General features: G+C 43.7%; 1 protein-coding gene across 1 annotated transcript; it reads left to right on the plus strand.

Moving 5' to 3' along the window:
- The first annotated feature begins 345 nt into the window (after window positions 1-345).
- On the plus strand, window positions 346-121,233 carry PAK3 (p21 (RAC1) activated kinase 3). The gene is given in 22 exon segments (XM_043570614.1): window positions 346-563; window positions 1,466-1,531; window positions 1,657-1,766; window positions 2,585-2,698; window positions 6,567-6,664; window positions 6,952-7,099; window positions 28,591-28,723; window positions 28,726-28,791; window positions 49,412-49,512; window positions 53,644-53,688; window positions 54,857-55,010; window positions 57,169-57,206; window positions 66,842-66,973; window positions 68,087-68,252; window positions 77,462-77,525; window positions 95,989-96,037; window positions 96,403-96,515; window positions 98,263-98,380; window positions 99,775-99,874; window positions 100,836-101,032; window positions 117,095-117,232; window positions 120,637-121,233. Coding segments are annotated over 16 exon segments (1,677 nt in total). The 5' UTR covers window positions 346-563; window positions 1,466-1,531; window positions 1,657-1,766; window positions 2,585-2,698; window positions 6,567-6,664; window positions 6,952-7,099; window positions 28,591-28,617; the 3' UTR covers window positions 120,727-121,233.
- Window positions 121,234-121,896: the final 663 nt, after the last annotated feature.

The raw sequence follows: 121,896 nt of genomic DNA on the forward strand, positions 1-121,896 counted from the left end.
AGTCTTCACAGAGGGCGGCCAGTTGAGGAAGATACACGTAATGCCTCCGCCCCCTCCCTACTGACAGGTGCGCCTCTCTCCTGACGGCCCCACCTCTGTCTAGACAACCCTGACAGTGTAGAAGTTTCCATCTCCTTTTCCTTTCCCTCTCCTGTTCCCTCCCCTTCAGTCCCCGCCCCCCCCATCCCAGGCGCTTCCTGCCTGGAAACAAAAGATTGGTCCCCAGCAGCCCACTCAGGGCGATTTTAGTTTTCTGCTCACCCTCTGATTGGCCCGCGTGCGGTGCAGAGCCCGGGTGACGTCATAGCAGACAAGAGCTAGGGAGCGGTTGCCGAGCGGGGCTCTGCCGCGGGCGGGCAGCTGTCGGCAGCGCACCGTCTGGGGGCTCGCACGGGGGGCTGCAGCTTTTCCCGGCCCGGAGCAAGTGTGCGGGGCCGGGAGGAGAGCCGGGGGTAGCGGGCCGGGCCCGGGGCTGCGGCTGCGGCTGCGGCCCCCCAGCCCCGCCAGCCCGAGCGCTCGGAGGTAGAGGAGAGGTCTGGACAGGGTGGCTGGACCAGCGGCAGGTAAATCCCGCGACTCACGGCGCCCGGCTCGGTCGGGGGAGGGTGTGGCGCTGCCGGGCAGATTTTCTGCCTTCCCGGGGTCCCCTCCTGCTCTCGCGGCGCCCCAGCCTCGGGTCCCCTACGTGGCGCCCCCGGAGCCCCGAGAGCCAGCGCGCAGTTCGCGGGATCGCGCTGGGCGAACGCGGACGAGTGGGTGTGTCAGGGCCACTCTCGGAGGGCCTGGACCCCTCGGCTGGGGCAAGCCCTGGACTCGCTGACACGGGCCTGGGCCGTTGGAGGCCAAATCCGCCCCCAAAGCAACGTCAGCCTGTTAGTCTTACACCATCTTCCCGCCCCCTCCCCCAGCCCCAGTAGCGACGGCAGCCCCCCTCCCCCCCCCAACCAAGGGGAGGAGGTGTGGCCGAGGCCCCAGGCAGGTCCGGGAGAAGGGGACCAGCCCAGCCTGAGCAAACAGAAAAAGTGACGGTTTTCTTAAACAGGCGCCCTTTCTTTTATTTTTCTTTTACCCTCCTCCCCTTTTTTTGGTGGGGGCGGGGGGAGGGTAATGACAGGAGGACTCATTTCTGTTCATGTGGAGATTGGAATGATGCAGTACTATCCCTAAAAAGGCTGGGGTCCCTCAGTTGGCCTTTGTCTTTGTCTGGGGGGCAGGGGTCATTAGGGGTCATTAGGGGCACTGCCCTCCTACCCCGTCCTCAGCTCACAGGGAGCCTTGCCGTCAGTTTGTGAACTGGCTCTGGCCAGACGCCTGCCGCACTTTGGGGCAGATTGAACATTTTAGATACTTGCTGTCACAGGTTTTCCTTCCTTAGGTGATGGTGGTGGAGGGTCAGGGTGGGAGGGCGGTGCCCGCAGGGAGGGAGCCAGAGGCCCCCACTTGATATTTTGGTCCCACCTTCCAGAATCCAGTGCCAGACTCTGGACTTGAGGGTTCTAGGCTGTGGTCTGTAGAAGCAAAGGAGAGAAGGGTGAGTGGCTTGGCTTTGGGAAGCATGAAGGGGGCGGTTGCAGTGTTATTTATTTATTTTTTTAAATGGCTTTCAGCCGGGAAGCCTTTAGCCATGTTAGTCTCGCTCCCCCCATGGTTTTGCAGACTCAAATCCAGGCCAACTGTATGGCTGTCTGAGGTGTTGGAACAGAAGGAGGTCCATTCCCGTTGGTGACAACACTGTGGCCCTGTTCTGGGATGACCGAGGTATAAAGGTCAGTGCGGTTTTCACTGGGCCATTTGCAAAATTATAATTGGGCAGGTCTGTGATTTGGTAGTTGAGGCCCCTAACCAGAGGCATCTTTGGGTAAAGGGGCTTAACTGGTAATGGATGACTAATAGGCCAGGGCTTGGAGGGAGAGCCATGTAAGCCTTCGTCAGTGTCTGGATACAAATGTCATACCTCCCTCCTCCATGAAAGAGGCAAAATGGGAAGAGACCGGCATGTATGCTGGGTGGAAGCTGACAGCTGAGAATGTCAAGGCCAGAGGGACTTTGAGATGTCAAGGAGCAGACCCTCCAAGCCTCCAGGCAGGCAGGTGGGCCTTGTGGGAGAGACCAAACACAAAAAAAGAGGTTCACTTGTGATACAGATGCAGGCAAGGGGCCACAACACCCGAAGGGCGTTCTGACTAGCCAACCGTTACCACAGGTTGCAGATTTTCTGGTTGGAGGCAGAATGGGTGTACACAACAACCTGCTGAGGTCTTTGGGGAGAGGGGAGTAGATGCGGCAAGTGAGGAAAATGAGGAATAACTGGGGGGATGGGGAGGTGCTGTCCCCATCAGAGACTCTGCTATTATGAGGTCAGAGACTTAAGCTACTATGAGGTCATAGAGGGTGGTCAAGGCCAAAAAAAATCAGGTCTAGAAATCAGATGGAGCAGGTGGGAACAAAGCCATAGGGACATACAAGAAGAAAGAAGCTGTGGTCTTACCAGGAACCTGAATGCCATGATTTCCCACTGATGAGATGGGAAAATTTGGACGGGTGCCTCAGCCCGTACTTAGGGGGACACTTTCTTGATATTTAGGGAATTGGTAGCATTCCCAACTGTGTAACCGCCTTCAGGAGCTAGTAGCTTTGGTCATAGGAAGGAGAAGAAACTCCATGAACGGTGGACTCAACAATGACTCTTTCCTCCTGGGTAAGGAGAAAGAAGGGGGGGGGGCGGGGAGCAGGGTCCCAAAGGGGATTGGGGGAGATTTGAATTGGCCCGAGACACAGGTAGGTTGACTGTTTTTATATGGGGAGGGCCAGGGCCAGGTCTGGGGTCCCTGCTGCAGGCATGGGGGTACCTGCCTGTGCTAAAAAAAAAAAAAAAAAAAAAAAAAAGCCCTCCTTCCAGGGGCCCATGGGATGGTGAAAGCCACTGGTCTTGAAGGTAAGTGCAGTTGTTGAGGCATCTGGGGGGGCAGCTTAAGCTCCAGCTGCCCTGCTGGCCCCCGCCTTTCCACCCCGCCGCCTGAGGCTAGGAGGTTCAGTCCGCAGGGCCTGGGGTGGCCTAGCCTGCCAATTCGGCACTATGCGGCTTCTCCAGCAGGGGGCAGGAAAGGGCACGCAGCAGCTGGCAGGGCCAGAGCCCTCCATTTCTGGTGTGAAGCTGGAGCCTTCTGAGCAAGTAACAGCTATACACTTCAAATCTGATTTAGGGGTACCAGAGAACCAAAGGAACCCCCAGACCTGGCATTCTGTTTCCATTCCCTCCGGAAATGTGTCGCTTCCTGGTGCGCCCCACGCCTTTGGAAGACATTTGCACTTACAAACCCAGTGATTGCTCCAGTCACTCATATACACAGGCTAACCCAGAGTTTAATTGGAAATGTTAATCAGTGCAATGGATCCATGTCTGATTTGCACGTTCGCTCAATTATGTGAAGGTTGGGGCAATCTGTGCTGCACCCTGGGGACATAACGAGGGGCAGAATGGCATAGCTACAGCTGGGTGTGCGCGGGTGAGAAGCAAAATGGGGGAGGCGGACCTTGAACACTGGAAAGAGATGAACGGTTTAGTGGTGGGGAATGGAGATCATTCCCAAGGTGTGGTCACAGAAAGGCCTGGGCCTTTCCATTGAGATGTAATAGGACTATCTTGGAGCCCACACAGTGGAGCCGGGGGCCAGGGTTTTGCCATGAGCTGGGAGGAGGCTGGATTTGGAGAAGGAGGTGGTTTTTTTTTTTTTTTTTTTTAGAGACTAGAGGACCAGGATCCAGGATGGAATGAATAAACCTGAGGAGTCAGAGAAGTCAAGTGTTCTGGTCTGCTTCTGCCCCTCTTCTGAGCCTCACTCGCCTTGTCTTTCAAATGACAGCAGTGGACTTGGTGGTTTCTGAGATGGTCGTGACATTTTAGGAAGTGGGTCCATTTGTTCTGGGTCATGAAGGCAGGTCCCCGTTAGGACAACATCCCCCCCCCCCCCGCCCCAAACCATTTATCCTTTCAAATCACACTTTTTGATATGCCTGCCAGTTTGGGGGAAAATAATACAAAACAAACCCCACAACCACTATACATATTTCATTTCTTTTAGCAGTGTGGTTTTATTTTTATTTCATGTGAATGGGACACAGAGGGGAGAAGAGAAGTCCAAGTGGAGAATCTGCTAGGGACCCTGTAACCAAGGCCCTGAAAAGCTCTTTGGGGATCTTATGCAGATCTTCTTCAACTCCGTAACTCAGCCTCCAAACAGAAGGGCTTGGGATAAGAGGAAAGGAAGGCCTGCTTAGGACGTGTATCCTTTTTCTTCCTTCTCCCTCATGTCTCTCTGAGCCAGGTGGACTTTCTGGAATTCTGCATCCTCAAGAGACACTACCCCTAACCATCAACACAATCGCGCCCTCTAGTGACCTCAACAGGGACATGACTGGCAGAGTTCCCCATGCATCCCCTGGTCCAGCTTCCAGGCCAGTGCTGATCTCCTGTGCACCTGTTAACTCCCTGTGGAGAAGGGCTCCAGTCCTTCCAAATGGCTTGGAGAAACTGAGGCAGTTGCAGCTTCTTGCAGGTCCTTCTGTATGGATGGGGAGAGAGCCATCTCCCTAGTGCTTAGTTTCCTCCCTCTGGGCCTGAAAAGGGTTCCAGAACTCCTTCCCCGCCATCTTTAGTGCTGGGCCGGGCACCTGCCATGGGAAGGCCCTGTGCTAGAAAGAAGGGTTGGCGGTTGGCTACAGCTCCCCCTGCCCCGCACTCCCCCCAGCAAAGCGGCAGCCCTAGTCCCCAGACAGAGAGGCTGGCAGGAAACTGGAATGCAGCAAAGCTGGGGTGCTGGTAGGCACAAAGTGGGTACACTGATCCCTGGCCCATCCTCCGGTAGGAGGCTAAGCCACAGGTGCAGACACAAGGCCGTGTAAACATGCAACATGATACAGACACATAATACGGTATATGGTACATGTATGTATGTAATATGGTATATGGTACATGATGTGGATCAGATGCATGTCACACACAGCACGGAATAGATACAGTGCACACACAACACAGTGCAGCCCCATGGCACATACACTCTACAGTACCGACACCGTATACGTACGCATGATCTAAACGCGACTGCACGCACACCCAACATGATACAAACTGGACACACACAAAATGGCATAGATATGACATGGCGCACACACGACAGGGTACAGGCACACAGGGCACCCAAATACAGTGAGTGCAGGAAGCGGCACAGATATACTTGAGCCGGCATGTACTCACACACAGGCCACATCCCTGCACTCCCCAACAAAATTCACCCCGCAGACAGGCCAGAGGAGTGTGGCCACCAGGTGGAGCGCTGCGTCCTGCCAGTCTCATCTGCACTGGCTCCAGCTGTGCAATTGGGGGATTCGAAGTAGGCCGCCCTGCAGTTCATGGGAGAAAGCCAGGGGGAGGCAGGCCTGAGGACAGCTCTTGATCTTGCGCAGAAGCCCAGAGGTGCTTGGTCGGTTTGGGCTGGTGTATCCACTGCCCCGCACCTGGCCCTCTGGCGCTGCTCCCCACTCCCGTGGGTGCTTGGTGCCGTCCCCGTGCTCAGGAGACTTTTTGTGGCCACACTTCTTGAGCCCTCTTCCAGTCCTGCCTCTTTCTGGGGCTTTGGCAGCCGGCACTCACCTCCCCTAACCCCACCCCCCTTGCAGGCTGAGCTCATGCAGCAAGGGATTTTGGGCACACCAGTTCGCAGCCCAGTGGGTGCGATCTGGAAATGCTGCTGGGAGTGTGCGAGTGGGAAGCACTCAGGGAATGCCGGGGCCACTGGGGGACAGACGGACAGATGTGCTCTGGAGTCTCGCCAGGAGCAAGTGGCAGACCTAGGGTATGGCTTCGTCTTCTTATTCACCAGGGGGAATTGGGAATCATGGGGCTTTTCTTGGCTCTCTGAGGCTTCAGTTTTACCGTCTCTACCTTTGCATATCCATCCATCCGTGTCTCTGGATTAGGACCTTGTGCGTGCGGTGTCTTCTAATAGAACGTGTGCTACCTGGGTCTGGCTTTGTTGGGATGTAACATATAGGTGCTGCTTTTCTGTGAGGACAGACACCGTGGAGGGAAGGAGGGGGCAGGGCGGGAAGGACTGCAGAGGGAATATTGGTCTCTTCTTGAGAGGCTCGAGTGATTGTGGGAAAAGGCAGAACAGAGAAGGGTTGGAGACCTTGTCTCCATGGTTGGATATGGAAACCTCTGTGGAAAAGACAGGGTAAACTGTCACCAAAAAGAAAACCCCAGTATATAGTCACCCTAAGAAATCTGAGAAAGACCACAGAAGACCTCCCTGTTAGGATCAGAGGCTGAGGTCCTCAGCAGCTGTGAGATGGTAGCAGACTAGGGACCCTCCGAGTGCTTCCCACCCCCAAGGCAGTGAAGGAGGTCGCTGAGAAGGGAAGGACGCAGAGGTGGAGACTTGGACTTGAGGCATGAAATGGGCCTCCGTAAACAGCAACGGAAGTGAAATCGACAGCATCAGTATTGCCGGGTCCTCAGGAAGCTCAGGTATCCTCAGAGCCAACCTGCATTTGCCGTCATCTCTCAGGTTTCTATAGTACGCTGGACAATACCACCCCCTGCGAAAATGCAAATACTTCTCATCCGTCCTGTTTGATCTATTCCTCCCGAGGACACATGTCCACGGTGACTAGGGCCGGTCTTTTCCATGAGCTAGCAAGCAGATCCAGAGTGGTGAAAGGACAGCAGGTCTCAACTTGAAGCTCGCACTTCAGTGCCCTTTCTGGACTCTGACACAACAGTGCCTTTTTTTTTTTTTTTAAATGCTTTCTCCCCTGTCTGATTCTCTGCCTTCTCAAGGGGTTTTCTGAAATCCATTGTTGTGTGAGTGTGACGTTTGCGGGGGTTGGCTGAGGGACTCGTAGCAGGTGGAGAAAGAGGTTCCTGCACCCCCACGATGCTTCTCTTGGCAGGTTTCCCCCAAGAAACAGCAGCTGAGTCCTTGCATCTTGTGGCAACTGGTGTGCCCAGCACCCAGTCCATCGGAGCTGAAGGCAGCCCGGCCCCTTCTCATGGGCAGCGCCCACCTGTGCTGAGGTCCTGCGGGAGTGGCGGTGAGAGGTGAGTAATGGACTCCAGGGCAGGGAGTAAGGGATCTCCAGGTCCAGGTAAATGCCACCTTGCCACCAGAGCTCCCAGTATGAAAGACCCTGACCCCACCTCAGAGCCAGGCCTCAGGGCACAGCCCCTCCTTCCTGGGGGATTGTGGCCCTTATGGCTGCCCTTGGTTTCTTGGTTCGCCCATCTCTAATGTGGATAGGAATGACAGCCTTGACCTACATTGTAGGGTGAGGAGGAGAAATAACCTAGCAGTCATTGCCAAGTCCGTTGCAAATGCTCAAGCTCCACCGAAGAGCTTCAGCAGAACCACAGACACGCTTCCCATCAAGCTGCTGCTTCCTTTCTTCCTGCTTTCCTGATGTCAAGGTGGCATTTAAGCCACATGCCACTAAGTGACCAATCAGCTCCTGTAATTTGTCCTCCACAACTTGGATTTTACCTTCCTGGTCAGAGTGTACCCCAACCCCATCTATCCCAGCTTCTGGGCCTGGTGGGCGTAAACCTTCCAGAACCTTCCCTCTGCCTTCCCAGCCAATTGGAACGCTTTCTCCCCCAGCTCTCCAACGACACTTGAGTCTGTAGTATGTAGTGTGGCCCTTGCTTCTCTACTGCCTTAAGTAATTCTTGCACGGTTTCTGGAGTATTCGTCTTGGCAGGTAGGTTAGACTACAAACTACGTGTGGGCACTAGATTTCACAGGCTTCTAGTCTCTCTCCCAAGTGCGACTGATGGTTCCCCTGTCAGACTTTTGACTGGGGCCCCGCTCACCCTCTCCACATCTTTCAGGTTCCTTGGCCTGCCTCTGATCATCTACCCTTTTCCTGTCAGGCGGCCATTATGCCTTCCTCTGTCAGCTGTTCCATCTGGCCTTATGTTGCCATATGCTGCCGTCCAGCTACCTGTCCCTCTCTTTGTCTGACCTTGTATCTGTCTCCTTGTCAGCTACCTAGCCGTCTCTCAACATGCCCAAGTCAAAAGCAACCAAACCAACGAAACTAGAAAGCCCCCAACAAGAAAAAGAAATGAAACAGAAAACCAATGGGGAAAATGCAGGGCCAGTCTCTTTCCCACTGAGCCTGCCTGCCCTGGGCCTACAGGACAAAGGCAAAGTGCAGCCCAGTGGCAGGTGTTTCTGTGATGCCTTCTCATGAGGGGGAAGCTCCAGAGTTTCGGCCGGGAAATGGAGGGTGTGAAATTACAGCCTTTTGCCGATACTGATGTATTCAGCTTTCTAGAGATGCCGCGGTAGGGGATCCTCTATAGACCTGGAGCAACAGAAGGTAACTAGAACTCACTAAAGTAAGAAGCAAGCCCCCGGGGTCTCTCCTGGGTGTTCTGTGACAGCTACAATAATAATTTGTATTTATCGTCTACTGTTGTGAGCCCTGTGCTAGGCATTTTATTTGCATGAGACCATTTGATCTCCCAGTAATTCTGCAAGGTAGGTATTTTTTTTTCTAATAGTTACTCTTTTTGCTCCTGATTATAAAAGTGATACTAGCTCAAGGTAGGTACTAGAATCATTGTCCTACCCACGAGGAGGAGACAGAGGTTGAGAAGGGGCTACGTAACTTGCCTGTAACTGGACACGTGCTGTGGCTTTGGAGGAAAGACACTTTCTTGAGAGTGTCTCAGCAACCCAAATGATGTTGGTACTCTTGAGTGCTCTCTCTTTCTCTCTCTCTCTCTCATATAAGCATACTGATGTACTCTTGGACATTCACACAGTCCTTATGCTTCCTTGACTCACACTGTTCACACTGGACATGTTCGTGGGGATGATCACTCCCACCCCCTCACCCTCACTCGCAGTCGTATTTACAAACATACTACACACAGGCTCACTCCTGCTACCACACTCATTTATATACTCACATTCTCATGCTGACGCACTCCCACTTGCCCTACACCCCGGCCACACGTTCTCACCCACCCACACCTTTACGTTTTCTTACGTTCTTGCACACTCACAGTCACGCCTTCTCGCTCATGTCCACACAGGTGATAGAATCACGTTCAACCTTCCAGTTCCTCCACACTCACACACGGTCTATACACAGACCTACGTTGACTGTCCCCTGCCCATTTCTCATACAGCCATACGTATCCAAGTTTTATGCACTCTAACGCATTCGCCCTGTCACTATTTCGTCCTCACAGTAATACACTTGGACAACTCACAGCTCCTCACAGGGACACACACACACGTATGCATGCTCATACCGTAAAGGTGGTCTCACCGTTTCCGCTTTTGTGCCTCCTTACAGTCTTACACTCAGGATTAGGTGCTTTTGGACTCCTCCTCAGCACCGGCCCAGCCTCCCCTTCTCTGACACATTCACGCAGAATCACACTTGCACGTGGAAACACGCTCCTTTTGACACGCATTCACGCTCAGTCGCTCACCTTCACACTGAGACCCGGTTGCCCACTCCAAACTCACAGGTATACAGCCTCCAATGTGGACACCCACACTCAGTTTTGGTAAACTCAGCCACTTTCGCCGACGCGTGTCGCCCTGCCCTCGCGTGCAAACACGGCCACACGCGTGCAGCCGCACGGACGCACACCCCCATATGCCCACTCACATGCAGTACTCGTGCAAGCTGGCGTGAACACACGGTCACACTTACGGCCCACCCGTGCTGATATGCCGCCGTTTGCACGTTTTCACGTGTTGTCACATTCACGGCAATACGCTCAACATCCTACACTCCCGCACGTCACCATCGGCACACAGGCACACACTCACACTCCCCTACGCTCACATGTACACCCTTTCATCCTCTAACTGCCATTTCTGCATTACCCATATTCACAGCGGCACCGTCCCACTTGCCGCACACTCGCATTCTCACTCCTGTACTATCGTGCCGTCCCACCGCCTGCATTGCTACACGCATTTGCACCAGTACGCAGATAGCGTCCTATGCAGTCATTGACCTGCGCTTACGCGGGCGCACACCAGGCCAGCCCACACGGTTCATACTGTCGCTTGTCAGTGCCCATAAGTACGTTCATGCGCTCACACACAGGCAGCTACGGACCCCACGAATGGCCGTGCAGAGTCACGCTCACTCACGCTCACATCCACTCTGCGACGTCGACCCTTAGGTTGACACACTTGCTCACGCTGGCCTGCGTTCCCGTGCGGTCACCGATGCTTAAATACGTGACTCTAGCTCATCGTACTCGCCTGAACTGTCACGGACTCTTCCTTGGACTCTCACACGGGCCCGTCGGCCCCGACAGACTCACCCTGACATTGACCTGCACTGCCTCACTGAGATGATCCGACTCATGCATGTCTGTGATTCACGCGTGCGTGTAATGACCCCGCCCTCCCCCACACTCCCACCCATTCCCAAACTCTTATACGTGCCCCCACACTGATATGGCCACAGTCACACACTTTCTCACTGACACACGCACAGCGTAACACTCCCCCACTGCAGGTAGCTCGTGATCACGGTTGTCACTTTTTTTCCTACTTACCACTAATGTTCCCCTCTCCCCTGCTATGGAAGGTTTTTCAGCAACCTGTGGCCATAGGAAGAGTGTTGGTCTGAGCCAGGGTACCAGTGGGACTAGATCTTTCTGGAGCAGAAAGGAGTGGAATTGGTATCTAGGATTAAAAAGTAAAAGCTCAAACCCACAGATCAAATTTTATATCCTTTTGCCATAATTTTCTTTTACAGAAATCCTCTCTAATAGAGAGGCTCAGCCAGTCTACCCAAACAGGGTGGGAGGTTACATGGTTTATTTTCTGGAAATTTATGGCTTAATGTGTGAACTCCTTTCTCTCCCCAGGGGAGGGGAGGGTAAAGAATGTGTTTCCTTATGCATGCCCAGTGGTTTCCTAGGCAAAAGTATGTGTCTGTGATTTTATATGCCTGTGATCTAGAAGTCCATGCTGATTACAGTAGGCACCTCTCATGTAACCTAGGTCTGCTTTTACCCTGCCAACCCTGGGACATGGTATTCAAGCAAGAGAAAGGAAAGGTTAATGAGTTAGCTGGATGATAAAAGAAATTTCTGTTGAGCGTGCATGTGCATACATAGACCCCATTGGAATTTCAACAGCTGTTACTAACAAGTTAACAGAGGAAATTTCTCAGTAGGCGTGGATAAAGGCAAGCTGAAGAAACTTCCTTGCACTCCAGACAGACTGTAGATTTCCCTGCAAGAGGGTAAAAAGAAGCACAATTCCCAGGAGTGAACCAGTAGATGAGGAGCCCGGTGCCAGAGTCCTGTGCCACCCCTAGTTCCCAACCAGAGATTTAGAAGCATGAGGCACCTTGTAGGACCCTCCTGAGTCCATGGCTTCCCCTGCTGAAATCTCTCCGGAGCAAAGTGTGTCCAAGCTGCCATTCGATATGGATTCTGGCACCATGGGGAAAGAAGCCTTCGTTCTGGAATACCACATACTACCCTGTACACCTGAGATTAGATTGAGACTTTCTTGGGAAGCAGAGACCACATCATCTTACTTATTTTGGATTCCCAATGCCTGGAATGATGCCAGGCCCAGAGCAGCTACTTGTGAAACTTCATTAAGAAACTGAAAGAAGTAGGTGGACACCAACACGTCAGAACAGATCCAGTGCCCCTCTTCCTCAATCCCAGAATTCTCATGGCATTACCAGCTGAGACTGAGAATTTGCTATGGACCCTATATAGTGCTAGACCCAGAAGGAGATTCAGATGGAAGAAAGAAACGTACTCTGCCCTTGAGGTACTTGCATTCCAGTGGGAAAGATGAAGTCACCAGACAAGGGTATCACCAGGCCACAGTCTTCAAACATGGGATTGCAGGAATCTTTGTCATGTAACCCAGTGGTCTTCAAGCTCCCAAGGCCTTGAGGGTCCAGGAGTGGTTGGGAACAGCAGCCAGGATTTAGGGAAGTCATTTCCCAAAGCAAACCTCCTCGTAGAGCTCTTGCTTAGCACAGAGATACGCCGTCTTTCCGGACGATTGTGTGTGACAGAGCCCTTTGTCACTGTGCCTAAGATAGAGGAAGGAAAGTGAACTGTAGACCTTAACAGAAATTTTGTACTTAGTTAAAATTTAGCTGCCACCTCCTCCAAGAGATGGCTTTAGAGAAGTAGCCTGGCAAATTTACATTTGATCGTTTCTGTCGATAACGCTGAGTGTCCCCAGAAGCAATTTACATAATTTTACGGGACTGGGTGAATTTTAGGAAGGAAAAAAATGCACTTGCCTGAATTCACTTGAATGCACTGAGTAGTGCTCAGTGCGTAGACCCACCCCTTTGCATTGATGTATTTTATACTTTTAAAAACAGTTAATGACCCATTCATCCATTATGATAGAGGAATCGGGAGCCCCAGCTCTGAAGTCAGCAGACGAACATTTGGATCCCAGTTTGGCCACCTCCTAGCTGCAGAACCTTGTTTGAGTCAATTAGTTATCCCTCTTAAGCCTCAGTTTCCTCATCCGTAAAATGGGAGTGACACTAATAGCCTCTACCTCACTGAGTTGTTATGAGCGTGAAATGAGATAACATATGAAAATATTTAGCACAATGTCTGACCTACAGGAAGTACTCAACAAATGATCTTATTATCCTCACCACAGCCCTTTGAGGTAGGTGCTATCAAAGGGACAGAACCCTGAGAGAACAGAGACAGAGCATGGTTCTTTGCAGCCAAGGACCTGATTTTCATGGGACTTGTTGCCTGCTTTCCTTCTAGTTCTGCTTAACCACAAGCTAGGAGTCAGTGCTCATCCCCATTTGAGAAGAGGAGTGACAAATAGAATTAATCTATAGAGAGTTGCCTCCATTCCTTTATCATTCCGGAACATGCGTACCTGGCCGCCACGGCAATGTCTCTGGCTCATGTCAATGTCCCCTTGAGCCCTACAACTTTCCCCTTGACAGCATGGAGTCCTCAGTGATGTCCCCTTCATTTGCTGGTATAGAAACTTGAGAGAGAGGACTAGGAGAGACTCCTGATCCCGGTGGAGCTGGAAGTCTGCTCTCTAACTGCAGACATCACTCTGCCCTTGATTCTAACACTGAAATGTCTGCTTTGTGGGTAGAGGGTCTGCCCATTTCCAGGCTTTGGTCCCAAACCCCACAGTGAAGACACAGTCTACTGTGAAGCCCTAGGAACATTCATGTCCACGCAAAGGCTGTGAGTAACTGAGAACATGTCATACCACGTGAAACCGTTGTGTGATGGAGAAAGCATAAATCGGAGCATGGGCTTTGGAGTCCCACAGACAGGCGATTGTAGGCTTACTTTTCCCCTCTACAACCTCAGCAGGTGACTGGAGGTCAGCAAAATGGAAATACGAATGCCTAATGTGGTTATGCAAGTTACGTGAACTTGTACAAGAGTAACTCTTACCAGAGTGCCTGGGGCAGAAGATCTCAATGATTGCTGGCGATTTGGTTTATGGCTCGTGAGGTCTGTGGTAGTAACTGTAAACTTGTTCTGTTGGTAGAATATCTTGAGTCGCTTCCACACATTTCCCACATGTGAGTTATTTGACTCTCACAACGTCTTAGTGGAGGTAGTCCCCTCTTGTACATGAGGAAGTAGGTTTAGAGGGGCCAAGGGATGTATCCAAGGTCATGAAGCTCGTTAGCAGCAGTACTAGGCTGAGATGGTACCAGTCCACACTGACCATTTGCATCTTTGCTTGGCAAAGCCTCTGGGGGTTACAGTCAGCAAATTAGAGCTGTTCGAACTGAGCATAATCCTTATGGGGGAAAAAATGTGAACACTAGTTACGCTTTTTCTGCTATCACATTGTATTTCTTTGCATCCTGTACAACGTCCAACATGGTTGCAAGAGTGCAACAAATGTGACCTCATAAGAGTGCCCTTTGCAGCAAGGCTGAGTGACGTGTGGCCACCGTGACACTACTGACTACCAAAAGGAAAATCTTTTTCCAGGCACGCCATGTGGTTTTGTTCATTCTGCTCAAGTAACACCAGATATTCAATGTCTGGGATTTCTTTTTTTTTTTAATAGTTTTTTAATGTTTACTTATTATTCCTGAGAGATTGAGACAGTGAGAGAATGCAAGCGGGGGAAGGGCAGAGAGGGGGGAGACAGATAATCCTAAACAGGCTCTGCACTGTCAGCACAGAGCCGAATGTGGGGCTCGAACTCAGGAGACTGAGATCGTGACCTGAGCCGAAACCAAGAGTCAGACACTTAACTGACCGAGCCACCCAGGTGCCCCCAGAGTCTGGGATTTCTTAAAACCTTCTGAAGCACATCCACAGGCCTCGGGTGCCACTTGGCTGTTTCTCTTGACGTGAAAATTTACGTGGTTTATAGCTCTCAAAGTCGAGATGCGTAGATATTTGTGTTGCTTCCCACTAGATATTCCTAGTTTAATTTTTGTTGAGACATACAGCGTGTCAATGTGGTTTTTCTCTGTATGTTGACCTTTGCAAAAGTTACACATTGGCATCAACCTTAGTAAACTCTAGGGAGAACATGGGAGGACCCAAAGTGGAGGGCTTTTGACCTTTGTGTAGGATTGATTGGTTGATTGATTGCCTCATAGCCATACTCAAAGTGAAGTACTCTTATCTTGGCTTCTGGAATGTCTTATACCCAGTTTTCCATTTCTTTAACCACATTCCTCAGGGATCTCTGGTTCCTTTTCCTCTTGGAGCCCCTAAATGTTGGTGTTCCCCAGAAGCCTTTTCTTCCCTCTCATTCTGTACTCTTCCTGGGCACTTGTACCTGCTCCCATGCCGATGGCCTTTAAATTAATATCTGCAGCCCCACATGTCCAGCTCTCCGCTGAACCATTTCACGGGGCCAGATGAACATGGTAGAACAGCTGTCGTGTTTGTATTTATCGTCTTTCATCTTGGCATCTCTGTTGAGAGGGCCAGATAGCTAGAGAGATTTTTTCCACCACCTATGAATGGATGTTCCTTCCGGCTTTTTATTACTTGCTATGTGATTTATAGCTCTCAAAGTTGAGATGGGTAGATATTTGTGTTGCTTCCCACTAGATATTCCTAGTTTAATTTTTGCTGAGACATACGACGTGTCACTGTGTTCTCTTTTCTTTGTATGTTGACTTTTGCAAAAGTTACACATTCGAGGTCCATCTGTAGATACTTACTGGTTTTTGTAGAATTTTTATGTTTGTTTGTAAAGTATATATAAGAGTTGAAATGTATTTTCTCTGAAACTCACAAATACTGTCATATTGGCCAGAAACATTAGAACAATTTGTCCTTATTATTCTTGTGGGAATATGATTAATACTGGTGCTTTCATGGCTGCTAATATGAAGGGCTCCCAACATAATTGTATTTGTTATCAGTCTGCCAGCTTGGCTAGTATTTTTTCCGCCATTCTAAGCTAATTGTTTAGTCTTATTTTATTTATTTATTTATTTATTTATTTATTTATTTATTTTTCTTTCATTCATTCATTCATTCATTCATTCATTTTCAGAGAGAGAGAAAGAGTGTGAGTAGGGGAGGGGCAGAAAGATGGAGAGAGAATCCCAAGCAGGCTCCACGCTGTCAGTGCAGAGCCCGACGTGGGGCTCGATCTCACAAACCATAGGATCATGACCTGAGCCAAAACCAAGAGTCGAACACTTAGCCGACTGAACCACCCAGGCACCCCAACTCTTGTTTAAAAAGACCCCCAAAAAACAAATGAACAAAAGCCAGACAAAACAGAAAGTGACACACAGTTCTAGTTGGAATCCAAAACAAAAGCTAAAAAGGTTAAACCGGGGACCTAATATACAGCATGGTGACTACAGTTAATAATACTGGATCGTGAAATCTGCTAAGAGAGTAGATGTTGTGTGTTCATGTTGTGTGTTCTCACCGCACCAAAAAAAGTAACTGTGTAAGGTGATAGATATATCAGTTAACCATTGATAACCATTTCACAGTGTATACATACATCACACAGTATACCTTGGCAGTTTTTATTTGTCAATTATACCTCTGTAAACCTGGAAAAACCCCTAAAGACTGAAAAAAAGAATTTTATCTCCCACATCCTTTGGGGCCTTTTGGGATAGAAATGTATTTCCATTCAGGGTCCTGAGACCAATTAATCCCACCGGGCCTAACATCCCTGCCATCTTTGGTCAAAAACAGAGGCCCCTCTTGAAACGTCTCTTCTCCTGTCTCCTGTCTTGCTAATCCCATGTTGCCTGTGCTTCCTTCTCCTCCGGCTCACCTTCTCAGTGTTGTCTCTTCCAGAGAAGAGGTTATTTCCATGTTGCTACCTGGAACATCCCACCCCATGGGGAAAAATTCCCCCGAGTCTTCAACCTTAGACATCTTGCTACCCTGTCACCCAAGTAATAATTCCGAAATTCACAGCTAACCGTGCCCCCACCACCGCCACTTGAAACGTCTTTATCTTAACAGGAAGAGTCCAAACCCCAGAAAAAGGCATACAAAACCCTTCTTCATTTCATCTCTACTGATCTTATTTTTTCCCATCCCTCTTCTTTACTATGGTCAGGCCAAGTGACCTGTAGTTCCTCTGGGGCCTAACACATAATGTTCCTTGTGCCTGAGACACATCCTCCCTAATTCAGCTCAAGTGTATGTCCTCCATGAAGTCCCCTTCATGGTTTTGAGAGTCCCTTACTCTGTCCTTCAGTAGCAACCTGTTGTCATCCTGCACTGAGCTGTCATGGCCAACACCCATGACACTTTAAGTCTCTTCAAGGGCAAGCAGTGTGCCTTGTTCATGTCTTACCCTGGAGTCTGGTGAACTCTTACTCATCCTGCAGTACCCAGCTTGAGTGCTATATCCTCTGACTTCTGGGCAGTATGAGTTACCCTTCCTCCACTGTACTTCCAAAGCATCCTCTGCCTACTTGGGCACAGACTATACAGACACTTTGGAAATGCTGAAAGAATGAATTTACTTATGAAGATTGAGTGATTTCCTCAAGGTCACAGAGTGATCCAGAAGTAGATCTGGAACGGTTCTTCTTTTTATTGGAGATAATTCTTTTAGGTTTATAAAAAACCTAACTAAGACCTGGAGTTAAAGGTGCATAACAGGGTGCAACTTAGTTGTTTTTTTTCTTTTTTTAATGTTTATTTATTCTTATGAGAGAGAGAGAGAGAGAGCACAGGCGGGGAGGGGCAGAGAGAGAGAGACACACACAGAGGGTGCAACTTAGTTCTTAAATGAACTATGAAAGGAAGGGTTTTTTTTTTCTCCAAGTATTATCTTCCTAATACATTCCCCAAAAGAGGTCTGATCTGTTCACATATGGTTCCAGTTCTAGAATTTGCTGTGTATCATAACATACGTATCTCTTCTTCTGTAGTTCACTAGGAGCCAGTGGCCTGGCTTCTTTAAAGCGTCATACATGTTACTTTCTTTCAGAGGTTTGAGATCTGTTCTCTCTCTTTTACACAGCATGAGCATCACTTAGTTCAGAAATAGGGGCTTAAAACTAAGAAAGCTATTCTAGCATGATTGGAGTATTTGTTGGTTGGAATATGCTGTTGAATAATGGCCTACACCAACCTAATGCTTTTCACTTTTCACATCCTGGTGAACTCCTCCTCATCCTTCAATACCCCGCTCAAGTGCTGTATCCTCTGACCCCTCTGGGGACATGTTATCCTTCCTTCTCTGTCCCTCCAAAGCCTCCTATGCCTAGGGTCTCATTGCATTGTATTTCCTATTATGCATGTCTGTTGTCCTGAGCTCTTTGAAGACAGGGACTGGTCTTTATCTGTCTCCATACACCCTCTGTACCTGACACAGAGCCTGGTACATGTGAATGTTGGTGGCATGGAAATAAAAGGCAAGGCAGTGATGTTCTTTGGGACAATTTCAAACACTTCCCTTATGCATGGAAGTATGATTATTGGCACTGATTTCTCATCTAGTAAGACAGTAGTCAGTTAAAGAGTTTTGCCCTCTTGTGAACGATCATGGTCCCTCCTTTTTTTTTTTTTTACCACTCTACATTTGGCAATACACATGCAAAATAGTTGTTTTGTAGTTGTATTTTTGTCTGTATATTTCATGTATGTTTTATATATATAATATGCATCCAGAGAGGAAGCTCACCACTCAAGCCTATAATCTCACTGGGGACCAGGCGTTTAACTATCTCTTACCTTCCACTGCGTGCCATGGTGCCTGGCACATAAGCTTAAATCAGTATTTGTTGTTTGAATACATGGGTGCATGCATAGGTGGGCTACTTAAGAGGTACATTCTCTTTTTTTTAATTTTTTAATGTTTATTTTTAAGTGAGAGAGAGACAGAGCATGAACAGGGGAGGAGCAGAGAGAAAGGGAGACACAGAATCCGAATCAGGCTCCAGGCTCCCAGCTGTCAGCACAGAGCCTGACACAGGGCTTGAACTCACAAACCGTGAGATCATAACCTGAGCTGAAGTCAGATACTGAACTGACTGAGCCACCCAGGCGCCCCGAGGCATATTCTTGGAGTTACTATCTAATCTGACCTCTCGAAGGGTAGTAGGTTTCTGTTTTGGTCTCAGCATTCTTTGAAACAAAAGTCGACCAGAAACTAACAAGGAGACTGCACGTAATTCGTTTCTTTTCCTATAAGAAGCAATGTTCGGCTGGCATAAGATCTTTTCTTGTCCTCTCTTTATGCAGCTGTATAGCCTGTAGACCCTTATCATTAAGCTGGGCAGGAGAGTGTAGGGCATGCCGAGACAAACCACCAGAGGCCAAAACCAGCTGGCGATTGGCGGACATGACTGTGGGTGCAGGCAAGGGTATTAGGCTCAGTCTTAAAGGAGAAAGAGCACTCTGAGACAAACATTGTGTGACGCAGAGTTATAACGCAGAATTATATAATTTATTATGAACTCCAGCCTTCCAGTCCTTTTTCCCACCCAAGTTTTTGTCAGAACGTGTGCTAGGCCACAGTCCAGGCTCACAGGAGTAATCTAGGAGCTACTGCCTGATTCCCCCTCTGGTCTGCTGACTCCAGCTCCTTGTGCCAAGCCCTGCTTCTGCTTTATCTGCAGCTTTCCTACCAGGCTGCCCTACCTTCCTTCGAGGTGAGGGCTGGGCCCCGTCGTCTCAACCCTGGGGCTTCCCAGGGCCACAGAAAGTCTTCCACACAGGACAGTCCTCTTCTTCTGTGTGTGTGAGCACCGAGGAAGAAGAGCCGAACATATGCTGGAGTAGGTCATCAGTTCCGGCAGGAACCAGTGGTGAGCCGTATCTTCTATAAGCGGACAGTGGCAGCTGCGGCCAGGTAGTAGAGTCATGGGCAGCAAGGAGGACAGACTGCTTGGTAGATCCAACAACTTGTAAACGATGAGCCTGCGTAAGTGGGGAAAACCAGCGATTTCAGTGGCGAGGTCTTCCTTTAGATCAGGAATTTCTTAGGGTGGATTATGATCTTTTCCCCAGACCTGTGGCCAGTTTTGTGAAGACCAAAACATGGTCTTTGGTGGAGGCAGGAGATGGAGAATTCCTACAAAGAAGGCTACGGCCAACTGAATGTTAATCTACCATTTGTGCAGTGGGATAGATGGAAAGTAGGCCGTACGGCGTCCAATTCTTCCTCCGATATTTGAGGAAAGCCCCCCCCCTTTTTTTTAATAGGTAGTATTTCTGCTTCTTTAACCGTGGGCCCCAAGTAAGATGCTGAGATGCACATTCTGCTTTCTTGAAATGTGGACACATAAACTGAGGTCAAGGGGCAAAAGCTTGAAAAAGAGTGACAGCATTTGATGCCAGGCCAAGTTCTTTGACCTCCAGTTCTGACAGGATGCCATTTGCTCATTCATTCGTTCATTTTGGCAAAATACTAACTTTGCCAACTGGATCTAAATTCCTGCTTTAGAAATGATAGCAAGGTCTCAACTGAACCTAAGTGTCTCTCCTCTTCAAATACACAATGGTCGCCTTCTTGCAGAAAACCGGTTTGGGGGACAGAGCAGTTGAGAGCAGTGTAAAGACCTACAGTGATGAGCCATGGTACACAGGTTGGAAAACAACATCCAGGCATCTGTTTGGTATACAGAAAGCCTTAGCACATTTGGGAATTGAATTTTTAGGCCCAAATTTGAGGAAATTTGTGGCTTTTTCACTAGAGTGGATCAGGGAAAGGTATAATTATCACCCATGCATAGTAACAGCAGCTACAACTCCAGAGACTCAAGACATTGGTTTACCATATCCTGCTTGCTGGGGCTGTCCACTTGCATCTAATTTTTTCCATCCGAATGCTTCCAAGGATACTAAGTTCTGTTCTGAGAATTAGGAAATGTTTTATTACTAGGTTTTGCTTCTCTTTTCCTTTTCCCACACATTACTTTGAGGCATCTTTCAAGATACTCAGTTTTGGGTTTTTTTATGCTTAAAAAATTTTCTGCCTCTGTTCTTTCCCCATCTTATTCTCTCTTCTTAGAAGCATCAGTGTTGGAAATGAAAAGCTGAAACCTGTAATAATGTATCAGTTTGCAAATATAAATACACATCAGATGATCATTAGCATTTTCTTGGCATTAGCTCATGCAGCATACACAATGAATATTAATGTATGGTGCTGCATACATTTAGAAACTTAAGAAGCCACTCGAAAAAGGACTGTTTGTGCCACATGACATATGCAGTATATGAGGTCTGGATGCTGGGATCTATGTATCCACTTTCTTGTTGGCAACCTATCTTTGAAATTTGCAACTATAATATGCTGGCTTTATTGAATGTAATTAATGTCAAGTTCCTGCTGAAAACAATGGAAGTTGCTCATTAAAGATGTTAGCAGAGAACAGGACCACAGCAGAACTGACCTCATTTGCTTGTGTGTATGAGAGAGAACACAAATGTATCCTGTGTGACTGTGCCTGTATGTATGTCAAGAGCGAGCTATCTCTTGCAGGATCTAAGATTGAAACTAGGCGGCTGTAAAAAGAGCCAGTGCCTCCCTTGCTTGTCCGGCTGCTTCTGCAAATCTGCCTAACAAGTAGCTCAGTTCCTCCTGATCAAACGATCTGAGAAATGGCTTCCCTCCATTACACACTGTAATGGTATCTCCCAGGCGAGGCTCTCTGAAACAGCACACCCCTGTCTCTGGTAGCAGAGTTCCCTTGGTGAGTGCCCCAGAACAGACGAGCTCCAAAACAAAGCCGTCTAAGAATTGGTACCACTGGCCAACGAAACCTGTTGGAGTTCTGTCAGGAAATCACCTAGCCTTGGGTCTTTGGATGAGAAAAGCAGGTGAAATCAGTAAGTACCGGCCTCAAGTGTGTTGACATGAAAAAGCTAGAACTGCCGTATGAATATTTGGAGAAGGCAGAAGTGTATATATGAAGAGCGTGCGTGTCGGGGGGTCGTTTACTTGGCTACACGTTGTATCGGTGTGATGGAAGGGGAATTGAGAAGAGTTTGAGATTCTCGTCTGCATTCTTTCACTTTGTGACCCTGGGTAAGTCGACCTGTGGTCTCTGTAAATCCCTCATGTCGACAATGGGGATGGTACACCCTTCTTCACCATGCTAGTGTTCAGCTCAAATAAGAGTGGAAGCTCTTTGGGCATGACCGATCGGTACAGTGAAAAAATGAGGTGTTGATAATCAGATGGCAGCTGACTTCTACACGGTGCCCAATTGCTTGGCAGTTAGGCTGGTGCTGGCTCTTCCAACCACGGCTTCTTGGCTCAGACCTGCTTTGAGTGGGCATACAGGCTTTTGCAACATTATGAAAAACTTGCTCAGAGCTGCAATAAATGCCTAGAATGTATAGAGTTCTGTTTATTACATGACGTGCGTATTTAACTCCAGCTGGGAACACGGCCCCGTACTAGGTAGGCGGTGTGAAAGCATAGAGTTATGACTGAGGGGTCCTTACCCTCAAGGAGCTTATGATCTAGTGGGGGGAATGACATGTATAATAACTATGTGCAATTTGAGACAAGATGATGGATATGCTAAGTTGGGCCCATCCAGCTGCCTGTAGTTAGTGGTTGGGTTGTCCCTCCTCCGCCTAGCTTAGGAATGCAAGGAGTATGGGTTTGGAGCTGCTGGGAGATTCTGATCTGGCTCATTCTCCCTGTAAAATGAGATGAATGTCCTTTCCCTTCTCTTTTGGCATCCTAGCATATCATGGGAATTAATCTCTGAAAAGTCGCTAGACATCTTCAGATGCAGGTGGCTGTAGAAATGCAAAGCAATGTATAGTATGTCTTTCAAATTATATAATACGTTGTCCCCTTTATGAAAGACTAGGTGATTTTTCGTGTGTGTGTGTGTGTGTGTGTGTGTGTGTGTGTGTGATTAAAAACAGTCCACCACATCCCATGTTATCAGTCATAAGCTGGTTGGTTCAGTTGCTAATGATGTGTCCAAGATGAGTGGGTTTAGTATCCGTGTAGGCTGGTTAGCAAAGCACAATTTGTTTTCCAGTCACAGTCCATACCTGGAGTCTCAGCTAGCTATCTTGAAAATGTGTGCTTTTATTCACAAGGGAGCCAAGGAAGGAGCCAGCAGGTAACTCTCGAACCCTTTTTCCCCACCACCAAAGTATAATTCAGCATATACATCATTCTTCTGGTAGGAAAAGAAGCAACCTCCTCCTTGAATACAAAGAACAACCCAGCATCAATATCACTAAGGAGACATTGGCTGATGTTAAACCTGTATTTATGAACTACCTCCAAGTCTGGAATCTGCCACTAAAAAACTCGGTATTTCTTGCCCTCTAGAGCTAGTTTTTGTTCATCAAGAATTCCCAAATTCCAGGGGCACCTGGGTGCCTCTGTCGGTTAAGCGTCCGACTTTGGCTCAGGTTGTAATCTCGCAGTTCGTGGGTTCGAGCCCCGTGTCGGGCTCTGTGCTGCCAGCTCAGAGCCTGAGCCTGCTTCTGATTCTGTGTCTCCCTGTCTCTCTGTCCCTCCATGCTCATGCTCTGTCTCTCTCGGTCTCTCAAAAATGGATAAATGTAAAAAAAAATTTTAAAAAGAGTTCCTGAACTCTGGAAATCTGAAATACTCTCTTGTTTTGTTACATGTGTTAACACAGAGTTCTTTGACTTGTTTACTACATTTTTGAGATCCTAAAATCCATCTCCTTTCGTTTGTGCTCTTGTCAGTCTGGCTGTCATCTGATCAGTTCGAGATGTCTTGCAACCCTATTCTTCAGAAACGTTAGGGAGTTCCCCCTGGAAATTTCCCCTAGGCTATGTCTCATTTCTGTGTTAGATCCTCTAGTTTGATACGAAGAGGGTATTAAGCAATATTGGTGTGCTCACCGATCTGTAGTCATAACTCTGTGTGGCTGGTGGTTTGGGAACTTTACCTCTGGGATTTTTAGATCATGGCTGTGCATCTGCTGGCCTGGGCTTTTGTTTTTGAAAGGAGGCCAGTATTAATGTGTTTCTCATTGGGGAAATATGCAAATAAACAGTTATTTAGATTTTGAAAGCAGACAAAATGATACAGACATGGGAGTTGTCTCTGATGGCACCAGATCTGATGAAAACATTTATTTCAGTTGCTTTTGACTTAACAGATGGCCTTGAAAACTGTAGGGTCAGTGCTTCTGGATTCTCACCCTTCGCACACCTGGGTAGAGCACCCGTGACAAATGGGCACAATGGGCGTTTTTGGTTGTATTTAATTCAACACCTATGCCATAGCATGAATCTTGGCCATCTTAGCTAGAGAATAATTGATCATCTGTCTTTCCTGTTGACTCCCGGAACCTGCAAGTTGGTGGCTTTCTCTTTTAATCTACTGAGCATTCTCTGGGTGTTTAGTGTGGCCCTGCGCAGATTAAGAGAATGCATTTTTGAGGAATGAGAAATTAATGGCAGTTGTTTATAATGCCTAATCATTTCATCTAAAGATGCCATGGATCTTGATTAAAATGCTTTCCACCAAATCTCTGTTAAAACGCAAGTCACTGAAAGGCTGTGCAGTGTGTGTGTGTGTGTGTGTGTGTGTGTGTGTGTGTGTGTATTTGAGTATGTGCCTGTGAGCACATGCCTGCCCGTGCAGGCCTGCCCTCACACTTGGGGGTGGGGTATGGTAGAGTGTGGAGTGGAGAGAGAAAAAAAGATAAGGAGGCAGGGAAAGAGAGAAGTAATCATTCCTAGTACTCTGGAAAAGGGGTGTCCAGGCTCCTTGGTTATCATGAAACAAGAGGCTTATTTCTTATTGCTGATGAATTTCAATTACAATTACAGAACATTGGTAAGCCACATTAAGTCCCAAGGGCTGGATCAAAAATATACACCATCTGCAGGAGCCACTCGAATTCTCACTGAAAAACCTAATAGCCAAACATGAAATCAATTTGTGAGCAGATATAAACTGTGGCTGGTTGTCCATTAAAGTTTGCTTTCTCTCCACGATGCTAAGGGCCAAGCTCTAAAAGTGAAATAAATGGCCTGTGGCTAGATCCAACGTGCCACTCACTTGCAAGTTTCTGTTGTGTTGCAGAAGTGAATGACAACAGTTAAACTTTAAAGATAAACAGTGTTTTGATTGGGTTCCTGGGGAATAATGGTGCTTTTGTACAATTCTTGAAATAGAGCCTACAGCCGCCCTGAACAAAATAGTCTCTTTCAAGATCTTGGAAATAATGACATCATAGGCAGATTGAACCAGCAATCCATTAATAGTATCCTTTGTAGAAAGCTGTCTCAGGGGAGGGACCTGGTTTAGTAAATTGGTATTGTTTACAAACATAACATAATAGAATCCCCCATTCTTCTACGTCTGTGGAATAATTGGAGACACTTCCCACTTGGGAAACAAACATATTAACATCAAAGCTTCCTCACAGGTCCATACCCTTTCTCCATGGGTCTTCTAAAAGCATGCTTCGAAGCACTTGGTTTGAAGGCAAGTTAAAGATAACAAGAGCCTCCTCACTATTCTTTTGTCACCATCTCAGAATTCTGTGGAATAATTAGAAGATGAAGATTGGTTTGCGTTGGAAAGGGTAATAAAGAACTGAAATAATATCAGGACAATTCAAGCAATACCAAATCTGAAATGTCTAAGTAAAACCAAAAGATTATTGGCTTCATGCTCCACGTTTCTAGTGTGGAACTAGACACAGATCCTTCCACTTCTTTTCCATCTGTGTGAAAGGTGTATTCTGGTTCCCCTTGCAGTCTCCAGATGAGCTGAGTAGCGTTAAAACAATCCCAGATTGCTGCGCAGCAGAAAGGTGTCCCATATATGCTGGGTCCTTCACACGATGCCTGTGTTATGGATCACAGCAAGTATGTGGTAGTGAAATTTTGGCCAGGGATATCTAGTGTATTCTAGGGGAGCATCGTTGGGAGTTTTCTATCCCAAGTACCCCTTCTTTCCCCAGCCTGAAATATACCTGGTCAAATAAGGTCAGAGTAATCAGGCAGCTTGAAAAGAAGCAGGGCACCTACCTTTTGAGTCTCTAGCCAGAGAGTAATTAGTAACAAAAAAACACCACTCCGTTAGCCACACCTAAATATCAAGAACAAAGGAGCCTAGTATTCTTTTGAATTACGTAGGTGTACTAGAACCCTGATGGGCCCAGACTCTTACTTGCCCTATTATATAAGGTCAGCTTTGTATATCAAATTAAAGAAGCCATGCCTGTTTCTCTAACTTCCATCATCTTAAATTATGTAATATGTCATCAGAAAATATATATCACCCAGCTCTCTCTCTCTCTGTGAGACACATTTTTCAGAAACCTATCTTCTAGGTATTTCTATTTAAATCCTCAGGGTTTTTTTTGTTTTTGTTTTTGTTTTTTGCGGTGGCTTTCAATTTTTTTTTTTTTACCAAACTATCTTTTGTATATCTGAGCTTTATGTAATAATCACCCCATCCATATCCAGGCATTATTTTGAAGCCCAAAAAAGTAAAACAGAAAAAAAAACCCACAGAAAACAGTGCCTTCTCCTGGTGGCAAATTCTTCTCAGTGACTAAATTAAAACTATGGACCTGTCCAGTACAGAATAATGCCACTGGTGAAGTCACTCTTAAACTCACTTTTCTTCTGGAGAAACAGTGAATTTAGAAGGGCCAAATTAAAAACAATTTTTTAATGTTCATTTTTGAGAGAGAGAGACAGAGCGTGAGCAGGGGAGATGCAGAGGGGGTGGGGGGAATACAGAATCCGAAGCAGGCCCTGGGCTCTGAGCCTGAGCACAGAGCCTGATGCGAGGCTCGAACCTCGAACCACAAGATCATGACCAGAGCCAAAGTCAGATGCTTAACAGACTGAGCAACCCAGGCGCCCCTAGAAGGGTCAAATTTAAAATGTAAGAGGGAATGCAGACCCATCAACACCGGTTTCATGTACTAGTCGAAGTACGTACTAATGCCAGTAGTATCTATGAATCTGCCTTATCCTTGATATCACGGTTTTTCATTTTATCTTGTGCCGTGGTTTCGCCTGTATAGGGAAATGTGAGGTTAATCAAGTGGTTGGTGGTGACCAAACGCTTGTTACTATTTCCCTGATCATGATTGCTGAAAAAATACAGAACCAATCTTAAATCCATGAAGATAATGCAAGACGTGACACTTAGAGAAAGAAGAGAAAGAGAAAGAAAAGAGATCTGTTGTCCAAATTAAGATCAGGTCAGTCATTGTTAGCTGGCAGTTACCTGTGCAGCTGGAGAAAATATTAATTGGTACTCGCCTATTCTTGAATACTTAAATTGGAGAAAATTTAGGACATAGTAAAATTTGGAAAATTTTCCACATGGCACGATGTAACAATTCATTACCAAAAATAACAAACACATGGGGTGCCTGGGTGGCTCAGTCGGTTGAGCGTCCGACTTCGGCTCAGGTCATGATCTCGCGGTTTGTGGGTTCAAGCCCCACGTCGGGCTCTGTGCTGACAGCTCGGAGCCTGGAGCCTGCTTCGGATTCTGTGACTCCTTCTCTCTCTGCCCCTCCCCCACTTGTGCTCTGTCTCCCTCTGTCTCTCAAAAATAAATAAATGTAAAAAAAAAACAAACAAAAAGAAAATAACAAACACATTGTAACTACTAAAGGTGTAAAATAATTACGATAGCTTATTTCTCATTAATGTTGTTGGAAGAAAGTGATCTGCTAAATCATTTTTGGAGAGCTCTTATGCTCCTAAATTAGTGCCAGTTAACACTTGATGAATTTACGCAGATTTTGTTGCAGTGGGATTTGATTTTCCCTGTATTCAAACTGGAGATTCACTTGGAAGATATTCTTAACACGTGATTTGAGATGGCGAGTGTCCCTTTGGGTCGCCAGTGGAGGGACTTGAATTAGAATAGGAAAATACTCAGAAGCCGAAATGTTTCACTGGGGAGTCCATGCTTTTCCAGTCCACTTTACCTTCCAGTGGGATGAAACCCGAATGTATTCCGTCCTGAGCACAAGATGCTAACGAGTAATGACATTGAGAGCAGGGGTAAGTTGCTAAAACCCAGACCGGCCCTTAACAGCCCTCTTACCGAGGCCAAGTCCCTCATTCCTCGTTTCAGGACATAAAGCACGACCAGCTTAAGGTTATGATGGCTCCTCAGGAAGTGGTCCTCTCCTTGGAGCTAGCTCCTCTTTGCTCATGGTGACATTTGGCTCAGCTTTATCTTCTGCCTGCTACCTGAAAATGCAGCGTTGTTTCCCCGGTCCCTACACCCATACTCTGCTGAAACTGTCAGGTCTACTAGATCACGCCCCAGTTCTTTGACATGAAACAGTAGAGTGTGTTTTGTAAGCCTGGTTCATGCAGGTAAGAATCCAATGCCAGCAGCATCCCAAGCTGTCAGAGCAGCTAACGGGTCATTGTTTGGGGCCATTAAAGATCAACAGCCAAACCCATGACAGCTCCAGACTTTGAGGAGTTGTGCTTCCTGACCATCACAAAAGTCAGGGTAGAAATATTTCTAGCTTGTTTTTAATGTTCATTTATTTTTGAGAGAGAGAGCACAATCGGGGAAGGGGCAGAGAGAGAGAGAGAGAGAGAGAGAGAGAGAGAGAGAGAGAGAATCCAAAGCAGGCTCCAGGCTCTGAGCTGTCAGCATAGAGCCCGACGACACAGGGCTCAAACGCACGAACCGTGAGATCATGACCTGAGTGGAAGTCAGACGCCCAACTCACTGAGCCACCCAGGCACCCTGGGTAGAATTTTTAAAGAAGGTCATAATTTGTTTATTAAAAGGCTAAGAGTAGACGGCAGAAAATAGAGTTTCATTTTTGAGAAAAGGAAGTGTTTTGTGTTATGTGTATAGAAAAGTTATGTGTTTGTGTCTACATCTTGAAAAGCCATTAATTACTGCCTTCACTTTCCTCTCTGGGAAATTGCATCATTGGTCTTTCAGGAGGCAGCTCCCTCCCCTCTAGAAAAGAAACCTCTCAAAATGGTCATCACAAAACCCACAAAACTGGAGACAGCCATGAGACCAATGCTTCTGTGTCTGAGCTGTTAGAGCCCCCATTTTACTAGATGGGTCTTTTAGGCCTCTTCTTTCTTAATTCCTGTTTTCTCCTCCTGTTCTTTAGGAGCTGCGCCATCAGTGGTAACTGAAAATGTCTGACAGTCTGGATAATGAAGAGAAACCCCCAGCTCCCCCGCTGAGAATGAATAGTAACAACCGAGATTCCTCGGCACTCAACCACAGCTCCAAACCACTTCCCATGGCCCCGAAGAGAAGAATAAGAAAGCCAGGCTTCGCTCTATCTTCCCAGGAGGAGGGGATAAAAGTAAAGTATCAGTGGCCGGGCATTGAAAAGGGGCCAGTTTATTCTTTCCTTGTCACTTTCTTTGTTGGGTAGTCATTTCTTGAGCAGTGGCTGTTCAGGGCCTACCTGGCCTTTGCATCGACATCTTCAGAGGTTGCCTTTTGTCAGAGGATAATGTTTGATTGACTTACTGTGGGTTGACAGGAAATACACTTCTACCGTGTTTGCCTTGCACATAAAATTGAATTCATAGTGTTAAGCCAAGGGAAATCATAGCCGCAGTACTGTCTTGAATCTATGAACAGCGCTTTTCTTTCTGATAACTTAGAGGGGAGAATTTAACAGTAATCCCTTTCTAACTGGAAGTTGTCCTTATTGGAAATTTGAGTATAGGTGGATTTACTTCTGTATACCTTTATGACGACCGTGAAAATCCTGAATTGAGTATGCAGGAGTCAGTCCAAGTTGCCACATGATGGTCTCTCTGGCTGTATCCTAAGGTGGAAAGAAACTTCTGAGCCATTTGTTTCCTCTCTCAGTCTTGTGCCACTTGTCCCCTACACGATCAGCCCTATGGCACTGAGCATCACAACACCATATTGACATGAATCCATGTGTTGTTCATAAAACCATTTGTAATACCAAGGGCTATAGAATCTCTAGTAGATAGTCGTCAGGTTGTGCTAATTAGCCTAAACTTAAACATGGCTTCTATAAATGTGACTACTGAGGTGGAAGAGAGTGAAACAAGTACAACTACCCCAGCAAGGAGCCAAAAAGGCAAGCAGGGTGGTGTCTTTAGAAGAGAAAAGGGACATCCACGATCTGCTCCTTCAAGGTAAAACAAATAGCGTCGCACGTCCTGTGGTGTGAGTGAGGCTACAATTTGTACCGTAAAGGAGGCCAAAACTCTTCTTAGAGCCAGGATTGCCTCTTGTACACCTGAGTCGCTCAAGAGATGCTTTATGCCTGCTGACCCAAGGATGGAAAAGATGGAAATGTTAAGCCCTTACACTGAAGACCGGCAAAAGAACGATGAAGCACTTTCCGTGCAAGGGATCTGTGAAAATGCACGAGAGATTTCCAAAGACATGTTTTCAGACACTGAAGTGGGCCCAGCAAAAAGTCCTGCCGGGAGCAAGGAATGGCTTAAGAAACTTCTGTAACACCATGACCTGGAGACCAAGTCTTATGTGACGGTGGTGCCGAAGAAAGAACCATCAGACCCTGCAGCTCTTGTGGTGTATCTGCCACAACCATAGGAGGTGAATGAAGACGGGAATCATATGCCTGTCCAAATCTTCAGTGCTGTAGAAGCCGCCATTTTTGGAAGCCTTTGAAGAATCCTACTTGCCCTTTTGGAGAGCAAGAACCAACTGAGTGATGCTGACGTGAGGTCAGCGAAAACAGAGAGGCTGCTGTTTCTGTTTTGTGCCAGTACTTGGGTGACCTCCTGGCAAAACCACTACTGCTTGACACAAAACTATACCCAAATCTTCCCGGGGAACAAAAACCCAAGCCAAGTTTCTGGTGTACTGGCACACTGACTGAAAAACATGGATAACTCCTTCTCTCCTTAAGGAATGGTTTGAACAGTGCTTTCTCGTGGAAGTTCAAGACTAAAAAGAACAATCTGGAATTCAAAGTCCTGCTGATTCCTCCCAGTCGTTTTGGTGCTTCATATGCATTTGCAAGTGTGCACCCTTAATGTTAATGTTGTCTTTATTTTTTTTATGTTTTTTTTTTTGAGAGAGAGCGAGCATGTGAGTGGGGGGAGAGAGCAGAGAGAGAGAATCCCAATCAGGCCCCTCCCTGCCAGCACAGAGCCCGACATGGGGTTTGAACCCACAAACTGTGAGATCATGACCTAAGCTGAAACCAAGAGTTGGACGCTTAACTGACGGAGCCACCCAGGTGCCCCAAGGTTGCCTTTTATTTATTTATTTTATTTATTTTTTAAAAATTTTTTTTTTCAACGTTTATTTATTTTTGGGACAGAGAGAGACAGAGCATGAACGGGGGAGGGGCAGAGCGAGAGGGAGACACAGAATCAGAAACAGGCTCCAGGCTCTGAGCCATCAGCCCAGAGCCTGACGCGGGGCTCAAACTCACGGACCGCGAGATCGTGACCTGGCTGAAGTCGGACGCTTAACCGACTGCGCCACCCAGGCGCCCCAAGGTTGCCTTTTATAATGAGTTGCGTGTTTCAGATCCTTGAGCTCTTAGATCAGTGTTTGATCCAACTATTCGAGAAGACATGCCAAACTAATGTCCAATTTTGTTGTTGAAAATCTCACCAAGTTTCCTCTGTCTGAAGATCCTACCCCATGGGATTCCGACACAATCACTAATGCTGTATTGTTTTTTTTTTTAAGTTTATTTATTCATTTTTGAGAGAGAGCATGAGTGGAGGAGGGGGAGAGAGAGAATCCCAAGCAGACTCCATGCGGTCATCACAGAGCCCAACACGGGGCTTGATATCACAAACCATGAGATCGTGACCTGAGCCAAAATTAAGAGTCAGATGCTTAACCAACTGAGCTACCCAGGCACCTCACTAATGGTGTATTCTTACTGAAAGAACCAATAGATAGTTCAGCAGAGCCTGTCATTAATGCACGCTGACAAAAGATTTGGCTAGGGATGGTGGCATGCCTTTCAGTGATCTGTCCTGAAGACCATGAATCTTGGGATCAAGAAGAACCTATAGATGAGAATGACCATTTGGTACAGGAGCACTCTATCTGAAGTTGGATCTGAACCTGTTGATATTAATTCAAGTGATATGATGCTACTAGAGGATGACTCTCAGGAAGCTTCCGGCACTCCAGAGGTGATTATAAGTGCTGACAGAGATAATTAGGAAGCTGTAGGACTGGAGACAAATAACAGTTACAAGCAACATGTGCACATTTTAATTTATTTTTTTAGTGTGTATTTTGAGAGGGCAAGAGAGAGCACAAGATGGGGAGGGGCAGAGAGAATCTCAAGCAGGCTCTGCGCTGTCAGCACAGAGGCCAACGTGGGGCTTGATCTCAGGAACCGTGACGTAAGATCATGACCTGAGCTGAAAATCAAGAGTCGGATGCTTAAGCGACTGAGCCACCCGGGCTCCCCGACAGGTGCAAATTTTTTAGGACAAGATTAAAACCTTCTCCCAAGAAAGCAATGCAAATTGATACCTTTACATGTCAAACCTTAACCTGTTCAAAGCCTGAGTGATGTAGCAGAACCTTGTAAAGAGATGCTGTGATGCCTTCAAACAATCACATTGGACAGAAATCATCTTTAGCAGGACTTTAATCATCAAAGAGGACCATTTAATACCATTGCTGGACAGCTGATAAGCTGCCTTCAGACAAATCTTGAATGATTTCATTGAACTCTATCAAGGGGTACTAAGAGCCTTTTTACATTTCTATATTAGGAAGAAAGGACCCTCAGAAGAGCCCAAATCATAAAGTAGTGCCATTCAAGTATCCGTGCCAGACCCTGCGTAAGCTGCTTTCGGACAAACTTTGAACGATTTAATTCGAACTCTGTTCGGAAGTGCTAAAGTATCTTCAGAAAAGAGGAGACAGAATGTTCAGAAAAAGAGCCAGTCATTAAGTTTTACCACTTAAAGTCACTTGCTTGATCAGGCTAACAGCACAAGCCAGTTGTTCCAATTTCAGGATTGGATTTCAATGACCGGGAGAATTTAAAGAGCCATGATTTGAGCGAGCAGCTCACTTCCCTTCATCTCTCCACTGTTCCCCCCCCACTTTTCCACTGTCATAATGAGGGGTACATCCTCATCACCTGTGGAAATCATCCTAGGCTCTCAATGGAGACAGTGTAGAACCTATACCTATCACTTTGACTAATTTAAGCCATGTAAACTCTCGTTATTCTTTTCACGTAATGTACTGTTGTTACTGTTTTTGTTTTACTGTGCAAAAAAATTATTCGTGAGGGCTTTCAGAAGTTTGCATGGGACCTCACTTCCCCTGCCCTTTGTTTTCGAAACCTCCTAAAATCATACTTTCTTCAGCTGAACCCTGCTCCCTTGGGGGTTGTTCAGGAATTGACCCTCATAGGTAAGGAGGGGTCACCGTGTCCATGCTCCTGCCTCTAGGTGACTGCCTGGGTTACACCGCAGTCAGTCTTAATGAATGGGAAGAGCACTGTACTTGGGGTTCTGAGGAATCTGAGTTTGAGTCCAGCTCTGCCACCGATTATTGTGACTTGGGGCCAGTCACTGAGTCTCATCACCTGTTAAATGCAGATAGTGATACCTGATACCTACCTCGCAAAATATTTTTGGTAGTCTAATGTAATTCTAAATATCAGAGCAGTGCTAAAATGAAAAAGTGCTAAATAATTGTGAGGTGTTAACTACACTGGTATCATTTTTGACTTTACAAACAAAACAGCCCCAAATAATTAGATTTTTAGAAATCTTGTTTCTTTTTTTGAAGTTCCTTTGCCCCTAACTAGAATTTATTTGTTGCTAATAGAAAACTTTAAAGAAAATTAAAATTGCCCATAATTTTACAAGCTAAAAATAATAACCATCTGGATCAGTATTTTTCCTCCTAGTCCTCCTCCTCATATAGAACTTGTTTATCAGTATCAAAAAAAATGGAAACGAAAGCATATAGAAAAAAGTCACCCCTATTCACAAATCTCAGAAACAATGTTAATGTCTTCGTGGATTTCTTTCCAGACATTTTTTGTGGAGATGGTATGCACACACACACACACACACACACACACACACTCATACACACACATACACATATCCTTTTATACAGTTTTTTACATAGTTGAAATCCTAACATGCAGTTTTATATGTTAATTTTTACCTAAGATGTGCTTAGAATTTTTATCATGAATATTTTCCTGCATTTTTAAGAAGTTTGATAAATACCATTTTCGACAGGGTGTAATATCTCATCGTGTAGTGGTGTCATGGTTTACTTGACCAGTTATTCAGTTGGATACTTGAGGTCCTTTCCAAATTTTTGTTATAAATAATGTCACGGCGTCTATCTCTTTAGTTAAATGAAGACACTTTGGTGACAGCAGAGGTTTTTGCTTAAGAAGTCTCTCTAATAGCTGCATTTCATTGGCCAAATGGAACCTCAAGAGACAGATAGAAGAGAAATAAGAAGCAGTAGATGTAATTTCAAGATTGAGGATCTATCTTTGCTGGGGACCGTCCCAGGAGCTGAATCTTGGTGTTAGAGCAAATCAGGGGAGACCTTTTGCCACCGTGTTCTGATACTCTCGTGTAGAGAAGTTTTCAGAATGTAGAGCAGGAAGAGGACATCCCGAACGAGTGGTTCGATTTCATTTTATGGACCCTGTGCAGTGTGAGACTGATCAGGTTTCTCTTTCGTTGGCTACTAGAAAGCCTGCAGCCAAATGTGCGGCCCATGCGTAGCACTGGTGATGGGACTCTATGGAATGTATGCACTTTGCAATAGCTTTCTTCTGGGCTCATTTTATGTCTCTGTGTTTCTTTTCCTTTTCCTTTCTTATCTACTTTGAATTTATGGTGTCATATTGTGTATATTCTTATAAGCCACCATAAATCCATTTTGGAGCAAGGAGGGGAATAAATACATGGATGATTAACATATATATGAAAAAATACGCGAATAAATAAACCAGTAGGGCACATGCAACGAGGTGAATGAATCAGCCAGGCCTCTGAAAATGGCATAGTGCCTCTAAAAATAATCAGTGTTAAGGACCCAAAGCTTGGGGGAGCATTGGGGAAGAGGCCGGTGAGGCTGCATTTTGAGGTGACCTGCTCTGCGTGACGTGTGTCTTCTGAAGCGTGCTTTCTCGTGTCTTGTGTCTCGCCCCGCACTTGAGCATGAGGTGTGTTTCAGAGGACATGCCACGCTGTGTGTGGGGCTGTGTCTTTAGAGAGCATGGTTTGTGTGCTTGGTTTATGGGAGACCCAGGGAGATTTGGGAGCTGGTGAGCCTGGGGATGACGCCGGGGCCCCTCTCCCCAGAGGAGTACGGGGGGGGGGGGTGGTTGGATACAAATCAAGTCAAAGCGAACAAGAGGTAACCCACCATTTACCGAGCAGTCCCTGGGTGCCAGACCGTGTGCCAGGCAGGCACTTGACACAGATTGAGTCTTTTAACCCTTAGCAGCTGCTCTGGGATTATCCCCTTCTCACAGATGAGGTGATTTAAGTTCAAAGCATGTAAGTAGACAGCCGAGAATCACATAGCAAGTGAGGGAATCCAGGAGTCTCCCAGGTCTCTCTGACTCCAAAGCTGGTGCTTTGTCTGCTCCGTCACGCTGCCTTGTAACAGGACGAAGGGAACGTGTGGTCAACTCTGCTCTTGGCATCCAAAAGCCAGCAGTGGCTTTCATTTTTCCTTAAGATGGCAGTGCACTTTGAAACCTCTCTGAATTTCAGAAAAGGGGACTATTTTTTTCAATCACCACACAGAAGGAAAGAAAATTTTTCATGGTTTTTTTTTTTTTAAGAGACGGTAAGAAAATATTCTTGACAACAGACATGTGCTAACATTTGATTTGGGTGTTTTGTGGGTTATATTCTCATTTGGTGTGTATATTTGACGGGCTTAAATATTGCTTAAGTTAGAAAGTCAAGGCTCTAAACGAGCATGTTCATATATGTGAAAAAGTTCTTAAAGTGCGATATAGTGTTGTTATTGTATTGCATACATACTGTTTTGACTCCTAGAGTATGCCACTTCTCTCTACACAAGAAGCTTTACTGTGCAATGATTATATTAAAGAAGACTCTCAGCTTATCCTTTATGGTCTTGTTATCAGATGTTCTGGTCAATGCCCGCTATTAACTTTCGTCCAATTAACGCACAATAAAACATACTTAGTGTGATAACTAGACGGAACAGTATGCAGTCTTTCTTCGGTGACGCTGAAGACCCTTTGGGATCTTGCAGTAGCTCAAGATCCTTATCATCGCCGGTGGGAGGCACAATTCATTGAGGGTCCTGTTATCAGAAAGCCAGATGTCCGAGACTGCTACTTCCTGAATGGTATTTCCATTCCTCTTGGTTCTCCAAACGTAAACCGTACAGCTCAGCAGAATGCTCTTGGGAGATCACTGCCCCGCCCTTTGGGAAGCCTGGCGGACGTGGCATCTTGCTTGTCCTCCAAGGTCAGTGCTCTGCCCCAGGAGAAGAGCCTCCTTTACTCCTAGAAGTGCCCCGTGGTTGAAATGGTAAGAAGGTGGGATAATGATGCCCTCTATTTACTAGAGCCTTTGCTTCTTCATCAAAGCCAACAAACAGGGAAATTGGGGACAAATACGGTGGCCCGCTAAAACGAGCAGACGGTCAAGTTCAAGCATGGAATGCTGGATTGGGAGACAGATACGCGGAAGGAAAGAAGCAACAGGGAGATATAAATTGAGAGAGGAAGTGATACGTCAGGGGGAGGTTAGAGGGTGGAGAGGATCCTGGGGATGGATGAGAAGATGGGCAGACAGAAGAAAGTTGTGTCAAACATTGAAACGAAGCATTCCCAGGAGAGGAAAATTGACACCAGCTGAGGCATATGAGGCTGCTTTCCTCCTTAAAGCAAATGAGGACTTTTTAATTTACCCCTCTCTCAGACTTGCACCCTATGTAATTATCCACACAATCAGGAGTGTCTGGTTTAGGACATTGCCTCATAATTTTTGTTTTTTGTGTTTTTTTTTATCTTCAAACATTTTCCATTGAAATTGTTGCATGTGTGAACTGGGCATAAATGCGAGGGGAAGCAGTGTGTGTTGCCTGAAAGGAGATGGGCAAGAGTCCTGACGATTTGCCAGAATGATCGCTGTTGCCGAATGCTTTTGAAGATGATACCACTGAAGGTGATGGCTGTCTGTGTGTGAGTGGAGGTCACTAGAAGGGCTCACACGGGACCATCATTTCCTTTCCCCCATCATCCTCAGGGAACACCCAACTTCTGAATTAGGCTTGTAGCCGCTCTTGCCGAATCAGGTACCACTTTGAAGTTTTTATCTGTACATTAAAGGCTGATTTATGGAGAGTACATATTGTGTTCCACAGCCACCAAAGACCTGGCAGGAGGAGACAGGCTTACTGTTTCCACAGAGGGAACGAACCAGGCGTAAAGAAATTCCAGATATGCTGATTACATACTGTGACTGACCAAGGGTGAAATTTTCTAGGTTCTTCTACTGGGGCTTTCATGGCTTCAGCACGCTCTACCTGAAGCAGGAGAATGAACCCTCAACCCTGGGCCCTCCCACCTCTCTACTCCTGGGATTTGCTAATATCATAAAAGATTATAAGAGCAGTGAATGTTTAAAACGGGGCAGCTTAATCCTCTTTCTTGGTAATTCCATTTTCAAGGACATCACCCACATGGTGGAAATGGCAGATTACTTCGTTCTCCAGTAACGAAACAAGTAACTCCACTATAAGTAACAGACTCACTGTGTGACTTGAGTATATTGCTAATGAGATGTTGTATTTGGGATAGCAGTTTAGGGATATTATCGTGTTTACAGGGCTTTCATACGAGGTACCTCCTTCAGATCTCTTATCATGGAAGCAAGGACTAGCCCCCATTATATAGAAGAAGGCAGGTTAGAGACTCCAAAGTTAAATGACTTCCACAGAGTTGCCCCACTACCAATTTACAAAGAAAGGCAGACTTGGGCTTTGGATCCTCGCCAACTCCTAATCCAGTGGTGGTGGAACATGATACTGTTCGTCATAAAATGGCAGTTCCCTAACTAGTTTCAAAAATAGGGTCTTAGCCAACGGAATATGCACAAAATGGAATTTTTACAGAAGCGAGTGAAGCCCAGGAGAATCCAACCCACTTTCTAAATCCGCAGTCACAACAGTAGTCTTACCTTTTTGCCTTTCCAATTATTCCTGAGGGTCTGACTTGCTAGCCAAAAGTAATGGCCTTTGTAAAAAAAAAAAAAAAAAAAAAAGAATTGTCAATTACTTTTCCCCCGATTCCAGTGTTATTCTGGGAGCTTTTAAGTCTTTTTCTATTACAAAAATAATACCTGATGCTTTTACAATTAAGTGATTAAAGAACCATGTTAAAATAGAACACAAGAGTCACCTCTCATGCCTTCTCTTAGATTCGTTTATAATCCAGTATTTGAAGAGTCGGGTCTTTTCTTCCTCATTTCATAGACACCGTTTTTCCTTTTCCACTCAGAATCAGTATATATTTTGCCCAAGATGCTAGTTTTAAGCCAAAAATACATCTGTTACATAGAACCTCTTTTTAAATCTTTTACCCACCTTGCGCTGTCAATTTCTTTAAATACTTAGAGCCAGGAATAAAATCTATTTTTGTGCCTAACTTTCCATTGTCGTTACCACATAGTACTTTCAAGTAGTTCCAATGGGAAAAATAAATTTGAAGACCCACAAATGACATTCGTCCTACCAAAAGAAAGAGAAAATAGAGGAAAACTGAAGAATCATTTTCCCCCATGCGTAAGGAAAAATGCACATTTCATGAAACTAATAAAAAATAACCACAGATCCCCTCTCATAATAAGCCCCCGAGCCATATGTGTTTATAGAGCAGAGTGCCAGAGATGAGAACCATCTTGCAGATATCAGTCCCTCTGGGACTATTGCTCTCCTGGACACCACCTGCAGGGCTGCTGTTGCCATAGGAAGAATTGGATCCCAGAACTGGTCTGGAACACTTACTCTTACCGAAGTGTAAGGTTTCAGAAAGTTTCCCTCTGGGAGGTTCTGGCACAGTGTGCTCTGTGACCCACAAATCAGACGATGGGGCAGAACGGCATTGTTTTTTTCTCTTGAATTAAAACAACTCCAATACCTAATTTAATTCTTAAAGGCCACGAGGGCAGCATTCTGTAAATGATCTTTGTGAGGCCTTGACTAGCAGCCTCTTAGTGAATTAGAGAAATTAACGGACCACGGAAAACACCTATCACCCAGCTACAGAGTGACCAAGTCACTAATGACAATCTACTAGGGAAAGTAAAGGTCGTTTGCCCATAGGAGGTGGAGAGCCCTTTAAAAATACTTCTGTATCCTCCTAACATGGCTCTCCCAGAGCAAAGCCAGGAATACAGAGGTGAGAAGTAGGCATTTTAGTATGGCAGATCTCTAACTCAGCCCCTGCCAGAAATGGCTTCTATGTCTGCCCAAGTTTGGCTTCAGGAACGCAAATCACTTGCGTCCAGATTGCACCTGGCCAGGGGGAACAGGTCAAAGAGCAGGGAGAGGAGGGCTTCTAGTGTCGAGCTAAGGGTTGTGGGGCGAGGGTCCCTCCCAGGAGAGCTCCAACCCCAGCAACTTCGGTGCAAGCCTCCTCGCGAAATGTTTCATTAGGCCTCCTTTATCGCCAAGGGCTTCGTGGAAAATCACAGGATAGGGATGTGCAGCCAGCCGATGCATAAATCTGGGCTGCATGCTGACTTCAAACACAGATCTTGTTTACTAGCTGGCTCAACAGAAAAATGAGATAGAACAGAATTGGACATTAGTATCAGCCTCCCTGGAGCAGTTTTTATAGTTCACGTGTATACTTCACTCAGAAAAGATCTGTGTCTGATTTTTATGTGCCTAGCTCTGTGTTGAGTGTTGCCGGGAACACTGCACAGAAGGCAAGCTTTCCTTCCTGTCCTTTCCCCTGGGTTGTAACTTTCCATGTAGTTGCAGAAATCACACACACGGTTTCTAGAAAATGCCTAGTAGGTGATCTTAGAGGCAACAGATGCAGAGAGGTTCTCCCCATTCCATACCCACCGTACATTTTCCTCCTCAGCCTGTGTGAGAGAGGCTACCGTGTTGAAGCCCGCCCCCACTATGCCTTGTGTGCCTAGCAGCACATAGCTACCTGGCTTGTCTTCCAGAGAGTGCCTTCTCTATTGTATCATCCACCTGCTCAAAAACCTTTTCTAGCACATTCTTTATTACCGTCTTCAACTTCACCTTCCTTCCTGCTTTCCAAGGCCATACCCTATCTATTTACCCTTCCGTCTTCTCACGTCCTCATCGATATGCTCCATACTTTCCTACTTGCCAGCTTTGATTCTCCTCTGTTTCTTTTTCTTTTTTTCTGTTTTAGGTGCCTTACCCTTTCCTGCCTATCCATTTTTTAAGACCGTCTCTCGAGTCCTACCTATTCCAGTAAGCCTCACTGTCCACCACAGACTTCCGTCCTCTTTAGATAGGCTGCCGCATTTATACTCTATTCTTTTCAACTCGGCACCTAAGTTTCTTTTTCTAACGTGTATGTATTTATTTTGAGAGAGAGTGAGTGAGGAAGGGGCAGAGATTGAGGGAGAGAGAATCCCAAGCAGGCTCCATGCTGTCAGCACAGAGCCCAATGCGAGGCTCAGTCCCACCAACCATGAGATCCTGACCTGAGCCGAAACCAAGAGTCAGACACTTAACCAACTGAGCCACAGCTTCTAAGTTTCTTTGGTCTGGTAGTGTTGGTTGCTATTTATTTGCCAAGCATATTTCCCCAATCAGACTGAAAGTTTAGAATATTACTTAAGTTCCTAATGAGCCGCCCAGCACAGTCTGTCACTACACTGATCCACAATTCCGTGGATTTCACTTTCAAAGGAAAAGGAAACTGGGAGAGTGGCAGGACAGAGTGGTTCCTAAGAGCCAAAGTTGTGATATGCTTGCTGCTTAGAACTAGTCAGCCTATGTGGGTTTTTTTTTTTCCCCTTTGGAAAAAGTGTTTCTGTGTTTTACTCAATATTTTGCTTTTAGTTTTTGGTATCAATGTGGCCTTATTTGTTTAATGTTTATTTTTGAGAGAGAGAGAGAGACAGAGAACAGGGGAGGGACAGCGAAAGAGGGAGACAAGATCTGAAGCGGGCTCTGCACTGACAGCAGTGAGCCCAATGTGGGACTCAACCCACGAACCATGAGATCATGACCTGAGCTGAAGTCAGACGCTCAACCGACTGAGCCATCCAGGCACCCTTAATGTGGCTTTACATGTCACCTTTTTATTATGCCATAGACCATAACTTTGTATGCTTTCCATTGCTTTAAAAAAAAAAGATTATTCTGTGCTTTGAGGCTACATTTATGTAGGAAAGCATTTGTCTATGTTTGTTCTCTGCCATTCCCTTTCTTTTCCTGCATGCTCTGTTTTCAAGGAACGAGAAAGTGTTCTAAACTATGATTCTGGATGGGACCATATGACATCATTCAATGAGAAGGCCCAACAACAAAACTTCCAGGAATTTTAGAGGAAGGTGACAAGTGGCATTTCTACAACAAGGAAGATTCAGTGTCAGTCTTCTAAAACACTTTGAGAAGGCAAGCATAGCGCCATCCAGGGATTTCATCTGGGGGAGAATTGGGTGCTTTGCTGTACCTTGAACCCTGTCCAACTGTGTTGCCAACATATGCATTTGGCCCCGGAGTGGCACCTGGCAAGAGGTATGCTTGAATGAGTGCAGAGTCGTCCCCACTGTTGAGGAAAAACAGCAACATTGCTGCCACCATCATCTTTAGCTATATAACAAGTATGTTAGAACATACCCTTCCTCCTTAAGGAATTTTTAGGGAACCTGGACCATTGTCTCCTCATCCATGAACACATAACGGCAGATAGGCATGACCTGTCTCCAGATATTGGGTCTCATTTCATATAATGAAGGTCATTCATCCATTCATTGATTTGTTCATTTGCTTATTCATCAAATATTTATTGAATCGGGTACTGTGTTAAGATAGATGTTGGGTTACAAAGGTGAAGAAGTCCCAGTTCCTGCCTTTAAGGATCTGATGGCCTAGCGAGGGACCCAGACAAGTCAGTCAATGATTAGAGGTTAGCGTGGTAAGTGCAATATAGAAGTGGGCACTGAGGAAGGGCATCTGTTCAAGACTGAGGGGAATTTAGAGAGGTGTTCTTGGAGGAAGTGACAACTGAACCGAGGTGAGTCTTAAAGGAGGAGTAGAACTTGCCATGTAAGGGATGGGTGGTCTTCTAGATAGAAGGAGCAGCATTATGAAGGCAGGCATGACACATTGTTAGTTGAGGCTCTCTGAATTCAACTACAAGTAGTTCTGAATTGCTAGTGCATTGATTGGGGGTGGGAGAGGGGTGGGAGATGGGGCCATGGAAGTAATTTGGGACAGTATCCTGGAGGGCTTGTGTATGCCATGCTAAGGGCTTTGAATTTGATTTTGAAGCCAATGGGGAAGCATTGAAGCAGAGGAACGGTATCAGATTTGTGTTTCAAAATCTCACTCTAGCCCCAGGAGAAGAACGGATTGCGTGGGGCGGTGGGGGGGGGGGGATGGAAGGAGACACATCAAGCTTTTGGAGTTAAGTAGGTGAAAAATGACAGTGACTGGCCTAAGAGCCAGTATCAGTAAGAGCAGAAAAGGACAATGCAGAGGGAATACTCAGGAGGAAGCCTTAACAGAGCTAGGAAACCAAGCAGATGATGAGAAACTGGAGGAGGGTGAGGTAGGGAACACAGGAGGGGTTGTAATTTCTTGCTTCACATGGAAGAAGACAGAAAATTTGTTTACTTTTGAAAATATTTAGAGTGAGGGGTTTGTGAGGCATCCAGATAGAGCTGTTCAAAATGCAACTCCATGGGGTCAGGATACAGCAGAGAGGTCAGGGCTGGACAGACATACAGGGCGTCACTAGTGTAGATGGGAAACCATACAAGTAGGTGAGGTGACTGAAAGGCGAAGCATGTTGGTAAGAAGAGATGAGGACTTCAGACAGCTCCTGGGAACTACCATTTAGAGTCAATGGAAGACCCAGAAATGCAGGAACAGGCTCTAGGAAAGGATTGTGTGAAAGATGGAAGCAAGGATTTAGTTTCATGAACTTCATGGTCAGCAATGTCAGTTTTGCCTGAGAGGTCAGCGATTGTAAGGACTGGAAAGTGGGCATTTTCAAGGAGGAGATTAATTTGAGACCTCAGAGACTTGTTGCAATGGTTTGGAGAGTGCGGGTTAAGGAAGCCTACGTTGCCTTTTCAAGAAATTTATGCCAAAGAAGGCAAGGCTGAGAGGCTGTGGCAGTGAGAGAAAGTTGTGAGATGGCAGACGGTTTTAATTTTTAACAACAAAAGAGATCTCAGCAGGTCTTAAAGGCCAGATAGGAAGCGTCAGTAGAGAGGGAGAGATTGAAGATACAAGAATAATAGACAATCATTGGTGGTGTTAGACTCTTGGAGAAGTGAGAGGGACTGGCATCTAAAGCACCAGTGAAGGAATAAACCTTAGGCAGAAGGAAGGAACATTGCTTCCAGTGAGACATGAGAAGATGTTACTGAGGGAGATCAACCCAACTGGAATGGGAGAGGAAGCGAAGTCAGAGGAGTTCCAAACTGATGGCCTCCAGTTTTCTCAGTGAAGTAGAAGGAATTTCATATGTGGAAAGTCAAGGAGGAGAGGGTGAGGCAGATGTTTGGGTAAAGTGGAAACATTCTGGAATATTCAATAAGAATAAGTGGGAAAGGAAGTTGGTGACGGGTAAAAAGAATATTGTCACGTGCCATCGATGACCCAACTATGATCTCTGACTTTTGTAGTATGAACCAATCTGCATGGCTGTGTAATTTTTTTTCCTCCAACAACTCATCACCCTCAGTATAGAAGAGGAGGTTTCATGGTTGGATTGTATCAGAGTAGGTTTTTGTAGGAGAATTGCAAGAGCAGGTCAAAGGGCGTCACTGCTTCCAGGGCAGTGGCTTAAGAGCAATTTACATAATGAAGCACTGGTGCCTGGGTGACTCAGCCGGTTAAGCATCCAACTCTTGATTTCAGCTCAGGTCATGATATCACAGTTCGTGAGTTCAAACCCTGTATCAGGCTCTGCAGTGACAGCACAGAGCCTGCTTGGGATTCTCTCTCTTTCCCTCTGTCTCTGCCCCCCCCCCCACTCACGTGCACTCTTTCTCTCAAATAAAGAAACTTAAATTTTAAATGATGGACGAAAGAGTCTAGGCAGGAGAAAGCTAGGAACTTGGCTAAAAATGGAGGGATCCAAAAACTAGAGGCTTTATTGAGATAAAAAAACAAAATAGGATTAAGGGCTGGAAAGAGAAGGCTAGAAGGATGGGAGGCTGGGATAACGGAGTTTAATATTTCAATGAAAGGGTCATTCTGGATATTGAAAAGGTCTGGGGTACCTTTGGTCCTCCACTCCATCTGCACATCATCTATGGAGCTTAGAAAATCATTTGCCTAGGTCCCACCCCCAGAAATCCTGCTACAGTAGGTCCTGGGTGGGCCTTAGACATTGGTCTTCCATGGAACTCTACAGGTTATTCTGATGAGCAGCCTTGGTTGAGAACCCCTGCGTTAGTGGTGGCCATGGGAGAAGACTGAAGTCAGAGGGAGCTGAAATTCATTAGAAATGAGGGAGGCCAAGGAGTTAAAAGGAAAGAGTATGAAAGAAGTGTCTACTCATGTATCATGTTTCACAGAGCAATGTCAGCATTGAGGGTAGGAAGGAAGACTGGGAGCCCAAGTCCTCAATGGATAAGGGGACTTAGGGAGCACTTAATGGCAATAACCTCAAAGGAGGGGGCTTTGTAGGCAAGTGCAGAAGTACTGATCTCAGATAAATGGGTTGGAATGACAAGCGGGCAACCCTGCCCTCCCCCATTCTTCCAGGCCTAAGGACATTGGATGGGGATGAATGAGAAGCATCCATCAGAATGATCTAAGGAAGTGGTACCCTCCTTGGAGGGTAGAATTTAAAGTTGTTTTTCTCCACCCCAGTTGCTTTTTTTTAATGTTTATTTATTTTTGAGAGCGAGGAGAGAGAGAGGGAGAGAGAGAGAGAGAACGAGTGGGGGAAGGGCAGAGAGAGAGGGAGACAACAGAATCCGAGGCAGGCTCCAGGCTAAAGCTGTCAGCACCGAGCCTGATGCAGGGCTTGAACTCATGAACTGTGAGATCATGACCTGAGCCAAAGTCAGAAGCTTAACTGACTGAGCCACCCAGTCGCCCTTTCACCCAAGTTGATTAATGGAAATAACTGAAGAGCTTTAAACATTAAAGGTGCTGGGGTCTCCCCCAGTATAACTGAATCTGAATCTCTGGGGGTGAGGTTCTAATATCTCTCTTCTCTCTCATAAGTTTCCCAGATGAGAGTGATGCACTGTGAATTTTTGGAAAAGGAGGCAAGAAGTGAAGAGAACATTTAATGAAGAGGTTGAAGGTGTAGGGGGATTGGTAATAGGGCAAACTGTAGCTACTGGGGAAATGCAGAATACTGATTGGGGTAGGTTGTATAGGAGATGATAGATTATTAGAGGGGCTTTTTTTTTTCTTTAAAAGGTGGTGGAATGGAGAGAGATGTCAGGATGAGAGACTCTGGAGGGGTTCGCTGGCCCCTGGAATGAGAACTCATGTACACCCAGAGGGTCCCAGGGCGAAACACTTTGCTGTCTATGATGTGGCCTTCATTCTGTGTTCCAGTAGTACATGGGTGATACCCTTAGAAAGTAGTACTCATTTGGGCTTCTGCTCTCTGCAGATACCAACACAGAGCTGATCAAGCTGAGTCTTATCAACCCAAGATTCAGGTTAGACTGAATGTTAATGTAAACGACCAATGCTCAGCAGGATTTTCTGGAGGAGATATGTTTTAGTGTTCCTGAAAAGAACAAAAGACAAAAAATTCTCATCTACGCTCCTTTCAATACTAAACATTTTCTGAAGACGAGGACTCAAAAATGTTGAGTTTTTTTTTTTTTTTAATGTTCCCGAATAGTAAATAGTGTAACTATTAAGAACTTAGGTTCTAGAGACACAGGACCTTGGTTCAAACTCTGGCTCTGATACCTGCCAGCTGTATAACCCTGGGTATGTGGTTGAACCTCACTCTCATTTTCCGTATGTAGAGAACAATAATTAAACCATAATCATAAGGCCTACCTAACGTGACTGTGGTAGAGACTAAGTGAATATTCCATAAGTGATAATCATTAAGTGTACAGACATAAGCCAGGTGCTAGGGAATGTGAGAATGAATAAAATATAGGCTTTGATGTCAAGTATCTCAATTTTAGCTAGAGCAACAAGTACGTAAAGTCTCCAGTGTTGACATGTGCCAAGCTCAGAGTTTGCCCTGGACAGGTCTGTGGGAGCAGGAAGAGAAGGGCATTTAGCTTTGTCTGCAGAGGGAGGACAGGACAAGACTTGCCAAAGAAGAGGAGGCCCAAGAGTGAAGAGTAAGGACTACTGGGAGTTATCCACCCAAAGTGCAGGAGGTAGGGGAAGGAATCATGGTAAGAGATAAGACTTTCCAGGCCTTGGCCTAGCATGAAATCTTGGCAGTAAGAGAAAATCCAGCAGTTTGGGGAGCCTGACATGGGTGTGGGACAGTGGGGGCTATGGCAAGAATAGACGATGGAGAGGGAAGCTGGGGGCAGATCCTGGAGGTCCTTGGGTAGCATGCCAACAAGCATGAACTTTTGCCATATGGGTAATGGGGAGCCATTTAAGAATCATAAGGGCGGGAATGTGGTCAGATTTGTATATTTCACAGGTTACTCTGGCCACAAAGTAATGAATTACAGGAGGCAAGATTGGAGGCAATAAGACTAGGTGAGAAATGCTAGCACCTTGGACTGAGGTAATGGTGTGTGCGGACGAAAGGAAGATGATGGATTCGAGATGAGTCTAGGGGATAGAATATAACTTGGTGACCAATTCAGATAGAAATACAGTGGGAGACAAAGAAGCTCCAAAGTTTATGGCTTGGGCAGTTGGGCCAGTGCCAAATTACCTAATAGCCAGAACAAGCAGGTGCTGTGGGCCCAGCAGATTAGGGGCACCCCAAACATGGCCACATATTTATTTTGTACATGTAGTTTTTAGAAAGACCTAACCATCATAGGCATATAAGAGCTTTTTGGACTTTCTTACCTTTTTACGCTTTAGTATTTTTATTTGAATTACCTGTGTGTGTGTGTGGGGGGGGTCATAATCCTTTCATTGCTCAGGGCCTCCCAAAGGAGGAGGTATCTGAAGTCTGAATCCTTCTCTGATCTGGGTGGTTAGTGGTGTCATTTCACTGAGAGAACATGGACACTGGAGGAAGGGCAAGTTTGGGCTTCCTTCCTGCCTTTGTTATGCTTAGCCCTGAGTGAAGGGAATGGCGTTATTAGGGTGGTAAGGGACTGGCGATCCTTACCTTCTAGAGCCTTGGTCTTCTAGAGTGACTCCGTTAAGCCAATTCATATAGATCAGCTCAGGTAGAGTGTTTATGTCCAAGTCAACATGGTTCAAACATTCAGTCAATACTAATGGAAAGTAGGGAGAGACTACTGGTAAGAGAGATCATGAATGCAAGTTGATGCAATGATTGAAGACATAGATTAAGCTACAAGTTCTCATCCTGGAGCCCAGGGGAGTTTTGAACCTCTGAAATTATATGCAGAATTGGGTAGATGTGTGCAGTACATTTTATGGGCAGGAACTCCACAGCTTTCTAAAGATTTTTCAAAGTGGTCTTTGACCCCAAGAAAGTCACCAACCACCAGGAGTAGATGAACTATAAAGTGAATAAAACCTCTTTAGAGTTCCTCACTTGCCTGGGGCTCTTCCAAGGCCCTAGGAGGGGCCCTAGGCAATTTCATATTGTTTTTACTTAAACGGGGCTGTTCTTCTCAAATTGTATAAAGTGTTTGGTCCCACAGTATCTGGATCTACCCCGGCCAACCACAGATTAGGGAATAGTACCTGGGAGTGGATGCCATCTATGAGGAATGAGTTTCAAGAAGGAATTGTTAAAGGCCAAAGACTGCATTACAAAAGGCAGAAGGGGAAGCAATGCCAATCAAATAAAGAACAGTCACCAAGGGAGGAGAATCAGACCATGTTGTCAAGGAAATAGAGAGGTAGTCAACTATGTCCAATATGGACGGGAGGGCAGGGAAGAGGCAAAACAAGGGAATGATCACAGGAGTATCTAGGGCACCTGTGGTGGTTCTGAACAAGGAAACATGGCAGTCAAACAAGGGTGAGTTGGTAGCCATGGTGCAAAAACACGCAGCGAAGTAGGAACACCAACCAAAAAACCTCTACGCTTCACTATTAGGTTACGACAATATTCAATAAAGTAGGCTTGCTGCAAAACTGACATCTGTACTGAAGTTTAGATGGCACATATGTACTTTTCAAAATGAGTCCTAAATGTGTTCTATGGCCAGGCAGAGGCACTGAGTGACCCTTGTCCCCCACCCCCAACCCCCTGCCTCCAGCCTTTCTTTCCTAATCCTGTGTCCTACTCTTCTTACTACTTGAATTTCCATATTTTTTCCCCATATCTCTGTCCTCTGGCTGGAGATAGGGAGCAGAGAGAGAGGGTAGAAAGAAAAAAGAAGCCATAAAAATGACATTTGAACACGAAAGGTTTTGAATCTAAAATTTCTCCTGGGTAACCCACAAAACCAGTAATCCATAATATGGTTAATTGAATGTTGTCTGAAATTCAGGCCAAGGAAATATCTATTTGAACCAGAATGTTCTAAATTGGCCACCCTGGGCATTTCTGAGGTTGACTGGTTTCAATTGGGCAAACCATGCTGACTTTCCCATTATTAGGAGGGTGAGTATTATTATTATTGTTATTATTATTATTATTATTATTATTTTTTTGAGTGTGAGATGTACCCTGATCAAAGTCACATTCTCAGATCTGTTTATATGTCTATTAGGGAATCTACTTGATGCCATTTTACATTTCCGCAGCGACTTCCTCCTGGAATCTATTTCAAGATAAACTAATTTCATTACAGTTCCCAACTTGATCTCTCCAGTGGTGATATCTTTAAAGGCTTTTGACATATTAACTGGGGATGTGCTCATTTACAATTGTGTCACTATGAAAAACCTGCTACTTGAGGACAATGATTTTGAGTGGCTAATATGACAGAATATATTAGGGACACGGAAAAAGAGCTACAGACTAGAATGTGTAAACCAAGGCATTGGTTTGAGGTTACTGAGAACTAAATAAAATTAATTCAGCAGAAAGCAGCAATTTGTGTGTTTGTTTTTACTAACAAAGTGCTGGGTAGGACATGATTAAAAACATTTTTAAAGATAAAGATTTGTGACATGATTGATCTGCAATAGTGTTCTCATTGGAAGAAGACCAAGCTTCTATGCTTGATAATGTAAACGTGTAAATTAAACAAGTTCTAGCTGCTTGGTACTCAGCTATGGTTAACATGGAAATAGTTCATAGCTTCAGTGTTTTCCCCTTCATCCGTCCATTCTAACAGTAAGCCTTAGCTTGACTTGAGCATAATGAATTTCTTCTTTAGTAAGTCCTATTTGATCCAACAAAGCCAGTTGAGCACAATCTACCTAGATACCTACTGGTTACATTATTCGACTGGTAAAGGGCATAAATCAGTTTGACCACAAGTTTTGTTTGAATTGGATTTTGGAAATTTGTAAATTATGGGGATGTAACGTTTTTGTCAAACTCTCAGCTACTTCTGCAAGTGAAATTGTAATTTCTGGAGTGGAATACTGTGAAAGTTGTGTTGGAATCGATTGTCTTTCACCTTTGTAACTGTTTTCATGAACCTAATTGTACAACTTATGGATGACAAAACTATAGCCCAAATAAATACATGTTAACATTTTGCCTTTAGCCAATAAGAAGAAAGAGAAAGAACGCCCAGAGATCTCTCTTCCTTCAGACTTTGAACATACGATTCATGTGGGGTTTGACGCAGTCACCGGGGAGTTCACTGTAAGTAAGCTCCTTATTTTGTTTTGCAAGCCATGAAAAGTTCCTTTGTGAAAATAGGTTTCAAGAAAGCATTTCCATGTCACAGACATGGACACAGACAGAGACAATCACAGGTGGAACTAGAGAGTGGCAAGAGTACTGGTAAAATTATTTTGTCCATCATAAAAATGTCTGATCGCAGTTAGCCTGTTGAGTCTGCGCTTTATTGTTTGAAGTGAATCAGAGAATCATGGATTCAACTTGACCAGCGAAGACAGCCTATCTGAATAATTCGGGCTTTACATTGGAATCTGGATTACCCAGATCAGCAAACCAAGCTAACCAAAAATCTCTGTAAAATCGACCTGTTCTCCGCTTTGATCCCAAGAACATAGCTTATCTTTAGGCTTATTAACGGCTGTATTTTATAGACATTCAAAACAACAAACCCCATGTTTCGGGAAGAATATTTATGGATATATCACGTGTGCTATAGTGGTCATGTGCTTTATAGATATACAATCCACAATTAATATCAGTAAGAATTCACCAGAAAGACCATAGCTGTAGATTCAGCCTTTCTTTGGATATATTTTTTTAAGATCTGGCATATTTGTCTTTAGATGGATGAAGGAAAAGATGTGGCTAGAAATATGCCCCAGGAGGATCAACTACCTTTTTCCATCCTAGTAAGGATCTCAATAAAAATGTACATTCTGAGATAATAAGTAATTTTGAATGCCTTCAGAAAAAAAAAATCTTCGATGGTATCATCACCACTGATTCTTGGGTTCTTAAACCAGAGATAATTTTAGATATTAAATAATTGAAGTTTCTGTTTTTAAAACTTGATGGTTAGTGAGTAGACTGTCATATGAATAAGTGAACAAAAAAGGGAGGGGGACACATTAACTTGCTTTGGAGAAGCAAACCAAGGTCTCTGAATTGATAGCCAAATTACTTTTTATTTTTTTCTGGAAGTAAGCAATACGAGAATAAAATCGAAACTGAGTCAACATCTTGGCCTTGTAAAGTGATGTGAGCTGATTATTTCTATGCTCTCAGTAGCAAGCAGAAGAGAACAGAAAGAGGTACTGTCATTGATAAAATCGAGATACCGGTAGGATTTAACCAATTTCATTACTGGAGTCAGAGACATTATTCAAATGGCTTTGAGTTTGAGTCTGGCCGCTGTTCTTTACTGTATTTGAGGATATTCTCTTAGCTGCACTTCGGAAATATAACCTTACTGACTCCACTGCAACTACCACCATCACCACTAATAATAATAATAATAATAATAATAATAATAATAATAATAATAATTTTTATAAGCTGACTTTTTGACATTCGAAACAGTAAAAGCACTTAAGCCATAAATTTTGTCTAATAACTCTTCCCTGTTTTTATTTTAAGAACATTATGTTTCTAGCTCGGACCTTTTTTTGTTTTCTATGTTGCTTTTCTTCTGTTTAAACTGCTCTTAGGTTTTATTGCAGTCATGCCATGTTTTTCTTTTCTCTTCCTTTTTGTGGTCTGATGTGAAAGCTTTCTCCTCTGCTGTTCTCATGTGACATTCTGGTTCCTTTCCAATTTTTTTTTTTCCGCTCTTTCCAACTTGCTTGACATCTTAAGATACAATCTATCTTTAGCTCCTTCTTTGTTCTTTTGGGGTTCTGAATGGAAATGAAGGAAAGTGAGTCACCATCATCTTGCTGACCACATCTTCACTTCGCTGTCAGTTAGAACCCAAAGAACCAACCAGAGAGGGTGGGGTGGGTGGGTTATGTGATGGGCAGGCTTTCCAGTTGTGAACAACCTGTTCGATGCAATTGAACCAAACCAAAACATCTGCCCCTTGGTCCCCCAAGCCCAATTTAAAATAAAGCATCTGTTTGGATGCAGTCAGTTGTTAGAAGTCCTTTGAAATATACAGATAAGACACTGGCTAAATTTGGGTATCTGATGCACTGTTGGCCTCTTGATGATCTTTGAAAACTTCTTGTCCGCACGTCATATTTAAAGACGCCAAATTCTTCCCTTTTTTACTATCTTCACCGATGGTTTACATTTCCTAACTTGAAAAACTACCATAATGATCAAGAGCTTTTAAAATCATTTTGTTGGTAGCATTTAAAATTGGGTCCTATTTGCCCTGGTACCACTCACTTATTGTGTGTGTGTGTGTGTGTGTGTGTGTGTGTGTGTGTCTGTGCACACGTGTGTGCGTGCAGAGGGGGGAGGGGCATATTACTGAATTTGATCATTGCGGTGGCTTAGGTTGGATTTTGAGCCATCTGTTGAACTGTGTCATTCAGTTGTCTTACAAGGGCCTGTCATTGTCCTACGGCTAGCTGGCCCATGTAATCTTGTGTACCTGGGTACACACTTGGACCCTGAGATTAAAATCAGGTTGGGAGGTGAGATTTGGGGTACTGAACTATTACAAGTCCTTACCCTTTATATTGCCATTTTTGTCCCAAATACTTTAGAACTCCCCCTTCCAGACCTCTCGACCTGTGACGGTCGCTTCAAGTCAATCAGAGGGAAAAATGGTATGAGTGATATAAATGATCATTTCCTATGATAAGATAAATGCTTGGCCTGTCGTATCATGCTGCCATTCTCCTGGGCTACACGGGACAATCCCCAGCTTGTCGTACATCTGGTCGTTATTGTACACGTGGTGAGGCATTGATATGTGCTCCTGCTTCTGATGCTCATACGTCTAGGCCTCCATTAGCTGTCTTAACTTTTGGGATTTGTACGTCAGTTTGGAGTAATGAGATGGCTTTCTGATTATGTGCCTCTGTGGCAGACATTCAAATTTAAGGGTCAGGTTTCATTGATGAACTACTAGTTTATCTCAACTTACAAAAGACAAAAGAAATTGTGTCAGCAGTGTAGCCATGTGGTAAGTACAGTTGTCTGAAGGATCTTCTGCAATTGGCAGCATGTTTTCCTGCTGTCTAGTGATCTCCAGACATTTATTTATCACAAAAGTTTAGAAGTGCCATGAGAATGTATAATAACTGCAAATATTCTAATAATTACGGTAATGACCATGCCAGTGATGTCTGCTCTAGTGGTTATGTGCAACGCATACCTGGTTTCGTAACACTTAATAACTCCTTTGGCCATTATAGTATTAACCAAATGCTATTAATTGCACTTAGAATCAGAACTGGGATCATGCATGGGCTCCTGAGTTCAAATATTTGGCTTAAGGCTTTAGCATCAAATTGCGTGATTAATGCATGTAAAAGTGTCGTTTTCACTGTGCTTGGAGTAACCCCAAATGCCAGGAATCAAAGACCCATGTCCCGAATCCAACCAGTTGGGTCAAAGCATGTTTCTGTAGCACTGGAGACAATAGCTTTATTTGGACAAAGATGTTATCTTTTCTCTGGTCTTCTTTTGTGGGGAGTGAGACTTCAGAGCTGTAGCATTAACATGGCAATTACTCATATATGGTTTGAAATGAAATGGTTTCCCTGCCCCTGGTCTAAAGGAACTCAAAGGCCGAGTCTGGCTGTGTGGGAAATCCTTAATCTAGTTTTCGTGACACCGGCCACGACTTTAACTACAAAGTACAGAAGAGTCACATCGATGGGAATGAAGTTGAATCTAGCGTCCCCACGTAGCCACCCTTTCAGTCGTAGCCACACAGACACTTTCCACGCGAAGCTGAAAATGGTGAACCAGAATTGGGAACTGAAATTTGTAAGTTCATCACATGGCCCCTGGCTACCTGTGATCACCCGGTTGTAAATACAACTTACAAATTATTGTCAAAGCTTTTCACGATGCCATCCTTCTTCCCTCCCCCACCCCCTAAGTCATGTTTCCGCCTTTTGGTAATCTCTCCAGTCATTTAATGGTAATTCTTATTATTGCATATTTATGGAGGACGCATCTGGCCAAAAGTGGAATTACGCATCCACTCCGTAGAACATTGTCGTTTTCTCTGTTTTCTTAAATCTGTCCTGCCCCTGATTTAGTTAATGCCTCTCTATTTTCATAACCGCCCCACTTTAGAAGGGATTACCCCCTCCCCCATCCAGACCCATTGGTTTCATCTCCTCCCACCTTCTCAGTTGTCCCGCATTCTGTTTTAACTTTCTTTTCTTTCTTTATTTACGTCCATTACAGCCAGATCTCTATGGCTCACAGATGTGCCCAGGGAAGCTCCCAGAGGTGCGTCACAGGCCCAAAAGAAGCTTGCATCAAAGTGCTTCTTTGAGATGTCATAGCACTGCAGCAGCAGGTTCATGTGTGTGCAGTAGAGTTGTTGCTTGGCTTATATCACTTTTTTGTTGTCATTCCCAAACTCTGGAGGCCCACGTCACACATTGTTTTGCCGAGACTTCGTAGGACAAAGCCGCACAAATTGGGTCTAGATGCACTTCAGGAATGATGTGTCTGTCTCTCGCTCCAAGTTGCTCTTGGAGGGCGGACGATTATGAAATGGGGACATCCGGAGGCTGAATGTGTAGGAAAGAATGCTAAAATCCTCAAGGCACAACTAACCTTTCCAAGTAATTGGTGCAATTGTCCTTGGTTAGATTTCCAAATACCCCCTCCTCTGTGCCCTAAATGCTTTAGACAATTGCAAATTCTCACAGGGCTTTGCCATGGTTGTCACAGTCCCCAGGTTCTGTGTGGCCAATGAACAAAGTGGGGCGGAGGGGACGGAGGGAGGAGAGGAGAAAGCTGCAGGGAGAACGCCCAAAGCAGCGTTAATGTTACCGTTTCGCATCTCCGTGGTTATCGCTCCTCCGCTATTCTATTTTTGTCTCCTCTCAGTCCCCCTCTGTATTAAAGCCCTTGACACCCCCTCCCCCAAATTACATTTTGTAATCACAGAGTATAAACTGAACCAAGGGTGAGGCTTTTCTTTTATTCGGAAAGATAACTCCGATTCCAACGTGCCCAGAAAGAGCTTATGTTATTCCAGTCATACAAAATCCATTGATCTGCACTATACTATACGGTGCCCAAATTTAGAGAAGTCTTGCTATGTCTGCCCTGAGTCGCCAGAAAAAATAAGCTAAGCCGTAAACATCATTTCATGGATGAGCAGAATTAATATGGAGGTGATTTTCATGCGCTTTTTTTTTCTATCACAGTCATACTCCCACCCACCCTTTTTAAGTTGGATCCTAGTTTTACCTATGTGTTTTAATTAGAGAAGAGAATGATTGCATTGTTAAGTTACTAACTTTAAATCGAGAGTGTAACTTCAGTTTCCCAAGTGTAATCCTACAGGTAGCATGGGCTTCTTGGTGAAGAACTTTACTGGAACATGAAAAGGCAGCTTACTGAATGTTCTGAGCTGCCATTCTTTCCCTTTGGTTGTCCACAGGGAATTCCTGAGCAGTGGGCACGGTTACTCCAAACCTCCAACATAACAAAGCTGGAACAGAAGAAGAATCCACAAGCCGTCCTAGACGTTCTCAAATTCTACGATTCCAAAGAAACCGTCAACAACCAGAAATATATGAGCTTTACATCTGGAGGTAAGAGTAGATCGGAGGTATCAAAGACAGAGGTGATTCTGATCTCAGAGCCTCAGGATTAGAACAGAATGCCTGGAGGGTGTCCGAAGTCAGTTCTGGTTCATTCTTCAAATGACTTTAACATAAGCAAATCGAAATATGGCTTGGGAGCTGAAGTTGATGTTAGGAGATTTTCTTGGGTGTTCGTAGAACTCAAGTAGGGACGTTGTTCAGTGAAGAAGACACTTAGTCACTTAGGATCACTGCTGCTAGGATCACCGCTGCTTTGGGCGTTCTCCCTGCAGCTTTCTCCTCTCCTCCCTCCGTCCCCTCCGCCCCACTTTGTTCATTGGCCACACAGAACCTGGGGACTGTGACAACCATGGCAAAGCCCTGTGAGAATTTGCAATTGTCTAAATCCATCTAAGGCCCTGTGATGTGCTCGTGAAATAAGAGGTGTATGGACCAGACCGTGGTCTCTCGAAGTTTATTTTATCTTTTAGATTCATTGAATTGTACCATGATGATACAGCACACGTTTCGTGGTTGCCAGGTTATTTTGATCCAACCTCAAAATGAGACCTAAAAAGGGAAATCATGTCTGGCTATTTATATGAAATCGAAATGACCGTATTCCTGCCAAATCTTGACTTCATTTGCTAGCATGTAGACCCAGCCTTTGTTTGAAGCTTTGATGTTCAAGTTTGTACTATACGCAACTGAAAAACATATACCAAACAATATTTTGGCATTTTGAGGAAAATGATCTGGGTTGCCTCCCTAGAACAACTTACTGTGTAAGTTGTATAACGTCTTAAAAAAAAAAAAAAAAGAGGAAGAGAGAGAGAGAATCCTATCATCAGTGCCCCAGCTGTAAAGCGTCCCTACCTCTCAGCATTGATTTAAATATAGGGCAGGCTTGAAATATCTTCAAGAATGGTGCAAAGACCCACCTGGAAGGGGAGGAGCATCTCATTTGGTCATAACAAATGTCAAAGCCCAAACTTAAGGCATATAGCAATTCACCTGCTCGACGGGGCGATTTTAACGGAGAAGATTGCTTAACTGCTGTTCTCCAGTGGAGAAAACCAAAAAAAGAAAAAAAGCAATCAAGGAGAGCTTTTCGTGGTATTTAGTCTTCCACATAGAGTGCAATATCTAAGAGATCCTAGTGACACATCAAGCAATGCTTAATGTGAGGAAATCTAGAACTGTCCTCCAGGTTCACTGTAGAACCATAGGCGACCAAGACCAAAAATGCATCATTCCAGTATTTGTCTGAGCTGAGTGAAACCCACCAGACATTTTTGGGATGCTCTAGTGTGGCAACTAAGGAATAGGGTAGGAGGAGGTGGGGAGAAGAGAAATCGAAGGGAAGGAAGGGAGGGCGGAAGCGAGGAAAGAGAAGGAGAGAGGAGGATAAGGAAAAAGGAGGTGGGGGAGAAATTCTGGATATAGATGTCTAGGTTCATACCAATCAGGAGTAGGTGATCTCAATATTCTTCCATATGGATGAGATTCGCTGGAGGCCTTCATTAAGGTCTATAAAATGGTGTAGTTAGGATGCAGGGGTGTGAGCTATTTTAAGAAAAGTGAGGGGCGCCTGGGTGGCTCAGTCACTTAAGCGTCTGGCTCTTGGTTTCAGCTCAGGTCATGATCTCACAGTTTGTGGGATCGAGCCCCACGTCAGGCTCTGTGCTGACAGCGTGGAGCCTACTTGGGATCCTCTGTCTCCCTCTCTCTCTGGCCCTCCCTTGCTCTCTCTCTCTCTCAAATAAATTTTATTGATTGATTGATTGATTGATTTTAGAGAGAGGGTGAGTTAGCAGGGGAAGGGCAGAGAAAGACAGGGAGAGGATGTGAAGCAGGCACTACGCTGACAGCAGAGAACCTGATGTGGGGCCCAAACTCAGAGCCGTCAGATCATGACCTGAACAGAAGTCAGATGCTTAACCGACTGAGCCACCCAGGCGTCCCATCAAAATAAATAAATAAACTTTAAAAACAGAAAAGAAAAATCATGTCATTGTCATAGCATGCATTTAATACCGAATTGGAGAATCTCCTTCTGGTCAAAGGTTAAACCTGCATAGGTTATTTTTTTTTTTTTATTAACTGTGGTGTCTATATGAGGCAGTCTTTATGAAATAAAGGTGACATCTTTATCTTTACTTTCCAGATAAAAGTGCACACGGATACATAGCAGCCCATCCTTCGGTAAGTGAAAAATTGAAAATGGTTTAGAGTCCTCAGTGTTTCTGGCACTCCAACAGACTGCTGTTGCACAGATTCAGCTTAGGCATAGGATATTTTAAAAAACAGTTTTTTAGAGGTATCATTTCGATATATAAAGTAAAAGGTATCGTTTCGATGTATAAAATATATAATTATATATATAAATATAAAATATAGGATTTGTATATAAAATGTACAGAACATAAAATATATAACCCATTTTTAAGTGCACAGTTTGACGACTCCACGTAAATCTACATACCAGCGCTCCCCTCACCACAATCCAGTTTTAAAATACTTTCATCACCTCTTAAGATCCCTTAGGCCTGCTTCCTGTTATTCCCCATCCCACCCCCACTGTAGCCCCAGGCAGTCACTAATCTGGTATTACAGATTTGTCTTTGTGGACATTTCGTGTAAATGAAATAATACAGCGTATGACCTTTCGGGATTGGCTTTCTTCACTCAGCATAATGCTCTTAGGATTCATCCAAGTTGTGTGTTATCAGTAGTTTGTTCCTTGTTATTGCTAAGCAGTATTCCATGGTATGGGTGTACCGCTGTTTAACAGTCTACCCTTTGGAGGATCTCTGGCCCGTTTACAGTTTTTGGCTATTCTAAATAAAGCTACTGTGAACATAGGTGTTTAACCTTTAGGTAGATAAATGTTTGTGTTTCTCTTACATATAGAATCTTGCAAGTAATCATAATGATAGGGACTTCTCTTTACTGAACACTTACCAATGTGCCAGGCGCCGGGATAATAACATTTTTTCTTTATTTATTTTGAGAGTGAGAAAGAGCGTGAGCAGGGGAGGGGCAGAGAGATAGGGAGAGAGAGAGTGATCCCAATCAGGCTCTGCACTGTCAGCGCAGAGCCCCGAATGAAGGACGAACGCATGAACCGTGAGATCATGACCCGAGTCGAGATCAAGAGTTGGACGTTTAACCGGCTGAGCCACCCAGGCACCCCTGGGATCACACCATTTGACATACACTTACCCTTTCTTGCAACCAAATTAGGTAAATTGTACCATTGTCTCCGTTTTACAGATGAAGTTCAGAGAGGCGAAGTAACTCATCTCAGGTCATACCCCTATACCTTTTAGTGTCACCTGTTCCAACAAACTGAGGTGCAGTGGCGAAGGTGACTTTGCCCAAAGTCACATAGACAGTTTTATCAGAGAAGTGACTAGAACATAAGTAACCTAGTTCAGAGTTCTTGGAAGTGATATGGTATCTGCAACCGTACCCATACGCATTAGACAGAACATTATCTTAGACAAGACTTCCCTTTGTGTGATTTTATTTTGATACTCGATAGAAATTATTTCCTGCTTTGTTCGCTTCCTTAGGAGTGAAATAATTAGCAGTGGTGGAAGTTTCCTGTTGGTTCGAAGAGTCATGGGTAATGAACCTTTTATAGAGGACAGATAGATGCTGGCCTCCTTGATATCACCCTGAGCAACACGTATGACAGCAGTAGGTCATTAGTGGTGAAGAGTAAAGGCTATGTAATAGCATGGCAGCTCCTCAAAAATTAAAAATAGAATTACCATGGGTTCCCGGGTGGCTCAGTCGGTTAAGCGTCCAACTTCGGCTCAGATCATGATCTTGTGGTTCGTGAGTTCGAGCCCTGCGTCGGGCTCTGTGCTGACAGCTCGGAGCCTGGACCCTGCTTCAGAATCTGTGTCTCCCTCTCTCTGCCCCTCCCTCCCTCCCTCCTTCTCTCTCTCTCTTAAGAATAAATAAAATATTAAAAAGTACAGAATTACCATAGGATCCAGCAATCCCACTTCTGGATTTATGCCCGAAAGAATTGAAAGCAAGTTTTCAAATGGATTTTTATACACCCATGTTCGCAGCAGCATTATTTACAATATATAAAAGGTAGAAGCCACTCCCGTGTCCATCAGCAGATGATGGATAAATAAATGTGGTATATCCACGCCATGGTATATTATTCAGCCTTAAAAAGGAAGGACATTGTGACACGTGCTACCACGTGGATGAACCTTGAGGACATTGTGCCAATTGAAATAATCCAGTCATGAAAAGACAAATCCTGTATGTTTCTCCTTATATGAGGTATAGAGTACTCCATAGAAAGGGTTAAATTTTTGCAAGATGGAAAGGGTTCTGGAGATCGGTTGCACGACAGTGTGAATATACTTAATGCTACTGAACTGTACATTTGAACAGTGGCCACGATGGTAACTTTTATGTTATGCGTATTTTACCACAGTGAAAAAAAAAGAATGAAGGCTCTGAACCTAGGTGTTTTTAGTCTTACTCCTCCACTTACAAGCTGCGCAACTTTGGGAAAGCGGCTTAGCTTTGCTGAGCCCGTCTTTCCTCAGCTTTGACTGGGTATAATAACGTTACCGACCTCCTAAAACTTGTGTGGATACTGAATGTGGTAATGCATATAATATACTTAGCACATGACCTAGCACATACTATATGTTTGTTAAGTGTAACCTAGTATTACTATCACTTTTAGATGGCAATACGAGGAAAAACTCACTCTCTCCACACCTGAGACTCCTGTGATGCCATGGTACTTGTGCCATGCTCAGATTCCCCAAAACGGAGTAGAATGTCATTCTTCCATTGTAACTGGTCATTTCTGCCCCCCTCTCCTCCTCTCCCGTGAGAGATTCCTAGGCCACACTGAAACAGCATGTGAAGGGAGGTCATTTTAAAGTGAGAAAGACAGGGGCGCCTGGGTGGCGCAGTCGGTTAAGCGTCCGACTTCAGCCAGGTCACGATCTCGCGGTCCGTGAGTTCGAGCCCCGCGTCAGGCTCTGGGCTGATGGCTCAGAGCCTGGAGCCTGTTTCCAATTCTGTGTCTCCCTCTCTCTCTGCCCCTCCCCCATTCATGCTCTGTCTCTCTCTGTCCCAAAAATAAATAAACGTTAAAAAAATTTTTTTTTAAAAAATAAAGTGAGAAAGACAAAAATGGCAACCTTCCAGGACCAACATGTACCTCACCTCCCTTGGTTTAATTAATATTATTAGCGTTTAATGAATACTAGCTGGGTATTCGGGCAAAGAAATAGTTGGTATCTGTTTTAGGTAGGTCACTTATTTCAAACACTAACCTGCCAGGATGGTCTGTAGGTTGTTTTGTTTTGTTTTGTTTTGTTTTGTTTTATCAACAGTTTAGATATCCTAAAATACTCTCCCTTTCTTTTGAGCTTGCTTCTGTTGGTTTTGTTTATGGAATTCAAACTAACTCTACATAATGATCAAAATATTCCATCAAATCAGAAACAAAATGGTGTTCTCCCTGTTTGGAGATGAAACAAATGGATATTTATGTTTTCACATATATTTATCAAGTGCCTCTTTACAAGCACTAGGAAATTTGGAGCTCAGTCTGGTAAGGGAACAGAAGTGTGCACATAAAGAAACACGATACAATATGGACCATATTACATACCATCAAATATGTCCATTTGCTATGAGAACTCAGAGAAAAGAGTTTGCTCTTCGCTGGGGAGGAAAAAGGAAGCAGGCCCTAGTCTCTAAGAGCTTAAGCTCAGTGCCTGGTACAAAATAGGTACTTGTTACATATTAGTTGAACATTGGGTTGGAAAATGCTTCATATAAAAGGTGGCATTTGAGCTAGGTCTTGAAGGTCAGGTGGGATTTGTATCTGTGAAGATAGCGTGGGGCATTCTAAGCAAAAGAAAAAACATGGGAAAGGGCACAGTAGTCAGGAGGGCACGGGAACAAAAAGGTGTGGGTTTGAATGAAGACTGAGATATAAGAAAGGGAATCATAGGAATTAAGCTTTGAATGTTAAGGTGGAGCCAGATAATAGTGACCTTTACATACTAGTCTAAGAAATCTGACATTTTCTAGTAGACATTGGAAAGCCCTTGGAGTTTTTTGGACCAGGAGAATTAGGCAGTTAAGAGTTATTTGACAGCAAATGTCCAAAATGAATTAAAGGCAGACGATGAGGCTGGAGGAAGGGAGAGCACTTGGGGGAGCAGCACAAGCATCCAGGCCTTAGGTGGTAATAAGGGCCTGAGATAGTAGCAGTAGGAATGGAGAGGAAGTTCAAATTCCGGACATGTTTAGGTTATTGACTGGATGTTGGAAAATAGGTTAAGGTCAAAGATTCATAGCAGGCTTAAAATGATATGAGGATGGCCAAAAAGACAAGGACACCCTTGTTCAGGAGTTGCAACTTTTGTGAGAAGATGCTGAGTTTCCTGTTGGATAGTTCTGAGTTTGAAGGGCCAGAAGGACTTCCAGGTGGAGACAGTTGATTAAACTACTTAACTAAGGTTGTGTTTCTATTGATTGAATGAACTGGATTAGACCCTTGAGTTCAGATTGGATCCCTTCAGTGGGACTCAGCTACTTAGGAATGGGGAGTAGAGAGGACCCTGTGCTCTCCTTATGGTTCTAGGAGGAGATTGCACTTGACACTGCTTATGTTTTTTTTTTTTCTTTGCATTAGGAACCCTCCCAAGTAGACCTAGCTATCCTATAGGATCTGACTTAATGGGATTGGACTATCCCCTTATAAACGTGGCCTAAATTGATCACCAGTTTTGGCCTCCTTTACTAGCCTGGGTGGGAATTAAAATAGAAGCAGTGCTGTAGTCACTAAATATTTTTAACTAATGACTATATAATTAATATTGAATTCAGCAATACCTTCCATGGTCCTATGACATCTGCTTTACTGCTCACTTGTGGTAGCTTCTTTGATATCAGTATATTAAACACTAAATATTATTCAGGGACCTACTCTTCAATTTAAGGCTACTTTAAAATGTTATATGTTTATTGTACTATTGAGAGTGAAGTAATGCATTTAGAATCCTGTACCGGTGTTCTGAGTGGAAGGTAACAACAGTAATATGAATAGGTCACGATTTGTGTCCAGAGAAGCTGGGTGTGTAGTTGACACAGATTGAGCTTTTGATGTGAAGTCCTGGTTTATTTTGTTCACCTAGATTAGTGGTTCTTTTACTTCAGTGTGTATCAGAATTGCCCGGGGAGTTCGCAAGTCGATCGTGAATGGAACCCTCAAATCTCCCTCTTAAACAAGCAGGAAAAGTGACCAAAGACCACATTTTGCATCATCTAAAGGCTCTAAGGTCTTTACTTCTAATTCCTTTGACCTTTAACAATTAAGCTCAAAGAAAGAAGAATTTCCTAAGGTAGCTTCTCTAGCTTAGCTAGTGTATTCTTCAGAGCAGGGTTTATAACTTACAGGCCATATGGATGGGCTTCAGAAGATCTATGAACCCTTGATATTATATGGAAAAGCACATATATACCTGTAATCATTTTGAGAGATTGGCCAAACACTTCAGAATTCTAAAAGACTCCAGGACCTAGCTCAGGTAAAGAATTACCTCCCCTGCCACACTGTGTGGCAAAAGAAGTGTATCACAAAAAGTTTTTTAAGCTTATCTATTTGAAGGGGGGAGGGGGAGAGAGAGGGAGACAGAATCCCAAGCAGGCTCTGTGATGTCAGCACAGAGCCCGACACGGGGCTCGAATCCATGAACCTGAGATCGTGACCTGAGCTGAGCTCAAGCGTCAGATGCTTAACCAACGAAGCCACCCAGGTGCCCCACAAAATTTTAATAAGATAAAAATATTCTTTACTTGCTGTTCATCTATATTTTTTTGGCTTCTTTAAAACTTATTTTTAAGTTTTTATTTAAATTCCAGTTAGTTACCAGTGTTAATTACTGTTAGTTTCAGGCATGCAATAGAGTGATTGAACACTCCCGTACAATACCTGATGCTCATCACAGCAAGTGCACTCCTGAATCCCCATGGCCTATTTCACCCGTCCCTCTACCCTCCTCACCTCTGGTCATCATCTGAAGAGAAACCAGAGTATCTATATATTTTTTTCAAGTTTAGACAGTCATAGTAATTTTCAGCCTAGAAGGAAGAGCATAGCGACATTATACCTGTGACTCCCAAAAAAGACCACCTGAGAAACCTGTTAATCAAGCGAAGCTGTTTATTAAACTTTAGCTGCAAGTAAGAGCCCATCCCTTTATAGAGCTTTAGCAGTGTCTTAGACAGGGGCTGTCAGGGGAGAACATTTGTAGGGTTTTAGAGCATGGCTGTGTGATTTTAAAGCAGGTCTTATAAGGTTGGGATTATGCGGTGTTTATGGTTAAATAGCTTTAGATTGGTGAGCGAGAGTCTTGAAGAGAGTCTTGGTGAGCAAGGTGTTATTATGACTAAGTAAAATACTTCAGTCTTATCTTTCAAGAACAACCATTTCTTGAAGATGTTGTTTTTGCTTGCTCTCAGTATTGTTTAACGTTAAGAACAGGAAAATATGCTGTCTCGATGCTGGTTTACCACAGGAAAAGAAAAATAACACTGCCCCGCCCCAGTGTTAATTACACAGGCTGGACAAGGGACCAGTGCCTGGTCCTGGCATTATTTAGCACAGGGGCAGGAAATTATGTTGATTTCAGTTCTCCGTACCAATGCCTGGTGTTCTAGGTGTGTTCTGGGTAGCTAATGTTCCCTGGCCCATCCATCATGCAAAAGACAATGTCCCCTGAAGGACGCACATTCTTCTCAACCAACCAACCAGCCAATATGACAGCCTAGTGTTTGGTACCAGATAAACAGAAATACGGGTCTTTCTCCTCCCTTACAAACTTTTTTTCCTAATAGCCCCTTAGTCCATCCTTGGAGATGGAGAGTGTCCCCCATATTAAACGGGAATAGTGAGGATGGTAATGAATGTTGAGAAACTGATATTTTGCAGGTGCATCTTCTTTACTGAAACAGCGATGGTTGAGATGTGCAAGCCTACATCTTGGTCAGTAGGACTGCTTGGTCTTTGTACCAGTCCGAGAAGCCCAGACCTAGGCCCATTATATTTGCCACCGGGATTATTTTTAGGTGCTCACAGGTTGTATATACACTCTCTTATGGAGGCCACATGATGCATTGTATCAAATATATTAAAGGGCTCCCATATCCCATTTAATTTTTTTGCCATACACTTTTTCAAGTGATTTTTTAAAATAGTGCTTTTGACCATTAGTTGATTGCAGGTAGCATTAGAGTCATGGTTAGGCGTAGTTTATTGGAAATCATCATAAATACTGAAGAACTGTTACTAAATAAGACACTCTAACCTACAATTTGTTTTTTAATGTAATGCAATTCCTGTAAAATATATACTAAATTTAAGTAACTAAGTTGACATGTAGTTACACTTCATAGACACGTAATGAGACATTAATGACTTTAGATTTTAGAGGTTTTTGTAGCATTTTGGAGCCAATGATTTATTTCTGACTTCTCATATTTTCCTAGGCCCTCATAAAGGTTACTATCCCTAGGCATGGTTCATATTGCCCGGCAGATAAAATAGCTTTGTTCACCATATCAAAAGTAGTCAGTTGATAGGCAGGTTCTGCTCCTTCTACCAACAAACGGTAACTAGGTGCATTCTTGATCCCAGCCGGCGTAAGATAGAGCAGAACTTTCTGAAACAAAGTGATAGCAAAGCAGACACCAGTAACCTAAAGGCAGTTTCTTCCCGTGACCACTGAAGTGCCCTGAAGAGTTAGTCTTTCATAAGAAGAAACTGATTTTTTTTATCTGAAAACTTAATGTCATTAACACATGTTGCTTTCAACGCAGCCACGATACAATGTAATAGCCTCGCTATTTTGCCTGGAATAAGAAGAAATATAGGTGTATAAATAAGAAAACCAGGGGCACCTGGGTGGCTCAGTTGGTTGAGCGTCTGACTTGGGCTCAGGTCATAATCGCACAGGTTCGTGAGTTCGAGCCCCACATCAGGCTTTGCGCTGACAGCACAGAGCCTGCTTCGGATTCTCCGTCTCCCTCTGTATGTGCCCCTCCAGTACCTCTCTCTCTCTCTTTCACTCTCTCTCTTTCTCTCAAAAATAAACAAACATAAAACTTTTTAAAAAAATAAGAAAACCAATATCAAGTAAGCATTATCAATTTCAGTCTATAAACCACATATCAGGGCAAGCAAATATTCTTTCAAGTGCTTATAAATTCTAAGTTGTCTTCCTTTTCACAGTAGATAAATCTTGCTGTCTCCAATCCAATATATGATTACACCTTATAACTTTACCACCGGTTCATACATGATTGTAGAAAATCCATGTTGAATTTTCATTGGAGGCTGAGGTCCTTTGAGGTAATAGTCTATTAGTAGGCTCCCTGTATCTACCTCAGGAGCTTTGTCCTCAAGAAATGAAAATTCTTTTTAGGATTAGCTTGAGCCAGCATACCCAAAGGCATAAACAAAAAACAAATACACACACAAAACAAAACATAAAAAGACATCTGTAATAGTACTTTCCAACAGAAGTGAATGTTATGAAAGCCATATGTGTAACTTTAAATTTTCTAGTAGCCACATTGAAAAAAAAAGTAAAAAGAAATAGGTGAAATTAATTTTAATACTATTTTATTTAACTCAATGTATTCAAGATATTACTATGTCGACCTATAAACCAACATAAAGGGAAATATTTTTCACCAAGGAAATATTTTACAATTCTTTCATGTTACATATTCAACGTCTGGTGTATACTTTATACTTACAACCCATCTCAATTCAGACTAGCCACACTGTGACTGTTCATTAGCCATGGAGAGCTGGTAGCTGCCATCTTGGACAGCACAGACCTATATCATAGTTCAATGATTTTTAAACTTGAGCCTCAACCAGAATCACCTGAAAGGCTTGTTATAACACATTGTTAGACCCCACTCCCAGATCTATGATTCATTGGTGTGGATAGAGCCCAAGGGTTTGCATTTCTAACAAGTCCCTTGATGATGCTGATGAGGCTGGCCTGGGGACAACACTTTGAGAACCATGGCTACAGTTCTTTCAAAATTCTGCTTTGGAACGTTTTACCCGGCATTAACATGAATGATCAAGAACCGATCCTAGATACTACAGGTGTTGTTATTTTTGGTGGTGTTATTGCCATTTTTAACATTGCAAATCACCATTTACCTGTTGGTTAAGACTGAATAATTATTTCTGTTGATGAATATCCCTTAGCTCTCCATGTCTGTTACTCTCTGAGTGCTTCTTTCCAGGAGGATGAACAGGGGAGCAACATTTTTGGGCTTGCTTGTACTTAGTGAGTATTTGCAGAGCTGTATTAATACCATATCCATACGCATGCTCTGATCCTCAGGCACAACATAGCCTGTTTCTGGTCGACAAAATATCAATCAACAGGTTGACAAGCTGCCCGGTACAAATTGAAGGCTTTATAGCATTTAAAGAATATATTCATTGATTTCAAGAGCATTGAACTTTCACATATTAAATGACTAGCCCACTGTTTCTGAGCCCAGTGGAAAATAACAAGATTTTGAAAATTTCATGATGTTAAAAAAATTTTTCTTGTCATGATGTTTCAAACCGTGGCTTGAATTCACCTTCGAATGTGGGCAGAACTGATCACCAAATTGTAGATGGTTCTTCTGTTCAGTTGTAAAAGGTGCAGTTTCTTCCTAGCTCATTTCCCTTTTCTCATTTCTGAAGAAAAACAACGAGGCGTTAATACCTGGTCTTTAAACTTTGTTTTTGTCACAAGAGTACAAAAACAGCGTCAGAGCCTCCTTTGGCTCCTCCTGTGTCCGAAGAAGAAGACGAAGAAGAGGAAGAAGAAGAAGACGACAATGAGCCCCCGCCGGTTATTGCGCCAAGACCAGAGCATACGAAATCAGTAAGCCACAAATGACTGTTTTCTTTTTAAAATTTTTTTTCGACGTTTTTTTTATTTTTGGGACAGAGAGAGACAGAGCATGAACGGGGGAGGGGCAGAGAGAGAGGGAGACACAGAATCGGAAACAGGCTCCAGGCTCCGAGCCATCAGCCCAGAGCCCGACGCGGGGCTCAAACTCACGGACCGCGAGATCGTGACCTGGCTGAAGTCGGACGCTTAACCGACTGCGCCACCCAGGCGCCCCAAATGACTGTTTTCTAAATGATTCAGAAGATGCCCTTTGGAGCAATCGTGAAGTCAGAATCTAGTTAATCAGCTAATACCTATTGAGGATCCACTGTGTTCCCAGAACTAGAATATAAGATACAACCTTGGCTGAAGTTGTTATTTGAGGATACAGGATAGTACGTGACAACTAGAGAATGATACTGAACAATGTACAAAGAAGTGCTAAGTTATAAAATTGCTGCAGATGTTAAATTAGAGAAGGAAATCCGTGTGAATTAAGTAGGAAGAATGGCCTAAGCAGAGACACTGAGACCAGAATTAGCTCAGGATATGTGAGGACCTCAAAGGACTGGGTCCTGTGAGCCAAGGGCAGTGTATTTGAAGCAACTTAAAGTTCTTTTTTTAATAATCGATCACTTGTCTTTAAAAACTTATTGGGGGTAGGGGTTGGGGTGGGGAGGAGGGGTGAATAGGCAGAGCACAGAGGATTTTTAGCTAGTGACAAAACTCCATCACCATAATGATGGATACATGTCATTATACATTTGTCCAGACCTATAGAATGTATACACTAAGAGTGAACCAGATATAAACCATTGACTTTGGGTGATTATGACATGTCAGTGTAAGTTCATCAGTTGTAACAAATGTCCCACTCTGATGGAGGGGGTGGTGTTGGTGATAAGGGAGGCTGTGATGTTTGTGGGGGGTGGGGGTAGATGGGAAATCTGTACCTTCCGCTCGACTTTGCTATGAACCAAAATCTGCTTTAAGATTTCATCTTAATCCAAAAAAGAAAACCTCACAGAAACGTTAGCATCTTGACTTCATATTCTTTCCTTGACCTACTGTTTTCATCATAGAACTTTTTTTCTTGTCTTTAAGATCTACACTCGTTCTGTGCTTGAATCCATTGCTTCACCAGCAGCACCAAATAAAGAGGTCGCACCACCTTCTGCGGAGAATGCCAATTCCAGTACTTTGTATAGAAACACAGATCGGCAAAGGAAAAAATCCAAGATGACAGATGAGGAGATCCTAGAGAAGCTAAGTGAGTTTTTCTTTTTGCCATCATTACTTTCTTCATGGGATGGCTTCTCAAAAAACGTTTAAACTGAAAAACTGATCCTTTAAAAGTTTGGGCCTATTTGCATAAACTCCAGGCTCCCTGAAGTCAAAAGATGTAAAGTTTGGCACTTGCTGTGTATTCCAGATCACTCCTTCCCCCACACTCCAGATCTGACAGAAGCTAAATATTTTCACTTGAAAAGATCAATTAAGGTGATAACTTGCCATAAGGAATCAAACAATAAGCTTTATTTTAAGATGACACTCCCAAAAGGAATAAAATAATCTGGTGACATCTTTTGATCATCGCCCAAGGTCTCCCAACTGATCTGTCATGATAAGTAAGTCAACCTCAAAGCCCAACACAGTCAATCAAACCAGCAGCCACAATAATACAGCCTCTTCCCTTAATTTAGGCGCATTTCTATGTGGAGGAGGGGGCAGGGCCAGCAAATGCTAGCAACCCTCCCACCCACAGTGTCATTTTTGGGTACCTACTTGTGCATATACACTGACTCCAGTTTGACAAAACAGTCCTCTTTCGGTGAGCTTTCTGGGTCAAGGAGGTCTAAGAAAAATGCATTATCTGCTGAGAAGAGTCACAGGTCTGTGAAGCACATTCGTTAAGCTCATACTACAAAAACATCTAACAAATTTCTACTTATAGGCAATTGGTGCCCCCAGTGTCACTAACTCCTACTCATCCTTCAAAACCCAACTCAAAAGTTGCCTCCTCAGGAAAGCCTTCTGTGCTTCTCCCAGTCTGAGTTAAGGCCCCTCTTCTTTGCTGCCTTTATGGCAACAAGTCACACCATACTCGTCCAATCTTTCACTTAGGCTGTGAGCTCCTCAAGGGAAGAGACTGTGTCTCCCTTTCCTGTATGTCCAGCTCCTAATAAAGTGCTTAGAACATAAAGGGACTTAACAAATACTTTTTGAGTGAATGAATGAAAAAATGAGCAAAAAGTGTACCTTTACTGAGTTCCTACTTGTCTGTTCCATGCAAGAATTTTTGGAGGGAAGCATAGAAAAGCAATTTCCTGCTATTGAGAAACTTACAATTTGATTTGGACGATAAGATTCGATAATGTGATACAATTAGAGCGTAGGAAGCCTTCTTGTTCATGCAAATTTCCATCTAAAAAGCCTCAGAAAAGAAAGAGAGCAGTGCCAGCTATAGGCCACAGGGAGACTCTGCAGAGAGGGTTGTGGGGCCGTTTTGCCTTTCCAGGAAATACTTGGCAACATGTGGAGACCTGTTTGTAGTCACAACACAAGAAGTGCTCTATCTAGTAGATAGAGGCTAAGGAGGCTTCCAAAATCTCTACAATGCTAAGGACAAGCCCCCCTCCTTGCCCCTCTGCAACAAAGAATTATTCAGCCCAGAAGGTCAGCAGTGTTGAGGTTGAGACATTCTGAGCTAGAAGTGTTTGGAAAGGCAGAGTTTCGGGTTGCAGCTGGCACTGAGCATTTGGAGCTGGAATCACTCGACTTCAGCCAACTGACTTTATTATACGTGATTAAATATGCCTGTAGTGCTAATACCTACTATTTGCCATACTAACAATAGTAATAACTCCCATTTATGGAGCAGTCTCTGTGCTGGCCACTTTACATACATCAGAACGTTTACTTTTCTTAATAAGCCCTTGTGGTAGATTTCAACATCCTTATTTTGCAGATCAGTGAGAGTCAGCCTCAAAAAGAGGCTAAAGCGACCAAGTCACCAAACTAATGAGTGGCATAGCCAGAGTCTGAACTCAAATCTGTTTACCTTCAAAGGTTACAACTCGTTCTGTTACCCACTTTGCTTCTGTGCATCCCTACTGTCTGTATATGTAAAAGGGAAGGAAAAAGAAAGAATTGCCTGGGTAATTTCAGTTCAGTTATTCAGACTGTTAACCTCAACTCCCCCCCCCCGCCATTTTGTACACAGAGACATGACCTGTGAGATTTGATCAGACTTTTAAAATCTAACAGCATCGCTTTAGTAAAAATGACTGTTACCGGCATTTGTTTCAAATCTTAATTGATTTATTATAATTAAAATGCATTTTTGGTTTTTTTACATTCAGTGACAGAGAAACAAGCATTCTTCTCTTGGGCCAAAATCCTGCAGTATTTGCACACTGCAATGGCCCTTGAGCTCGGGCCTTCCTTTTTTTTTTTTTTTTTTAATTTTGTAATGTTTATTTATTTTTGAGAGAGAAACAGAGAGACAGAGTGCGAGCAGGGAGGGACAGAGAGAGAGGGAGACACAGAATCTGAAGCAGGCTCCAGGCTCCAAGCCGTCAGCACAGAACCCGATGCGGGGCTCAAACCCACCAACCACGAAATCATGACCTGAGCTGAAGTCAGACGCTTAACTGACCGAACCACCCAGGTGCCCCTGGTCTTTTCCATTGGTCGTTTATTCTGCCCTGCACTGAGCAACGTGATGAAGAGGGGAAGACTACATTTGATTAAGAATTAAGTGTTTTCTCCTCTGTTGGAGAATGCTCAGGCCTCGAGAGACTCATTTTCTCTTGAGCCACTGGACCACCGATGACTGCCGGCCCTACCTTGTGCTTCCAGATATTGGCAGGGAGAACCTGTAGAAAAATGGCGGGGGGGGGAGGGTGCTTTTCACGGAGTGGGTCCAGGCTGAGCTATTCTGCAAAGTCTGCAAAGTGGGGTCTTTCTTGCTTCTGTTGCACCATTGCCCTCTGTGTACCCCCTCTCTGCCATGTGCTTGCTGTATGACTTTAGACGATTTATTGAACCCCTCCGAGCCTCAGTCAAAAACCATAACTACATTTCAGGACTGTGTCTATTGGATGAATTTTATGTAGCTCAACTATGACTAAGAGGAAAATATTGGAGCCAGAAATGACCAGCCCATTGCTTGTGTTACTTTGGGCAAGTTATTTAACTTTCCTTGACCTCTTATTCCTCACCTCACAACCCCGCCCCCCCCCCCCGCCAAAAATAGGGGTTGTAATAAAAAATAGCGTTATAATAATTAAATGAGAATAATGCATGTAAAAACATCAGCAACAGTACCTGGTACACAGTAGGAGCTCAATAAATGGCAATTACTATTTTATTACATGAGTATAAAGCCTTGATAAGACAATAGGACAGGCTTTGGAATGAATCATAAGGAAGTCTAAGTTCTAGGCCCACACTCGCTGTGTGGCTTCAGGCAAATCACTCAACTCCTCTGAATTTTAGTTTCTTCGTTTGAAAAATGGAGGTACGGGCGCCTGGGTGGCTCAGGTGGTTGGGCATCCAACTCTTGATTTTGGCTCAGATCATGATCCAGGATCATGGGATCTATCAAGCCCCGCATCAGTCTCCACGCTGAGCATGGACCCTGCTTAAGATTCTCTCTCTCCCCCCTCGGCCCCTCTCCGCCACTCACATGCTCTCTCTCACTCTCTAAAATGAAAAAAAAAAAAAATCTTCGATTTCTAAAAAGAAAAATGGCAGCCATAACAGTACGAATGTGACAGGGATTTTGTGAGGACTAAACAAGGTAAAGTACGTACGACGCCAAGCACAAGAAAGAGGAGTATATAACTCTGATGTTTTTTGCAAAATGAGAGCAACCGGATTTTGTGACACGAAAAATTGGAGCGTGAGGTCTTCCAGCGGGACAGAACGTTTGAAACCAGAAATAATTCAAGACGTATGGTGCCTATGCAGCAGTCACTGGGGGACCTTGGGATCAGGCCCCTGTTGGAGCTTCGGGAAGGAGTAAAGGACCCTGTGCTGAGAAGCCAAGGAGAGGAGGAAGGCAGACAGAGCTCTGGAGGAATAGCCCACAGCCCATCCCAGAGCGGACCCCGCCATAAGCACGGGGAAGTAGGGAGAGCAGGCTCAGGGACCCAGTGACTGTGAGGTGGGCAGCACAGACCACAGAGCCGCCCAGCTATTCCTCTTCGGCGCAGATGCTGATTGTGGGGGCCAGACCATGGGATCATTAATAGCTGAAACAAACAGATCATCTTTCAGTTTTACACAGACAGATAGCCTGGGTCTGGCTTGTTCATTGTGGTCTGTCTGAATCTGTTGGAAACTAAAGAAACCCCTACATGTTAGAATTTCCAAAAGGCGCTGTCAGCGAAAATGTGCAACGCAGGAAATTTGTCTTGGGCCCCATAAGTCACCTCCGCTTCTTGTCCCTCCCCTTCTCCCGCACCGCCCGCCCAAGACTTTTCTATCCCCTCAGAAAGGACTAATAGTAATTTCGAGAATTCTTTTGCTTTTTTCTCAGGAATCAAAACCTTCGGTCTGTAAGGGGCTAATAATCTTTTCATGGTTGGAGTTCAACTTAGCTTAATATGTAGGAAAATACATTGATCGGCTTTCCTGCCACTGAAACCACATCACGGACCCGATTTTCAAATACTACTATTTAGTGATTTCTTAAATCCTTATACTTTACAATGAATAGTTTGTGTCTTATTTAAGAATTTGCCCTGGCAGGAAATTGTTCTGGTCTTGCTCTCGGGTTTTTTTTTTTTTCTCCTTTTTGATTTTGAGTAGCTGATTTTTGTCACTTTCCCCCCCTATTGTGTCACAGTGGGCTTTTTCCCCTTTCCTTAGTGTAATGTATAAAAAAGCAAATTACAGTGGCTCTGATGAAAGAGGTCACTTGAAAAGCTTGTGTTGTGACTCGGAATCGTAAACAAGACCTCCTGTGTACTTGCCTGACATCAGTAGATGGCAGCACGCGCTCTGCTGTGAATGGTAATGGGTGTGGAGAAGCCATTTTATCTGAATAGCAGTTCAGAAGCAGGAGCTCATCAAAATGGTTGTCTTTTGGTAAATCCTCATGAAAGGATTTATTTCCAGTTTTTTTTTTTTACTCTGCATACCAAGGAAATAAAGGTTGAGTAATTTACTACCATAAAACCTCATTAACCAAACCCTGCCAATTGAAATTGGTCATAATTCAGAAAGCGGCTTGGGCTGAAGCTTATTTGCTTTTTGTTCAGTCTATGGAAAAGAGTTTGCTCAGCAACTTAATAGTATAACTTTCTTAGAAGACTATAAACTCCTAAATAAAATGATGGTTTCAAGTGATTTTGAAATTATCATTTCATTCAAAAGAAAAAAAAAAAAAGCAAACGTCCAGGCCCTTATCCATTAATTGCTGACTTGAATAAGGATAATTAGTTCTCAATGATGTAGAGATCTGTAAAACAATTTGAAATGTGAAGTGGCGATTCAGAAACTTAAATTGGTGGCATTCTATAGCAATAAATCAAGTAAAATACCTTCTCCAGCCCCTGTCTTAAAATATGGGGCAATTTCAAAAGGAAATTCCCAACTTTATTTGAGTTTACTTCAACAGACATCTATTGAGCAACTAGTGTATTTCTCACACAACATTATATAAGGAGGTACTGAGGATAGAGAAATGAATGAGCGGTGACTCTTGTTCTTAAGATACAGTCTATAAGGGGACATCAGATACATAGAAATGGATACATGGTGTATTAGGTATAGAGAAACAGACTAAGTGCAAAAAGAGAGACCGAAAGAGAGAGAGAAGGTACAGTACTAGAGAGAAGGGGAATTATTAATGTTATTCAAAACAAGTCAGGGAAGGCTTCCTAGAAGAGGCGCCATCAAAGCTGAATTGAAGCATGAAAATTGGAACTTGAAATTTAAGAACATTCCAGGCAGGAGGATAGCATGTGTAGAAGGTATGAAGGCACATGCCTGGGAATGCTAACTTATTCAATGTCACTTGAATATAGAATTAGTAGGTGGGCGGTAGGATTGCAGTCTTAAGAGAGGAAGCTCAACTGGAAAGCAGGAGCATGAGTTGCAATTTGGCATGGTCAAAACATGAGGTTCTAGTGGTGAAGTGGGGAAGAGGAGATGGGAAAATGAAGCAAGAATCAGATATGAAGAGCCTTGTACCCCATACCAAGGAGTTTGAGCTTTACCCTGGAGGTGTCAGGGGAGTGTCTAGGACCCGTGAACCAGGGAATCACATGATTGGTTTTGCATTTAGAGCCTCCTGCCAGAGAGAGGTGTGGAGCCTGGACTGGAGTGTGAAGAGGCTGACGGTTGGGAGTACATTTAGGAGGCTATTGCAATAGCCTGCCCAACCAGAACAGTAGTAATGAGGAGGGTCCACATTGCATAGGTATCTTCTTTTGAGAGAGAGAGAGAGATCAAGAGCAGGGGAGGGACGGAGAAGGAGTTATATAGAGGATCCCAAGCAGGCTCCACACCATTAGCAAGGAGCCCGGCACTGGGCTCGATCTCACGAAATGTGAGATCGTGATCTGAGCCAAAACCAAGAGCTGGACGCTTAACCTACTGAGCCACCCAGGTGCCACTGAAAAGGTATCTAGAAGGTAAACAGATATAGTCTCAAGACTCAGTGGACAACTGCATTGGGGGAGTGGAGGTGAGGGATGAGTCAGAGATGACTTCTGGGTTTCTGACTCAGGCTACTGAGTAGACAGATGGTAGTACCACGGACTGAGATGAGAAATGCAAGAGAAAAAGAATTAGAACAGCTCACACACTGTCTATGTCTTATTTAACCTCACTGAAACATGGAGCTCTATTATAAAAAACAAACCTCCACCACCACCACCACCACCACCACCACCACCACCACCAATAAACCTAACAGCTTGATGAGCAGTCCATGGCTGAAACTTTTTTTTCAAGGTATACCATCTACTGGTAGGTCTGAATTTACATGGGGTGTTGTTTGTAGCACACAGTTTAGCACTTGAACGCGCACTTTCTTGTTCTCATTAATTTAGTCAACAAATATCTGTTCAGTGGTGGCCACTGATCTAGGCACTGAAGTTACAGGGATGAAAAGACAAAGGTTCCTGCCCTCAAGAAGGAACATGGAAGTCTCATTAGAAGGATCAGAGGAGAATTCACAAAATAGGATGGCTTTGAAATAATGTTTAAATAATAAATATGAATTCATGGGTTCGCTAGGAAAGGGAAAGGGGGAGCATCTGCAGAGACCTAAGCCTTGGATAGTGATACCATTACTAGGGTGTAAAGTAGGAGGGATGGAGAGTAGAATTCTATGTGGTCAGTCTGGTTAGATAGGAGTTAGATGGTGTTAGATGGTAAAGAGCCCTCTGTGCCAGACTGAGATTTGAATTTGATTATGTAGCAAGGAGAAACTTTTGAGGAATTATAAGTAAAAGTGAAATCATTCTGAAGTAGGGTGACCATACATCTCAGTTTATCCAGGACAAACTTAGTTAGTGAATTATATGGTCACCCTGTTCCAAAAGCATTGCGGAAGATTAATTAGAGAAGGTAGCATTTCGAAGTAGGTAATGACTAGTGCAATTGTTTGGGCAAGAGATGTTAAGGGCCTGAACAATGGCAGTGGCCATGGGCGGGAAGAGGAAGGAATGAATAAGAGTAACAATTAGGAGGTAGAGTCTATAGATCTTCTCTTGATTAGTTCATGGTGTAAATCTTATCTTACTGACTCTACACTTCTTTGGAACAGGGGCCATATTAGTAAGATATAATTCAAAGGTAACAATAATGATATGTTTGCTTAAAAGAAAAAAAAAAAACGAAGGGAGAGCCAGAGGCATGCAAATAAATTATTCCCTTCAAGGTAGTCTGCTTGAGAAGCTGAACCCATATTCCCACGGTGCTGCTATGGCCCGGAATTTTTCTGCACCCATTTGAACACCATTTGAAGAATCAGTGGTACTTCCTTCGGATTTATTCCGAGTGGTGGCAAATATTCATCCTCTGAGTACTAAATTTGATATTTTGAAATAACAAAACCAATATTTTCTCCCAGAGTCAAAACATGATAAATTAATGGGTTTTTTTTTTTCCTGGGTGGTTTATAACCTTCCTCTACAGTGTTTGGAACAATCCGTAGAAACACAAGGTAGATTGGTGGTTGCCTGGGGATGGGTTGGGAAACCAGGGCAGGGGGATGAAGAGTGCTAACAGGTACAAGGTTCCATTTTGGGGATGACCAGAATGTTCTAAAATGAGATCCTGGTGAAATTTAATAAATTTGCACAACTCAAAAAATTTACTGAAAACCATTGAATGGCACACTTAATTTTTTCCTGTTTTAAAAAAATGTTTTACACTGTTTTTGCTGCATCCCACATAATTTGGTAGGTTGTATTTAATTTTAATTTGGCTCAAACTATTTTTACATTTCTCTTGAGGTATCTCCCTTCACTATTTAAATACCTTGGGATTCTCTAGTCATCTTTCTGTTCACTGAACTTTTATTTGCATCCATTATGATTAAAAAAGGCATTTTGTATGATTTCAATCTTTTAAAATGTAGTAAGACTTGTTGCCTAACATACGATCTATCCTGGAGAATGTTCCATGTGCACTTGAGAAAAATGTGTACTCTGCCATTGTTGGGTGAAGTGTTCTGTGTCCGTATGAGCTCCAGTCAATCTATAGTGTTGTTCACTATTTCCTCGTTGATCTTCTTTCTGGTTATTCAATCCATTATGGAAAGTGAGCTATTAATTAAAGTCGCTGACCAGCATCGTGTTGCTGTCGATACCCCCTTTCGTTGCTGTCAGTGTTTGCTTCGTATGTTTGGGAGCACTGGTGAAATCATATTCGAGTAAAGTTGTTGCAAAATGTCTGGAGTGCAAGTAGGGCCCTGGGTTTGGGAATGTAGATTTTCCAAAACCATGAGTCTCATTACTTTGTGATTAGACTTTGTTCTTTATGAGCCCATCACCCTTATCACAGTACTGGGAACATAATAATTGCTCAATAGAGATTTGTCCAGAAGAACTGGATGTGATGTAGCTCTCAATTTTACTCCAGTTCAGAGAAGATTGTGATTCTATTAAATAGTGCACACAAGTCCTTAGATGTTTTTATCTCCTAGTCTACCATCTCCTTTTATGGGAACTTTTTATAAATGTTGAGTTGTGTCCAGTCCTTTTTGTTTCCCAAACATCATCAATTTTGAATATAAAAGCAGCATGGGTTATTACAACTACTTTAATTAATGTATTACTGTGTGTTACTTTAATAAAATGTATTATTACCCATGTAAATTACAGAAATTACATGGGAATATCACTCCAATGTTTTGTCATGGACTCGGGCATTGTAATTTTCAGTATGAAATGAAGGGAGATAAACCAATTTAAATCTTTCTCTCTCTCTTCCTCTCTCCCCCCACCCCAAACACAGGAAGCATTGTGAGTGTTGGTGACCCAAAGAAAAAATACACAAGATTTGAAAAAATAGGTCAAGGGTAAGTGATTGTTATTTGAAATATCAAAAGATAAGCACCAGAGACATACCTTCGCATTCAGTAGCAGCCTAGCTTATATTCCTGTTCTGCATTCTCAATATTGGGCTTTCTAGCTGACAGACTGACTGTTAATTAACCTAAGAATACACCCTGCTGGAATCCGCAGGAATATTGGGCCAACAATGAAGTGTTTAGGGACATTTGAATCCCATATGGTTAGAAGATTCAAACTGATTTCTCTGGAAAAGTAGTAGAGGCATAGAAACCTCTAACTTGTGTGAAACCCCCCTTCCTGCCTGTCCCCCCTACATCTGTATGGATGTTATGCTTAAGATCCTGTTTCATTGTCCAATTGTTAAGGGCCAGAGTGGAGGTAGGGAAGGTCCTTACTGAGAAGTCCAGAGGCAGGCAGAGTTGACTGCTCAAGTAAGAAGGAAACAGATTAATCATTCCTAAATGAGATGGAGTACATCATTTTCACTTAGTATGCTTGTTAAGAATAAAGATCTCTAGGCCCTACCGCCAGAGATTTGATTCAGAAGTCTGGAGTGGGACCCAAGAATCTGAACTTCGGGGAAGTTCCTCAGGAAATCCTGATCGTCAGCTAGACAAGGGGACCCACAGGGCCGAATCATTCACCAGAGCTAAAGGTGGGAGTCATCGGTTCTATAAACTGACTGTAACTAGGCATGTTTCTCAGACCTCAATGTGAAACTGATCATGAGGGCCCGAGTAGGCTACAAATGTTTGCAACAGGGAAACGTTTTGTTTAAAGACAAATGAAGTGCTCTCAAGAGAGGTCCTTAAATGGGGGATGGGACAAGATATTTAGATGCATCAACTACTCTATGCCGCCAGGAGCCCAGATGGTACATCTCCAGAGGTCTCCTGGCTAAGAAGGAAGGGGTACTGCTAATGTGCCCACAAAATTATGCTAGCCCTGCAGCCAGCGGAGTCTCTGTTCTTCACGTACTTTGCTGCTTTTCCTTGGACTCTTACGTTCAGAAAATTATATATTGTACAGAAGCTTGACGAATTTTCACGATTTTTATCCTTTATTTCTTTTTTTTTCCCCCAGCTTCTGTACTAAAGTTTCTTTTGAAATTGCCAACTTATCTCAGGAAATAAGGGAAAGCGTTCGTTAGATATTTTGGCTAGGAGGTAAGAAGGGCACTTGTGGGGAATGTGCCTGATGGGAATCAAGGTAAGAAAACCATAAGAGGGAGACAGAAACTCAGGGAAAAATATATGGCCATGGTTGTTCTTCCAGTGGAAACCATAACACGGCTGTATTCGAAGTTTCTAGAGGCCAAAATGCATACCTATGTGTGCTTTTGCTTCTTTGTCATTTGATATCACTGGTATTCTCTGTTGCTCATAAAAAAAGGACTTTTGTGGTCTCTAGCGATGCCCGTCACCTATCCAGTCAAATAGTATTTCTGCCCCTCACTCTAGAACAGTGCTGTCCGAATAGAACTTTCTACGATGATGGAGATGTTCTATATTTGTGCTGTCCTATACAGTAGCGGTAGCATGTATGGCTGTGGAGCACTTGTAATGTGTCTAAGGCAAATGAGAAACTATATTAATTTAATTTAATTTCTTTGTTTATTACTTGTTCATTGAGCGCCAACTATGTGCCAGGTACTTTTCTAAGCACTAGAGAAACAGAGCTAGGTAACGATGTGAGCCCTCAAGGAACTTACAGTCTATAGCTGTAAATGCCTAACAGAGGGTTACATAGGGTGCAAGGAAGAAGACATTAAGACAAGTCTATTCACCTCACCGAAGTGCAGGGCAGGGCTGGCTTCTATAGCCATTATTTCCTACCTGGAGAGAGAGGCGGGCAGAGAGGGAGGGAGACCCAGAATCCGAAGCAGGCTCCAGGCTCTGAGCTGTCAGCACAGAGCCCGATGCGGGGCTCGAACCCACCAATCGTGGCATCGTGACATGAGCCGAAGTTGGACACTTAACTGACTAAGCACCCAGGTGCCCCAAAAGTTGCCTTTTAGATTTTATTATAATCCGGTTGGGGTTTTGGTGGAGCTAACAATAGGAAGGGATACACAATCCATAGAGAAGCAGCATTTCTGATCTTTGCTGTTCAGTATGGGAAGCATGTGACTGTGGAGCATTTGAAATGTGGCTAGTCCAAACTGAGATATGCTGCAAGTACGAAATACGTGTTCATTTCAAAAACTTAGCATGAAAAACGGGTGCAAAATATCTCAGTAATAAATTACATTTTGGTTGCCTGTTGAGGTGGTATTTTACATGCCTTGTGTTAAGTATGGTGTATTCTTAAAATTAATTTTATCTTTGAAACTTTTTAGAATATAGCTCCCCCCATATTTAAAATACGGCTCACATTATATTTTTAACGGGCAGCTCTGCTCTAGTTGCAGATTTAAATAGGAGCTATTTGTTTATTTATTCAAAAATCAGGGTTGTTTTTTTTTTTTTTTTAGCTGTCTTTTGGGGAGTGGGAAGTGGAAGATGTTATAATTCTGTTTTGCTTGCTCTTTCCCACTAAGACCCAACTGAGCCAAAAAAAAAAAAAAAAGCATTGAATTTAAAAAAGAAAAAAGTAGCAGATGGTTTCGAATATCTCCCAGATACCAGGTAATGAAGCAATACTGATTTCGCCAAGAACAAACGTGAGGCTGCCAAGGAACTTTGCATACTCCAAAGACATTTCCCCTCCTAGTTATTTATGCTGCTGACCTCTGAAGGTGCAAAAGGAAAGTTCTGTATTTCTGCCTAACTTTGTAAATCCTCTGTAATCCAAATTGAAAAGTCAAATCCCGCTTGCCACCGCGGAAAGGTCTGTTTTAAATTCCCAGCCAGTTCATCATTTTAAAGAATGTTGAACCCAGTAGATTGTTCACTCATATGCCCAATTAAACTTTTAAATACATCCTTAGAGGGTAGGAGGTTATTTTATTCCTCCTTTTGTCTCCTTGGGTGTCTGTCATAGTGTTTTTGTACTTTAGTAGCCCCCCTCAAAAAGAAAAAAGAGGAAACAATTTTGTACAATTTTGGTCAACAGCAAGAGTTTCCTTGGCCAAGGTCAAAGACGTACAGAGCTTCTCCTGTCTGCCTCTCCCATCTCTCTGGATCTGTTTTTGCCTCAATAAATATTTGTGGAACAAACAAGGAAATGTTTGTTCTTTTTAGCTCTCCTTTTCCTCCGTCCTCTGTGCTTTCATATGTACATATATGTCCATCTTGTTCTTTCGGTCCTCTGTCTCTCCCTCTCTCTGTATCCATATGTCTCTATCTCTTTTTTCTTGTAATAACTCGTTCTGATTCCTTATTCTTTGGGTACTTGTGTGTGTTGCACGTCTGCCTTTTTCGTTCATGTTGGCTTCATCTTCCACTGCCCATTTTCCAAACCCAAATGGTAGTAATATAAAATCAAGATGCGTTTCTAAATGGCTTTTAAGATAGAAGTAACTTACGATAGAAATAACCAGAATCTATTCATTTGCTGTGATTTCAGCTTGTATTTAATTGACTAATTTTGGTTTTTCATTTTTAGTAGATTTGTGTTCTCCGTTCTTCATTTTTCAAGTGAATGAGAAAAATATGGATTTATTTCTCACTAGACCAAAAAAAGAAAACCACTTAAATTAATTTTCCTTTTACTTAAATTGCTCTCAATGGATTTTTTTTTTTCCATGAATGATTGGCCTGAGTTAGACAAATGCGTCTCTGCTCTCAGTATATAGGGTTTTTATTTTCTTTTCATTAAGCCTGGTTTTTTTTTTTAACTTGTTTTTGCTTTACCTGTTATAACGGTGAAATTCAAACCTGTGTCAGGAATCATTTGGTGCTAGGAATAATCAGCCCCAGTATTCCAGTTTCAGTCAGCTCCAGGGAACACAGCAGCTTACCCCTGGGAGCCGGATTTGAGAAGAACCTCTCCATTAATCACCCTCATCTACTTGGAAAACTGAATTTTTCCAGTATGGGCTTCTGCCATTATTTCACCAGGTTTCTGTGAAGGCTAAAAATGACATTATTTGACCAAGTTTCTGTGAAAAGTGTTCTATCATTGGCCACCAAATCTGGATGTTTTGAGCAGATGTATGCGAAGTTTAGAAAAAGAAAAGGAAGGAAAGACAAGAGGCCGGGCACCTTCCAAATTACCATTAACAGCATGAGTCTGTCAGAAATCTATCTGGTGAAGACTTCAGAATCTTCACTCTGTGGGATAGTTAATTAAAAGAACTTGTTTAGCAAAGGGGGTGGAGCGAGACAAGAAAATCAAATATTTAGTTTCAGTCAACAGCTATCACTGTGTAATTCTCGAAGAGGCAGCAGCCGTGTCCCTACACAGGACTGAATTTAGTAACACCAACAACTGTCCTCACAGGTTCCTCATTAACGTATTTGAATTTGTTTTTACGGCCTTTTCCTCAACGAGAGTGCACTGAGAGGCAGACCCCCTTTCTCTCTCGGTTTCACGTTTGCTCTCTCCTCACTGTAGTAGACACACATTTTTGAGGACACAACTCAGAGGCTGTTTGGGTCCAGTTTAACATATGACTTTTCCAATTCAGTGAATTTTTCCTGAGTGCGGACTACACATGACGCACGGAACAGAACACAGTAGTTAAGACCCGGGTTCTGAGAGTCACGGTGACCTCTGTGTTCACCGTCTTTCTGAACATCTGACGGGGCAAAAGGGAGAGTTGGATCAAGGAATGAGCAGGGACCCCCTCACCTCCCTTCCAAACGTGTGTACTTTTCGCCCACAATTTTATCCACATGTTTTTCTTCACCGCCCTCTCCCCCACAGACCTCTCCCTGGCTGCCTTGGCCCTAACTGATCTTTTCTGTCTTCAGGCCTGAATCTTACAGCATACATGTATACATCACTCATATCTGAGCTTGCCTCACCACGTAAAATCGCTTGAAACTGGGAAAACCACGGAGGAGCGAAGGGATGGTTTGGGGAAACCTTGAAGAAAAACAAAGAGCCCAGATTCTGAGCTCAGAAGTCTGTAGGCCAGTTAGTTAATTTCCGAAAACATCAGTGTTGTCGTTCGTAGCACACAGAAGGCCCATACCTCATAAGGTCGTGAGATGCGAAAAAGGGAAGGCGCTTAAAATTTTTTTGTAATGGTTATTTGTTTTTGAGAGACAGAGAGACAGAGCATGAGCAGGGAAGGGGCAGAGAGAGAGAGAGAGCGAGACCCAGAATCGGAAGCAGGCTCCAGGCTCCGAGCTGTCAGCACCGAGCCCGACGCGGGGCTCGAACTCATGAACCATGAGATCATGACCTGAGCCGAAGTCGTGCGCTTAATGGACTGAGCCACCCAGGCGTCCCGGGAAGGCGTTTAAAGTACTTAGTGCAACACATGACACATAGGGAAGTGCTCAGTAAATGTTAGGTATTATTAGAGGTGAAAGGTGCACCCACGGCTACTGTTCTGTAGAGCAGAATACACTGAGGAGTGCTACATAATTACAAAGAGCTATGGGGACATGTGGATGGAGAGGAGGGACAAATCCTTTCTAGCCAGGGAGAGGGGATAAGGAAGGATCCTTAGAGAAGGGTGCATTGGAATAGTGACTTGAGAAGGTATAGGATTTAACAAGTGGGGATTATGGGCAGTTCGGTTGGGGAAGGAAACCAAATGAACACCGGCTTCGGGCTGTGGTATCGCTAGGCCCTGCAGCGGTGTCTGGCATAAAAGAAATCCTTAGCCACTGTTTGGTGACTGCGTATCAAAAAGACCAAAAGAGGCAATCAGCAGCACCAGTCTCATGGACAGTCAAACGTCCAGTTTGACCGGGGAGTTAACAGGAAATCATGCTAAAAAGATCTGTCCGGACTGTGTTATCAGACAAAGTGAGAGATACAAGATGCACTGTAATTTGTATTCGTTTGGATAGTTTTTTAAGTACGTTGTACTTGGACATGGTGTAACCCTCTGAAGATTCACAAGAGTAGGCAGTGAAAAGTCAACGTCCCTCCAACCCTTGTGCCTTCGCCTCCTTGTATAGAGGAAACCTCCGGAAAGAATTTGTTACTGGTTTCCTAGGTAAAACTCTCATACACTCTCTAAGCACACACACGCACACACACGCACACACACACACACGTACTCATACATCGTGTATGCTTGGATAAAAGGTCACACAATGATATAATTAAAAAAAAATTATTATTATTGAGAGAGAAAGAGAAAGCATGTGAGCAGGGAAGGGGCAAAGAGGGGTGGGGGAGGGAAAGGAACCAGAGTGGAGACTGTGCTGACAGCAGAGGGCCCAATGTTAGGCTCGAACTCATGAACTATGAGATCATGACCTGGGCTGAAGTTAGCCGCTTAACTGACGGAGCCACCCAGGCGCCCCCAATGACATAATTTTTAAAAACAGTTTTTTTACTTATCTGAACATGTAAACTGTTAGATACACAAATGGTGAATGTCTATTTATGACGTTTAACTTGCTAATCACTCTTATTTATATATTTCAAACCACACATTATATGGGGCACCTGGGTGGCCCTGTCAATTAAGCATCCAACTCTGTCTCAGCTCAGGTCTTGATCTCAGGGTCATGAGTTCGAGTGCCGCGTTGACCTCCATGTTGGGTGTAAAGCCTACTTGAAAAACCAGACAACCCCCCCCACACACACATTATATAAAATAATGTTTACGTTGGGAGAGATTTTTCTACTCTCGCATTTCCTGAGTATAATTCAAAATCTTAATGTGCATCTTTAACATCATTGTTTTTTGTAGTCACTAGAGCCCTGCTTTGAGTCACCCAGCAGCTATCCAAGTACATCATCTGAATCTACTCTAACATCTTTAGATACAATATTTTTGAATCCACTGCTATTGTGTCCCTGGATATTTTATTTCTGGTTGCAGTTACCCACCCATATAACATTTACATGATTGTTTTGCAGGTGTATATTTAGATCTTCACATCGTAACTCTCCATGATACCACTTTTTATTGTATTTTTTTAGGTTTATTTATTTACTTAGAGCTCCCTGGGGAGGGAACGAGCAGAGAAACAGAGAACCCCAAGCAGGCTCCACACTGCCAGTGCAGAGCCCAGTGTGGGGCTCAAACTCATGAATCATGAGATCATGACCTGAGCCGAAATCTAGAGTTTCTAACTTGCACAAGAGTAGAGAGAATTCTACAAAAACCTCCATATTCTTATTGGCCCAATCCAATAGTTATCAATATTTGAATATAATCACAACGCCATGGTAACACCAATACAATTCAGCAATCCCTTGATACCATCTAAAAGCCAGTCTACTCTCAGAGTTCCCCAGTTGTCTCAAAAATGCAGTTTTTATAGTTGATTCATTCAAATTAGCATCCAGAAAAGATCCACATATCGTGTCTCTTAAATCTCCGTGCTTTAAAGCAGTTCCCCTTCTTTTTCCATTCCCACTGATGGATTGACTAAATTAGTCATTGTCTTGTAGAATGTACCACTTTCTGGATTTGTCTGTTAGTTTCATTCAATATCCTTTAACTTGCTCATCTATTACCTGTATTTCCTATCAGTGGAAGTTAGTCCTCAAAGCTTAATAAAATTCAAGTTGAATCTTTGGCAACATTCCTTCATAGGTCGGTTCTATGTATTTCATATTATATCAGAAGGCACACAGTGTCTGATCATCCCATTTTTCAGTGATGAATAGATTGATCAGAAGGGTCAGTTGCGGGGGGCACCTGGGTGGCTCAGTTGGATGAGCATCTGACTCTTGGTTTTAGCTCAGGTCATGATGTCAGGGTCGTGGGATCGAGCTCCTCATTGGGCTCTGTGATGAGTGTGGAGCCTGCTTGAGATTTTCTCTCTCCCTGTGCCCCTCTCCCCCACTCACACGTGCTCTCTCTCAAATAAATAAATAAGTAAATAAATAAATAAGAACAGTCAGTGGGGACTCCCTGTCCCGTCTAATGCAAAGTTCTTCATCAGCCTTTCATCTAATGGTTTCATCTATTGATGACTGTACTGCCCAAATAATTATTAAATGAAGGATTACAAAATTGTTTTTATTTTTTTAAGTTTATTTATTTTGAGAGAGACAGTGCAAGTGGGAGAGGGGCAGAGAGAGAGCCAGCACAGAGCCCAATGCAGGGCTCGAACCCACAAAGCTGTGAGATCATGACCTGAGCCAAAACCAAGAGTTGGACACTTAACTGACTCAGCCACCCAGGTGCCCCCAGATCGTGATTTTCTAAAACTATCATACCTTCTACATTTTATTACCTGCAGTGCTTTTGTTGAAAAGAACTTTACCTCATCAGCTGGGGGTCTTTGGTTACTCTGAAATATAGTTCATACGGGCAAATCAAGTTAAATGCTTAAGTTTTAATTGCCAATTTCAGTGTAAGGAGTTGGTACCTGAGTTACTTCCAGAAGCGTCCTATGAGGGGTGTTTTGATTTTAAGTGAGAGAAGGAAGCATTTTCTTTTATGAAAAAAAATTTATAAGCTCACTGGCCTTTATATATTGAATCCATTTCAGTCAGTTGTATTCACTGTTGTATTTGATGTTCCAACGCTCCTATCGTTGGCTAATGGGTGCCCTTTTCACTGCATTAATTTTGAAAGTGACCTTTACAAAGCTTGTTTATGACATCCAACACTTGCAGTTCTGATCATACCTTCAGAAATAATTTATTTACATCCTTTCTTTCCAATTCTGACAGATATTCTCTATGAGTATCCAAACTGGCATTGATTGAGAATATTTCAACCTAAGGTGTCAATCCCAAATAGTACTTTATGGATAAAAACAAATGAACATGAAGAATGACCATATTACAAGAGAGATTTTATAAGGATTTGAATATAAGGCAATTCCCCTTTTTCCTGAGGAAAAAACTGGGGGGGAGCGGATACCATACCTTGTATTTGGGCACATGTGGTACACATCTGTGTGTATTTGTGCATGTACACATGTGTTTGTTGTAGGTATATTTTTAACGCAGGTGGTAACATGTTATAAATCTCCTATTTTGTTCTTTGCCTGTGTCTTAGAGATGGTTTCGTATCAGTACCTCATTCTTTTTAACAGATGTGGTGTTTTTTTTTTTTCTGGATGTACCATAATATAGTTAATCAGTGCCTCATCAATAGACGCTTAGTTTGTTTCCAGTATTTTGCTCACATAAAGAAGGCTTCAGTGAAGATCTTCACAAAGAAGCCATTTCATACATATGCAAATCGATCATTAGGTTAAACTACTGAAAGTGGAATTGTTACATGAAAGGATACTTTCTTTATAAATTTTTTAATGTTTATTTTTGAGAGAGAGAGAGAGACAGCATGCAAGTGGGGGAGGGGCAGAGAGAGGGAGACACAGAATCCGAAGCAGGCTCCAGGCTCTGAGGTGTCAGCACAGAACCCAACATGGAGCTTGAACCCAGAGGTGTGAGGTCATGAGCTGTGAGATCCTGATCTGAGCCGAAGTCAGATGCTTAACTGACTGAGCTACCCAGGCGCCCCACGAAGGGATACTTTTAATGGCCAAGTTGCCCCCCACCATAGAGGTTGTTCCATGTGACATACTGACTAACAATGTACAGGAGTGCCTGTTGGCCCACACCCTACCACCACAGCCCCGTTAATTTATTTGGGAATCTAGGATTATAATAAAAACTCATACACACACTGATTTCCAAAAGGGAGAATGTTTAAGAAGGGACTCTAGGGGGCACCTGGGTGGCTCAGTCGGTTAGGTGTCCGACTTGGGCTCAGGTCATGATCTCGCAGTCTGTGGGTTCGAGGCCCACGTCGGGCTCTGTGCCGACAGCTCAGAGCCTGGAGCCTGCTTCGGATTCTGTTGTCTCCCTCTCTCTCTGCCCCTCCCCCAGTCATGCTCTGTCTGTCTGTATATGGCAAACAAGAGGCTATATTGAAGGATCCACTGACCAACAGAATCTGTGTCTGTATGATGCCAAAGTACCTCAGTGGTATACCACGTCTCTTTGTAGATTACACGAACCCCACAGCTAAATTTGTCAGAAAGCGACCATGGCAGCACTGCTTGAAACTGATTTCCTCCTGTGAATAAGGACGTTTGGCCACAGGGATTTTGTCCAACGTCTGGATCTTTGCCAATCATATAATTTTATGGAATGATATGATCAAGCCATCAGTAATTGCAGATAAACCTCTTCTCTCGTTGTTTTGCAAGACTTCAGTCCCTGTTCCCCTCAACTCATTTTCATTTTAAGGCTTGAGAAAGTAAATATATCATGTTAGGCCTTTCTCCGACTAATCTTCGCGACCCAGTGAGGAGCCCTCTTCTTCTGCCTCTGACATAAAGTTCCCATATGGAAGATGAATCGTTTTGAAACTTGTTTCTTAGAGGACTTGATGAATAACAGCTTGTTTAGAGAACCTGACAAAGGGGCGGAAAGCATAGAACTCAGGGATAAGTGCTGAGAATAAAACCTCTGACTTGTTTTGCTTTGTTCAAGAAACTATGCGCAAGAACATAAGTGGTGTCTAGTGTGCTTACCCAAGCGATTCTTTGGGTAGGACCACCCAAAGCAGAAAAGGATTTGCTCCCTCATCGGATCTGTTTTGGGCTATACAAGGTAGCGCACAGCTAGGAGGCACTAAATAGATGTCGTCTGAGCTTTATAATAGCCTTTGTGATGAAGGAGATTGGGAATACATTAGCATTTGTGAAGAACAATGTTTATAGAGCACTGGAAGATGCTCTTTGTTCTACTTATTGCTCTTAAATGTACTGTGTTGTGTGCTGTCCCTTGTAAAGAAGGATGATGCCACTCAATCAGCCACCATTAGCAGGGCTTACACTTTGTTTTCTTTCCAGCCATAGTAATGAGCTTGTATGAAGCCGCCGGCCCCCCTTTCCTGTCTAGGCCGTCTTGAAACCAATGGCGTGCACTGTGTGAAACAGCTGGTTAGGCTTCATGTTGGCCTTTCCAGGGATTAAAGCCTGTAACTGTGGCCTCATTATCACTAGACTGTAACACATGGAGCTCCCTGGCCCCACACCCGTAATGTGTTACAGCTCTATTTAAAATTAGATGACCACGGATACTCTGGGGACCGTCATGCCCTAGCGAAGGAACAGAAAATTCCCTCTTCCAATCTATAATTCTACTAAGTAAAGACTGGACCACCTAGTCCCGGCTCCATTCTGGGTACTTAGGAAGGTACTTTGACAACATGATCTGTACAAAACTTTACGGTGGTTGTTTTTTTTTTTTTAATTTAGTGATACATTTTTAAGAGGCAAACTACACAAAAGGAAACACTGGAACCCCCTCTGAAAGAGCTGTTGCCTGAGTGGTGACACTGTTCATCACCATTCCTGAACACAACAGGGCATGTGCCTCAACCAAATGAGTAGATGTACGGTAGTATTGGACCATATGATATCTAGGTATTTTTATGACAGGTGCATTAGTATAGCAAGATAAGGGCCTACATGTAGTAACTGTGTTTTGAATACTCAGCAGAACAGAAAGTCCTGCCCTAAGAACTAGCCCACTCTTGGCCACATGAGCAATCTTAATGGAGTCTGGAAACAAAAGAACCATCTCCTATTGTTATGCCAAAGGAATCAAACCGAGTTGTGCAGGGGCAAACTAAATGGCTTACAGAGGGGGCATGCGGACTAAGTTAAGCAGGAAATTAGAGGCAAGAGAAATATTTTAGGCAGGCACTTTCGCATAGTAGATACAAGGCCAGACTTTAGGAAGTACCACGCTTGCCCTTAGCATTGATGTAGAAAAGCTAAAGATCTGTAATGGAACATGAAATGGTAGTTAAGAGCGTGGAGTGTGGAGCCCAACTAATGCATTTGTGAGTTCAGCTGCTGACAAACTGTGTAACCTTGGGCAGGTTACTTAGCATTCCCCAGTTCCAGGTTCCTCATTTGTAAAATTGTATAGGGTGAGCAGCGAGATCGCCCATTTGTAGAGAGCAAGCAGAGTGTAAGGTTCAATAAACAAGATGGCCTTTTCTAGCAGCAGAAGTAGGAGTAGATGTAAAAAAAACAACCATCCTTGGGGTACCTGGGTGGCTCAATCGGTTAAGCGTCTGACTTCAGCTTGGGTCATGATCTGGTGAGTCACAGGTTCACGTCCCATGTCAGGTTCTGTGCTGACAGCTCGGAGCCCGGAGCCTGCTTCAAATTCTGTGTCTCCCTCTCTCTCTCTCTCTCTCTCTGCCCCTCCTCTGTTCACGCCCTGTCTCTCTCTCTCTCTCTCTCTCTCTCTCTCTCTCTCTCTCTCTCTCTCTCTCAAAAATAAGTAAACATTTAAAAAATTAAAAAAAAACATCCTCAGTGTGGATTAAATCCCTGTGACCTCATTAGCATCATATTTATGCTTATAAAACCTTAAATGTGAATATCGCCCTATCCTTCTGGCTCCCTTGCTCTTACTACCATGAGGCTCTCCTTGGATCTCCCTGAGCTCTCCAGTCGTCTTGCCCTCTTCCTGTTCTCTTAGTCAGTGAGCTTCCTTCTAGCCTCACTTGCCTGCCTTTCTTTCCCTCCTCAAATCCATTTCCATGCTGAAATATGAGTGATTAATCTAAATTATAAATCTTACCATGCTGTGGCTCTGGCAACTACTCATGATCATGGCTTGACATCAGCTCTTAGCAGGAAGCATCAAAACCTGATGAAGATTGCTGATAATTAAATGGACTTGTCTTGGGAGGAAAAGGGAGAAACAGTGCATTGTTTGTTTCTTTCTAGACTCTTTAGGCTAGATGCCAATGTTTCCATTTGAGTACTAAGTGCTTGGCCAGGTCAAGAAGAAATTGTTGATGAAGTATCTAATGTGATGCCAAGAACCCAGCAGTACTCATCACGCTGTAATTGATGATGAGGCCCAACAGTTGAGCAATCTGTTGGTTTAATATTCTTGAACCATCGTGGAGGTTAACTGAAATATCTCTTGCTCAAAATTGGGAGGCTTTTGTTACTTACTAGCTGTGTCATCTTGGGGCACATTCATCCTACTCTCTTGGCTTCAGATTTCCCATCTTTAATGAAGTTAAACTGGATGATCTCTCTTTTCCCTTGAGTCCTGATAAGGCATGCTTTCCTTATACCATCTGAGTGACTGAGGTTTGGAAGAAACAAAAACCCCATCATAAACAAATGTTCCCCCCATTGCAATCTGGCTTCGATATAACTGGAATGGAGACATAAGAGAGAGCAATGTAATTAACTGGCATAAAAATTAAATTGACAGTGTTGACCATTTTGGCCCACCAGCCCAATACACTCGAGAACTGGGAGTTTTATCTTTCATATTTGTTAGTTTGATTCCTGGCATTCTTATGTCCCAAAATGCTGCATGGAACTGCCTTTTTTTTTTCTTAAAGTGATTGATTGATTGATTTTGTAAAGATAGCCTTTGAGATACTTCAACATAGCCCAGGCTGTTACAAGGCCCATTTCGGGGGGAATCAGTGTGACATGTTTGTTGGTTCAAAGATTGTTTCTTTAGGAGTATACACTACTGTGCTTCCCTCTTACAAGGAAAGTGCTTCCCAGCTTCACCACGAAGGGTCCCTTCAGTTATTTGTTTTTATGAACTCCAGGACATGAATAATTAAAAGTATTAGACCATATTATTAAACAATAGCTTATTTCTCAGACTTTGTTAGGCAAACACTGTGTAACTGCTGCTTAGAGCTTTTGATCAGTGAGCTATGCAAGGTAATCCAAAGTTATCATTCTAGCTGAAAAGAAATGTATTTCTTTGAAATGAAGGAATGAAATCTTTTCTTATGAAAAGAAAATGATATTTTAATTAGTTCCACCTTAGGTAAATGTAAAATTCCTGTTAGGAATTTGGAAATCAAATATCTTGGAAACTCCCAGATATTTAAATGAGATGCCTAATAATAGTATAATATAATATAATATAATATAATATAATATAATATAATTCCTAATAATAATGGCTATTATTATCATATTAATGGTTATTACATTAATAATGGTAACTATTATTATTAGGTTGGTTGTTGCCTAATATATTCATTAAGTTCCCAAACTATAGACTATGGATGATGATGGTGATGATGATGTCAGTGCTGATGTGTATTGGCAATGTGTTTGAAGAACTGGCTTTCACCACCGTATACATTTAATCCTCCTTTATTCCTGAGCTACGTAGAGGTTAAATTACTTACCCAGGGTCACACAACTAGAAACTGGTGGGATTTGAACCCAGGAAGGATTGAGCAGATGGGGGCAAGGACTGTGGTTCATAACCTATGAGCAGGCAAGGAGAGCACTTGGCTCAAAGGAATAAGTGAAGGAGAGACATTCACATTCATACCAGTTGAATCTTAAATTGGTGGACTATGGGAAGGCATCAGAGCTGTCGTGTGGAGAAGTGTTTGAGGTGCAAAGATCAAGTGGGAGGCAGGGCACGAAATTGTATTCTGCAGGTTAGTACCTGAGTTTGCGTTGAGGATTCTGTGAGGGCCAAAAGTTGGGCCGACCAAGAACTTATTGATCAGAGCTGTGAATTCCAAGCGCCTGACATGTTTGGGGGTGGGGGGTGGGGTGAGAAGAGGGGTGGAAGAGAATGTCACCATTTTAAGGCTGGGAACAAGAGTTGAGGAAGGAGAAAATGGCTCCCCCTGGACAATTGCATGTAGGCGCTAAGGTGGGAGAAGGGAGAATGAGAAAAGCTAATTTTTTAGTTAATAACTGATGTTCTACAATTTCAGGGCCTTTAGGCCTCTGTGGATTAGGGATTTGTGGCAATTCTATACCACAGAATGCCACAAAATCCAGGATATTGGGATTCCAGTGTTAGGACTCTAGCAATTTAAGACAATGAAATGCTGACGGAGGTTGGGGGGCCCAAAACCCAAGGATTTGAAAGGTAAATCTCTAGAGATGTTAAACACTAATCCCCTTTGCACTCCAAGTCAATCACAAGTTTAGCTCTTAGGACAGTAGAAATGGGATTGGGGGCAGGGGACAGGGTGGTGAATAGGGGAAAGCCACTGGGGCAGGGATGTTGGGCCTCTCTCCCTAGCAGCTTTAGCTGGAGCAGCTCCTATTTTATATTGAGGGATTTTTACATATGGTTTTGTTCAATAAAGGCATTCCAAAAAGAAAGAAAAAGGCAAAAACACTAAGGAAAAAAAGGGACGTGGAACCTCTATAAAGCATTCCAGTAAGCCCCCTTTGTCCTTTGTCCTTTTTGTTTCTTTTTAAGTTTATTTATTTATTTTTGACAGAGAGAGAGAAAGACAGAGAGAGAGAAGGGGAGGGGGGAGGGCAGAGAGAGGGAAAGAGAATCCCAAGCTGTCAGCACGGAGCCCAGCGTGGGGCTCGATCTCACATCCGTGAGTCATGACCTGAGCCGAAATCAAGAGTCGGCTGCCCAAGCTACTGAGCCACCCAGGTGCCCCACTACCTTTGTCCTTTTTGAAAACAGGGACAAGCACTAGCAAGGATGTTTTGGCTTGGAGATGGGGAAGTAAATTGATAATAATAGCAGTTACCGTGTTAAGCGCCAACTCTGATCTGGGCACAGGACTGAATGCTTACATAGATTGTGCCTTTCAATTTCCTGTGGGTCTGTGAGGAAGATGCTATCATCTCATTTTGCAGATACTGTTACTTTTATGGCATCTGAAGGAAATGTGCAAGAAAAGGTATTTTTTAAATATTTATTTATTTTGAGGGAGAGAGAGAGAGCATGTATGAGCAGGGGAGAGGCAGAAAGAGAGAGAAGGAATCCCAAGCAGGCTCAGCGCTGTCAGTGCAGAGACAGATGTGGGACTCGATCTCATGAACCACGATAATCACGTTCTGAGCTGAAATCAGGAGTCAGATGCTTAACCTCAGACTGAGCCACCCAGGTGCCCCAAGTAAAGGCCTTTTTGAATATAATTCTACAAACAGATTTAGGTAGTTGTTCGGGGCTCATGCAGTTGAAATACACACCAAGTCAAGGTGATCTATTCTTTTGAGCCCAGGTGATTCTGAGTTCAGAAGGACCAATCACAAAGTGGCCCCTGAAATCAGAAATGTCTGATAGCTTATTCCACAAGGGAAGTGTTTTATGTTGGTTTATGTAGAAGATTCCTCCACAGAAAGGAAAGGTTTTGTTGCAGTTGCATGTTTGTTTGAAAAGACTTTTATTAATTTGTTCATTCAGCAAATACTTAATGAGCACGAACCGCGTGCTCTGAGCCCAGAATGTCAAATATACAAAACTGAGAGGCTGATTTCACATCAGCCTCAAACCTGAGGAATTTCTGAAACTTGTAAGTCCTGCTTTAGGTGACACCTGTTGAGTAAGGGCAATTTTTTAGTCAAGTTCCAATAGATATGTATGTACCTATGCAGAATGAAGAGAGAAGAATTTGTAGATTGTACATCATGAAATTCAAGAACCTTAGAATTTAGGGAGCTTGGCTGGCTCAGTCAGTGGAGCGTGCAACTCTTGATCTCGGAGTTGTGAGTTCAAGCCCCACGTTGGGCATAGATACTACTTTGAAATAAATTTTTTGGGGCTCCTGGGTGGCTCAGTCAGTTAAGCATCCAACTCTTGATTTCAGCTCAAGTCATGTTCTCATGGTTTGTAAGTTCAAGCCCCAAGTCAGGCTCTATGCTGATAGCACAGAGCCTGCTTGACATTCTCTCTCACCCTCTCTCTCTGCCCATCCCCCACTCATTCTCTCTCTCTCTCTCTCTCTCAAAAAAAAAAAACCCAAAACCTTTAAAAAATAATAAAAATAATTAAATAAATTTGAAAATTTCAAAAAATAAAGAACTGTAGAAATAAAGTGGCCCATTTCCTATATTTTACAGGTCAGAGTCAGACAGACTTGGACTATAAGCTGTTTAACTTAGGGCAGGTCACTTCACCTCTCTGAGCCTCAGCTTCCTTGTCTGTAATGTGGAGGTAATAGACATAAGGTGATTTATATTAAATCCTTAGTGCATTGTCTGACATGCACAACATGCTCCATATATTTTTACTGTTCTTGTGATCACTATTTTCTCAGTTGAGGGGACTGAAGCCCAGAACAGGGAAGTGACTGGCCCAAGGTCACACAGCTTGTTGATGTTAGGATAAATATTAGGACTCAGATCTCTCTTAGTAGTCAAATAGTCCTTATACTACCCCACTCATTTTATTCATTAGGAGCAGTAATGTAAACTTCCTAGGCTTAGGAGAAATATTTTGGTTCATCCAAGTAGAAGAAGGGAGAAGAATGGCAAAGAAATGGCTGACATAAGAAAAGAAATCCTGGACCCAGAAAACAAAAGAGAAAGTGATGTATAGAGAACAAAGGAGAAACAACAATTACTAGAAATTTTAAGTAGCAATGTTGGAGCATTACCGTGTCCTGTGAATCACAGGACTGATCTCCATTCTTATTCCTTTACTCACCACAAACATTTCGATGAAATTGACGGGGTTTTCCTTTTTCTTGGGAATAGAAGTAGGGATGTGGTTCAGAATGCATGTGTGTTTCACAGAACGTTATCACTGTGAATTCAGCTTCACTACACAATTTCTATGTGCAAAGCAAAGACCCCTACAATTGAAGTTAGAATGGGAGCATGAATACTACCAGGACCTTAGGAATGATAGATTTTTAAAGGGTGGTGGGTTGGAGGGAAACGTCATAGAAGCTGTTGAGAAATTTTGAAAAAAAAATGTCTCAATAGTAAGGCTGTGTTGTTGTTAAGTTGGTGTAGCTGCAGCACTAGGTAAGTACGGCACTGAGTGTGATTGATTTGTTACATAAAAATATTCTTAAGAGTCAGAAATCTATGAGGGGCGCCCGGGTGGCTCAGCTGGTTCAGTGTCCGCCTTCGGCTCAGGTCATGATCTCACGGTTCGTGGGTTCGAGCCCCACATCGAGCTCTGTGCTGACAACCCAGAGCCTGGAGCCTGCTTCGGATTCTGTGTCTCCCCCTCTTTCTGCCCCTCCCCAACTCATGCTCTGTTTCTCTCTGTCTCAAAAATAAACAAACATAAAAAAATTAAAAAAAAAAGAGATATCTGTGGGAAAAGCACTCTGTCCATGTGCTAAGAGGAAAGGTTAATTTACAGTTGCCTAAACAAGAGATGATGTACTGTTTCCTAAACCGTACTTCAGTTTAATCAGAGGACTACAATGTTAGCTGTTGCCACATCCGAGGAGTATTCAGAATATTCCAGGAGCTTCCTAAAAGGAGCAGGGCCATTTTGCTCAATTCATTACTGCATAGTGCTGGAAAGTCCGACTGGAATTACTGGCCCACCCAAAGGCATACATTAAGACTGTTTCAGCTGTAATTACCACACAAAAGGGGCGTTCTGTGGTTATTTCATCCTTGAATCTTGAGTTTGCTGATTTCCCTCTCCTAAAAATGACATTTTATTTCAAGTAAAATCTATGGATAGCAGCTGGATTGCTTATTCATTTGATAACTTTCACCTTCACAGGGCATCAGGTACTGTTTATACAGCGCTAGACATTGCAACAGGACAAGAGGTGAGTGCTAACATTCAATCCTGATTTTTTAATTGTCCTTTAATTCACACGAATCACATTTCTTCTTTGATAGCACCTATGTCTGATAAAATGGGTGGCACTGGGTTGACGTGGGAATCTATTTCATAGATGTCCAAAGTGTCTAAAGTGGATGGTTTACTCGTGATTGACCAAAGAAAAGGGGTATGGGTTTGTGGCACTGAGAAAGAGCCTAGTAAGATAAAGAATTTGTATGCCTTACTCTGTGTGCCAAATATATATATATGTATATATGTATATATATATATATATATATATATATATATATATATGCGTGTGCGTGTTTAATGACTGTAACTCATTTGTGCATTTTAATCACCATTCAGGTGGCCATAAAGCAGATGAACCTTCAACAGCAGCCCAAAAAGGAATTAATTATTAATGAAATTCTGGTCATGAGGGAAAATAAGAACCCCAATATTGTTAATTATTTAGATAGGTAAGTGGTTTCCCTCATTGTGTACTTGTTTTCTTTTCTTGGCAAATTATTTTATTTAACATCTGTTCATTTAGCATCCGTTCTCCAAATACTTCTCAAATGCTAGAAAAACCTCGCGGATGCTGCAAAAGAGTAGAGTATCACATCTATTGCTAAATTTGCACCCACTTTTCTTTGTCCACCATCAAACATTTGAAGACACATTTTATGGTCTCGCTTCTAAGCATGAGCAGTTTGTGTAATTTCCTTTTGAGCATCGTGGCTCCATGTTGGCAGGAAATAGACTACTGCGTATAGAGGAGAGCTGCGGTGTTTTAAACACTTCATCAACTGTTTGGAGCCAGTGCAGTCTCTGGGTGTCTAAGTGAAGAGGGCTGGCTGTAATGGCCCCGCTTTAATGGGCGCTTTGTGATTAACTGACAGTGAGGTCTAGGGAATTGAGACTTTAATCTCAAACCTTTTTCCTAGACCAGGTAATTAATGTCTCTTTCATCAGTGGTATTAGCAGTGGGTTATAAATAGGCATTTAAAGACAGCGCTAACTCTTCACTTGTGGTTAACATCTGTCTCATTCAATTTCAGTAAGTGTTTGTTTAGCACCGCTGTGCTGTGTACTCTGGGGGGATATAAAGGAAGTAAGACTAGGTCTGCAACCTCAATGAGCTTAAAATCTTGCTTTCTGTGTTTTGTGCCAGGTGGACCGGTGGGAAAGAAAGAGGGGAAAAGGGAGATTAAAAAAAAAAAGGAGTCAAATTTTACAGGCGAAGCCTATGTTTCATAAAGTGCCATTTAGGGACTATCTGTAGCAGAGGGACTTCACTCTGCTTTTTTCATTTTGTCAAAATGGCATTTGTACAAAATGGAGATTTCTAGGATGCTTTCTGTTACTGATGAGGTAGAGCCTGTAATTTTCACATTTAATAGGCTCCCCAGGTGAATCTTATAGGCACTACAGTTCAAGCACCACTGGATAGAAAGTCTTGCTTCTTATTGATGTCAAACTTAGGGCAGGACAGGATCAGTGGGCTCACTCCATTCTCCAAAATTTCTCTCTCGCTGAGTTGGGGCGGGGAGGGGAAGAGAGACCCGATCATCCTGCTACTGTGCCTTCAGATGACTCCAGATGTTTTGAATTTTGTCCAAATTGTAGGGCTCTGGTGACCTTCCTCCCCATGTTTGATCATCTGCACGTGCTCCTCAATAGGTGCCTAAAGAAATTGGGCATGTTGCCCCTGATTTCTGCTGGAGGATTGAGACCTCAGCACAGTAAATCCATTGTGAACAGGAGTCTTTTTGATTCAGAAACTGCTTGAAAAGAGTTCAGTAATTAATCCAGTAGCCTCAAAATCAATGCTGAGATCTGAATGCATATCTTGCAACTCTGTATACCATGGGCCAGTTCAGTCCAAGAAGTCAACATTATGGCATATGATATAACATAGTGGCTATTCACTGATCCTGTTTATTGAAAGTAGCTTTTATAGTGGAATGACTGACAGTAGTCAGTCACCAGAGGCCTCCTTGCTCTTTTCCTTCCTCCATGGTGTGCCGTTATATCTGATGATCCTTTGACTTTCATGCATATTCTCTAATGCTAAGGAATATCTCATCACCGTCATGGATATTTTCCTCTTGTTATATAATATGGCCAAATGCAGACATTAATTGTAAATTACCTTAATGGGGATATAAAAGAGTCCCCACTTCCTTAGACCTGAGTCAAAGTCTTTTTATTCTCTTCTTATAGCTACTTAGTGGGTGATGAACTATGGGTGGTCATGGAATACTTGGCTGGCGGCTCTTTGACTGATGTGGTCACCGAGACCTGTATGGATGAAGGCCAGATAGCAGCTGTGTGCAGAGAGGTAAGAAAATAGAGCGTTTCTAGCAGATGACAACACTAAAACCGGCAGTTCTTTTTCTCTGATTATCCAGAATGTGTAGAACATCAGAGCAATGATCGCGTGTCTTTTCTATGAAAAAAAATTGGAGAGCCTAACTTCAATTTAAATCCTTTCCTAATCGCACTTTCCGACCCTCCCTTCCCAGCCTGTTGTGTATTCTGGTCATTTTGCTATGGATCTTTTGAACTCTGTTATGCCATTCGCAAGGTGAATGCTCGGCCTGCATGTTGTAGTCTCGATGAACACGGAAAATAGCAATGGTGGCACAGAAGTCTCTTCACATTTGGGGGGATTTTTACACACTGATGATTTTGTCCTGCACGCACAACGTGAGCCACGTGAATTACAAACCACTATAATCCCATCATTCTCGAGAAGGCAGTTTAAGCAAGGTCCTCCCTCAGCCCAGACAGTCGTTGCTTTCACAGTCCAATTTGGACATCCCTCACCCCCCTCCAGGGGGCCTGAGTCTGCCTCTTTTCCAATAACGGTGTCATATCCCTGGTTTTGAGCTAAACGGAGGACATGTTTTCTTATATTTTTTTCAATATTTAAAAACACACCCCTCTTTGGAGTCTCATCCGGGGCATTACCCTCCACCCCATTCATTGTGGTGAGGTTTTCTCTAGACACAAATAGGAACTCTGACCCACTGCTGCAACTTGAAAACCAATGGCGGGAACACAAAACCAAGTAATTTCGGCCAGTCTTTGCTTGCGTTTTATTTTAAATGGTTTGCTCAAATTTCCTCCTCCCTTGCTCTCCTCCCATCTGCCTTTCCTCCTCCCCAAGGATGCACGCATATCCACCAAACACATGTATTTTCTATTCATGCAGTGAAGCAAGCTTCTAATCCTTAGGAGAATATTCTACCCTGAGTCTACGGTTTCCATGTTGCATGGTGCAAAGCCATTTCCAAGCAAGTAACTGTAGCCACTTCATAGACTAGAAGTGGTTCCCAACCATGGCTGTCCATCAGAGGTAGCTTGGGGCACTCGTTTTAAAGGCAGATTCCTGGGTCCCACTTCAGGCCTACTGAATTAAATACCGTGGATACAGAAGCTTAGTACACCTGTTTAAGACCAAGCTGAATCCGTACCCTCCAGATACTAGGTCAAAGTATGATTATTAATTGGTTAGTTTGGCTGACTCAGAAGCTTTTATAATGTATTCTGCTAAGTTACAGCATTGATGTAAACAGTAATGTGATTTCAAAATGATAATACAATAGTAATCTATTTTCCTTGACAATGCAAAAGTATGCCTTTGCCCCAAGTATATCTAGAAACGAAATGTAAATTGTTTTAAATTCTTTGTGATATAATTAGAACTTTTTTTTTTTTCTGATTCAATAGTGCCTCCAAGCTTTGGATTTCTTGCACTCAAACCAAGTGATCCATAGAGACATAAAGAGTGACAATATCCTTCTTGGGATGGATGGCTCTGTTAAATTGAGTAGGTATTTTGGTTCAGATGGTGTTTGAAAGAATATTGGAGGATTTCTGCTCATTTACTGTCTATCTTGAGATGAAAATGGCTATTGAAGGTGATTGGTTTAAAGGCATTCAGAGCCCAGTTTGAAGTAAAGAATTTTTTTCTAATTCTGTGTTCCTGTAGATCGTGGCCAGATTCTGAGGGGTTAACATTTCAGAATTTCTAGTGACTTCTATCTGCTGGATGATAAATACCTAAATAGAAAGCTGAAAGATTCTATAAGTTAAAAGGAACAGTAATGGGGAGGTAACCAGACTGAGGTCTAGGAAAAATGACATCACATTCATAAGTTATTTCAGACCCTTTTAAAATCAGGGCCACTGGAGAGATCAGGTAATAATAGATATGAGCTAGGGAGTTGTGGAAGCTCAGTGTCGAACAGAAGAAGGTACAGCCGTATCTGAAAGTGATCTATTGTTAAAAAAAAAAAACATAAGAAGAATTTGGGGCACCTGGCTGGCCCAGTCATTTGGGCGTCTGACTTGATTTCAGCTCAGGTCATAATCTCATGGTCATGGGATCAAGCCCCTTGTTGGGCTCCGTGCTGAGCCTGCTGGGGATTCGCTCTCTCCCTCTCTCTCTGCCCCTCCCCTGCTCATGCTCTCTCTCTCTCTCTCTCAAAATAAATAAACATTAAAAAAAAAAAAAACAGGGGCGCCTGGGTGGCTCAGTCGGTTGAGCGTCCGACTTCAGCTCAGGTCACGATCTCGCGGTCCATGAGTTCGAGCCCTGCGTCAGGCTCTGGGCTGATGGCTCAGAGCCTGGAGCCTGCTTCGGATTCTGTGTCTCCCTCTCTCTCTGCCCCTCCCCCATTCATGCTCTGTCTCTCTCTGTCTCAAAAATAAATAAATGTTAAAAAAAATTAAAAAAAAAAAACCCAGAGGAATTTGACTTGATTTTAACGGACTTTTCTTCTCTGCAGCTGATTTTGGGTTCTGTGCCCAGATCACCCCTGAGCAAAGTAAACGAAGTACTATGGTGGGAACTCCCTATTGGATGGCACCTGAGGTGGTGACTCGAAAAGCTTACGGTCCGAAAGTTGATATCTGGTCTCTGGGAATTATGGCAATCGAAATGGTGGAAGGTGAACCCCCTTACCTTAATGAAAATCCACTCAGGGTAAGTAAAAAGAAAACATAGGTAATTCAGCCCCAGGAGAGGGGCCAAATGTCATTCCTTGTCTCCACCAAAAGTGCCCAGAACAGGCCCTTCCCTGAGACAAGTGACACAGAAGCTCCAAGTTCTACTTCGCAAAATTACTGTGAGCTCATGTCAGTATCTCTTAAGGTGTCTCCGCGGTTTTTCCAGGTGCTTTGATATCAGGATTTCTAACGGCAGGGGTCTATAAAATTCTTTAGTATCTCTTTCTACTGTTAAAAAAAAAAAGCATAGCTAAAAAAAAAGTGAGATGTGGGAAGAAAAGTATTTTTTATCACATGCCATGGTTAAATGATCTATCTAGGAAACACTTGTCTTACAATCACGTTAACAAAGTGAATAAACGCATTTCCAGGACACCTCTAATTTTTAAATTAGATTTTGTCTCATTGTCAGTAATGATTTATTGAGCAGCCGCAGCTGGGTGGGTATCGAATGGAACACGAGAGAGACGCCGTGCCAGCCTGGTGGAAGCACAAACTTAATTAGACTGTCTAGTAGAAAATTAATGGAGATAGTTTGTGTTGGGCAACTCAGTTTGCTACTGCAGAAGCAGGTTTGGTCCTCATGTGGTCTGGTTACCTCTGGAAAGAGAAAAGCTCCGTTTCACAGCCTAACACCATCTTTATTCAGAGATAAGCCATGGATCACGAGAGTAAAGGGCAAAGGAGCAGGAACGAAACGCCCACTCAGCCCTGAAGTGAGCCAGCAGCTATTTTGTTGTGTAGAGGCTAAGGGAGAGCCAGAAGCTGTGTTACATATTTAAAGGGCATCCCGCTTTTGAAAAAGGAAACGCGCACACATTCAAATTCTACTCTCAAAACACAAATAGGGTGCCAGCGCCAAAGGCATCCTGTGTATTGTTTACACCATTACCACTGAGTCTAAAATCGAATTTGGTCCTTGGTATAAACAAATTGTCCTCGGCAAATGGTTCGGCGTCTACATGTTAAGCTGATAAAATCCATCTTCAAGCCAGATATACGTGGCTTTCTGGATATGTAAAGCAACGTACAAACTAATTGTCTAGTTGTTTTCACATTGAACCTTTTGTAGTTGGGAGCTGTGTTCCCGCGAATGGAGAGGGGGACAGCCTCCTCCTCGTCCCCTCCTAATTCCTCTCTGGCACTTGGCCTCTTGTCCAGTCCCTGCACTGATTAGAAAACAACAGATAGGAGCAAATGCCCTAATGAATGCTACGGGCTATTGCTCTGGTCTCATGAAACAATCTGGAAGTGAGATGTGCACATTGATTAGCTGCCTGCGGGGCTGAGTGGAAAAGAAGGGGCATTTTCCCACCGTTTGTGGGTCAGCCCTCCATGAATTTAATCAAGCCCACCCCTGACCTATGGACCAGCGCATCAGGATAATTACTTGGGCTTATCCTTATTGTTTAACCACCTTTGCCCATTAAGAAATAGCAGTGAAAGAACACATCAGGCCTCTTGTTTCCATGGATTTCCTCCACTAAGTCTTCGGAGTTTGGAGGCACTAAACGGATTACAGCTATTTTGCTTTCTGCCTTCTAATGAGTAATTTACAACCTGCAAAATTTAAGGATTAAATAAATGGTGCTGTAAAGCAACTGGTCTCGGTAATGCATTTATTACCTTCCTCAGTTCCCCAATTACAATTGATCGCTCTTTAGCTAGGCTGTTAATTGTTAGAAAAAAAGGAAACAAGTTTTAAATCTTTATAGGCATCTTCCAGCCTAGGATTAGAACTCATAATGAACAGCTTGTCTCTTAGAATCCACAGCCTTGTATCTAAACAAGTACTTTCAGATTAACAAGCCACCAGGTTCAGGAAGCCTACATTAAGGCCATAACAAAAAGACTTGTCAGAAAGACCACCCTGCTGAATTCCACTGATAAGGATTTAGTCTAACTTTGCTCATTACTCTCCGTGTGTGATCAACCCCCAATGACTCAATCAATCAACAGGTCCATATTGAGCCAGTGCGCTCTCTCTCTCTCTCTCTCTCTCTCTCTGCTAGGTGCCACAAGTGTTTTTTGAGTTTTGATTTTAAATATGTTGCCCTCGTGTTTGCTTAGAGAAAATACAAGGTCTTGGGATATATGCCCTTATTTGGGATTTGCAAAATGTGGTCTCCAAAACCATAGAGAGATTGGAGAGGAAAAGACATAACATGAGCCTGTAAGAAACCTGTATTTTCTTGGGTCCTGGTGACCAGGCTATGTGTGGGGAATTGCAGAATTACAGAGCTTTGGGAGAGGTATGAAAGAGAGGTAGATTAGTCCTTCTTTCTTTGAAATCCTTCCCATACTACCACCCACCCACCCCTTTGGGCTTTGAGGAGGAAAGAAGGAAAGAAGTGGAAGGAAGCAGCGTGGTAGAGGGTAGCACATCATAGTGAAAATTTTGGCCCGTGTAGTCAGGTGGATCCGGGTGTGCCCTGCCTCCACAACCTAGAACCTCTATAACTTTCAACAAGTCACTTAAAACCTTTGTAACCCTGTTTCCTTTGCATAAAATGGGGGTAATACCTGTCTGGCAGAGGTAGCGTGAACACTAAATAAAATAATGCATGCAAATCACCTAGCACAGTGTCTAGCTCATTGTAGGAAATACATATATATGCATATTGTTTTCCAGTTTAGACAGGGTTCTGTAAAGCTCTGCCACAGAGCTTTGGGTTTGGTTTAGTCCTTGGCGTGGGAACCTGACATCACTGGTTCTTAAAGCTCCTTAGAGAGATAGATTTATTATACAAATAGAAAAGTCAGAAAGGAAAAAGAAAGGATCCTTAGAGTGCTTTTTACACATTCATAAATGGAAATTGGATTCCCCACTTCTGCAAAAACTTCCCCTTCACGGTAGCTATACTCCGGTCCCCGCAAAAAGTAGACGGTTCTGCAGAGCTCAGTAAAATTACAATGAACAGGTAACACAGGAGAGGTTCAAGGTGAAGACTGGGGCTGTACATTTGGGGGCTTCTTGCCTTTTGTTGTGGTTTTGTGCGTGTGTCTCTATTGGGTCAGTTACAACCGAGCAAGCTCTTTGTGAATGCTGCCAGTTAACATATCGCTGATGCAAGGAATCAGCTACTTCCCCCCGCCCCTAGTTATAAAGTGGTTGGAATTGTTTGAATGTAATTCACTCCGTACTAACTGACCCAGTTTGCTCATAAAATGAGTTTTAAAGGTCGTAGAATTATTTACTGATGTTATGAGGTTGGTACCCTTCCAGAGACAGAGAGGAGACAAGCTTCTTACCGTCCCCCACTGCCTGAAGTCTTTGCGCTCAACATAATTGGCCTCGAACATGTTGTTCTGTGACCCATGGACATTTTTAGTGCAGTCTCCAGTAATAAAGTGCCTCGTTTCTTCTGTTTGCCAAAGCGACGGGATAAAACCGAACTTCGCCTGTGGATATGCCAATCAGTGTTGGTGTTCTGCTCATCTCCCCAACTTTTTTGTGAATTGGAGATATGTGGTCTAAAACCTGTGGTCACAGTGACCCGCTTCTAAGTAAAGAGGGACGATCATTTCCATAAAACGGATCTTTTGCTTGTTTTTCTCAGCCCCAAAAGAGTACCCCTGTATGAACTTTGCATTCACATGTAATTGGGCTGTTCTTATCAATGAGTTTTGATGGAATTTGGTATTTGTGAAATGTCCCAGTGACATCCGGTTGAGGTCCCTAGTGGACGGTGGGCAGATCCCTTTTTTACATGTGACTTTCCAAACCTTTATCCTAGTTGAAATGAACTTTAAATGTTGTCTTTCTACCCTTGCTTCAAGCGTCTGTGACACGGTAGCAAGCATTGCATGTTTGGAAGGCTGTTACTGGTATTAATAAGGGACGTCTGAATGCTAAAAACAGTATATAATGTAGGATGCGAACCACTGACCCCATACCAGTGGATCTGCCCCGTGGTTGTGCACTGGAATCACCTAAGGAGCTTTAAGAACCAGTGATGTCGGGTTCCCACAGCAAGGACTAAACCAAATCCAAAGCTCTGTGGCAGAGCTTTATAGAACCCTGTCTGAACTGGAAAACAGTTCTTCGCCAGCCCTCTTTGAGCATGATTCTTCAACCAGAAAAGATCATACTGTTATTCTGTACACATTTCTCCGTTTCCCCTAAAAAAATAAAATACCGTGAGTAACTCTGTCAGAGCCCTGTTGAAAAATCCCTTTGCACTTTATGGCATTTTCTGATTTCCCAGTCCGGTGGCACTATTAGAAAAAGGAATGACCTTAGCTCAGCATATACGTCCATGATACGCCATTTCTTTTTCAATTTTACTGATCCCAAAAAACAGAGTTTATCATGACAACGTGTTAGCTGCTGAGTACATTATTTATTATTTATTATCGGTGATAATAAAGCTATCAGTCTGACTGCTCACGATTAGGAGTGCATGACCCGGATGGCCAGAGAGAAGGGAGGGCACGGATCAAAAATCGGTCCTATTGCATACCCTACGAAGACAACAAGGCTCCCTGTTCTCCCTTTCCCCTCACCTAAAGCACTGCGCTAATGTCAGTTACTCTTACCCTTTATTACAGCACTAGGGAAATTCTGGTTGGCTTGGATGTCTAGAGAAGAGAGTTAAGCAGGAGAGAATCTCTAGCAACTGAAAAACAGCAACTAGGGGCCAACGTGCTTCTAGCTCCTCCAACCACTGGAACCTGTGCTGTGGATTGGAATGTCTGGCTTTGATGGCGCGTGCTCATTTGGAATTAAAGTCAGACATAAACTTCCTGAGCGCCGGAGAAGCAAGCATACTTTGCTAGCACTCAGTCAATATTGTTTTGAATGTATTTCAGGAAGAGCTGGGAGCATTCCCTTCTTTTTCCATAAACCACTGTGGAACAGCAAGGTTTGCTGATGGTTTGTTGACACTCCTACTCTGAAGGCAAACCTGTGCCTGAAAGGAGGGGCGAGTTGGGACCAACTGCAACTAAAATAATTATAGAACGGTAACAGGGTTTCTTTTTAATCAGTAAAAAAAAAAAAATACTGCCTGTCAAAGGATAGACAGCTCTTAAGAATCATTGGTTGTCAGGAATTTAGCACAGGAAAATGGGACCTAGCCATAGGAAAGCTGCAACTCTCATTTAGATTGTAATTCAGAAGCAGACGGCTCAGACTGGTGAGTTATGACCCGGAAGACAGCCAAAGAAGAAATTGATTCCACAGCACGCGAAAATCTGAGACTCTGACCAGGCAAAGAGGAGGGAAAGGAAGATCAAAAATGCAGTGACCGGGGACTTACTGTTGGCCGAGACGGATAGGCCCTTATCCTGATATCACCTTATCATTCCTTGGTGTCCTTAAAGCATGACTTGGGAATAAGCCAAGGATGCCTATGCCTGTTGCCCGAATAGCTACCAGACCCATAACGAAGCAGTTAAGTCCCTCGAAATCAGAGCCCATCCTAAACAGACAAATCACGGAGTGTGCTGATGGGCTTTTGCCTAGTGAAATGCCCACTGGCATGTTTTATCCTGTGGCGTTTTCAGTCTGTGTTTTTGCCCATGAAACATAACGTCACCGAGAAAATCTGGGTTTTCTTGACTACTAAAGATGATTTCTAACTTTTGTCACCATTTTCAAACATACCTTTGTCAATCTGGTTGCGACATCATTTTAGAAGACCCTTTGCATCCTGATCAAAGGATGCTCTGAGATGTCTCACGTGAGCTTCTCAGCAGAGAGAGTTTAACTTGGTGAAGGCAGTCTTACTTCTGTAGCTGGGAGAGGCAAAGTGCTAACATTGTCAGGAACAAGCTGATCTTTTTGCCGCTTCTTCTGCTTCCTTCCTTCTGTTCCTTCCTTCCCTCTTTCCTTCCCACTTTCCTTCCTTAATTCCTTCCTTCCCTAACTTTTCCTCCTCCTCCTCTTCCTCTTCCTCTTCTTCTTTCTCCTCCTCCTCCTCCCTCTCCCTCTCCCTCTCCCTCTCCCTCTCCCTCTCCTTCTCCTTCTGATTCTCTTCCACCCTCTCTTCCTCTTCCACCTCCTCCTTCTGTCAGGAATCGTCCCAGTGCTTAGATGGCAAAATTCATCATCACCTTTCTTCCACGAGTGGCCAATAAATGTGAGAGGATGAGACAAAGAGCTTTCTATTGTCTCTACCACCTGTCTACATTATGCGAATTGAAGAGTGATTTCTCTTCCCAGGTGTGCCAGTCAGGAAGTCCATGACCTTGCACAGGTTACTTCTTCCTTGGCCTCCATCTTCTTGTCACTTCAAAGAAGTGGAGCTTGATGAGATTATTGGTTGCCAGGAGACTTCGCAAGGCCCTAGAATTCTACGGAGCTCCTTAGGCTTAAAGGGCCCAAGGGAGAGGTCACATGGCTATTGATTCCACCAGAACAGGTCCTCTTTAATTGTTTTTCTGTATTGGGCTTCCACATGAGCGGTACCTAAGGAAAAGGAGAAACTCATGAGTCTCTGACTCTGATTCTGTGTTCTTGAGCTGTAGGTAGGCTACAGCCTTCCCTGACGGCTGGAAGAGCCATGTGTGTTGTCTTTAGGACTGCTTCCAGAAGAGTGACCTTCAGGAAGCAGCTCGGAGATGTCTCTCTCATCACCTCCTGACTAAATCTGTATCCCATAAAGAGGGAAGATCCCCCTTCTCCTACCAAGCAAAGATACTTGACCATGTTGGGAGTGAAAGAAGGCTGCATGTAGGGCCACACAGCCCGCTCTGACAGGACTCTTGGGGAGAAGCCGGGAAACAACACTGCAGTGATCGAGCTACTATAGGGATCCATAGGCTGCACTCTGGGGCATGAAGGGAAGAATCATATGCTACCATGTACAGAGCTGGTCAGCTGACCTACTGCTTACAAAGTAGAAGTCGCAACCAATTGATGTGAGCAACATAATGCATGTTTCACAGATCATGCCGTGGTTGGCTGTTTTGAACCCAATACAGTAATTTGGGTGAAAAGCCCAGAAGAATCAGGGAGTTAGTGCCCTACCTCCTCTAATGTTCTAAAATGAGACATGAAAAATGTGTCGTGTTCAATGGCACCTTAGAACCAGAAAGCAGGTGCGGGTTGTAGCGAAAATGGGAGGTGAAGAAGCCAATACACTAAAACTACAGGCAGTGCTTTGAGAAATTGTATGCGAGAAGACCAGAGAGATAGGGCAGTAGCAGAATGGGACTGAGGATCGGGTCCCTTTGGCCTCCCTGATTCTTTAGCTTCTATCTTCATTTCTCTTCCTCTGGGTTCCATCAGCCACCCTTCTCTCCCCATTGTCATTTGGCCCCTGTCCTTGCCCTGTGATCATCTGCTCCTTCTGCTTCCCCCAGCTTTTCTCCTCCACCTCCTGTCCCATTTTGCTTTGTCTCTTCTCTGTGCCTCTGCCTACTTTCATCCCCACTTCCAGATCCCCTCTGGTTCTCAATCCTGGGTTGCCACTTGGGCTGCCCTGGGGTTTCGTTGTGAACACACGTAGCCTGCTCCGTGTTTCTTGACAAGCACTATTAATCCTGAGAGATTAGAACGAGCACACCCATTGTTGGAGTCATCTGGTCTTTATTTTCTAGCAGTGGCCAGTCCTTGATGCTCGAAAGGAGCACTCTAAAACTAGACCAACACCTAATCAGTTAGTGGTACCTAATTACTTTTTGCCATCAACCTGTAAGAGGATCGATCTGTAATAGGTTCCTTTTGAATGACTTTTTAAGGATTAAACAAAAACAAGCACCGTCCCCCCCAGCCCCATGATGTGGTGACAGATGAGAACCACTATGGAAGACAAATAGGGAACAGAATGACACCACATTGCATACTCAGCGATCACGCTGGACCGTTGGGATAAATAAGTCAACGTATGGAAGAAAACATTAGGTGTACTATAGTAATTTCTTACTGCATATTTTGGCCCATTCGTTTTCTTCTTAGAAAGAAACATTAGGGCCTTTCATGACATCCATAAACACATCAGAGGTAGCAGTACACTCTGGCCTTTGACCTCTGAAATCCCAGGTCATGAGTAAACTAAGCCATGAGGTGTCAAGTCACTCGTTGCCAAATAACTCTCATAAAACACTCAAAGGTAGTTGGAAAGCCTAAGATGAGGGAGGAACCAGGACAGCAGGAGACTGCAGAGTACAGAGCTGCTTATAAACTCTCAACATACACATAGACACTGGAGAATACAGTGTGAAACCCTCTAACTGGTGATCTTTGTTCCCCATTTCCAAACAAGTGGAGAACGAACGATTGACCTCAAGAGTGTCCATTTCCTCTGTAGAGGTAAAGGCGAACTTTTCAGTGTGCCTCATTCCTTTTAAATGTTTATTTATTTTTGAGAGAAAGAGGGAAGGACAGAGAAGGAGGGAGACAGAGGATCTGAAGCAGGCTCTGTGCTGATAGCAGAGAGCCTGATGCCTGCTCCACCCTCAGGAACCGTGAGATCATGACCTGAGCCAAAGTCGGACATTTAACCCACTGAGCCACCCAGGCGCCCCAGTGTGCCTCATTTCTTGAGGAGCCCTTGTGTGCCTCTGCTAGGAGAATTCCTACCTCAGAGACTGCAAACAGTGTGAGGTGTTATTTGCAGTGGTCAAGAGCAAGAACTCTGGACTCACACTCCCTCGATTCAAATATTGACTTCCTCGTTGCTAGTTGTGCGATACTGGACAAGCTAAATTAGTCCCACAGGTCTCAGTTCCTTCATCTGTCCCCGGGGGATCATAATCGAGTCTACCTCAGTGGGTTGTTGTGTGGATTAGGTCACCTAATAGTAATCACTGAATAAATGTTAGTTAGCTATTAAGACTTTCCATGGACATAGTATTTATAGAGATATTGAGACACAGATGAATAGCCTTCTTGGTCTTAGAGTTCAGTTACATTGTTTTGTTAAATAGATTTTTATTGGCTAGGTTGGGAGCCTTTTCACCATGTATAACACGATTTCCGTGGGAAAATGTGTTTTGAGTCCCAGATAGTCAACTTAGAAAGAAATATTTGTACCACACCCAATCGTCTTTGTAAATTGAGCCTTTATATCGGTGTCGGAGCCTTTCATGGTTACTAACACATTGCCATGTAAGTCCCCTGGTTTGTTTCCTAACATCTTAATCTAAACTTTATAAAGTGTTATAATGAACTGAAGTCACAAACTGAAGCTTTTTAATTAAATGGTTAGTCCTGTTGCGAAACTGCCTTAATGAAAATTTATTGGGTACATATGGATTGTTTTGGGGCCTCTTTGGAGAAATGTGGTAACTTCTAAGATGACTGCATTGATCTTTTTTAACCGAGGAAATTGCCAATAAGGTAAATTGAATTATTCCTTCAACTGGGTAGAGTAGTTTTCTCTGAGTACTTAGGAAAATTTTAGATGCACGTTGGAGTCAGTGAAAACTGTGATGTTTGTGTGTTATTGCCAAGAGACTTTAGAGTTATTATATTTTTTAATTTTTTTAAGTTTATTTATTTATTTTGAGAGAGCATAAGTGGGGGAGGGACAGAGGAAGAGAGAGAGAGAGTGAATCCCAAGCAGGCTCTGCACTGTCAGCATAGAGCCCGACGTGGGGCTTGAACCCATGAACCGCAAGATAATGACCCAAGCGGAAATCAAGAGTCGACCACTTAACCAACTGTGCCACCCCGGCGCCCCTAGAGTTATTATGAAGAATTCCAGAACATCAGAAACTTCTAGGTAACGTGTATATCAAGATCACCATGAAGGAAGCCACCGTTTTATGCCCCGAGGTTGTCCTTCTGACTTTACAAACAAGGTCAGTAGGTCATACGGCCTGCATTGCCCCACCTGAGGAATCAAACAGACCTTGCATAATGATATAGCAAAAGACTAATCAAGACTGCCTTCGCTGTTCAGAGAAGACTACATTCCGGAACTATGTTTCAAGTTCCAGAGACCATCATCTTCTCCCCTTCCTGTCTGGCTTTGCCCATGCAGCATATTACCATGTTGTGGCCATCTTTTTCCAGTTTTCGCTCCCTTCGATGCCATCCCTTTCCAGAGCTCTTTTCCTCCTCCCCCACCGAGGGCCAGGTCATCAGAAGTTACCACATGCCAGGCCTGTGCGACTCAGAAAAGGCGCTTTGGTCATTCTCTGTGTATCTTCTCGTATGTTGAATGATTCACTTAAGCTCTGAGCTTTAATACCTCGTGTATCCAAGTCTGTTATAGTCCCAGCACAGTTAGGTGTGTTCATAAATTTTGGCTCTCCTTTTATTCGGCAACGAACGCATTTCCTGGGCACCTGTTTGAGGCTAACTGTGTCTGCAGGGTAACCAGTTATCCCAGTTTGCTAGGGTACTGAAACCCAAAACAGTCCGCAGAAAACCAAGGTGGCTGATCACCCTGTCTGTGTGGGAGGGAGGGAGAAGGCTTGAAAGACGAAATGCCACGTGAAATAGAGCCTCAGCAGCAAGGGGAAGTTCACCAGGCGCTTATGAGAAACGGGGCTAGCATTTTAAGCAGATATTAAAGAGCATTTCTTATTCAGAGTTCAGTGAACAGACTGGCTTGAATGGTATGTGAGCTTTGGCCAGTGTGTGTACATATGTGGGGGTGGGGGAAGAAGGGCTCTCGGGTAAGAAGAGAACACACTGAGGACCACAAAGACCACGGGGGCCCAATCATGGAGGACTGTATATGCCATGCTAAGGAATCCTTACTGGATCCTGGGGACCAGTGGTTTTCAAAAGACGGTAGCGAGCCCTTGGTTCAAATGAAACCTTGCTTGGAAGCATAAAGAAATAGAGAAAAAAGAAATATTTCTCTCATTGAAACAGATATGTGTGGGTGCAAGCTCCTAGAGCCTTCACATGTATCTCCCTGTCCCGCCTCTTTGGAGGACTATTTTGGGGAGTACAGTTTGAAAACCACATATGTGGACCACGGAGGAGCCAACGAAGATTTTTTTCTAACAGCCAGCTCATTTTTTCTGAGTTTTCACTAGCTCAAGATAAAACCACACTGTGATCACTCATGCCGCGATCTATTTTCCCTAATCTTTCTTCATGTAAGACTTGACTTTGTTAGGGGGCGCCTGGGTGGCTCAGTCGGTTAGGCATCAGACTTGGGCTCGGGTCGTGATCTCACGGTTTGTGGGTTCGAGCCCCACATCGGGCTCTGTGCAGACAAGTCAGAGGCTGGAGCCTGCTTCGGATTCTGTTGTCTCCCTCTCTGTCTCCGTTCCTCCCCCACCTGCACTCTGTCTCTGTCTCTCTCTCAAAAAAAAAATTTTTTTTAACACACAAAAAAGAAAAAACAGACTTGACTTTGTTAGTAAAACCCTTTTTGCTGTGATTGTTGTATTGGTTGCAACTGTATTTGTCTCCCATTAGCAGAGCAGCGGGTAGCAATTTTCTTTTTACAAAGATAGTACCCAGCTTACACGCAGGACGTGTTCCAAAAGTTCATTTTTAAGTTAATTATTTGGAACTCAGAGTACATTTTCCCATAGAAGCAGCATTGTGCGTAGTGAGTAGGTTCCCAGGCCATTCCACAAAGGCCAGTTTAGCCCATAATATAACTGAAAGTGTGGATTTTTGCAATGGAAATTAGTTGGATATAATACTGTTGCAATTAAAACGAAAACAATAGTTGAAAAAAAAAACGTCTGAGTTTTTGTTTCCCTCAAGGGTTAGCACTTGATGAAAAGCAGGTTTAATCCTAGGAAGACAAAGAGAAATACATGAGGAGTTTTGTGTGAGTTTGGACGGCACAGCTTTGGAAATTTTTTTTTACATAATGTTTGGGACGGTTTCGTAAATAAGAAAAGCAGTCGTGTTCTTGTAGAAAATTTGGAAAGTTGAAAAATATGTTTGAAAAATTCAATCACCAGTAATCCTACCACCCAGAGAGAACATATTGGTGTGTTTCCTTTCAACCTTTTCCTGACTATGTGTATTTTTTAAATCAAGCCAGCAGTATTAAGAGAGTGCATCCCACATGAACTGCTGTGCAGTCTTTAAAATGATATTTATAGGGGCACCCGGGTAGCTCAGTCGGTTAAGCCTCTAACTTCCGCACAGGTCATTATCTTGTGGTCCGCAGGTTCGAGCCCTGTGTTGGGCTCTGTGTTGACAGCCTGGAGCCTGCTTCGGATTCTGTGTCTCCCTCTCTCCCTGCCCTTCCCCCGCTTGTTCTCTCTCTCTCTCTCTCTCAAAAGTAACATCAAACATTTTTTTAATAAAATGATATTTAGGAAGAAGTTTTTAAAGCATCAAACAATATTTCTGATCTAGTGTTTGAGTAAAAGGCATTCTTGCATCTGATGCCTCGATTGGGGGCCAAGGTGTGTAAGGCTACCAACCAAGATCCCCAACCTTCAGTCCCACCGCCACCCCCACTCCCCACAACAGATATCAGAGTTCCTCCTTTTTGTAGAAATTCGGAAGAGGACGTGCGTTCTCTTCCAAGTGTGGTGAAGTTCATAGCACTGGCTCCTTATTCTGATTCTCCTTCAGATTCCTGAACTTTCTTCTCCTTTTCTCCGGTGTAGCACCAACCCTACTCATGCTGCACAACCCTGATGAAGGCCGTTTTGTAATTCATGAATAGAAAGAGGGGCACACGTTTCCTGAGGTAATGAGGCATGGACTAAAGAGAAGTGAGAAGGATTTGGGCAGAAGTGTATGTGTACTTGTAAGGCAGGAGATTATGTGGAGGAAACTGTATTGAGCCACAGTGGTCAAAGAAAGGTAGGGAAATGAAACCATGTAGCATGCAGGAGGACCTAGGGAGGGTGGAAACGAAGAAAAGTGTGTGTGTGTGTGTGTGTGTGTGTGTGTGTGTGTAGGCATGTGTTTAGGACCTGGCTTGGCTCACAGAGCAGAAAAAGGCAAGCAAAGGACAGTGAGTGTAGCGGAATTGTGGCCAGCAGAAATAAGAAAGTTTTAGGAGGAGGCAGCAAATTGTAAGGTGCATGGTAAGCAATTTTCTCTGAATAAGGGAACAAAGACGGTTTGTGAGGACAGGTGCTTGAAGCACTAATCGTCCGCGAACGAAAACACCCTGTTTGAACTCCATGTAATATATCTGCTGTGATCAAGCACCATTTGACTTCAGCCTAGTTGCTGATTTCCTAAAAGCAGTTTACAAACACATTCCTTTTTCACACTATTTTATTTTATTTTATTTTGTTTTATTTTATTAGTCAAGATTAGATTTGCAGCTGACTTGTATTTTGGCACGGAAGTCTCAATAGCTGCCCCTCTGCGTTTGCTGTTCATCAGTGAAGGAATTGAAAATCAGAAAGGATGGAGGGGTCGGGGGAAACAAGGTGTGGGTTTAGAGGGGGTTGTATTTCATGTGGCGTTTTTTTAATGTACTGGGTGAGAAAGCAAAAGTTTCATTGCACTGTATAGAAACTTGTGCCATTTTAATTCTCGGTCATCACCATGTAAGGGAATCTCACTCTGTGGGATTCTGTGGCTCTTGTGTCGGTGAACTTACAATTCAGAGATTCTGGGTTAAGGGGACCACAAGTCCTTGGCTAGTGATTCTCCGTGTTGGCTATAAATTGGAGTCTCCTGGAGAGCTTAAAAAATCCCGATGCCTGTTCCACCCCCAAAGATTTTCACTTAATTGGTTTAGGGGTGAGAACTGGGCGTGGAGATCTTTTAAACCTCTCCGGGTGACCCCCATGTGCAAGCACTTCTGGGACCTTCTAGTTTAGCCCATTGCTTTAATTACCCGTGTGGATTAAACCAGTTCACAAAGTGTGGTGCTGGAACTAGCAGCTTCAGCATGGGGACATGCTTGTTTGAATGCAAATTCTTTGGGCCCCCCTCCAGATTTACGGACTCAGAAACTCCGGGGGTGACCTAGGAATCTGTTTTAACAAGCCTTTTAGGTGATTCTGATGCATGCTGTAGGTTGACAGCCATTGAATTAAACAGTCCCTCCAAACCCATTCTCTTTTTGATGTTTATTTATTTATTTTGGGAGAGAGACAGAGAGCACAAGCAGGGGAGGGGCAGAAAGACAGGGAGAGAGCATGCCAATCGGGCTCTGCGCTGTCAGTACATGGCCCGACTCAGGGCTTGATCCTATAAACCATGAGATCATGACCTGAGCTGAAGTCAAGAGTTAGAGCCACCAAGGCGTCCCCTAACCCTTTCTAAAGTACACTTGTGGAGGTTTCTAGGCAGGAGGAGAGATGTCTTTACCAGCTGATGAAAACTGGTCCAGGAAAGGACTTTTTAAAAAATTTTTTTTAGTGTTTATTGCTAAGAGAGAGAGAGAGAGACAGAGCACCAACGGGCGGTGCGGGGCAGAGAGAGAGGGAGACACAGAATCTGAAGCAGGCTCCAGGCTCTGAGCTTTCAGCACAGAGCCCAACACAGGGCTTGAACTCACAAACCGGGAGATCATGACCTGAGCGGAAGTCGGCGCTTAACCAACTGAGCCATTCAGGTGTCCCCAGGAAAGGACTTTTATAAAAATACTTCTAATTATGTTAGGAGCCACGGTGGGCAAAGAAGAAAGAGGTAAGGGGGGAAATTATTTGCCACGAAAGCCCAAGCAAGTTCAGGAGGGAGCATGTCTTCATAATAGTTAGGGGGTTGGTCACATAGGCAGACATAACCCTGGTGGCAATACCTGCAGGAAAACTCCTACTTATCCTTCAAAACCCCGTTCAGATGCCAACCTCCACTGTGAAGCTTCCTCTGAGCTCTAGGGTAAACTGCTTCCTCCTTGTATTTACACAACACTCGCTATCTCCCTCCTTTAGCTCTCATCTCACTGTATTGTAGCTATTTATGTCTCTGTCCCTTACCAAATTGTGTGATCTTTGAAAGCAGGGCATTCTCATATTCATCTTTGGATATCCAGTGTCTAATACAATACCTGATACATACTTAGCGTTCTAGAATTGTTTGCTTACAGGAGGCATGAGGAACAACCACCTTTTTTTTTTGTTTGTTTTTTTGGCTGTCATGAGCCTTCAAAAGATGGGTTTACCTTTGTGAATTAATCAGGGACCTGGGTCCGGCTCTCTCCCTGAAGGCTAGGCCCTTGATTCTGTCAGCACACCATGAGTCAGTCGGTAGATGCCTCTCAGTGGTGGTGGCCTTACAGAACAAAGATCTCAGAAATGTATTAGCGACTGATTATTTTACATTAGGATCCATAATCGTCAGGTTCCAGGAGTACTAATGCCAAGTTTTCTCATATTTTCTCTTATTAGACGTAGACTTTCACAGGAAATCTAATTGAAATGTACAGGGATACACCTGCCATAGGGCAAAAGTACTGGGGTCCATGGGTCTCACCGGTTACTTCGCATCGAGGCCCTACCATCTCTGTGGTTCTTTGTGCTTCTCTAATTCTGTAATGTACTCTGTTCATCCCTGGGATGCTCACAAATACTCTTTCTCTGTAAGTTTATTTATTTATTTTTAGAGAGACAGCACGAGCGAGGGAGGGGCAGAGAGAGAGGGAAAGAGAGAGAATCACAAGCAGACTCCATGCTGTGAGCACAGAGCCCGACACGGGACTCAAACTCACGAAATCGGGAGACCGTGACCTGAACTGAAACCAAGACTCAGATGCTTAATCGACTGAGCCACTCAGGCGCCCCTCACAAATATTCTTCAAACAAGATAAACACTGAGCAAATTGCAGTCACTTTTACAACAGTGCCTTCTGGAGGTTGTACCCAGGTCAACGTGATTGGGTGTGTGCGTGTTCCCCAAGTCTTTAGAGTCACGGTTTCCCAGGCAACCCCTTGGCTTCATTTCCTAGGTGGTTAATCACACATTCATTATAACTGGATTTTTCCTGACTTAACTCTCCAAGGGACAACCTTTTAACCTTATTTCCAAATTTTTGGGGGTGGAGCCCCTCACTGTCACCTCAGTCACTGCCGAGAGGAGTGATTTCTAACTGGTAGAGAAACTTTGAAATACATGTCAGTGTCATGTTCTAAAATGGAATTTTTAAGAAGAAGCTGGATTCGTACCTTCCGTGCCAACTCAACGATCCTCATTTGTCAGTGCTGAATGGATCTTCCTGTTTTTTTTCTTTTCTTTTTTAAATCTCTGTAGGCATTATACCTGATAGCCACTAATGGGACTCCAGAGCTCCAGAATCCTGAGAGACTGTCGGCTGTGTTCCGTGACTTTTTAAACCGCTGTCTTGAGATGGATGTGGACAGGAGGGGATCTGCCAAGGAGCTTTTGCAGGTGAAAATAAAACAGGACAATTACAAAGAGAGAGTCATTACATTGAGCTTCTCCATCTCAATGTGTGACAGTAAGGGAAGCCATGTCAAGAGATGTCTAGTTCGAGTTGGGCCGTAGCCATTTGGTTTTAGACCACAGGCACAGAAACAGAGGCATGCATCTCATACATGATTGATTGGCATGTTGCCTTTCTTCTGAGAAGTTGGCACTTTAATCTGTAAATCTCTTTTGTTCTTCCTGGAGTCTTATTTTGCAAGGAACAGAAGAAAACTGTGAACCTCTGGGGTTGCCATCTTGTTCTAAGCTTGACCGGTGCCCCTGGATGTTGTAGGCAGGTGCCCTTGGCCAGAGGTAATTCTCTGCGTAACTATGCAGTTGTTTCCATGGCGCTCGCTACTCTAATGCCTTACTGGTCAAAGCCCCTTGGCTGGTGATGGCAAATGGCAGGCACCTGCTTGCCTGGGTGAGTACCATCCAGTGATGAGTGCCTCTGTGACCACTTGCCCTTTTCAAGGCTCTCAGGGAATCAGCATAACCGATGGTCATTAGTACCAATTCCCTGCCACATTCTTTGCATACATTATCTCATTCAATTCTTAAAACAACTCCATACGGTAGGTGTTATTATCCCGTGTCACAGATGTAGAAATTGAGGCTGACACAGCCATCGAGTGGCAGAACTGGGATTTGAGTCCTGGATTGTCAGACTTTCCCCCACACAAACCCACAAACCAGTTTAGAGAAAAAGACGTACTTCTATTGATGGAGGAACACATGCCCACGACTACACATATAACCTCATCGCTGGGGACTGGGCCTCGGGGACACGTGTCAAGCCCCGTAACGTCGAAGAACAGTGACTGCTTATTCTCTCTGTGACTTTGAACACTTAATCCAGTTAAACAAAAGGGTGCGGCCCTTGGTTATATTGTGTGTTAACCACAGGCCAAGTCTGTTCTAGGCAAGAGAGAAAGAAAGAAAGAAAGAAAGAGAAAGGACAAGCATTCCTGTTGCTTCTGAACCCCCTGCAGACACAGAGAGCTACACCCCGGGGAAAAAATATCCCACCTCAACCCAAATCACACCTGGGATAAACTGGTTTCTTAAAGAGGCTACACCTTCTCTTTTCTGCTACCTGTGAGCATTTCACAGGCTGCCCTAGGGCCGCACATGTCAAATCTGCAATGGCCCTTCACCGACCCTCTATTTAACCCACGGCGCCTCACACCCTCCACCACCCACATCAGGAACATCCTGATACACGTTCCAAGAACACGTGAAGAGACGCGTTCTCTTAATGCAGCTCTACTGTTAGAGATCATTGGCTGTTATCTAGTTAGTTCCTTCCCAGACAATGCTTTTATCTGAGGCAGTCACACGAGTAACACAAAACTGTATTTTGAGTCTAAATTGAACCGCCTGTGTGTTGTATCTTTTCATCTTACACGTTAGCAGTAACCTGTGTATTGCCTTAAGTCCACAGAACATTGTTTTCTGACTCTAGCCTCTCATTGCCCATTTCAGAGGCTAGAAAAGAGAGAGACGCATGGCATTCACCCGCCTCTAGAATGCTTGAGAAGAGACACAGGTCTTGAAGTATTTGTGTGCCTTTGTGGCCTAAGTCAAGTCTCTGCCCATCAACTGATATTTTTTGAGCACCTCCCGTTTGCAAGGCTTAACTGCAGTGGGTGATACATACGTCTCAGAGGCATGATTCCTGCTCGCCAGAAGTTCACAATGTCCTTGAGTATTTGCAAAAAACAACACGAGGTGTTTTTACAGACTTATTGAAACCAGGTGGCTATTCAAACAATAAATGCTGTGGTTGATTAGCGAGCAACTTCTATAGGTTACAGGGACCAGAAAGTGTCTGACAAACGGGAAAGAGTTCTGCTGAGTCTTGAAGAGCAGAGCAGTTTTAAATAGTCAAGGTGAACAGGGGAAGGGATTTCAGATGGAAGGGTTATAGTGTGACCAAAGGCATGGAGACAAGGTTTAATGAAAGGAACAGAAAATGAAGCATATAGTTGAAGTAAAGAAGTCGAGTCAGGAAGCTGTAAGAGAGAGGACCATAGAGCGCCTTGAACACCAGTCTATAGAATTTGGGCTGTAGCCAGTGGGGAAACACTGAACATATCTGAGGGTCACATGGTGACAGCTTTGTATGGAAGATGAATCTGCTAGTGTGCAATAAGAATTAGCAACAGGAAAAAAAATGGCGGCAGGAAGATGGAGGCGGAGCTAAGGTTTATAGTTCAGGATTTAGTTGATTAGGCCTGAATTACGAAGGCGAGAGATAATTGTGAAAGGCATTAAAAAAGTACTCGGTAGCTGATTGCATGTAGAACATAAGGCAGAAGAAGACGAAAGTGACTTCAGAATATCGAACCAGTGGCAGCATTCAGTAAAAGCAAAAATGATGGAGGATAATACACTGGCTAGCATTTCTTTGCCTCTATGTGGCTTAAAAGGAACTGTCACTTCATCTAACCATTGTAATAAGCAGAGGAGATCATTGAACGTAGGTGGGCTGATTCCAGAGCCTCTGTGGCTTACATCACGCAAGTGTACCCTGTTTGGGGGACCTTAACATGTGTTTTTAAATGTTGAATTCAAGGGGACAGAAGCACATTGGGAAGGAAATACCCAGCGGGCAATTGGAGAAGTAGGACCAGTCTGCAAGAAAGAGGTCAGGTCACTCCATATTGCTTTGGGAGTCATCCCCATAAAGCTGATAAGAGGTCAAAACCATGAAAGAAAGTGAGCTCTCAAAGGAATCGAGTTAGAAAAAGAACATGATGAAAGCTGAGTTCTGGTATGTGGGAGGTGAGAGAAGGGAGGGAAGGCAGGGAAGAAGACAGAGGAGGAAGAGTCAGTGAGCATACACATGGAAGAGGACCAAGATGTTCAAAGAAGGAAGGGATATTCATTTGTATTAAGTACTGCAGAGGGGCCAAGAGAGGAATGATAGAGGCACGGCGATGGGGTTTAGCAGATAAGAAGCCACTAGTTTCAGGGTCAAGGTCCACCAAGGTCACTTCTTCCAACCTGAGAGCTGCTCCAGATAAATGCATCAGTTGGGGAAAATCAGAAAACGAGACTGTTGCAAGCCCAGTGAGATTTTTTTTTTTTTATGAGACCCCCTCCTCTGAGTTTCTGGCTCGGCCCGTCAGTTGCCGGAGCGTTTCATGACACTGAATGACCAGAACATCTGAGGAACAAAAACTGGTGCTAGCTTTAATGAAATAAAGATACTTCATTAGCTTTCATGGTGTTTCATTGGACACTCAAAGTGCGTTTGAACGAAGAAAGGGCCGCTTGAGAATGTAAAGTAATATACTTGTGGGAGGGAAATAGACCAGTAATTCCTCTTGTTTGTTTGTTTGTTTGTTTCCCTTTTGCAGCATCCATTTTTAAAATTAGCCAAGCCTCTCTCCAGCCTGACTCCTCTGATTATCGCTGCGAAGGAAGCAATTAAGAACAGCAGCCGCTAGGACTGCAAGCCTTACCCCACACCATCTCCCTCCTGAGTAAGACTGAACTGTGAAACTCTGCGGCAGGAAAGAGGGAAGCAGAGACAGTCAAATGGCGTGGGGGTGGGGGTTCTTTAACTTTCCAATGACTAGAAACTTCTTATAAGCCTTTTTCCTACTCCCTCAGATTATGTAATTTATTTGTAAGCCTGAATCGCAGCCCGAACCGGGCAGCAATGTCGAAGCGGCCGTGAAGTGGCCACTTCTTCCGTGAAGCGAAAGAGCCAGTAGTGAATCCCCTCGTTCTGTGCATTCGCTTTGAAGAAAACAAGGTTTCTCAAAGATGCACACTCCCTCTTCATAGTGTCGTGTTCGTTTTTAAGTTAGAGAGTAGTCCCTCTTGCATTCGAACCTCCTTCGAAACTCCTTACCCAAATGTGACGTTCTTCACTTGCACTGTCATGAGGTGTCCAGAGGAAAAAAAAAAAAAAAAAAAAAAAAAAGATGTCAAAACGTTTTTTTTTAAAAGCAAGCAAAAAATGAAAAGCAAAAACAAAACAAAACACAAAAAAACCACAAAAAACAAAAACAAAACAAACAAACAAAAAAAAAATTACCCCAGAGCAAATACTGTGTGACCATGTGGAAGTCCATGCCCTCATAGAGTTGCGATTTTTCATTCTTCTTCGATAGCGGTGGCTTGGTTTGCGTACCTGTTTTTCTGCATTTGTACTGGGAAAGGTTTCTTTGAAGGCATGTTTCCAAAAGCAGAGAGGAGTATGTGTGTTCAGGAAGGGCTTTTAAAAACTGCATCTCTAAATATAAAGCGCAAACGGTGAAATCCTGTCACATTTTCACGATGATGCTTAAGAGAGGTAGTTGATGTATCGTTTGTAGAAACCAGCTTGCTCATCTTCACGATAACCTGAGAAAGGACCCCCCAAGCCTTGTGAACTCTCCTGTTGGGTGACTCCAGGTCCTCAACCTAGGAAATCCTGGCAGGAGAAGTCATACTTAGACAAAGATGGGACTTTCTCTGAGAGCCAAAAGGAAAGCAAAATGCGTGTACAATACTTAGATCTTTGTTGGACAGAAGGAAACAAAACTAAACGTACCTAATTTAATCCCCCCTTGTGCTTGTGGAACACAGGCCATCGGAAAATAGGTGCATTAGGAGGAAACAGACCCACT

The sequence above is a fragment of the Prionailurus bengalensis genome, chromosome X, assembly GCF_016509475.1.
Source record: "Prionailurus bengalensis isolate Pbe53 chromosome X, Fcat_Pben_1.1_paternal_pri, whole genome shotgun sequence".
NCBI lineage: Eukaryota > Metazoa > Chordata > Mammalia > Carnivora > Felidae > Prionailurus > Prionailurus bengalensis.